Here is a 126,094-nt window from a genome sequence, read left to right on the forward strand (position 1 = left end):
TATTATAGTTAATTTTTAATTAACTATAATACTAATTAATTAATTAGTATTAATTAATTAGTACCATCTTAAAATTAATTAATTAACATTGTATTTGTGTTTGAGTGCAGAAGTCCAAGAGACCCAATAACATTGGGTTTGAGCCCAATGCCCGGCAGCTCGAGCTCAACAAATTCCCCAGCTGCCATGCAAGCATGAAATCCTGCGCCGTCCATCAGATCACTTACCAAATCAGTCCCGCATCAAGGCCCCGCGATCATTTTCTTCTCGGCCATCTGCCCAGCCAATCATCAACATTCCAAATAAATCCACTCCGTCCGCATCGCCAACGAGTCCTCCTAGCATCTCACGGATCACGCCGTCATCACAGCCGTCCATCTCGTGATCAGATCAAGCTCCCACGCATGTGAAGCATCCGCGCGTCCCCACCTTCCTTCACAGTCGTGGCATCCGTCCCAGCTTCATCCCGTGCGAAAGAAGGGGAGAAGAAAGGATTCATCCCATCCGCATTCCTCTTCCGGCTTCCCAGCGATCCCGTCTTCCGAATGCCAGCGCCTCAGCCCGCGTCTCACCCTTCCGTGAAGCCAGCCATCATCCTCTTCCCCCCTCCCGGATCCAAGCCGTGAACGCCTCCTCCCATCTTCAACGCCATCATCCCGCGGCTAGCCCCCCTCTCCCATGGAATCCAAGCTTCCCGTGATGCTAGCAGTGGTCCCACGGAGCCTCCGCCTCAGCCCGCCAGCCCCTCCTTCCCGTCGGCATTCATTTCAACGCGTCCTCGTGATAGCAGCATCCGGCGTCTGCTCCGCGATTCCTCCCAGCGATCCCGCATCCGACGCCTCCTCCTCCAGCAACGGTTCCGGGATCCAAGCATCATCAGTGATCCCGTGACCAGTCGCGAATCACCCTGCGCCCGAGCTCCATGGATCGTACCTCCAAGTCTGCCCTTCCGGAATCCCAAGCATCCTCAGCCTATAAATAGGAGGGTGGCCGGCGGGTCCAAAGAGAGGAGGGGGAGCTCTCGGCTGGGTGGTGGCCGGCGGGTCCAAGAAAGAAACAGGGGATCTCTGTTTTAGGGAAGAAGAAAGAAAAAAAAAAGAGGAAAATTAGTATTCCACCGTGGGAGAGAGAGAGAGGAAAGAGAAGTGATTTTTTTTTCTTTTATTCCACCATAGGAGAGAGAGAGAGGAAAGAGAAGTAATTTTTTTCTTTGTTTTCTTTTCTTTATTTTATTTGCAAAATAGGAGGAGTATTAGGCCTCTAATCTCCACTTTTATTTGTAATCAGTTTTCTTTTATGAAATCCATCAATTTCTTTTATGCAATCTATATTCTAAGTTTCAGTTTAATTCCTGCAATTTATTTTATTTGTACTGAAAATCTTATTTAAATATTTTTCTTTGCTGTTTGACCGCTACTCTGCATTACATTCTCAATTACAAAGTTTTCTTTCTTTCTTTTGTTAATTTTTCAATTAGAAAACATTCTCCGGTAGACTAGAGAATCATTTAACATCCTCAAAGTAATGTTTTTTTTTTATCATTCAAAAATTGATTTCGAATCCGAGTGAATGTTTTAATTTTTATGCAACTCCAATCGCCTTCCTGTGGATCGACCTCTTACGACCACTATTCTTCGAGTAGAACAGGTAAGAGTAAATTAAATTTAAACTTTGTTTGTTGGTTCTAACAACGATCGTTTAGCGTATTTTTTAGGTAAACATGAATCGGACGAACAAAATTTTAGCGCCGTTGCCGGGGAGGCAAATCGAGAAGCAAGAACGATCATGAAGATCAAATCGAATTTTGGATGTCCGGAGTGAACGCACTCCGGTAGTAAGTTTTTATTTTTATTTTTATTAATTTTTCTTATTTTGATAATTTCTAGTTAATAATTTCGTAGTTATTAAATACTGAAATTTGAAATTCGAAATTTGAAATTCAAAAAAAAATTGAAAAAGAAAAAATTCTAAAATTCTAAAATTCAAAAAAATTTTAAATTGAAAATTTGAATTCTGAATTTTGAAATTTGCTTGCTCATTTAATCAGTACAACCTAATGACATTGCATAAACTTTAAAAAAATCATTGATTATTTGCTGCATTTAGTATTAAGCATTTGCATAAAAGAATTTAAGGGCAAAATCCATTAAAAAAATAAGATCGGGAAATCATTACCTGTCCTTAGCCCAAAAATTACCACCTTGCATACATATCCTAAGTCAAATTAAATTAAAATCAATTAGACGTTGGCCTTAGGATTTTCGAGCTCAATTAGGCTCTTGGAAAGAAGCGGCTGAAAGCCACTCCAGTGAGGATTTAGTAATTGGTGATGTCTAGAAAAGTTTTACAACAGTAAGAACTGTTACGGGTATTATAGTATCGGTGTATTCCTTCTGGCACCATCACACACCCCGGGACTTTTCTGGTCACTAGTTACTGGATTGCTTAACTGGTAAGCTCAAGCTTAATCTAAAAGGGAGATTAGGAGCTGTCTAATCTAGAGAGAATTTTAGAAACTTTTTAACCTGATAAATCTCTGTGCAACTAGATTTAAGAAGCTACTAAACCTCACTTAATTCTAAGACTAATAGGGTCAAATTGTTGTGTGGTATTGGTTGTGGTCATCTGTGTCTAGCCCTTCTCTTCTCTTAGGATTTCGTTTATTTTAGGAGTCAAATCTAATGAATTGTTGATAATGTATGCATGGTAGAAGGTCATTAAGGGATAAGTTAATCCCATTTGATCTTGAGATTGACAGAACTTTTCATCACAACCTGCGAACTATAAACCAACCGTCAATCTCTACAATGGGTGAACATATTAGAACTTTGAATGAGTTGTTCGCACCCGCATCCGCTAGTCTCCCTACTTGCATAGTATTACCAATTAATAATACAGCCCAATTCGAGATTCGGGCTGCAACAATAAACATGTTACCCAAGTTTCATGGGTTCGAGAGTGAACAACCCTACATTCATCTAAACAAATTTTTGACAATCTGTCAAACATTTAGAAACCAAAACTTAGATGAAGAGGGTATTAAATTAAGGTTATTTTCCATGACTTTAGAGGATCGTGCTGCTGCATGGCTGTATTCCCTTGCTTCAAATTCCATCACATCATGGGAACAACTATCTAGGAAGTTCATGGCTAAGTTCTATCCCATGGTAAAAACTGAAAAAATTAAGGGATGCCATTAGAACTTTTAGAGAAAAATCTGAGGAGGAATTTTTCCAACTTTGGAAAAGATTCCATGATCTTTTGGACAAGTGCCCACACCATGGGCTTGATAAGGCTGATCTGGTCCACTTCTTTTATAAAGGACTAACTCCGGCACATAGAAACATGATTGAGTCCATGCATAAGGATAGGTTCATGAACCAAACCCCAGATCAAGCCTATGAATTTCTTATTGACTTAGTCGAGAACGCCCAAAATTAGAGTAGCTATGGTGAGGAAGTAAATAGAGATGAGTTCGGATCTAGAAAACCAGGTAATTATGAAATGAAAACAGATCCAGAACTCAAAAATGTCATGTCCAATCTGGTGACTGGAATGAACAACTTAAGTAAAAAGTTTGATGCTTTCACTGTTTCCACTAGTTCGAGTTCATACAAAGAGTCAAATCCCGTCATGAAAGTGGATCACGAGTCATATAGTTTGTGTGTCTTGTGTAACAGTCCGGAGCATCTAGTGGAGTGCTGCCCTAATCTGCCCACCATAAAGGTCGAGCAAGCAAATGCTCTAAATTCATATAGTGCCTTTAAGAAGCCCACTCCCAACTCATTTAGCCCAGTTTACTATCCTGATAATAGGTTCTACCCAAATTTCTCATACAAGCAGAATGAACCTATTCAGCATCAAGGTGGTCCACCAGGTTTTCAGAACAACTACCCCAGGATAGGTCCATCACAAATGAACCAACCTTTGGTTTCATCTGTACCTCCTTATAATGCCCCTATCCCACAGCAATCTTCACCATTAGAAACCATGATGGCCAATATGATGAAACAACAACAAGATTTTATCAAGCAACAACAACAGACCAATACAGCCCAAGCCCAGACTAACCAATTCCATGCGCAAGCAATTGCAAAACTTGAGATTAGTCTGAGCCAAATAGCTAACTCTCTAGAGGATGGGAAGAAAGGTGAACTACCTAGTCAACCAGTGCCTAATCCTAGTAGACAACAAAATCAAGGTCAGATAGGTCAGTATCAAATCAATTCTAATAGAAATCCGGCCTATGAAGTCCAGGCAATTACCACTTTAAGGTCTGGCAAGCAAGTGGACAATAAAGTCCAACTTCCTAAACATGAAAAAGAAAATAAAAATGAATATGATAAGAACCCTATTCAGAAGAGAGGTCAAGAACAGGATAAATCAGACAAAAAGGAAGAACCCATAGAAACATACAAACCTAAAGTTTCCTTTCCGAGTAGACTTCAGGACTCCAAGAAACAATCTAACTTTAATGAAATAATGAAAGTCTTTAAAACTGTTCAAATAAATATACCTTTCCTCGATGCCATACGATAAATTTCCTCCTATACAAAATTCTTGAAAGACCTCTCCACGGTCAAAAGAAAAACCAGCATTCCTAGGCAAGCTGTTATGGCTGCACAAGCCTCATCTCTCATTCAACAACAGATTGCCCCGAAATTCAAAGACCCTGGTTGCCCAACCATTGAAATAAAAATAGGAGAGATGATCATCCAGAGGGCCCTATTAGATTTAGGAGCCAGTGTGAACCTACTTCCCTACTATGTGTACCAAAAGTTAGGTTTGGAGGAATTAAAACCCACAAATCTTACCCTTTCCTTAGCAGATAGGATAGTGAAGTACCCCAAGGGGATTGTAGAGGATGTAATAGTGAAGTTAAACGAGTTTTACTATCTTGTGGATTTCGTTATCCTTGAGACTGAACCTGTAATACATCCAGACAGTCACACACCTATAATTTTAGGTAGACCTTTCTTAGCCACAGCAAATGTTGTGATAAATTGTCGAAATGGCATGCTTTGGCAATATGAAAGTCGAGCTTAATGTCTTCAATATAAGTAAACAACCACCAGACGATAAAGAAATCAATGAAGTTGATATGATTGAAAGTCTGGTTCAGGAGACTTTCTTACAAACTTATAATAAGGACCCTTTAGAGGCTTACCTTGCCCATTCCGAGGAAGGGGTCGAGCATGCGCTCCCTAATTCTGTTATCTTAATGAGCATAGATCGTCATCAGCCAACTGTTCTTCCTCGGACTCTTCCAAAACCATTCTTAGATAATGGTTGAAAAAAAGAGGGATTATGTCTGGCTGAAAACATAAAATTTAGCGCTCTTGGGAGGCAACCCAACATGTAAATATTTTTGTGCTCGAAAAAAAAATGCAGGTTTGTCCCTATTGTTGCCCAAGAAGATAACCCAAGAGGGGGGGTGAATTGGGTTTTAAGTAATAATTGCAAATTAAAACTTAATGAGTAACTAATTAATATTATTGCAGGCTGATTAATTAGATTACTAGTTGTAGTGAGTGGAGAGGATGGAAGAGACAATGAACCAATTACAAACACAAGAGGTTTTATAGTGGTTCGGAGCTAACCCTTGCTCCTACGTCCACTCCCCAAGCTTCACTTGGGAGTTCACTATAATCCCTAGGATTACAGCCGGTTGTTTTACAAGTTCACAACCCAACTTGTTGTTTTCACGAGATCATAACGAACTCGGTCGGTTTTCACAGGCTCACCGACTAGAACCGTCCGATTATTTTTCCGGAATCACAATCGAACCCTTACACCGTTGGTTTTAACTTCGGCTCACCAACAAACCTCAACAACCTTGATTCAATCCCCTGATTGAATCAAGTAACAAGAAAACAGTTTGTAAAGAGTACAGGAAAAGCTTCTTAAAAAGCAAATATGAACAATATAAATAATGTAGAGTTAGAAGCCCTCAAACAGATTTTGGAAGAGGAAGAAGGGGCTTCTCGAATTCTGAGTCTCCTCTTTGAATGCACTGATGATCTGATGTCAGAGGAGAGCCTTGAATGCGAAGGAAACGTTTGTTGGATGGAGTTCAATGCGCTTTTTCCTTCTTTCTCTTGTATTTACTCTTGAGAGCCTTTGGTAGGTGGAAATCCCTTTTTGTTTGAATGGAATAGCTCTCTTGATGTCTACTACTGTTCACTCTGGCTATTTAAGCAGTCCACTTTGAAAACTAGCCGTTAGACACCATTTTGTGGCCGTTCTGCACAATCTGCAACTCCTGACAGTGTATCCGTTGGGGTCGGAGTCGACTTGGCTGTTGCTGGAGTCGACTCACACTTTACTGGAGACGACTCGCCTATTATTCAGGATTTGAATTAAAGTGATGTCCCGTTCTGGAGTCGACTCGGCCAACCCTGGAGTCGACTCGCCAATGTCTGGAGATGACTCGGCCCTCCGGAGACGACTCGTTCTCAGGATTCCAGAGATCTGTTTTTTTGTATTTCTTTCTTGAGTCGACTCGGATCTTCTTGGAGTCGACTCGGCTCTCAGAGCCCGAAAACTGATCCTCTGTGTTTGGAGTTGAACTGCCTCGGAGTCGACTCGGATTTTGTTGGGGTCGACTCGGCTGACTTGGGAGTCGACTCGGGAGCACTTGGAGTCGGCCCGGCTCTCAGGATCCGAAAACTGTTTCTCTGTATTTTGAGTTGAGCTGCCTCGGAGTCGACTCGCACTTTGTTGGAGTCGACTCGGCTCTCAGGATCCGAAAACTGTTTCTCTGTGTTTTGAGTTGAACTGCCTCGGAGTCGACTCGCACTTTGTTGGAGTCGACTTGGCTCTCAGAATCCGAAAACTGATCCTCTGTGTTTTGGCTTGAACTGTCTTCTAGTCTTGCTTTCCTCTGAGAGTCGACTCGTACTTAACTAGGAGTCGACTCGCCAAACTTCGGAGTCGACTCGTAACCTTCTGGAGTCGACTCGGTTGCAGGGTCTGAAATACATTGTTCTGTCTTTCTTCTGTTACCCTTTGGAGTCGACTCGGAAACGTCGGAAGTCGACTCGGCAACCATCGGAGTCGACTCGAACCCTTCTGGAGTCGACTCGCTGACAGGGCCTGAAAATCAACTTTCTGTCTTTCTGTCAGTTCTCAGTCGGAGTCGACTCGTAGTGTACCGGAGTCGACTCGAGCATGTGCCAGAGCTTCTGAAACACTTGGAGTCGACTCGTAATCTTCCGGAGTCGACTCGAGCTTCAGACTTTGGTTCAAACTGAGTTCCATACTTAGCCAAAATGTATTGAACCAAAGCTAGAGACACTTAAACATAAATTCACAAATATTTGGCTGAAACACTAGATTGAATTCATTAGTATAAGATATACTCAAATGCTTTGAGCTCATCAAAATCAAATAGGGTTATAATCAATCACTCCACAATCTCCCCCTTTTTGATGATGACAAAACATTGAGTATTTGTAAAGTGAATTGCTCAACCAAAAGGAGATTTGTAATAAAGTTTTGAAATGAATTCAAGTGTTTAGTCATTTAATTTATCCAAAATTGAAAGGTTTGAAACAGTAAATCCTGAAGTTAAAGCTCCCCCTTTCATTTGGAATTATATAAGCCTTCATGTCATGCAATCAATTGTTTGGCTTATTTGTGTTTAATGAATTTGCTTTCTTAAGATTTCAAATTCTCCTCCTCAACATATGCATTCAATTTTGTTTAGATTCTCTGAATTTTCTTTTAATGTCTTGAAAGCTTTTGAGCTTAAATTTTTGGTTTTAGAGGGAAAATCTGCCAATTTGTTCTTGAGTATGATTCAACTAATCTCCGAATATCCCTTGAATAGATTCTAGAGATTACTCCTTTAGGAGCCCAACAGAGAGATAATGAGCCTCGAGGTATCGAATCCACTTAGAACAAATTACTTTGTGCTTTAAGAATTTTCTTTTTATTGATTCCCTTTACATTTCAATTCAATATATTTTCTCCTCCTTTTTGTCATCATAGCAAAAAGGCAGAAAGTACAGAAAAGTACAAGAACTCAAGAATGCACAATTTTGAAAGAAAATTTCTACTCATTGTATTAAATTCAAATTTGAGTACAAGTGTGATTACATATCAAAAGAGTCCTCAAGAGACTGTACATCATAAAAACAGATAAAAATACACTAATTTTTCTTTGTAGTGGAGGATGTGGCTCCCGTTTTCAGTCTACTCATTTGCATGACTAAGTTTATCCTCTCAGAGATGTTTCCTAGCTGCTCGATGATCTCCGAGGTGGCACTAGACTGTATCGTGGTGAGCTGGGTCACACTTTCTTGGAGGGTGTCAAGCTTGGAGATCAAGGCATTTGCTAGTCTCTCTGCTCCCTGAGTCTGGCTACCTAGCTCAATTCTGATGCTGTCTCGCATCTCCCTTGTGTCATTCTTTACATCGCTAATGTTCCAAAATTGAGCTTGAACTAGGCTCCTTATGTTGTAGATTTCCTCCTTCAGGTGTGCAATCATCTCGGTCACGGCTGCCAAGGAGGGGACTATCTCGGTGGAGGGAGCAATCTGAGAACCTCGCAGCTCTCTCAGAAGATCATCTCTCAGCTCCCTCACTATCTCCTGTCTCAACTCTCGGAGCTGCTCAGAAGATATCCTAACCTCCAGGGGCTGCTGCTGAGAAGGTGGGGCAGTGGAGGTGGAGGGCTCGGTATGAGTAGGACCAGAGGTAGAAGGATAGGTGGGAAGATCTGTATAGAGTTCCTGGTCATGGTCAGGGCTAGGGGAGTGGTGAGTGGTAGGGTCAGATGGTGTGGAAGTGGATGGTCTCCGTACCCAGACTCCCTCAACTCTATGAAAGCCCATATGATGGAGAGTCCCCTCACCCATACGATCTGTATGACGCAGTGAGCGAGAGGGTTCCCCCTCAGGAATAGGAACCTCTAACTCCCTAAAGATGAGAGTGAATAGCATACCGTAAGGGAGACTCAACCTAGGCTTATCTAGGGGTTCACAGATATATTTGTAGATGAGTTTAGGGAAGTTGATAGGAGTGTCCTGGAGTGTGTGGAACATCAAGGCTAGGTCCCTCTCAGAGATAAAATCGAATCGGCCAGTTTTTGGAAAGAGAGTCCTAGAAATGATACTGAGGAGGAGCCGTATTTCAGCTGAAAGCTGATTTGCAAACACTTCCTCTATAGGGGACTGAGGGGGTCTCTCTAATACTGTCGTAAGGGCCTCAGTCCTATCATGGGGGTGAGTGGGAAAGATCCCTTCTCGGGAGAGATGGAGGACTCGAGCAATGAAGTCCTCCGAGATGAATACAGGGACACCCGCTACGGTTTCCTGGATACCACCACTACCTCGGGCTACGGTCCCATAGAATTTTCTAACTAACCCCGGGTAAGTAGGGAGGTCTAATGAACAGAATAACTCTAACCCTTGAGCCCTGAGATGATGCCCTAGGGTGAACCCTTCCCGGGAGAGGAAGTCAAAGTCGACTTTCCTCTCGGTGGAGACTGCCCTCCCGGCGCACGGACACGAGGGAACCGGCCTAGGCGGGGAAGGAACCGGAGGTGGTGGCCTCGCGGGTTCGTTCTGAGCCTTTGACCGCCGCTCGGCGCCGCTCGCGGTGAGGGGTCTCTTCCGGCTTGGGACAACGATTTTCCTAGGCATTTTTGACCTACACACGGGGGAAGGACAAGAAAAAATGGAAGAAAACTCGACGGAGATGACCTAAAATGGGTCGGAGATGAGGTCGGAGACGGCTCTAGGGCTTTTGAACAGTGGCGGCTGAAAATAGAAGTGAAGAGAAAAACATTCCGCTTAGGGTTAAAAGTCGGATTCCCGACCTCGAGTCGACTCCGGTATGTCGCGAGTCGACTCGAACTCGAGTCGACTCCCAAATATGCGCGAGTCGACTCCCCCATGAGCCGACTCTAAAATGTATCCGAGTCGACTCGAACTTTGGCACACAACCAAGAATCTTGTTATTTTCGTGCCAAAAGAGAGAGTTATGGACTTATCTAGGATTTAAGAACTGATTTGATGATCATAGATAAGAAATCCTATGTCCAACATAAACTAATCCTCAAAATCAATGAACTAGAGGAGAGTATCACTAGAATGGATCAATCACTCCTAACCCTCTTCTTAGTATGCAAAATCGATCTTCACTCAAAGGTTTTGTGAAGATATCAGCAAGTTGATCATCAGTATAAACAAATTGAAGTGTCACATCACCATTCAGTACATGATCTCTTATGAAGTGATGTCTTATCTCAATGTGTTTAGTTCTTGAATGCTGAATTGGATTTTTAGTTAGATTAATGACACTTGTATTATCACAGTTTATGGAAATTTTATCTTGTTTAATGCCATAATCTTCAAGTTGTTGTTTAATCCACAAGATTTGAGCACAACAACTTCCGGCAGCAACATATTCGGCTTCCGCCGTAGATAGTGCAACCGAGTTTTGTTTCTTGCTAAACCAAGAGATTAAATTTTCTCTTAAGAATTGACATGACCCACTGGTGCTTTTTCTATCAAGTTTACAACCAGCAAAGTCTGAATCTGTGTACCCTATTAAGTTTATGCTAGATTCTTTAGAGTACCATAAACCTATATTTTTTGTTCCTATTAGGTATTTAAAAATTCTCTTAACTGTAATTAAATGTGATTCCTTAGGATTAGATTGATATCTAGCACACATGTATACACTAAACATGATATCAGGTCTACTTGCTGTAAGATATAGTAAAGAGCCTATCATACCTCTATACAGCTTTTGATCTATTGATTTACCTAATTCATCCTTATCTAGTTTGCATGATGAGCTCATGGGTGTGCTGATTGGCTTGTTTCCATCCATATCAAACTTCTTAAGCATCTCCTTGATGTATTTAGCTTGATTGATGAAGATCCCCTCTTTAGATTGTTTGATTTGGAGTCCGAGGAAATAGTTCAGCTTTTCCATCATGCTCATTTCAAATTCACTCTGCATTAAATCAGCAAATTCTTCGCAGAGGTGATTGTTAGTAGCACCAAAAATAATATCATCTACATAAATCTGCACTACTAACATTTCTTTATTTTTCTTCTTTAAAAACAGTGTTGTATCTACATTTCCTCTAGAGAATTCATGGTCTAATAGAAATTTGCTAAGTCTTTCATACCATGCTCTAGGGGCTTGTTTTAGACCATAAAGTACTTTGTTTAGTTTATATACATGATTGGGGTATTGATGATTTTCAAAACCAGGAGGTTGTTCTACATAAACCTCCTCATTAATATACCCATTCAAAAAGGCACTTTTTACATCCATTTGAAATAGTTTGAAGTCTTTAGAGCATGCAAATACTAGTAATAATCTAATTGCTTCAAGTCTAGCCACAGGAGCAAAGGTTTCATCAAAATCTATACCTTCTTCTTGATTATAGCCCTTTGCTACTAGTCTAGCCTTGTTTCTAACCACAACTTCATTTTTATCAAGTTTGTTTTTATATATCCATTTAGTTTCTATTATTGAGTATTCAGCAGGTCTTTCTACTAAATTCCATACCTTGTTTCTAGTAAATTGGTTTAGTTCCTCTTGCATAGCATTTATCCAATTTATATCATTTTTAGCTTCTCCAATGTTTTTAGGTTCTAAGTGTGAAACAAAAGCTAGGTGATTATTTAAGTTCCTAAGAGAAGCTCTAGTTCTAATAGGTTGTGATGGATCATCTAATATTAATTTTTTAGGGTGACCGTATGCATACCTCCAAGCCTTTGTAAGCCCATGATCATCAATTACCTCATGGCTTGTTGAGGTTTCTCCACTTTGCTTCGGTTCATCCTCTTGTAATGTCATATCATCTATCTTTTTCTCAAGTATTCCTGCATCATCATCAAGAGCTACTCTCTTGCTAGAAGAGACATCATTAGTATCATCAAAAACAACATGTATAGACTCTTCAATAACAAGAGTTCTTTTGTTGAAGACTCTATAAGCTTTACTTGATGTAGAATAGCCCAAAAAGATACCTTCATCAGATTTAGAATCAAATTTACCTAAGTTATCTTTGCCATTATTATGAATGAAACATCTACACCCAAAAACATGAAAATAGTTTACTTTGGGCTTTCTATCTCTCCAAAGTTCATAAGGTGTTTTCTTTATAATTGGTCTCAATAAAACTCTATTTAATATATGACATGATGTGTTAATGGCTTCTCCCCAAAAATACTTAGGGAGGTTACTTTCACATAACATGGTTCTAGCCATTTTCTCTAGGGTTCTATTCTTTCTTTCCACAACTTCATTTTGTTGTAGTATCCTAGGTACAGAGAAATTATGAGTTATTCCCTTTTTACTACAGAATTCATCAAATAGATGATTTTCAAATTCCGTTCCATGATCACTTCTAATAGCTATGACTGAAGCATTTCTTGCATTAGTTACTTCCTTATGAAATTTCTTAAATACAGAAAATGCTTCATCTTTATGAGCTAAAAACATGACCCAAGTATATCTAGAAAAATCATCTACAATAACAAGACCATATTTGTTTCCACCAAAGACTTGTGGTTCTAGTTGGTCCAAATAGATCCATGTGTAGTAGTTCAAGAGGTCTAGAGGTAGAGACACAATTTATGGATTTAAAAGAGCTCCTAGATTGTTTGCCATATTGACATGCTTCACAAATTTTATTTTTCTCAAATTTTAGTTTTGGCAAACCTATTACAGAATCTCTTTTAACTAACTTAGATATTGTATCCATACTTGCATGACCTAATTTACGGTGCCATAACCAACTTGCATCATCAACCTTAGTATCACTAGCTACTAAGCAAGGACTGTTTTTAGCAAGGTCTTCAAGATCTACTACATAGACGTTACCACGTCTAATTCCTTTAAATACTAATCCATTGTCAATTGAGTTGGTTATGATGCATAAAGATGGTTTAAACAAAATATCAAAACCTCTGTCACATAATTGACTAACGCTAAGTAGGTTATGCCTAAGACCATCTACAAATCGTACATTATCAATGAAGGTTGAAGAGGTGATTTGTACTTTACCTATACCAATGATGTGACCTTGGTTATTGTCTCCAAATGTCACAGCACCTTCCTTCTTAGGCTCTAAGGTAAAGAATTGCTCCTTGTCACCCGTCATATGTCTTGAGCAACCACTATCCAAATACCAATAGTTTTTGTCGACTTTGGCTGCAAGACACTCTTACACAAGAAAATCATACAATTTTAGGTACCCAAGTTTTCTTGGGTCCTTCAAGGTTAGTAATGTTGGTTCCTTTTGGAACCCAAATCTTTTTAATTTTTCTTTTAGCTTCTTCTTTCCTATGGTCACACACATTAGCTTTATGTCCTACTTTTCCACAACAAAAACAGGTTATATTCTTAGTTTTACTTTCTCCTGCTTTCACAAAGAAATTTTTAAGGAGCTTTTGCTTATTATTAGGTTTATACCCTAAACCAGCTCTATTAAACACAGCTCGTTGATTGTTAAGTATCATTTCCAATTTTTCAGAACTATATGTAAACTTTTCAACAATAGGTTTGTATTTTTCAAGCTCTTGTGTTAGCTTTTGTTTTTTGTTTTTAGTATGTTTAAGTCTTTTGTAAGATTATCTTTTAAAGTTTGTTTACCGTTTTTAAGTTCTGAAATTTTCTTGGTTAGTTTTTCGTTATCTTTAATTAAGGTATTAGTTTTTTGAATTAACATTTGGTTGCTTGTTTTAAGTTTTAAATTTTCTTTAATGATAAAATCCTTGTCCTTAATTAATTTATCATACTTATGGAAGTGAGATTGATTAGTTAGTTTTAGTTCTTTATTCTTAAGATTTATTGTCTTATATTCATCCATTAGTTCATTAAAAGCATCATACAATTCATCAAAGGTAAAATCTAAATGCGTTTCAGATGTTACCTCATTTTCATTTGCCATAAAACAGAAGTTGGCCTTTTTCTCTTGTTCCTCATCCGATGATGATGATGATGAATCGGAGTCTGTCAGGGTGGTGACAAGAGCTTTCTTCTTCTTGTGCTTGATGCTCTTCTTCAGTAATAGATAGTCGATTCTGAAATGTCTCGATTTCTTGCACTCATAGCAACCGATTTCCTCACTTTCCTTTTCTTACCTTTGTCCTTGTTGTAGAAATTTGAGAGTCCTCTCCTTTGATGAAAGGACTTCTTCCGGTTGATGAACTTTCTGAACTTTCGCACGAGAAGAGCCTCATCATCATCTCCCTCATTGTCTTCTTCTTCGCTGCTGCTACTGCAAGATGGATCTTTGTTAGAAGAAGTAGATTTGAGGGCTATTACCTTTTTCTTATGAGAGGATTCTTCTTCGCTGTGTTGTTTCATTGTGAGCTCATGCGTCATCAGGGATCCAAGAAGCTCCTCGAGTGGCAGCTTGTTTAAGTCCTTGGCTTCTTGGATTGCCGTTACATTGGCTTCCCATGACCTTGGCAAAGATCGAAGAATTTTTCTGACAAGGTCACTGTTAGCATAACTTTTGCCAAGGCTTTTTAGACCATTGACAATATCAGTAAATTTAGTAAACATGCAAGTGATAGTTTCATTAGAATCCATTTTAAATAGTTCATACTTATGAACTAGCATGTTTATTTTGGATTCCTTTACTTGATTCGTGTCCTCGTGGGTCACTTCAAGTCTGTCCCATATCTCTTTTGCAGAACTGCAAGTAGAGACTCTATTGAATTCATTACGGTCTAAGGCATAATAAAGCACATTCATTGCTTTGGCATTTAGTTGTGCCTTCCTTCTATTATTGTCATCCCAATCTTTTTCAAGCTTGGGAATAATAATGTTATCTACAAAAATAGAAGGAATGTATGGTCCATTAACTATGATACTCCAAATCTCATAGTCTTGGGCTTGGATAAATATTTTTATCCTAGCCTTCCAATAGGCGTAGTCGGTTCCATTGAAGAATGGAGGCCTATTGGTGGATTGTCCCTCAATAAGTGAAGATCCAAAAGGGGTTGTCATTTTGATCTTTTACTCTTTTGATAGAAGAGCTCCTGCTCTGATACCACTTGTTGCCCAAGAAGACAACCCAAGAGGGGAGGGTAAATTGGGTTTTAAGTAATAATTGCAAATTAAAACTTAATGAGTAACTAATTAATATTATTGCAGGCTGATTAATTAGATTACTAGTTGTAGTGAGTGGAGAGGATGGAAGAGACAATGAACCAATTACAAACCACAAGAGGTTTTATAGTGGTTGGGAGCTAACCCTTGCTCCTACGTCCACTCCCCAAGCTTCACTTAGGAGTTCACTATAATCCCTAGGATTACAGGCGGTTGTTTTACAAGTTCACAACCCAACTTGTTGTTTTTACGAGATCACAACGAACTCGGTCGGTTTTCACAGGCTCACCGACTAGAACCACCCGATTGTTTTCCCGGGATCACAATCGAACCCTTACACCGTTGGTTTTAACTTCGGCTCACCAACAAACCTCAACAACCTTGATTCAATCCCCTGATTGAATCAAGTAACAAGAAAACAGTTTGTAAAGAGTATAGGAAAAGCTTCTTAAAAAGCAAATATGAACAATATAATAATGTAGAGTTAGAAGCCCTCAGACAGATTTTGGAAGAGGAAGAAGGGGCTTCTCGAACTCTGAGTCTCCTCTTTGAATGCACTGATGATCTGATGTCAGAGGAGAGCCTTGAATGCGAAGGAAACGTTTGTTGGATGGAGTTCAATGCGCTTTTTCCTTCTTTCTCTTGTATTTACTCTTGAGAGCCTTTGGTAGGTGGAAATTCCTTTTTGTTTGAATGGAATAGCTCTCTTGATATCTACTACTGTTCACTCTGGCTATTTAAGCAGTCCACTTTGAAAACTAGCCGTTAGACACCATTTTGTGGCCGTTCTGCACAATCTGCAACTCCTGACAGTGTATTCGTTGGGGTCGGAGTCGACTCGCTCGATCTGGAGTCGACTCGGCTGTTACTGGAGTCGACTCACACTTTACTGGAGACGACTCGCCCACTGTTCAGGATTTGAATTAAAGTGCTATCCTGTTCTGGAGTCGACTCGGCCAACCCTGGAGTCGACTCGTCAATGTCTGGAGATGACTCGGCCCTCCCGGAGACGACTCGTTCTCAGGGTTCTAGAGGATCTATTTTTTTGTATTTCTTTCTCGAGTCGACTCGGATCATCTTGGAGTCGACTCGGCTCTCAGAGCCCGAAAACTGATCCTCTGTGTTTGGAGTTGAACTGCCTCGGAGTCGACTCGGATTTTGTTGGGGTCGACTCGGCTGACTTGGGAGTCGACTCGGAAGCACTTGGAGTCGGCTCGGCTCTCAGGATCCGAAAACTGTTTCTCTGTGTTTTGAGTTGAACTGCCTCGGAGTCGACTCGCACTTTGTTGGAGTCGACTCGGCTCTCAGAATCCGAAAACTGTTTCTCTGTGTTTTGAGTTGAACTGCCTCGGAGTCGACTCGCACTTTGTTGGAGTCGACTCGGCTCTCAGAATCCGAAAACTGATCCTCTGTGTTTTGGCTTGAACTGCCTTCTAGTCTTGCTTTCCTCTAAGAGTCGACTCGTACTTAACTAGGAGTCGACTCGCCAAACTTCAGAGTCGACTCGTAACCTTCTGGAGTCGACTCGGTTGCAGGGTCTGAAATACATTGTTTTGTCTTTCTTCTGTTACCCTTTGGAGTCGACTCGAAAATGTCGGGAGTCGATTTGGCAACCATCGGAGTCGACTCGAACCCTTCTGGAGTTGACTCGCTGACAGGGTCTGAAAATCAACTTTCTGTCTTTCTGTCAGTTCTCAGTCGGAGTCGACTCGTAGTGTACCAGAGTCGACTCGAGCATGTGCCAGAGCTTCTGAAACACTTGGAGTCGACTCGTAATCTTCCCGGGAGTCGACTCGAGCTTCAGACTTTGGTTCAAACTGAGTTCCATACTTAGCTAAAACGTATTGAACCAAAGCTAGAGACACTTAAACATAAATTCACAAATATTTGGCTGAAACACTAGATTGAATTCGTTAGTATATAGTATACTCAAATGCTTTGAGCTCATCAAAATCAAATAGGGTTATAATCAATCACTCCACACCTATTGTCACTTTACCCACCCATATTAGGTAACTTCTCCTCTATCCTATTACTGCTTTAAATTTTCTTTAACATTGAGGACAATGTTAGATTTAGGTATGGGGGAGAAAATATTTTTGATTTTTTATGCAATTAAAAAATTAAAATTAAAAAAAAAGAAAAAAAAAGGGATTTCAAATTTTTAACTCAAACTCTATTCTTTTTGACTGTACAAACTAGGAATTGCTTTGACAATAGCTGAGTTAAGTAATATGATAGCAGTTCTAGCTTGAATTTTCGTCCCACCTATCTTCTGCTAATATGGTACAAGATGAGTTAGCACCTACACGTAAGCACATGAATAGTGGGGTATATAAACTTACGACTAATATGAATACTTTTAATCTTCGGGATAATTTAAAGTTATATGTGTGATGAACACCCTAATCAAAAAAAAGAAAAAAAAAGAGATAAAATATAATAAAATAATGAGTTTAATTTAAGTCTTCTCACTGAGTAACCGGGCCTTTTGCCTGGCAAGCAGCGAGTGTTCGCGTAAAAAGGTGAGGATGATTGCGATTAAACTCTGAGTGACTAATTTGGCCTTGAAGCCTAGTTAACTTGAGTTATTAAGCCTGTTAGGGTGTCTCTATACCTAGTGCCCTGAGCCATCTGGATCGAAAGTCATTGGCCTAACACTCGCTACATGGGTCAGCTAGAAAGCTTAATATGGCTAGATATTGCACAAGTCATTCTTCTTAGCATTCAGTCTGATAAAAAAATAAATAAATAAATCCGGGGTGTTCATTACCATTTAACTCTAGAAAGTCTTGAAAATTGGAGTGATCATGTTGGAAGTAAGTGAAAGCCACTCATTTATTTGATACTATCTTGCACCTCACTATATTCTTGACTTGTTAGCAGATAGATGGGGTGTAATGAAACTTGAGTTAAAGTCTGCTTAAATATGATAGCTATAAGTTTTTATTGTCCTTGCAATTCTAGTTTCATACAGTAATACTTGTTCAAATTTCGAGTTAAAATTTGGAAATCCCTGACTAATGAAGTTTGTGGGTAACTTCTTTGCAAACCCTCACGAGACAACACTCGTCCACTAGGGTAACCTAGGGGTTTAACGGCTTGTTGCACGTGCTAAGTGCAATCATAATGCTCTACGAAAGTGAGTATTTATCTTAGTATATTTATATAATAAATAACACTTTTGTAATTTTATCATTTTCGCACTAAATTGCTAGAGACTAGCAATAAGCTAGTTGGGGGTGTGATGAGAGCACAAAAGTGCAATCATCGTACCATCTTAATTAGTACTATAGTTAATTTTTAATGATAAAATTAATTAATTAACATTGTATTTGTGTTTGAGTGCAAGGAGTCCAAGAGACCCAATAATTTTGGGTTTGAGCCCAATGCCCGGCAGCTCGAGCTCAACAAATTCCCCAGCTGCCATGCAAGCATGAAATCCTGCGTCGTCCATCAGGTCACCTACCAAATCAATCCCGCATCAAAGGCCCCGTGATCATTTCCTTCTCGGCCATCTGCCCAGCCAATCATCAACATCCCAAATAAATCCACTTCGTCCGCATTGTCAACGAGTCCTCCTAGCATCCCACGGATCACGCCGTCATCACAGCCGTCCATCTCGTGATCAGATCAAGCTCCCATGCATGTGAAGCATCCGCGCGTCCCCACCTTCCTTCATAGCCGTGGCATCCGTCCCAGCTTCATCCCGTGCGAAAGAAGGGGAGAAGAAAGGATTCATCCCATCCGCATTCCTCTTCCGGCTTCCCAGCGATCCCGTCTTCCGAATGCCAGCGCCTCAGCCCGCGTCTCACCCTTCCGTGAAGCCAGCCATCATCCTCTTCCCCCTCCCAGATCCAAGCCGTGAACGCCTCCTCCCGTCTTCAACGCCATCATCCCGTGGCTAGCCCCCTCTCCCATGGAATCCAAGCCTCCCGTGATGCTAGCAGTGGTCCCACAGAGCCTCCACCTCAGCCCGCCAGCCCCTCCTTCCCGTCGGCATTCATTTCAACGCGTCCCCGTGATAGTAGCATCCGACGTCCGCTCCGCGATTCCTCCCAGCGATCCCGCATCCAGCGCCTCCTCCTCCAGCAACGGTTCCCGGATCCAAGCATCATCAGTGATCCCGTGACCAGCCGTGAATCACCCTGCGCCCGAGCTCCATGGATCGTGCCTCCAAGTCCGCCCTTCCGGAATCCCAAGCATCCTCAGCCTATAAATAGGAGGGTGGCTGGCGGGTCCAAAGAGAGGAGGGGGAGCTCTCGGCTGGGTGGTGGCCGGTGGGTCCAAGAAAGAAACAGGAGAGCTCTGTTTTGGGGAAGAAGAAAAAAAAAAGGAAAATTAGTATTCCACCGTGGGAGAGAGAGAGGAAAGAGAAGTGATTTTTTTTCTTTTATTCCACCGTGGGAGAGAGAGAGAGGAAAGAGAAGTGATTTTTTTTTCTTTGTTTTCTTTTCTTTATTTTATTTGCAAAATAGGAGGAGTATTAGGCCTCTAATCTCCACTTTTATTTGTAATCAGTTTTCTTTGTATGAAATCCATCAATTTTCTTTTATACAATCTATGTTCTAAGTTTCAGTTTAATTCCTACAATTTATTTTATTTGTACTGAAAATCTTATTTAAATGTTTTTTTTTGCTGTTTGACCACTACTCTATTACATTCTCAATTACAAAGTTTTCTTTCTTTCTTTTGTTTATTCTTCAATAAGAAAACATTCTCCGGTAGACTAGAGAATCATTTAACATCCTCCAAGTAATGTTTTTTTTAATCATTCAAAAATAGATTTCGAATCCGAGTGAATGTTTTAATTTTTATGCAACTCCAATCGCCTCCCTGTGGATCGACCTCTTACGACCACTATTCTTCGAGTAGAATAGGTAAGAGTAAATTAAATTTAAACTTTGTTTGTCGATTCTAACAACGATCTGTTTAGCGTATTTTTTAGGTAAACAGGAATCAGACGAACATATATATTTTGTAATTCTTTTTTATCGATACTGAAGCATATTATATTTTCTGGGTAAAAAGTATGCTATTTAAAGAGCTTCTCATCTTACTAGTGAAGTAGACATGTAAGGTATATAGCTAAGCGCTTGTTGTATCCTGGGATGGAATACAAAAAATTATTGATCTCCTGTATCAAAATATTCCACGGATGACACCTATCGTCCCAAGAGAGCGACCTGGTCCGCGCCTCAACTTTGCCACCCTTCTTAGATAAAATTATTTTAGGATAATTTCTGCAATAAAATTTCAGGTAATATCTCTCCATTTTTCTCTAACAATTACACCCTACCTCAACATGCACATTTGCTAAATTGAGTGTGAAACTTCTTCAATTCTCTCTAGCTACTATTTTTCAAATCACCTATCTTCATACATTCACAAAATAAACAAAGGGATGTATCTAATTCATGTAACGGCAAATTAAATTACCCACCATTGATTATTGGGCAACACTAGAATACATGATGGTGATTTAACTAGAAGGTCTATGAAAAATACAAAGCATAGAAAATACAATTTCCATTTATTTTTGTTTAATATATCTCGCACTGATTTAGATTTTTCTTGAAAATTATTGCAATGACTTAAGATTTTGCTTTGTTAGGCATTTTAGAAAGTAGCGGAATATTGTTGGTAACATTAGGCATGAACAAATAGAAACTAATGGATAGCATATTACACACTTAAAGCCATTTTTAAGATTTTTTTATATTTGTCTTTTCTATAGCATTGATTTTTTTGGGGGGGGGGGCGGGCGGGGACACAACAATGAAGGAGACGATTCTCAAAGCAAGATACTTAAAGCAAGATAGAGATTTTGAAAGCAAGATAGTGTATTACAGATAAGGAAAACAACAATCATAACTATAAAAAACTTATATCTATCGCCCTACATACATCACTCCAAATGCATTAGCCATCAGCAGCCGGACTAAGTCTGAATGAAGTTGATCCTCTTTCTGAAAACAAAAATCCCTATATAATTAGCCAATCATTTTTTTCTTTTTATGTTAGTGAAGTTGCATAAAATTGTTAGTAATGTTTTGCGCTATGGCGGAATGTTAAGGGACTCGAGAAATTTTCAGTAAAATTTATCATAGCATACTTATATATTATTTAGTCAGATATGTGCTTCTAAATGACTAAATCTCGGAGATTCCTTTCTTTTCTCATATTAATCTAAAATCTAAAATCTTTTGTTAAATTTCGTTCTTCTTTGGCCAATTTAGATGAAATACTAAATGTAGATTATTTTAACATAGACTTGTCCTTATAATCTAATTTTTGCTACTCTAGCCCCTTCGAACCCTTTCTGGTCTTTGTTGGTCTACCAAGATTTCGATTTAGAGTTTGTTGTCAACTCGAACTGAGTGCGAATTACTAGACCAAAAAATAGCTTATATTATTAAATCAGACCCGGGTTGGTCCAGTCGTAATCTCCAAACCAATTCAGACCGGGTCCGCTGCTCCCCAAAATAATTGATATATTTACACCCGTTCTCTCTTAATGCCACGCTTCCTTAGGAAGAAATAAAAACCCACGTCACGCGCGCAAGGGGCGTAAAAATATCAGCAATATTTCATATTTCATTTTTCTTATAAAGACTACGAGGCCCAAAAGAGTTACCAAACTGTCGCACCACTGTTTTTTTTTTTTTTTTTGGTAAGATGCACCACTGCTTTCAACGTGGCAATCAGTGCGGTCTGCGTGCAACCACCAGAAAATAGCAAAGTTACCCATTTTTATAATGCCACGTGTCAACCATAATCTTTAATCGACATTTGGTAAAGGATTTGGGCCTCGTAGCGTTACTTGTTTCTGTCTTCGAGTTTCAAAAAAAAAAAAAAAAAACCGTTTCCATGTAAAAAATATCTCCCCCGTCTTCTTCTTACTCTTCCTGTTCTTTTTTTTCTAATTTAACGCGAGAGCGTACACGGGAACCCGAGGACTCCAGAACGAGAGAGAGGCAGCCTAACCCCAGATCTCCTCGAGCGAATCGATCCGCGCAGGCGATCTCCTCTGATCCTCCAAATCCCTGTCGGATCCCCACCCCTGCCTCCGATCCCGTTCCTCCGCCGCCGGGCCGAGGCGGAACCCTAGGTCCCTCCCCGCCAGCGCCCCTGCCCTCCGCCATCGGGCTTCCGCTTTACCGCTCCAGATCCTTTCATGAGAAGCGATTCTTGGTGCGAATGATGCCGGAGATCGTCGTTCCGCCGGAGAGGAGCTCGCTATCTCGCCGACGAGCTCCCGGTCGGTGACGCAGACCATGAACGGGTCCCACAAGTTCGTGATTCAGGGGTACTCCCTGGCCAAGGGGATGGGGTGGGGAAGCACATCGCCAGCGATACGTTCACGGTGGGAGGGTTCCAGTGGGCGATCTACTTCTACCCCGATGGGAAGAATCCGAGGACAATTCGACTTATGTCTCGGTCTTCATCGCTTGGGAGCGAAGGCACGACGTGAGAAGCCCTCTTCGAGCTGACCCTCGTGGACCAGAGCGGGAAGGGGAAGCACAAGGTCCACAGCCACTTCGATCGGTCGCTGGAGAGCGGACCGTATACCCTCAAGTACCGGGGGAGCATGTGGTAAGGGTTCGAGAAATTTTTCTCGTTTTTCGTTCAAATAATTTAGGTTTTTCTTATACATTAAGAATATCTTGGTATGATTCAATTTCCAGGATTGCCGGGAACGTAGGTTGAGGGATTCTGGTTTAGATCATGAGTTGAAGACTATGTTGTGAATTGCTGTTGATATTTAGCTTTGTTATCTCTTTGCATTTCATGGTCATGTTCTTTATTGTTGTAATTTGTTTGGCATTTGACCTCTTTTCTTTTATTTTTTTAATAAATAATATTTTGTTTGAATTATGCTGAATGGATGAATAAAATACCGAGTTCTTTCAGTTCTTGAGTTAGTTCTGATGCTCAGCTTTCTGATGACCCTTTAGTCACATTAGGAATATATTCAAGACACCATAAGAGCATGAACTCCTTCCTGATGGAATTCCATTGTTGGCTAAGAGTTAGATACTGAACACATTTGAATGCTGATCTTCCGGGCATCTTAAATATTTGGCTGAAAACCTGGAGGACATGTGGTCTTGCAAGGAAGGATGAAGTGGTTTATCTAATTCAAAGAAAATGATGTGGACTTATGCATTTCAAAGTCAATGATAACCTTCTCTGATACTGTTTTATTATTGAACAAGATGCAAACATTCCTCTGATAATGGTTATAATTGCAAGAGGTAACTTCTTGCATTGGCATGGGTATTTATATTCTAAGTCGCAGATTTGAAGTTTTAGGAGACTAAATGGAAGCACAGATGCCCTATTTTATGCTGTAAAATATTTGATTAGCTTCTTACTGTATCTTATTTCAACAATTAGAAATTGTAACAGTTGTGGATTAAAGGCATAGTAGTATAATGGCACTAAAGAAATGCATGCATGCATTTATTAGACCAAGTTTTGATCCATTAATCACAGCTTTGACAAGCACTAATTCTTTTTCCCAAAGAAAAGTAGTAGTCAGATTTTGAGTCATGCTGACTGCCTCTGGTCATCTAGCATCCTCTACATGCTTGAGGAAACATTTTGTATATCTGCTGATTGTGCATGCAAAATTTCGCTACATACTTTATATGGATCCAAGTGGAACAATATCAAGACCTTTTTTCCTGCTTTCAAGCAGTAAAGATATATGATTAGCTTGTTATCATGCCTTATCATGTCACTCTCAAAAGTTGTATTACCTTAACTGGATAATGGATAATTGGAACATATTAAAATATTATGGGTGAATACATGTGTCAGATGGGCTAAATTTAGATCAAGGTTGTCAAAAGGCCAAGGCAGGGCTAGTCGATGGCCCCCGTACGGCCTAGGTGTTGCCTAAGAGATCAGGCACCTGCTTAAGGAGGAAAGCCCTGCAACTTTCAAATATGCATCCTTAAGTTTTTGTATAAGCTTACATATATACATATATGTATATGTGTCTATGCATATACATATACATACACAATATATGTGCGTTATACGTATACATACACATATATGGCGTATACGTATACATACACATATATGTACGTATACGTATACCTACACAATATGTGCTATACGTATGCATACATACATACATAATGTACATATACATATGCAGGAAAAAAAAGAAAAAAAGGGAAGCTGCAGAAAGAAAGGGAAAAAAAGTAAGAATAATAAGAAAATAGGAAATAGGAAGACAAGGATCTACAAGAGGAATCTAGCAGAAGAAAAAGAATAGAAAAATTACAAAGACACCTCATTTTTAAAATTATCAAGCTGGCCCATCAAAGTTCCAAATCATTCTAAAGTGGTCCTTTGACGTGTCAAACCAGCCATTGTCGTTAGCCTGCCATTTCAAATACCAAAATGCTTTTACCATCTTCAGCCAGTTTCGAATGTCTTTTCCACTATGTAACAATCCAGACTGTCACCAAAAAAGACTAGCTGCAAGATATTATTGGTTTCTTAGTCCTATATAATACCCAAAATTTCTTAGCTAATAACTGATGTGGATTAAAACATACTTGCATGGATCCTCATATACTTTTCTATTTAAGCCTCAGCATCCTCGCCAGGCTACGAGTTTACATATATTCAAACCAATCACAAACACCTCGATTAGGTCCGGGTCAACCCATATGGACCCATGCTGTGTTCTCTACTCTACATAGGTCGGGGAGGATTCTCTCTGATACCATTTGTAACAATATGATCTTACCAAAAAGGTACCTAAAAGGTATTATTTGGATTTCTTAGTCCTGTATAATATCCGAGATCTCTCCGCACAATGCCCGCGCAAATCTTCACAAACTACCTCCAATTTCAACCATTTCGTTTCGATCTTCCGGTGATTATCCAACATTCATTCGATCCTCCGACAACTCACCTTCTCACTCGAAGAGAGAGAAAGAGAAGAGAGGAGAAGAAAAGAAGAATAAGAGAAAAGAGAAAGATGAAGAAGAAAGGGAGAGGAAGAGAAAAGGAAAGATACGGATGGTGTGAGGGCTGCAATAAAGCCGTTGAGAGAAGAGGATCTGTCAATTTATATTACTCATACCGTCCTCTTTAAACTCATACATTATTCCCTCACTCTAGTCTCTATAGAATTTCCTTTGTTCCATCTCAGCAAATTCTAGGATAGATTCTAGTGGACCATCGCGGCCTTCCCTTCTCTCGCTCTCCCACTTGTGTCCTCTAAGCAAAAACCTCCTCCCGTGTGGCATTCAAGCATCATCCACCTCCCTTGTTGGCAGATCTAAGGCCAGCTCCTTAGTTTGGCCTCCTTGTTGGAGGCGGAGTCAACGAAGCGAAGAGGGCTGGCACCATTGATCCAAAATGAAGCAGGCAAATAAAAAAGAAAAGCAAGAAAAGAAAAAAGAAAGCCGCGACCAAAACCCTAACCCTAGCACCCCTACCACCATCTACCGCCATCGCATGTGAAGGAGTCCTTTGCAGAGGGGGCTACAGTAAGGAGTAGGGCTAGGATTTCTGCGGCGGTGATGGGTTGCTGTAGTTGTCATGGCCATGATCGGCGATTGATGCTAGTGACGGATTATGATAGGTAGGCTAGAAACATGACGGACCGGGCCGGGCTAGGCTAGGCCACACCCTACTCGAGCTCAGCTCAATTTTTGGTCTTTGGGTCGGGCTTAGATTGAAAATTTTTAAAAATTCAGGCCTGAGCCTGACCCAAGCCCAAGACCAGGCCTGACCCTAACCTGATTGGGCAGGCTCGAATAACCATTTGGGCCAAAAAATAGGCTGTCTCAAACCCGATTGAAGTTTAGTCTTTCAATTTCACTTATAGTAGACATGCTAGGGCACTGCACTTGCTCCTACTTTCATGAACGTCGACTCCTACTCTCCCAAGCCTCCAATCCCCCATCTCCTTCAAATTCACGCTCTTCCAAGCCAATTTTGCCACAATATCTCAATCCCAGAACCAATCTCACCTACACCAATTACTCAACTATATGTGGACTCCGTATGGTAAGCCATTGTGAAGCTAGGGTTGGCGGAGTTCAACTGGCCATCATCGAGATCAGGTGGCCCAACGCCGACGATCTAGACTAGATCGGGGTGAATATATACAATGTGTATGACCGAACAGGCTCAGCAACTCTCGGGAAGCTTGGCGGTGGGACGCCAAACACGCCCATGGGCGTGATGCAGTGTCATCTTTTGCTCTATAACGAGAACTAGAAGCTCGAGCTGCGGAAGGAGTGGCACTAGGGGTTGCTCTACCTGAATGGGATGGGGTCTATACGAGGTAGACTTCACGGCTAGAGGTTGGAGATGGCGTCAAGCAGCTGCCGTGCTAGAGATGACCTGTACAAGGGAAGATCTGGTGTCTTGGGAGAAGAGGAGGGGGGAAGAGATGAATGCATAGAGGCAGATCGACGACTGGCTACCGGAACAAGTGAGTGGGGAGGCATGGAGCTGTTGGGAGGCAAATATTTTAAAAATTGGGGAGGTTAGAACTCTAGTTGATCGAAGACGTTTAAGGGATTGGAGAGTATTTGGGACTTCAAAGAGCCCAATAGCCGAAATTCTACCTTCCACTAAGCCCTGCATCAATGGTGTTGGTGTGGTCAGACCACACCTCATGTAAACCTGTTGTTGGGTGATCAATGGTGGATTCGCGCGAAGGAAGGGGAGTCCTTTTGTGTGAAAGAAACAACTTGTTTCCCATATGTTCCTTAAACTAGGACTCTACCTCCAAAATATTGATAACAAGGGTATTTTGGTCAACTGGTAGATTTATGATATTATGTGATTGTCACGTGACATCACTTTGTTAATGGAGATGAACGGTTTGACCACTTTGGAACGATTTGGAAACTTGAAGGCCAATTTGAAAATTTTTATAGAAAGAGGGGGTGTCTTTGGGAATTGTCCAAACTTGAAGGGTTGTCACTGTAGTTTTCCCAAATGAATAAGAAAGAAGAATGAAGGAGAAGGAGAGGAAAGAGCAAGGGATCGGTGGGAGGAATGGAAAAACCAAAAGGAACCGGCAGTAGAGGAATGGCTCGATTGATGGACATGGAAAATAGGGGAAAAGAGTTAAATATAATTATGAACAAGAGGAAGAAGAAGAAAAATAAGAGGAATGGCTGGCTTGATGGAGATGGAAATCAGGGGAAAGAACAGTTAAATATTGGTATAAGAAGTAGTCTAGGCGTATGCCTTCTAAATTCACTGATTTTGATTCATTAATTGTAGCTTTAAAAGTTATGACCCCCCAAAACACACACACACACACACAGAGAGAGAGAGAGAGAGAGAGAGAGAGAGAGAGAGAGAGAGCAGAACAGAGAGGTTGAATTGCTGGTCAAGCTGACTGTTTCGTAGCCCTCTGGGCATCCTCCATGGTCGAGGGAAACATTTATCTTTTTTGTTAGGTTTCACAACCTTGCGGCTCCTCCAATGGCCAAAGGGAAACATTTTGTTTTCTTTAAATTATCATGAAAAGTGTGAACGATTTTATGTTGTGTGTTTTATTTTTTGGTGGAGTTTGAATATTATACATCTAAGAAGAGGTATGGATTTGATTATTGTTATTAACTGGATTTATAAAAAATTCGTGCCAAGATGAATAGTGCGATGGATCATGTTCGCATCGTGCAGATTCCGTTCTGCACATGCTTTTCTTTATAGATTGTTATTAAGGAACTTGAAGATGCATTTATATCCTTCCTTCCTGGAGTAAGTACCAGCCTTTGACAATGTTGGTCTATATGTTCTCTTTTCAAGGGGGTTATAAGCGCTTTTTCGGACGAACTTGCACTTGAAACATCAGTGTACCTCAAAGATGATTGCTTGAAAGTTCAATGTGCACCGTGTGGTGTTGTGCCGTGTCAGTTATGGATTCACCCAGATTACACTCGATACAGGTTCCAGAATCTGATATAGGAATGCATTTTGGTATGCTTCTGGATAAGCAGGAAGGATCTGATGTTGTTTTGATGTTGCTGGCGAGAATTTCATGCTCATAAGTTGGTGTTAGCTGCTCGATCCCCCATGTTTAGAGCTCAGTTTTTGATGAGTTGGATGTGAAGAGAGTGAGATTGTTGTGACAGATATGGAGCCCAAGGTTTTTGAGGTGAGGAGTTCTATCCGTCTAACAGTTGATGTGCCTTCCTTTTTTTTCAGACAATAATTTGTTTTGCTCTGTCTGTGCCAGGCGATGCTCCACTCATATATAGAGATACGTTTATTGAAGATGATGCATTGGTCGCATCAAGTTCTCCTGAATCTTCCATGTCTGATACTTTGGCTGGAAAATTGTTAGCTGCAGCAGATAAGTATGGCTTGGAAAGGCTTCGATTGATGTGCGAGTCTTATCTGTGCAAGGATATGTCTGTGGATTCAGTTGCTAGCACCTTTCATTGGCTGATCGTATCATGCTATGGAACTCAAGGCTGCTTGTCTTAAATTTGCTGCAGAAAACCTTCCCAGGTACTTACCATTTTTGCCTTCATACTCATGTATATATTTATTAAAGGAATAGTTAACTAATACTTTTTGAGGTTTGATTTTTCCTTAATTGCAGCAATGTGACCATACCCCTAAGCTTTTCCTCTCATATAAACACACGCGTGAAACCAACCTGTCGGCTAGCCCCATACATTAACCTCCCATCACTGCATAGGTTTGGATTTCCTGCATCTAGATCAGCCAGATGGAACCAGTGTCAGTTTTGAGTGTTTGTTGTCCAAAATTAGGCTAAGACTATAAATACTTCTTGTTTCGGCCACTGTTCAACCTGTATCTGTCTAGGACCCGGATTTTTGCCATGCCCTAAGTTGTAATTGGTTAATATGTATGTGTCCTAAGCAACGAGCCTGGCATGGAACTGGAATGCAATAACTAGAGTGTTAAATTGTAATAAGTGGAGCAAAAGAAAGTGATGTAAAGAACATAAGAACTTTAATGTCTGAGATGGGTTGAAGATCAAGATCATGTAGCTGTAGAATTTGAGTCAATTCTTTGTTCAGGTAAGTTGTTGCAATCTTGTACACAAAGCTTGTAAGAAACATCAGATACTTGTAAATTGCCAGACCTGATCCACCATTGTTGGTTGACACTTAAGTTGAAGATGGGGAATATGACTATAAATTATATTAATCATGTTCTTTTCATTTATTCATCCAATTATGAAATTAAAATTGTGTTCATATCATTGTCCTAAAGTGAACCCTAATGTTTAGAATCATGTTGGATGAAAAATTTTCTATATAGAAAAGCTTTTTGCTTTTCTTAGATGGGATGAATATATCATCTTGAGTTTGATCCATGGTAGCTCGAACTTCTATGTAGGGTATCACATCGGCTTAGAGACTCTTTGGAAACTTACTCCAACACCTTTATATACATCGCCATATTCTTTTTCGCCCTGGAGACATCTGTTCCCGTACCAGCACCTGATTATGAGTAAAACATACCACAAGAGAGTAAACCACTAAACATCTTGAAGTAGGCCTTTATTTATAATGACTCCAATGGAGCAAAATCGACATCAGAACAAAGCTAAAAGGCCTTTAAAAAATGGATAAAAAATGGATGAGAAGAGCAGTGCTAGACATTGGGAGGCAGTCATCTGGATGCTTCTTGCTTTATCTTTGGTGCTTGTGTAGGCATTGCCTCAGTAAACCTGCCTCGCCTTTGGATTGTTGAAGTGCTTATTACTCTCCTCATTTTGCTTAAGCACCTAGGCAAGCGCTTGGAGGGCCTTTGAGAACAATCGGCACTCACCCGGATGCTTTGCACTTTGTCTGTGGCGCTTGTGTGGGCATTGCTCAGTAAACCTGCATTGCCTTGGGATTGTTGAAGTGCTTAGTACTTTCGCCATCTTGCTTAAGCACCTAAGCAAGCGCTTGGAGGGCCTTGAGAAACACTACTTTTGTTAATATGGTCTAACCAACTATTACAAAATATATCATGTATGATTTGGATGTTTAGCATACCTAGTAAGCACATGAATTATGCGTTAGACCTACCTAAGGTTCTACGGAAGAGGTGCAGATCCTTGGAGCCTGATATTAAGGATGAATTTAGGACATTTTTAAATGCACTGGCCAATGGGAGCCATGAACGGATACAATTACTTGGTTTGATCATGTATCCTTATTTTTAGGATTTTTGGAATTGAGGGATGTGTTGAGGATGATGATAAAGGTAATAGCATGATTTTTTTTTTGTCATACCAGGGTAATAAGCCATTTTCAGTAAATGACAGTCCCTAGAACAAAAGTTGACTCAACTATGCAAATAATTATGAATCATTCTGCACAATGAATTCTATTAAGGATTGCATCCTAATCTAAGGTAGGTTTTCTTAAAGCCCTAAAAGATACATTACAATCCTTATTCATTGGAGCTTCTCCTTGTTATGGTCCTTCAAGACAAATCCAATCCTCTTGCTGAACTGAAGCCTCCTTTATTGCTCTTTGCATATGCCTAAATTATTTTTACTTGCTTTACCAATTTCTCATTCATAATTCCTACTACTTTCTCTTTCTAATTCCATGCTCAATTCTGCTGCATGCATACCTCATTCTCGTTTCTTGTGAAACTCGTCACATGTCTTTAGGTTTTATTGTGTAACTATCCACAAAACATTTCTTGTAACCTTTTTTGTCATACAAAGGTTTACTTCATAATGACATAATGAATATACTTCACTGTTCTTTTAGACATGTACCTCTCCATGTTTTTTTGATTATTCATGGTGGCAAAGTAAATCATGTTTTTGTGTTTGTGTTGCCCACCATGTTAGAATGAAGTTAATTCATTTTTTTCATGCCAAACTTATCCAACTTTTTGGTTCCTTTTCTTCTATAGTTTTTCCTCCATTCCAACTTGACACTCAAACTTATACTAGTTACATTGATCAAGGATTATATTTTCAATCAATAATTTGTACCACAATACCCCAGTTTGCGTACCAATTTTTCATTGAGGAGATAAGGGCTAAGGGTTGACCCTTGGCCTAGGCCCATGACAAGCCAGAAGTCGTAGTCCTTGTCATGACACTGTTTGTTTCCTTAGGGATAGAAACAAAGAAAGTGTAGCTTCCAAAATCATGTCTTGCAATTATTGTAGGACTCCATCATAATTCTTATGTGCATTTCATATGCCAAACTCTAGCAATATTTAATGCAGCCTTCAGCTATTGGTGGTGATTTTTTTTTTAATTCTTAGTCATGCTCGGACCCACTGGGGAAAGTATAAAAGGTTTGATGAAATCTATGTTCCCCACTTGATCTTTAACTTTCAATAGCTTAATAATTTTTGATTCAATGCATAAAAAACAGGAGCATGAGTTATATGCAAATAGAGATTGTGAAGCTGAAGGACTGTTAGGAAGAGAATCCTTAATTAATTTGGATTTGAAGGCTAACAATCTTAGTTGATGCAACACTAGGAAGTGAAAATTAGATAAGAGAGATTTGGAGATGCTCTTTTGGGTGCTCAATCTTATGGTTACTTTTTGACACTCCAGTGTCTTCACGTATTAAGCTGGTCCTCACATTGTGCTGGAATCTTAATGCAGAAAACCTTGTTCTTTGATACCAAATAATGTAAAGAGTGACAGAAAAGAAAGATAAGAGGAGATGTGGGTTGTGGAACTAGGGAGGAAGGAAGACTGTGGGACTCTTCAACTATGAAGGTGTAGAGAAAATCCATCAAATTCACGAAGCTTTGATAATCTTAAATCTTAATAACAAGATTCTAGCCAAGAGACTATATACAAGGATTTTTCTAAAGAAAACAAGCAAATCCTTTGGTAACTCTGCAAATTACCATAAAATTCCATTTTCAGGATTTGTAAGCTTCACATCACCACCATGAACCCTATGCCTTGTCCTTAGACTTTAGGGCCATAGACTCAAAGATACTAAAATCAACAGCAGCAATCAATCTAGAACTCCAATCTTAATTGGAATAGTAACTGACGATACTAAAATTGGCACCAATGGTACTACTCAGGCGGCATCTGAAAATATACACATGAATAAGAGTGAGTATAATGGATTTACTATGGCTGAGACACCCAGGTGTAGCGTAGTGGCAGAATCACAATTTTCTGCTGAATTCATGGTCTCTCAGAGAAACATTGTATCTCCTTTGTCCAGGCTTTTGATTTTTGTGATTCTTGATGTCATCAGACGAAGGCTTTTTAATATTACTCATGATCAAGCATGAATTTTATTTTATAAGGGAATCTATCAGCCGTTTAGTTGAGGAAAGACTGCATCTTAGTCTTTTGTCCATGTTCGCCCATGCCATTTTCACTTCATTGCCAACCTCTGTGCTAATTCGCATCAAGTTCTTATAATTCTGTAAAAAAATTAGGAGCTGAATATTGGATTTTAGCGGACATGTAAGAGGCTGCAGAATATGCCCGAAATAGCTGTCAGGATTGGATGATGAAGATGAGGGTTTAAACAAGCTGAGAGAAATTTAAAAGAATGTAATGTATGGGGGAGGGGGGTCTATATATAGTATCCTTTTTGTGCGGGAAGGAGAACTTAAAGACCTCCCCCAAGGGTTATATATGGCCAAAGGGTACCTTGAGTTCAGGATTTTAAGACAACAGATATAATTCTAGGTGAGAAGTAAGAGCTGTTTGACCTGCAGGAGATACAGTTTCTAAAGTAAGGGAAGTTCTGGTCCCCAATGAGATACGTATATAAGATCATTTGGATTCCAGAAAAAAAGCCTTACATTAGTTTTTTAATTTTTGGTTAGTTCTTCTACTGATCTTTTAAAAATTTTGGATTTGAAAAGTAGAATCAGAGCAAATATATAGTGTCATGTGGAATTAGTTTGAGTTGGAACAACGGAGCTGGAGAGAACCCCAGAGAAGAAAAGAGTTGCTGCTTTTCAGAAAAAAGAGTAGTTTTTAAACTTTAGAAGCTATTGGAAAGTTCAGGTGTCCTCCAATAAATAAGTTTTTGTTGGGAGCTTGTTTCAGGACTCTTCCAGCCCTAGACTTGCAAATCGTGCTGATAAGGTGAAAATATAATTTGAGCACATCGTTGAGGAAATAAATAGACCAATATGCTTGGTTATTTATAAATTTCTTTATTTATCTTTTAAATAATGCTTCTGTAGTGCTGAAAAATAATTCATGATATTTATTAGGTAGATATGGTGGATGGAAATATATTTTTTGGAGGGTAGGTTGTTTGAGAATACCATGCAAGCCACAATAGTTCCTATTATAGAGGATGGGTACATCACTATAGAAGGCCACTTGGAGGTGCTATATATTACAAACACAGGCAGTTTCATAGCCCAATGTCATTGAATATAATTTTGACAGCTAAATGCCTTAATTATCAGATGTTTTTGATAAGCCTCCATGTGCAGCATTGTTGTGTCGTGGAATAAAGTCTTTCATCCCCCTTCTTGGCCTGAACCTAAAAGACAAGCAATATAATCATTGTTCAAAAATCTAAAATCGTAATTCCAAATTGAAATGTGAGACTCAGCAATGATATTGTCATTTGCTGCTGCAAGCTGTACGCTCTCACTCTTTCTTTATTTCCCTCTAGCTGTCATAGTTTGGTTTTTTCTGAACTTGGTTATCAGAGATGTTTTGACACTGGGGGCACTCATTTGTAGGAGTTACTGGAATGACGTATTCATTCAAGCTTTCCCTTGATTGGGTAAACCCTTAGGTATTTTTACTATTATTGTAATTATTATTATTAGTTGATGATGCCAATTTCAATTTATTCTGCAAAAGAATTTCAAGTAATTAGGAACTTTTAAACGAATGGTTTGAATCCCAAGGATGTGTGTTTTTCTTCCTTATCATTTTTATATTTGCTTTCTGAGTGCTATTATCTGCGCATGCAGCTGTGATGCGCTCAAATGGATTCCAGTGTCTTAAAGACAATTGCCCGTCGCTGCAGTCAGAACTCCTGAAGATAATTGCGGGTTGTGAAGAGGAATGCAGCAGCGGTGGAAAGACCGGAGTGTATGGGCCCAGCTCTCAGATGGTGCGGATTCCAGCGGCCGGAGAGTAAGGCCTAGGACTTGATCCCAAGTAAATGCTCAGTTACTGATTTGTAAATGACAGCACCGGGTCCCAAGAAAGGGTATAGAAATGACATTAGCTCTGTTGTACCTTTTTTCGTTTGTTCCATGGATAACGATTTGATGCTGTAGACTGGAGGTCCTTTTGTATCAGAAGACATTTGAAGTAGTGCATCACTGAATAGAGGCTTGCCGTCTCTCACAAGATTACAAGAAAGCAAGCTAAATCAAAGGAAATTCTCCTTGGACTCGCAAACATGGTGACCGCAATTAATTTCTTGGAGAATTTCTTCTCTATTTGTTTTATTTGTGGAAAAGTTGGCCACGTTCTTCTCTCTCTCTCTCTCTCTCTCTCTCTCTCTCTCTCTCTCTGTGTGTGTGTGTGCATGGATGCGATCGCAGATGAACAAAATGGGCATGCAAGATCATTTCAATCTTCTGTATCGCTTGACTGCAAATTGTTGTCCTGCGTGTTATTTTTGGTGCTTGTTCCAGGAACTTGATTGAATATTGGAAGCCTTGTCACTGATGGAAGGTTAACTGGAAAAAAAAAAAAAGAAAAAGGACTTGAATCTACCAACTCGTAGGTGGCCTGCTTGTCGGTGATATCTTGTAGTTCCTGCATGGTCAATCGGTTAAGCGCAGTTGATTCGGCTCCGGTCTGCAGCAATCTTTTGGTTCCCCCACACTTATTGCATCTATATACAATAATACTCTCTTCTTTTCTTTTTTTTTTTGGTGCAACGGCGGTTCACATCCTACATGTATGGACATGACCAAGAAAATTAGAAAACAATAAGACAGAAAAAGAAGCTGGCAATTTGTCATCCTCCATCCACACAAAGCCACCAGAGTGGTGGGCCACATAAAAGGCAACCCATCAGCGGCTCCATTCGCTTCTCTATAACTATGTGTGGTGTGATGGGCAATACACACCTGCAGCAGTCTACGAATATCGAGAAGTGGCCTACCCTCTTCCGCACGACTCTGACTCCGGATCCAGTCGATCACCATGGCCGAGTCGCTCTCGGAGAATAAGCCGATCTGCACCCAAAATCCGACGGGCAAAAGAGATGCCCTCCCAGGCCGCTTTAATCTCATAACACACCACCGAGGCATTGAATATCCGCTGACCGTCTGCCGCCACTAGTTTGGACTCATGATCTCTGATGACAAAACCTGCACCTTCACATCTCCCATCGTTCGCCACACAGCCATCAAAATTCACCTTCAGGAAGCTAGGGGGTGGGGGCACCCAAGATACGCACACATACCTGGACGCTACAAGAGCAGGAAGAGGGCCTCATATCTCCTTGGCCAGACCAGAAGGTAAAATCTCAGCAGCACTGGTGAACTCTATAGCATGCAATAAAGCTCTGATTGCCACCACTCTCCGGGGGCGTACTGCTGCTCTCAAAGACCCGGGCATTCCTGTCCAACCATGAGTGGTAGGCCAGATAGGCCGCCCGAGAGCTTCTCTCCTCCAATCCGGGACCTGATACCGACTCCTCTAAAAAGAGCAGGAACTCTTCAATGGACGACCACCTCTGCCTCTGGACAAAATGAACCCCTGCACTCGTCCATATATGACTGGCCCGTGGGCACTCGATCAGCACATAGTATATGGTCTCCTCCACCTCCGAACAATCTCCACATGCTGAAGAAATCCTCACTCCCCGCCGCGCTAGAACATTCCTCGTGGGTAGGAAACCCTAGGCTACCTTCCACAAAAAAAAGTGCAACGCGAGGATGAACACGTAGCCTCCAAATCCAGCCGCCCTCCATCTGCCGAGCCACCAATGCCCCACTCATCCTCAGCATATCTCGAGCACCTACTATCGTCCAACCAGTCAGCCTCCATACCCTCCTATCCTCCACCTCCTCCACTGGGATCGACACTGATAGGACTCGCTCTACAAGCTGCTCACCAAAGACTCTCCTAACAAGATTCTCATCCCACCTCCGCTCCTCCCGAACAAACAGGTCACTGACTGTGCGACCCTCTAACCATCCATGGTCAATCAAGGTAGGCCAGCCCCTGCAGGGTATCCTCCGCCAGCCACTTATCCTTTATAATGTTGATAGCCCGCCCATCCCCAACCTTCATCTGATCGCCGGGAGTACCCTCGGGGCATGAGCACAAATCTTCCTCAAGATAAACGAGGAAGCCCGACCTACTCGGAAGGCATCCGGGGTAACTGGGTCCCCATACTTCGCCCGCAATAAGGAGACCCAGAGGCTCCGCGGCTCCAGAAAAAACCTGACTGCCAACCTGGTGGCCAATGTCTCCCTGCGCTCCAGTAGAGAGAGGATCCCCAATTCACCCCGACTAGTCGGCTGACACACAGCCTCTCATGCCAGAAGGTGGACGACCCCTTTGTCCCGATGCCTCCCCCAAATAAAACTCCTGAACATCCTCTCCAAATCACGAAGCACAGCACTAGGTACCAGTGTGTTAGTTATCAAGTAAACTGGGATAGAGCTCAACACTGACCTCACAAGGGTAACCCTGCCCATCATTGACAAGGCGCTAGCCTGCCAACTCTCCAACCTGCGCCTGATGCCCGCCTCCATAGATGTGCACTCTCCCCTCTGCAGTCGCCTCCCTCGTAATCGGAACCCCGAGGTATCTAAGCATTTCCTATTGCTCACCAATCCCCAGACTGCTCAGAATGGAGGCCTTCGCCCTCTGGTCAGTCTTCAGGCTAAAGCAAATGGTCGACTTCGTCAGGTTGACCAGCTGACCTAACGCACCACAGTAGCACTCTAGAATCCTCCTGATAAACTGTGCTGATCTCCATGTCGCGCGTGCCAGAAGTAAAACAATCATTCCTAAAGAGCATATATGAAATGTGGGCCGCTCCTGTCGCCGGTCTATAGGCCTCTACCTCCTGAGTTAGAGATGCATGTCGAAGTGCCCACGACAGAGAGTCTGAACATATGATGAACAATAGTAAAGAAAGAGGACAACCCTGCCTCAGACCCACGGAAGACTCAAAAAAGCTCGACAGGGAACCATTAATTATGAGGGCAAAGGATGGGGACAAAATGCAACCCTGGATCCACCTAATCCACTGAGGGTGAAAACCAATCAACTCCAAGGCACAAAATCCCACCTCATCCCGTCGTAAGCCAGCTCCATATCTAGTTTGACCCCCATCAGACTCCTACACCAAGGTGCCCTCTGCAGGTCAGTCATGAACTCATGGGCAATGAGGATATTATCAGAAATAGACCGTCCTCCAATAAAGGCTCCCTGCTCAGGACATATAATCCTAGGTAGGATGTCTCTCACTCTCTGAACCAATACCTTTGCCATCACCTTATACAATGTAGTACCTAAGCTGATCAGTCGGTAGTGGCTCGGCTCCACCGGGTCTTGTCTCTTCGGGATCAATGTGATGAAGATCCGCCTCCACTCCTCAAGCATCGACACAAATACAAAGAACTGCTGAATCGCCACTAGCACCTCCTGTCTGACAATGTGCCAATACCTCCTGAAAAAAAGTGGGGGAAAGCCATCTGGCCCCGGGGCTTTGTCCTCACCCAAGAACCAGAGAGCTTCCTGAATCTTTGTATCTGACACTGGTCTGATCAAGGCATCATTCTCATCCCTGGATACGTGCTTCTCAGGGGCCGACCCCCATGTACTGCCACTCATGCTCCCTGACTCGATCCATCTAGCACGAAAGAACTTCTCCATAACCCTCCTCACAACATCCATGTCCTCTGATACCTGTCCACTACTGTTCCGTATCCTGCGGATCATGTTCTGCTGTCTCCGGATGATGGTCAACTGGTGAAAAACTTCATATTCCGATCACCCTCTCTGATCCACTGAACTCTTGACTTCTGCTCCAGAACACCTCCTACTGACTCAGTAGAGAATGATGCATAGCCAGTAGCCCTCTGAGCTCACCCTGGTCACCCTCAGCTAATCCCCAATCTTTATGCTCAATGGCCTATAGTCTGGTAATGGAATGCTTCTACTTCCTCTATTCTCCTGAATAGATCCCCCACCTCCTCCTTGTTCCACCTAATCAGTCGGCGTCTGGTCAACTTCAACTTTCAAGTCACCCTGTACATTATATTCCCTCGAACTGGGCGAGCGTCAAGCCTCTCTCACCACTTCCCACGACCGCGGGTAGGATAGCCAAACCTTCTCAAAATGAAATGGGCTATGAGACTAAAAGGAGTGCGAGGTACTCATTAGTACAGGGCTATGGTTTGAGGCAATCTTGGGCAAGTGTCGCACCCAATAATCTGGAAACTTTCGAATCCACCTAGTCGAGGCGAAGACACGATCGATCTGCTGCCAGACTCGTGCCCGCCGGCCCCACCCTAGTCGATTATTGCACCAGGTAAACCTCAGGCTGGTAAAACCGAGGTCAGCTAGCCCATTGGACTGAATAAAGTCATGAAATTCTCTAACCTCAATTTTGTTGGTGAAAGGCTTTCCACCACACTTCTCCTCCGGACCATCGATACATTTGAAGTCCCCCGCAATCAATACCGGATGCCCTAGTTGAAAACGGGAGGTGGCCTCCTCCCATAACACCCTCCTCTTTCTGTACTCTATGCTCGCATAGACAACCAATAGCACCCATGGAGCCCCACTATCCTCTGAAATTACGAAAGCCACCTAACTGCATCTGTGAAACACATCGATGATGCACGATCCCAACCTTTGCATGACCATAATGCCTCCGAACAAACCCTATGACTCCACCGCATATGTCCCCATGATCTCGGAATAGCCCCGCCTGGCCACTCCAAACTAGCTCCCAACAACCTCGTTTCAAACAGAATACAAATATCAGGGTCATGCAGGCTAACCAACCTTCGAAAAGCCGACCTAAAGGACAGTTTCCCCGCCCTTGGCAATTCCAAAGTAGAACTTTCATTGAGAAGGTTGTGGGGTTGCCGGCTGGGTCGTAGTCTCGTCCCGTGACCCACCTCCAGTAGTTGGATTCACTTCCATCCCCTTCCCCTGCCGTGCCATGATTTCCTTCATTTGATTCACAACCTCTTCATGAGCCGGCTCATTGGGAGTCTCCCCACTGTTCACTGCATCCCGTGCCACAGCAAGACCTTGAGGGCATGCCTGTCCACTGAACATTGTAGACCCCAGGGAGCGTGCCCGGTCCACCCCATGCCACAGGCCCCAGATGTTCCAGTTGTCCCTCTCGGTCTGTACAGACGTGGATAGATCCCGGTTCCCCCTGCCCTGGGAGTCGGTTGACATCCAGGATTTTAGTCGTCTGCCTCCTTCTCGCTACCCCCTTGGTCGTGCCCAGACCACAAGCTGTAGAAATCACCGCCGGAGCACCGCCATGGCCGTTCGCCGCTGCCGTCGATGAGCCTGACACGGTCAACTCTTCGCAAGTGCGTCGTCCCCGCTGAACTGCCGGATCCGCCGAGACTCGTTGGCGTTCTCCATCTCCCGCACCGCCTCGTTCGTCTGCTCCCCGGGTACATGCACCCTCCATGATGGCTGGCGATAGACTTCGGCTCCGGAAGCGGCGCCATTCACCGGGTATTGCCGGGACCCTCCCCACTGGCCTGAGGAGGTTGCTGGCGGGCGGGCATCCAATGGCTCCTTCCTCTTCCAGTGTTTCGTTGGACTTCTGGCCCTTTTCAGCGGGCCAGGTCCGCCAAGTTTGCCGACTTGGGCTGGATCCGCCGTTCGCCCCGTGGGTCTGGGCCGGCTTCGATTAGACGGCCCGGCCCTCAAATGGCGCAACACTGGCTGGGCTTGGGCGCTGGCCCATGCTGGGGCCCTTGATGGGCTTGGGCCTCGAGTTGACGGCCCGGCCTTGGGAGCCCACAGGTCGATTCTGACTCGGGGCCAACCTGTCTGACTAACTCGTCGTCTTCTTCGTGGGCAACCTAGAACTGCCTTCCCCTCCATTCTTCGCCGGGCAATCTTCTTGGGCTTCTGCCAGCCCGCAATGTCCGGCGAAGATATAGGAAAGCTCGGACCGGCAGCTACCGGGTTTGGCTCCGCTTCCTTCTGACTCGCCTCTTGGGTTGACTCGGAAGCAGGCTCAATCATCTTCTTCCTCCCTGCACCCCATTTAACAGCTCTGCCCCTCTGCCATCGAGCCCGGGACGTGAGCATCCAGGGGCCGAAGCCACCTTGCGCCCCAACACCTAGCTCCACTGACGAACCCCCCTTCGTACCATTGTCTCCCTAGACAGTCATTGTGGCAGCCGCGCGGCCCTTCTCCCGGTGAAGCGGGCACTCTCCGTCTTGATGCCCCAACCGAGCACACCGAAAGCCTAGCCCCAGCAGGTCTTTGTAGACGAAGACCTGCCAGAACTTCTTCTTCCCCCCTAAGACAAAGGCACCGGGTACCAAAGGGAGGAGGACATTGATCTCCACCTTCGTCTGGGCATAGCCGATGCACCGGCGTTCACTAGTAGAGCCATTAAAATTTAGTGGTTGCCCTGCCTCTGCAAGTATCGACATTATAGTCGTCTTATCCCAGTACTCCATAGGGAGCTTAGGCAGCCGGACCCAGACCACCGTCCGACTGACAATGTGGGTGCCCGGGTTGAAATCGGGCAGCCACTTCTCCATTGCCAAAAGCTGGCCCGCCACCAACCACGGGCCAACCCCCATCGTAACCTCCCGATCATCCTCCGAGCCGAACCGAAGGGTCATGAGCCCGTTTGCCATTGGGAAAGCTTCAATCGGAGCCTTTAACTTGTTCCGGGTTTGAAGATCTCGTGCAACCAACTCTGCTAGGACATGCCGCCCTAGACTCCTCACGATGACGACCCTTCCCTCCCACTCCGTCCGGGCCTGCTCCAGTCGCTCCAATGGAACCACTACCACCTGAGAGAACCACCGTTCCAGGTCCGCCAACTCCTCCACACTAAGGTTGGAAATAGGACATTTCCGGCTGCACTGATCTCCCCTGCGCCACCGCAGACCACGTCGGAACCGACACTGCAACCCCTGCACTGGAACCGACCGTTGGCTCCGATCAGCACCCCTTGGCTTACCAAGCCCGGGATCTCCCATCGATCCATCCACCTAGTGCTCAATAGAATGCCCCTTCACCGCATGATCCTTGATGCAGCGCAACAGCTGGACTGGGAGAATCCTTCTTTGACAAGATAGATACAACCCCTATCTTACAATAATACTCTCTTCTTGGACGAAAAACAATAGTTGATGTAATGCAAAATATTAATGTTCGCTGGTACATGCAATTGCTAATGTTGGAAAAAACAGAAACAAACAAATACAAACGGTGGAAACAGAGATCGACTTATAGGCTTCTTTAGAAATTCAGGAAATACTATACAATTGATAGAATACATACCAAAACAGGACTATATTGGTCGGCATTTATCTCCATAAATTAGTTATGAATTCATAGAAAAACCCACACTGCTCAACAATTTAAACAAGAAAAGTGATTCCAAGTATGAATTATTAATCTCCATAGCCATCACACCTCGCCGCCAGCACCCCACCGCTACCATTGTCTTCAGCACACATCTATCACCATCTTCGTTGCCTCTAATATCTTATCACTCGACATCATTATTGTCGCTATCACTACACCATCACCACTATTATCGTCATCTTCATCATTTGTGTATATACATACATACATACATACATACATATATATACACACATACATGCATATATACATACATATATACATACATACATACATATACATATATATATATATATATATACACACACACACACATACATACATCCATACATACACACACACACACATACACACATATATATATACACATATATATATATATACATACATACATACATATACATACATACATATATATACATACATACAAACATACATATACATACATACATACACACACACATATATATATATATATATATATATATATATCTATATATATATATATATATATATATCTATATATATATATATATATATATATATATATCTACAACTAACCTATTTGGTATTCCATAGAAACTAAAATCACTGACAATATAATACCAAAACTACATCTAATATATTCCTCAAAAATAAATTTAGTAATCATATAAAAATATATTATATTAAATTATTAATATATTTATTATTAGTATATTCTAATCAAAATATATTTATTAATCATATAAATTATTAATCCTATAAAATTATATTAATTGTTATTATAGAATTAATATTTCTATTTATACTTATAATATATTATTATTTTAATATTAATATTAATTTTGTTTAAAAAAAGGTAAATAGAAGTAATATATTAATAATTTCATAATATAAACATAAAGTGCAAAAATATATTTCTATTATAATTTAAAAATATAATTGAATAATAATATAATTTATAGTATATTATAATATAATATATCATAAATACGATATATGTAATACAAATATATATAATATATAACATTGACATAATATATTAATGGTATATTGATAATTTCATTTTTTTTTTTTTTTTGCTAGACTTGGGGTCATTTTTGTTCCAAAATTTCAATCTAAGATCACTCCTCAAGGATGACCTTGAATGCCCATTCTCGAGGATGGATTTTCATTACTGGATTAGAATATGATTTGAAAAACAGTGATAATTTGGGATCATCGTCATATTTGTCATCTCTACTCATATTACTCTTGATTTTGGGATGATCGTCTGATGCGAAACACCCTCTAAAGGCCTCTAAACTCCCAGCCTCATAACCTAAAACCCAAAAATGGACCCTAACATTTGGTCTCAATTGTTAAGAGGATTATGAAAGAAAAATGTGATTCGTATTGGAATTGGTGCTTCACATACAACCCCATCTTGTTTTGAATCGAGCGCATCAACTCACCAATCTATCAAGCCAATGGCTAGGAGCTCCTTTTTGGTACCATGGTGTAGTTGGGATCCATAGCATTATTTCCTACGTAGGCTTGAGATATATTAGTCCTGGATTGGTTCCAGGTTTAGTGGAGTCGGCAAACAAACCGACATGATGACCGCCTTTATGCGCCGCTGGCAATTGGCCCGCGCGGTAGGGCCCGCGCTGGGAAGGAATTTTGGCACCACAGACTTCGCGAAAACCGCCTTTGCGTTTATCCTCGTCTCTCTTTACTGTCTCTCGCCTTCGTTCGCTTCCCCCAATCCCGAAACCCTAACCCAAGCCCTGAACCTAGCTCTAGATATTGTTTTAGTTCCGGATTTGAATTCAGGAAGGAAGAATTTGGGAGGCCGAGATGTCGGAGAAATTCTCGCCGGCGCTGCGGCTGGCTGATCTCAATGACTTCATCGCGCCGTCGCAGGACTGCATCGTTTCGCTCAAGGCGATGAAGTCGAAGCACGAAAAAGAAAAGGTACATGGTCGAAATTAGTTTCCTTTGGAATTAATCACGGTCTTGAAGTAAAAATGCGATTTTGATGCTTTTACTGTTTTTATCCGTTAATTTCTGTATGGATTCTGAGGAATATCAGGGTTTTAATGCTTCGTCGTTACTCTGAATTATGCAGTAGAGAATTAGGTCTCGGTGGATTGAATTTTCTCTGGCAGTTGATATTTTTCCCGAGAACTGAATTTAATATTTAATGGTTTTCGCACTTTTGCTTTGGTCTTGGGGAACAACTTTTTTTTTTTTTGTAAAAAAAAAAAACTTATTGGTGGATTGATAGTAGTAGTTAGCATTATGTTATATGGGGATTCTTTGAAAAATTATTTCAACTCAATACTTGACAAGTGCTTCATGTTGACAGTTTTTAATTTTTGCAAGATTTTATTTTGAAAATTCAAGTCAATTCCTACTAACAATGACATGGTAACAGATTATTGGAAATTTAACCTGTTTTTATATTGAGATTCACCGGTGTATCTTTCCTAGGTTGACATTCATACTGATGTCTGGACATCTGTAAAATAAATCAGAGATGATTTTGTTAAGGAATGAATAACTTTTGATGAAACACCATAAAAGGAGGGAATCTTAGGAATATTTGAATACAAGTAGAAGGAGGGGATTAGAAGACAACTTTAATTTTTGATGTCTTTATCTTAAATGAAATCAATAGCATGGTAGTGTCATGAAATTGACCTCATATTACCGTAGATTTTTACTTATTTGATTGACTTTTAGCATTGGAGCAAGTTGATATTTGCTGGATCCATCTCACCATGATTAGATCTGCAAATAGTTTCTTCAGATCGTTCAAACAATTGCTTGCTTGTTTCTTTTTCTTTTTTTTTTGTATTTTTGAAAGAGCATCTTAAGGTCTTATGTTCTCCAGTTTACTATCCTTGTTATTGTTTGCAGAACCAGGAGAAAGTCAAAGCTGTAAGCAAACCATCACAAACTGAAGCAGTCAAGATTTCGCTGAAAGATTGCTTGGCATGCAGGTACAATTTTTTTCTTTTCTTAGCTGTTGGTATTTTCAGGGTAGCTGTGATGTTTATTTGGCATTATTATAATAGATATCGAAAAGTGAAGAAAAAATGATTAAGAAGCGAATGATGTATGTGTGCTATTGTAATTCATACTTGAGGAACAAAGTTCGAGTGATTACACCTCTCACAAGTCATAAAATCATTATACCAAGTTTGTTGGACAGGATAGGGGTTGTTTGTGTACACAATTTCCATACATTCAGAGGCAGGAGGGGGGGCATGGCTCCTCATAGTCCCTGAATTTTTTGTGTATTGAGATGCAGCCCCCTTCTAAATAAGTTTGTCGCTATTATTGGTCCTGCATTCAATTTTGTTCCAATAAAAGCCAGTTCCTAAAATATTACCCAATTAACTCTAAGGTCTAAAATCTTTGGCTCATATCAATCTAATCAAAAAAAGGAAAGAGAGAGAGTTTACTTAATCTCAATTCAAAATTCCAATAAATCATCCATGCAAATTTTCCTAAATCTCTGTACTCCCTCTCTGGCTTCTCTCTTTCTTCAGCACCTTCTCCCATATCTTTTTTTGTCTTGCATGCTTTTGTGCTTACATCACAGTATAACTACACTCTATTTGTAGTAAAATGCTCCCCTTTGATTTACTCTTAAACAAGTGAGTAGGAAAAGAGAATAAAGAACAGTATTTAAGTTAAATCAGGTGTTTATTTATCAAAAAATGATATAAACAGCTCATGTTGATTGGATTACAACCAGCCACTGGATGCACCTTCCTTTGAAATATGGTGTGCATCATAAGATTTACATGGCTCTCCTTATCAAATAGAAAATAAAGAGAAAGCATGGAATCTACCAAAACATGCAAGAAGTCTTCTCTCGCTGGGGAAAATCTCCCAACACTAATAAATAGACTAAGGCATAATAGTTGCTCCTCTTTGCAAAATTTTCTCCACCAATTGCATGGGTTCAAAATCAAAGGTGACTTATCTAAATAAGATGGTGCCATTTTGGATTATTTATTTGTTTGTATTGGTGTTGTAGAGTTTGATAATTTACAAATATCTTACAAGTCAACTATGGTTTTGGTGGACGATGGACTTGATGAGTTTGGTGATTTTTAATGTACTTATTTGCTTGTATAGTGTTGCAGAGTTTGATTTTATATACACACACATATGCATATATTTGTGTGTGTGTCTATGTGTTAAAAACTTTCCGATTCTCAAAATACCACTCTCTTAGAATGTCTATAATAATATTTTAAAAAATTAAAATTTAGAAAATTTTCATTTTTAAAAATACCCGGAAGGTGAGAAACAACATTAAGATGTGCACCTCTGCATAGGATGTTGAGTACATTCTCTAGCACTATGAACAACAATGGGAAGATTTAAATCCGAGGAGTCACTAAAGTAACATTTTCACTGGATATGAGTGTTGAAGAAGTAGGAAAAAATCAGACTTTCCTGGAGCCAGCTCTGGGGATTTTGACAGATCTTGATCATTAACTAACAGGCTTCTTATTCCTTCTTTGATAGACAATCACCTCTTTCGGTTCATTCTTATCTGTTGCAGGCATAAAGTCATCAAGATTAACTTAACCTCAGTTTCTTTTGATAACTAGACTTGTCAAGAATAGGAGAAGAGGATGTATGATCAGGATGAAATGAATGATAAATAATAAAATAGAAACAGGAGGAATTAAAAATGCTCTTACATCCAAGATTCTGAGGAGAATTAAAATATGACTTAGACTCATAGAACAAAGGCAAGCAAAACTCCCGGGATGAAGAGAAAAGGAAAACAAATTGGGATCAAGAATAGATAATGGAGTCTTCATGTCCAACACCGTAGATCACATTCTGTTAATCACATGGGCTGCTGTAAGCACTACATCCGACCACAACTTCTCAGGCAGCTTGTGTTGAAACAACAATGCCCTTACTGTCTCTAATAAATGTTTATTCTTTTTCCCTGCAACACTGTTTTGTTGAGGGGTTGAGACACAGGAAGGTTGATGTATCACATCCTCATGACCTCACCATCAAGAAATATGTTCAGAGTTCTTTCGAAGTATTCTCTCGCTCTCTGTCCTTACGACTTATATTTCTCTACAAAATTGTGTTTGCACTATCTTGCAAAAATTCTAAGCACTATGTGGTCTTCATCCGTGCTTTTCGTCATAAAAATCCAGATATATCTTGCCAATAATCAATCAAGCTAATGAAATATCTATAGCGATCCACTGAACAATGCATGAAGGGGCGCAGACATCTGAATGAACCAGGTTGAAAAAACAAGTAACTTTATTTATTGAAGGAGGATAAGTTGTTCTTCATTGTTTTGCCTACTGGAAAACAAGACATTGAAACTTTCATGAGAAACAATACAAGAAATAAAATTTACTTATCTTCATTGTTTTTCCTACCGGCATGACATTGAAACTTTCATGAGAAACAATACAACAATAAAATTTTCAAAGAACTAAATGACAAATGTCATAGTCTACCATGCCAAAGATAAAAACCTTGGCTATAGCATCCTTTTCCCTAAAGCTACTAGTACTGGATCGAAAAGCAGAGGTGACATCTCCATCAAGGATGTAAAGCCCTCCAGCTTCATGACCATGCTCAATTGTTCTCTTCGTTCGTCGATCCTAGAAAACACAATGAGTAGGAAAGAAGGTTACAATGCAATTCAAGTTTTTAATAAGGTGACTAACCAAAAGCAAATTGGTATAAAAGGCAGGAACATGAGGAACCGAGTGTAAGGTAATATCTTTTCTAATTTTAATGTTCCCCCCTTTTCAAAAACTGTAGAAGGGGATCTCTTTGCAATTCTAAGTACTGAATACAAGTAACAACTTTACAGATTTTGATGTTTCAATTTCCAAAACCCGTAGAAAGGGATCCATCAGCAATTCTAACTTTTTTCATCCTATACTAAGGAATAAGAGGAAAACATGGATTCACATATGATTACTGGCTCCTGAGTTAATTATTCAAGATGCACTAGCGGAAAACTGACAAGAGACTAAGGCAGTAGATGTACCTGATTTAGCAAGCATAGTGGAACCAGTAGCGTTGAGGCGAGTAAGAAGTTGTTTAACTACCTCATCAAAGGAGAGATCCGTACCGATACAAAGAGTAGAGTCTATCTTGCAGGAGACTGAGAATTAGTGGAAGAGTCTACAGGATGTCCCTCTACACATGACCAGTAGCGGCTTGTGGTTTCTTCCTTGAAGTCCCTTCTCCGTACCATGCTTGAGATGAGGATATTTCACTCAACAAATGCTCTCTACATTTTTTTTTCTTGCCATAGTGAGTGTAATACAAAATTTTCTCTGGAACTTAAGTCTTTTGCTCCCTCCCTTAGGAATTGCAGAATGTTCAAGGACAGCAATAAGAAGCATCAGGATTCATCTTTCTTTCTTCACTCTTCACTAAGGAAAAAATTTTGATCTAGAGTTCAAAACATTCTCTTTTCTTGTCAAATCTTCTAACTCCTTCAAACCCATATTCAAGCCAGCCAAAAATTTAAAAGTCCTCTCTTCAATCTGCTTCTGGCATATCTCACCGTCTGCAGTATCTTTCTGATTCAGTTGTGAATGTTAAACTAGTTCCTCCCAAAGACCTTGAAGGGTTGCATAATAAGTTGAAACTGACATCTCTCCCTGTCTGAAATTTGCTACATCTTGCTCGAGATGATAAACCTTGGCAGTATTCTTTCTTTGTGAATTAGTTGATCTTACTCCATATCTTGAATATTGTATCTAGAAAAGCCACAGTCATCATGGAGTTGAACAGCCAAGACATTACTTGGGCGTTCTCTTTTTCTCACTAAAAGTTACCTCTCATCATCAGTTTTTTCCCGGGTTTCTTGGTAGCACCTATTATAGGCCCCCACAACCCCTGATGAATTATAAAAAGTTTGACAGCCAAACTTTGGTAGGTGTAATAAGCTGATTAGGGTTCTGAAACAAAACCCCAAACTTTGGTGCTTTTCTGTCTCTGGAACTCACTTTTGATTCGCTAATTGTAGACATCTTCAATTCAAGACTGGATTAATAGAGGGAAATACGAGACCTGCGGCTGCAAGCTATCATTCTGAATCTGAAACACCAATCTGATCTCCACAAGTAACCTTGAGAAACGACCTTCTGTTTTACTTTTTTGTTTTACTAGAATCAGTGTACCTGCAGCCAGTATAGATCTATTCTCAGTTGGATCTCAAGAAAATGCCCCTCTCTGTCAAGATCTAATGTAGATATGCATAGCTATTCCTACTGGAATGTAGATTTGATCTAGATCTGCATTAACTATCCCTCCTGGAGGCTTCTCCTTGGCTCCTTCAACCAAAGCAACTCAAAATAAGGCTTCTTCTAATTCATAATCAGCACAAAGGAATCTTTCTTTTCTTGCTATTAAATATGAGGATAATGAAGAAAAAGAATGGAAGCACAGGAAGTAGAACCCAAGATCTGAATCACTGCTCTGATACCATATTGCAGTAATCAGAACTTTGTATATGTGATAAGAAGACAAGAAGAGATGAAAGAAGGCAAGAAGAGAAGAGAACAGGAAAAAATATTGGAAGAACCAACCAAACAAAATTGGGGTCTGCTGCCCCTTTCCTACAAGATGTGCAAATTACAATAATGCCCTTATGGTGATTCTATGTTTCTATAAAAGCAAGAGGAGCAAATAAATTTTTATCAGGAGGTTAGGCATTCCGAGCAGGAAAAAAGAGGGTGAGTGTTGTTGGGGGGGGGGGGGGGGGGGGGGGGGGGGGGGGGGGGGGGGTGGCTGTTGCAGGGTGTTTGAGGTGGCTAAGGCTGCCTACAGCTTGAGGCAAAGAGAGGGTCAATAAGCTCAAGAATGTTATGTGCCTCCTTTCAGTTATTTTTTTGGTGGGGCTTGATGAAAGAGTATGTCACCTGAGGTGATGTAAATGTTGATCGGTGACACCTGATTTTGCATAGACAAACAGTGTTTTTGTAAGGAAATAACATTAGAATTGCAATTACATTAAGAGATTTAATTAAAAGTTTCGTACGCCACATAAAACGTGATATTGATATAACTATATGTGGTTTAGGATACAACACGTTGCCTTATCTTTGTTTGTGATGTTATTAGAATTTTCTCGTCTTCCTCTATTTTTGAACTTGCATGCTGATATTTGGTTAAAAATCACATAAAATTACATGTGTGTTTAAAAATTGCTCCACTATCAGATCTTGGCGGTCACTATGGTAGTATTGTTTTCTTGTATTAAAAATTGCACTGTCACATCTTGGCAGTCTCTATGATGATATTGTTTTCTTGTAGCAATTTTTGTGTCTCCTCCTCAAATTGCGGAATTCTCAGATCTTGGCTTTGATATTTTGGATTGTCTAATTTTGATAGCATACAGTAAGATATTGATGCATGAATTCATGTGGAATTGAAAATTTCTTCTGTGTGGTAACATAAACATGCAGTTTGTGTGGTTAGTGAATTAGAATAAGCCATTTATGATTTTGCAGTGGTTGCATTACTTCAGCAGAAACCATTATGCTCGAGAAACAAAGTTTAGATGAGTTTCTGTCTCAAGTCAATTCAGAGAAGGCTGTTGTTGTTTCTGTTTCCCCTCAATCAAGAGCATCATTAGCTGCTTACTTTGGTCTTTCGCCAGCTCAGGTAGCAATCCTATTCTTGGTTATTACCCTTTAGTTTATTGTACTTTGTGTTTCAAGCGTCATGTCATTCTTTTGTTCTGTGTTTCATTTCGGTAAGCATCTTATTAAAGCATAACAAAGGCACCAAGTGATCATTATCCGTAAAAAATCAACTGTCCGCAAAGTGTATATGGAAAGAGTTCTGCAGAGTGCACATTTTCAGTGTAAGTACCAAGACCAAGGGAGAAGGAAGATTGATTCATTAAATTAATATAGTAGCTCCAAGAAGGCGCCAGGATTGAGTTTTAATAAGGAATTATTTTCATAATTATAAAATTCTTGAGGACAACTAATGAAGATAAAGAGCAAGATTATGTGATCGTGCTGTCTCCTTAGATGGTTGCTACTAACCTTCAGTTCAATTGCTTGAGGAACTGATTTGTTGCAGGTTATGAAGCATGATTTTACAATTTCCATATTATAATTTTATGATTTTGTTCATTCACTAGGGTTAAAAAATTAAAATTGCGACCTCAAGATAGTTACAACTGATGAAGGCAGTGATCTGGGTCGAGAGGCTCTTCATATATATCATTTTGGGACTCCAAAAAAGTATTCAGAGCTCAAACTATGGGTTGTGACTTGATCAAGTATGTCACTTGTTCCTGATGAAGTCCATGGTGATTTGACCATGAAAAATCATTCTAAATTTATCTGACTAATGCTGATGGAAGTCAAGGGATGCTAGGTAGGTAGGCTCTAACATCTCATGCCTAGCCGCTTCACTTAATTGGCCTGTGTCAATTGGATGGAAAGGTAAACTGGCACCTCCAGCTCTTTAAGTAAGATAGTGTATAATTCCTAAAATACCCTCATTCTCTATGAGTAACATCAACCTTCGGCATTCTGGTTTCAGATTTCATCTTGAGAGAGCGATGTGGTAATGGGGTCCTTAAGAACGGGAAAACTCTTTCTGGAATTAAACTTTTGTGAATTTTTTGAATTCCACATGTTTTATTCATTTATTTGGATTCCATTGAGGAAAATCATTATAAAAAAAGATTGAACCCTGTCTAAACTGTGACTTAAATCAAGGGTTGAAGTACCCTTGAAGTACCTAAATCAAGGGTTGAAGTACCGGTTCGGACATATCTATTAGACCTGTACTACAGATTTTTGTAGCAAAGGGGAAAAAATCAAAGTACTGATTTATTCAGGAGAAAAAAGATCTACTATTCAGTTCATATGTTAGAATAATGACAGAATATTTCAACCTTTGCAGATTTACGAATGTGTAACTTAGTCTTTTTTAGAAGGTGAGGTAGCTTTCTTAAATGCCACTCTTTCCTTTGCAAGTTATCTATGTAATAGTGGCATTTTTCTTCTTATCAGTCATAAAGCTAATTTTTTAGATAAATTTACAGGTTCTCAGAAAGCTCACTGCATTGTTCAAGTCTTTGGGAGTTAAAGCCGTGTTTGATACAAGTTGCAGTCGAGATTTATCCCTCATGGAATCATGTAATGAATTTATTTCACGGTACAAACAGCATGCCTCGACTGATGGCAGAGAAAATAGATCAATCTTTCCCATGCTTTCATCTGCATGTCCAGGTAAAATTTTCCTTTCTTTTTGATTTTCCTGGAAAATAAAAAAGTTTTATTGAGGTAGTTGGTACCCCCTTTTCTTCACATTATAAACTTATGTTATATGAGAACATTGCACACTAAACAGGTTTGGTTGTAATGGATCCATGTGATATCTGAATACAAAGTTAATAATGCTTATGGTGTGAACCAATTAAGGATTGCTAGATCGAAATATGAAGTTATTTAATTATCAGATTTGGTTCCAATTAAGGATCCATCAACAATGAGATGCTTTGCTACCAATGTATCCACAAGTAAAAAAGAAAAACAGAAGAAACTTGATGGACAGCAAGATTATGCTCATTCTTGAACCTGACAGTGCAATCTCCCTTGTCCTCCCCTTGCTACAGGATTTAGTGAATAATTGCTTTCTAATAACCATTAATAATTTGTTATCCTATATCATCTGGGAGAAGAGGATAAACGGTATCGGAAGAGATTGTCTGAGACAGAAAGTTACTGAGTGCGGGTGCATGGAGAGGGGATACAAAACGCTACACAATCAAAGGGAGGGAACTCAAACTTTCCTGTTTATTTTGATGAGAGGATAAAAGAGTGGATACTACAGATGCACAAGGGGGAGTCCAGGAATTTAGGGTCTTTTGTCTTGGGAGGCAACCTTACATATAATTTTTCTATAATTTTCAGTTTATATACAACAATTAGTTATTGATAAGTCTACTCTTAGTACATATAGAAACATGAGGGGATTTGGTTATGGTTGCTTAGTTCTGATCGAAACTTACTGTTGAAAGGAAATTTCTTTGACCATTTCAAACTTTGTGTTTGATCTTCTTTTACTGAGCTTGATTAAGGGCATGGTGGTGTCATTAGGCATTTTTATCCTTAAGTGATGGATTCTATTTTGTCTTGGTTTGTTCCCATGATAACAGTTCTTCTGGATCTGCTTGTCTAGTTTGTTTACTTTGTTCATCTATATATGAAGTTGAAGAAAAGTATTGATCTTGGCAGTATCCAATCTCTTCAACTTTGAAGAATGTTTGACTAACTAGAAATCTATCTTACGTACCTTTAGCTTCCCTTTATGGTGTGGTCTCTATTTGCCAGGCAGCTTGCTGTTGTACTAGTTGTATTTGTGCTGGAAGAGATCTCCTGCAAAGGACATTGTATTTTATGATACCTACCTTCCCCTCTCCGGAAAAAAGAAAAAAAAAAATCTGAATCTGATCTAGCCCCATCTGGTGTAAGTACTACCTGGAACTCACTCAGAGCCTCATGGGCTGCCAGGCTTTCTATCATTTATATGTGTCTATCTCTGCTCATGAGATTGGGTCAGAGTAGTGTCCAGATTTTTCCCCCTTCGCATCACTGTGATTAAAAAGCTACAAACAACTTTACAACCAGCTAAATATAGAGTTCCATCATCCGTCAACACTTTGAGTCAATCACCTTGTGATGGAGGCAGGGTTCTGTAACACTGACTCCTCGTTTGGTATTTAATGTTTCTTTGCTAAACCCTTAAAGCTGCCAAAGAGCTATCCATCATGAGAAAAGCATATTCTGCTCATAAACATTTGTCCTGCTAGATGGTCAATTGCACACTTAATTTACTTTAGTTTTTTGCTTGTAGAAAACATGTTAGCCATATTTACTATGTTAGCAATTAAGGCACAACTGGCTGGAACTATGTGGTGGCACGGATGGTTGTTGTCAAGTGTGTAAACGTATTGGAGGTAAAAAAGATGCTCTGACCACCAGATCTGGTTAATCTTGTTCCCTATTTATTACAACAGGTTGAAGTTAAATTTGATCCAAGTCCCACACATTTTAGCATGCATAATAAGCAATTGTCTTTGCAAAGACTTCAACAGTACACTGATTGGTGGAGTGTGTGTAAAGTGTCTATTCAAAAACATCATTCTTGTTAATATGGATAATTTTAGAACTCAACACCAAGTAAGTTGATTTAAGAAAAAGTTGGCAGACATGTTGGGTGTTAAACTTTTACCTTTAAGGTTGTAACTGTAATTGTGGAGAAGTGTTATGATCTTATTTGAGTATTTATATTCTTAGCCTCTATCTGTTTAACATCTTGGTAGGAAAATGACTGAGTCTGAAAAGTTTAACTAGATATGGACGGAGCTGGGATTCTTTGTCTGTAGCATCTTATTCATTAGACTGGGCCAGTGCATGATAGTTCCATTAATTCGGTCATCAGGGCTACGAGCTGTTCCTTCAGGGTATTTTGTTGATTGCTTTGCAGCTCTAAGTTTGATCATTTATCTTTTCCATAGTTCCATTAGCATCAAAGCATTTTCTTCATCAGGAGTTGTTCAATGCATCTGTATTTTGATATTATTCAGTAACTTTTGCAGGTAGATCAGTTAGTAGAACAATCTTTTGTAAGCTAGGATGGATACAAAGCTGACACTAATCATTGGTTTTGGGAAAGGTTGGATGTTGCTTGTATTTGATGGATATATATAAGACTATGATCTGCTTGAACGAAAGGATGGCAACGTAGCACCCTTAAAATATGGAAAAAAACAAAATCATAATGTGGACATCAAGAATCTTCTGTACAATAGGAGAAGTGCACAGCAGTGAAACCAAGAAGACTGACCATGCTACCAAGTCAATTCATCGGCAGTCTGCAGGCTAACTGTAATTAATTGTTTTCATTTTTTTCTATTAGTGCCTCTCATATCTTCTTTTGTCTTTTAGGCTTGTGCTTTTTTAGACTTTTGTCAATTGAATGAACTTGGTCAACAGTAAAGGAAATTGGCTGTAGTTATCATACTTTCTTTCTCTTTTCCGTTCTCTGTTGAACAAGTAGAACCACTTTGGGTGTTTAAAGAACCCTCTTTTTCCAAAAATCATAATTGTCAAACTATTGCTAACAATCAAACAAAATATTGCTACTAGAGTGATTGACCCAAAATGCTTGCATGCCAAAAGTCATGTAAAAAATCATGCAATTTGGAGACCTCTAAATTACATGATTTTTTGTGGGTAAGCGGTTTAGAGATATTAGATCACATCCAACAACGTGGACCATCGATGTGGAAACTCTATCATCACCTAACTGGATCTAGTGGAGATCCACTTGAGTGTCGCCAAGTCAATCTCTCTCTCTCTCTCTCTCTCTATCTATCTATCTATATGTGTGTGTTTCATGTGTTTACTTTATATATATCATGTGTATACCATTGAATAATCAAATAGAATTTCCTGCATGCAGGTTGGATATGTTATGCTGAGAAGACACTTGGATCTTATATCTTACCTTATATTTCATCAGTGAAGAGTCCTCAACAAGCAATTGGGACTGCTATCAAGCATCATGTCGTCCAACAAATGGGTCTCACGTACGCTTTTTATTTACTCTATTTTTAGATAATGGCTTGTCTTCTTATCAAGAGATTTTAATCTTGCTATGAATGTAACTTAAAGTTGGAAGGTTGAGAAGTCCATTTCCTTGTTTAGGCATTTTAAGTGCATGCAGCCATGGTGAAGCTCCCCATTGTTCCCTTGGATTTGGCAGGAGTTTAGAGAGTAATAAAGAAAGAAATAGGCTAATTTTGATTTGTAGACCTAATTCATATCCGAGGCACAGATTGTTTGTGAAAGAGCCAAATTTTGGTAAACAGTCTTCTTCTTCTGTTCACGTATCAACATATATGACATCTTAAAAACCTGTCATTTCAGCTCCTTTACATATTATAAGATTTGCAGCATACTTAATTAGATGTAAGCATAATTAGTTCCCGTCCAACTTTTTCCTTGTTTTATGTTAAAAAGACAAAGGTTATAACTATCATATGTGCGATTTTTTTTTAAGTTACATTTCGATGATTCTGTCCAATCTGGAACATGTCGTCTTGCAACAATCCTATCTAGGGTCGTTATTTTGGAGCTTGTGGTTCTTTTATAATTGACAAATGTTGTAAAATATTTTGGTTGTATTATATTGTTCTATGATTTTAGTCCGGACCATGGTGGTTATAGTGGGCATAATTTATAGCGGACTGGTAGGTGACCGGTAGCCTGTAGGCTACCACGCATACTGAGTGGTTGTATCAAGCAATGCACCAACACCTGGTTTGGCTTGTACCAGTCAGGTGTCAGTACAGGTGCTAAAACCGATACTTAAAACCTTGATATTTTCATGTGACAATATAACGGTGTTTCCATTCGTTTGTTTACTTCTCTTTCACTTGATACAACTTATGTACTGCAGGCCGGACAAAGTCTATCATGTGACAGTTATGCCTTGTTATGATAAAAAGCTTGAAGCTGCTAGGGATGATTTTTTATTTTCAATGAATTATGGAGAAAATGGTCATGATGGTTCTGAGATGAAGATCGCAGAGGTAGACTCAGTGTTGACATCAGGAGAAATGTTAGACTTAATACAGGTAATTATAATCTTTCTAAATCTTCTTTTACTAGGATTTATTATGATTTCTTAACATAATGCGCTTCTCATTGCATCAGTCAAAATCAATCGATTTCAAGGCTTTGGAAGAAGCTCCTCTGGATAGACTGTAAGGCTCTTGTATGCTCCTGAATGCTCTTGATGCCTTTTCTGGTATTATTAGTGTATATATATTAGACAATTTTCTGTAGAAAGCTGCTTCTGCGATCATGTACTGAACCACTTCAGCTGATTGCTCATTTGTTGCTAAAATGGATTTTTGTAGATCTTTAATTGAAGCATATATCTCTGTAGCATACACTGCCAACTTTTGTAATAACTCATTAGCACATTTATGTAAATTCTAGACCCTTGCTCACGTTAAAGATATTAAAACTCGTCATGCATTCTAGAAACACTAATCCTGTACTGCAAGAGCTCCTGACATTAATGAGGATGGTGCTTAACAGTCAAATGGATATAATAAACTGCAGTAATTTGTACAATAGGTTAACAAATGTTGATGAAGAAGGGCATCTTTATGGGGTTTCTGGTGGCTCTGGAGGGTATGCAGAAACAGTTTTTCGCCATGCTGCTAAAACACTCTTTGGGAAAGAAATTGAGGAACCACTTGAGTTCAGGAGTGTGCGCAATTCAGACTTCAGGGAGGTGTCCTTAGAAGTAAGGACTGACTATCATATTGCCTGAATATGATAAAAATTTATATTTACAAGTTCTTGCTTAATGCCAATTGAGTTATGCTATTTGCAGGTGGAAGGAAAAACTGTATTGAAATTTGCACTTTGCTATGGATTCCGAAACCTGCAGAACATTGTAAGGAAAATTAAGATTGGGAAATGTGATTATCACTTTCTTGAAGTTATGGCATGCCCTTCAGGTAAAATCACACTACAAGCTACACACTATAAGCTACTTTTTCCCCTTTTTTCTGTCCTTTTTGAGGAATGGAAGTAATGTAGCAAGTATTATTGTCTGTGGTTTTTCTTTCCTTTTTTTTTTAAGGCTGCCTGAATGGGGGAGGTCAAATAAAACCAAAGATAGATCAGTCTGCCAAAGATCTGATTCCACTGTTGGAAAATGTGTATAAGCAAGATGTAAGTCTTCATCCCAAAGTGCTCTTACTTTGTAGGAATGATGGCAATGCTTATCCTTTTATGATTGCTTATACTCTTGCCTTCCATTTATATATTTTTTAAGCAAATATGATGCTATAGATGCTTCTGAACATGTTTTGGTTTTTGTACAATGAATTTGCTTATTGGTTGTTTTCTTGATATCCATTTTATTTCTCCATTGTCATTGCTTGTAGCTACTTCCGCCAATGAAAATAATATTCTTTTAGTGTGGATATGCACATGCTGGATGAACATATGAAATATTTACCATGACCACTGTAGTTATGGGAGATGGGGAAGGACTGTTGAAGGGCTATTTCAAAGTAGCATAGTAGTGGACAAAATATTTAAGATGCGATGCTATTTTTGGAAAAAAACCTAAATTTAAGTTGATTATAGATCCAAGTTGACATTTCAAAGTAGCATAGTAGCGGACAAAATGTTTAAGAACTGGTGCTATTTTTGAAAAAAATAACTAAATTTAAGTTGATTATAGATCCAAGTTGATTTCAAACTACACCAAATCAATATTCAATAAGTCAAATTTAAGCTTGATTTACTCAAAGATTGATATACTAGTGCCAAAGGCCATACTCTAATATCACTGCGTTGATATGGTATCGGGACCTTCCCGATTGTTGGATGGTCCTGCATCTTGGTATTGTATAGGGACAGTTTTCTTTTTTTTCTTTTTTCTTTTTCAATTTTTCAAGTTGATTAGCTTAAACGACTTTTTATTGAATATTTGTTCGTTTTTTTCCATGTTTAAGTGGTTTTTGAGTTGTTTAGACTGGTGTATGGCATTAGTACTGGTATTGACACGTGTGGTTTCAATAATATTTAAAGAAATACCAACAACTATGAGTGAAACATTACTTAGCAGACATATTATGCATAATAGAACCATGAGTTCGAGTAAAATCATACAACTCGCCTCCAATCCGAAGTAGAGTGTCTGATACCTTGGATATTGCCCCATCCCTGCTGTTCATATAGTGTTTGTTACTGTTCTGATAAGCCTCCTGATACTATAGTTGATAGTATGCATGGTATGTGTCAGTTGTCAATTGCCTTTTTGTGAAAAGAATGAACTATTTTGGGATTAAACTCATAGAAGGAACTAATGCATTAAAGTGAAAGCATGGCATATGGGAAAAATGTAGTGGAAAATGATTGCCATGCTACAATATCAATATGGTGCATGCAAAAAAATTTATATCAATTCTCAATTAATCATGCAATGTAGAAATATACCTTACACAAATAGTTGAAATTTGCAAATTGTTGAGACGGATCTTGTAGTTGCACTCTTAACTGATGTTGAGGCACAATCTCCAACCCTTGTACCTATGCTAAGTCCCACTCGGATCCACTTGGAAGTGCTTTGAGAGAGTTTCTTCAAATCTTTATGTCGTCACACAAACTTGGGAGAGAATTCAAGAGAGTTCCAGAGAGAATAGAGGGGTTTTTTTTATTTTCAATTCGTCTTACCATGTGACCAGCCCCTTCTCCTTTTTTATAGAGGAGGGAGGGGTGCTATCCTTTCTTAATCCCCCTCTCCTCATACTAGGAGAGGAATTAAGGGGACGCATGCCCCACAAAAGATGGTGCCCCCTCCCTTTTTCATGTATTTCATTCTCTTACTAGGAGAGGAATTACATAAGTCACTCACATTAGTAAGACAACCCCACTCTCTCTTCAGTCCAACTAAGAGAAAATTATTGGGCGTGGCTCCACTAAAAGCCTGCTAAACCGTTGAATTAAATAAATCATGGGCCTGTTGATTTCTAAAACCAATATAGGGCCCAAAACACTCAGTAATATGGATCTGTGCAATGACAAAACCCAACGAATATCTTATGTCTTGTGAACTCAATTATTCTCATCTAGCAGTCCAATTAATCAATTGAGCTATCCCTACAATTTCTGCAAGATTAAATTGATTAGGCTGGATCTATGTGCACAACTAAGGATCTCATCAAGTTGCATGCGCAATTTCGTAGTAAGCTGAATCAACTAGAGTACATGGAGCTGCACTAGTAGGCCACGTTTTGGGATTCTAATCAAAGGGCACTAGCTGTATGATTAATCAACACGATTAATTGGACCTATCACATCACATATGACCCTAACATGTAACATGCTAAGTCACCCGGGAATATAGTGGTGCGACGTTCCCCAAGTGAGATATAATCCTCCATGTAATAGCACATTCATTAGCAACTTTGTCATTCCGTTATAACCAATAACTCAGGTTGGTCCTCAGGGAAAAACATCAATTGTTGAACCCATCACCAACAAGCATCTATTGGGCTTATAAATCGATGAAATATTGGAGAAATAATTTCTTAAAATTATTTGAGGTACAATGTCTGATTTATATGCAAAATAAACTATAATCAAAACACTTTTGGCAAACAATCGGTTGATTTATTCTTGCAATCTTTGACCGAATAAGTTATTCCCCCCTTGCATGTAATAGATCCCTTGTTGGGCATCTCACATGACCTTAATAAAAATCTTGTACACCCAATAAGCCACCATACACAAACTCACAACATGGCTTGCGTAGTCTGGTGACTTAACTCATGCTGGTTCACATGGATTCCTTAGGTGAAAGGATATGGAAAGGCTATGAGGAGAATATTTTCACTCTTGACAATGTCGTTTCAATTAGACATGTTCTCAAACTAGCCAAACAATGTGATGTGATAACCAGGTGTTGACATGGAGTATCCACTTCAACTACCGAGAAAAGTTGCCACCATCTAATGGTCATTATTGACTATCAGCAACCATATACATAAGTCTCACAACCTCATCCCATGCTCTCTTTCAGTTGATCAATTAATCAACTGTCTCCTATATTCTTCCTATGGATCATAGGTATTGTAGGTAACAAAAAGACATCCCATGCTTTCATAATTTTCCTAAATATTTACACGAATAAAATAAATGAACTTTATTAGTCTAAAAAATGTATCTTATACAAAAACCTGTCTTGCCAATTCCAACTTAATATCCTAATAAAATATTTAATGATTCAATTTTCACTTTTGGTGGGCTTTTCAAATCGGATATCCATACCATTGATCATAATTTGTACCACCAAAATTTCTATCATACATTTTTCTATTCTCCAATATATGACACTAAATGGGTAAAGAACTGGATGGATTAACAGTATGGTATGATTTTGTGCTATGGTCTAAGCATCAGAGTCTATTAAATTATGATCTACCATGTTTCAAGATGCTAGATAATTATCGATGGTGTGGATTGTCAATTTGTATGTTTTATTATGTAGTTTGGCATACTGGTATAATTAGTATTTTTGATCTTTGAACCAACTTTGACTCGATGCTTAGGTTAGAGATTTGCAAATATTATAGTTGATGAAACATATTTGATCAACATTGTCTTTGATTGGGATGGTGGTCATTAAATTTTGTATCAAAGTGTTAATATTTAGTGCATGTCCAATTGAAATTATAGTGTGATTAGGTAATATGTTTCTTTTGAAATGTAATTTATTTTTTGTTTTAGTTTTCTAATCCCTTACTGTTCTTTTGATTTATCTCTAACTTTCTAGTTAATATTTCTATACCTTTACAAGAACTAGCTATTTGTGACCAATTTGTTTTGAACTGAATATTAACTTGTCATTGACTCGTTTAATTAGGAAGCGAGTCAAACACTAACAACAATTTGGAGTTTGAAAATAAATGATCTGAAAACAAGCCAGCCTAGCTTGCTTGTTTTCAGCCGTATATAGCTTAAGTTATAAATTTATAAAAGATATTATGTTATACAACTTACTAGTTACTTGTAAATAAAATTGTTTAAATTCTTGTTAAATATTGATAAGATTTATCTGAAAGCGATATACAAGTGTACAACCATTGTACCTTAATCCAATGATTTAAATACATGTAAGGATTGGCACCATTAAATTGTGAATTAATTGCTCACTTTCGGGGGCATGTGGAGGAAGCCCACCTTTAATATGATGCCATAGCTGCTGCCTTTACCATTCTCCTCTCCATTGCATATGTCCTCTTTGGTTCTATCCAAATTGAGACATCCCTCCTACCATCCTTTCCTCTCTTGCTCAAAGACTCACTGTCATCACCCTCCAAATTACCATGGCCTTATCAATTCTTCGACTTATTGAAGGCTTATTGCAGAAGATATGCTGGCCACGGTGGACTTGATGACTTTGGCCATGTTCGGGGGAGCTTTTGGAGGGCCAAAAAGCACTTTCTGGCCCTCCAAAAGCACTTTTAGATGAAATATGAGTGCTTGGTAAAAATTTCGAAAAGCTGTTTTAGCTTTTCCAGAAAGCTAAAAACAGCTTTTCGGGAGAAGCTACATTTTGGAGCTTTCCGAAAAAGTACTTTTAGGCTCGGTTGGAAAGCTATTTTTTTGACCAAAATATCCGTGATAAAATATAACAATTACACAAAATGTCTCTTTATCTTCTAAAAATCTGCTAGAAAATTTATTACAGAGATAAATGGTTATTAGGAGGATGAAAAATTAATTTACACTAATAATTATAATAGTTTATACCTTTATTATTGTATTATACTATAAATATAATACTATATTACATTATATCATAATACATTAATATATTATGCTAAATAATTTAATATTATGTTATATTATGAAAAATTAATTTACGCTAATAATTATAATATTTTATACATTTATTATTACATTATACTATAAATATAATATTATATTACATTATATTATAATGCATTGATATGTTATGTTAAATAATTTAATATTATATTAAATTATTATGTTATAGTATGCAATATTATCTTACTATTTTATAATAATATTATATTACATTCTAGTAATATTATACTATATCGTATATTTATGTATTAATACATATAATATTTTATTATGCTCTGTTGTATAATACTATGTAATATCTTTTATGGTCATTCTGTCATACCAAAAGTGCTTTCTCAGTTTGTTTACCAAACACAGGTTAAAGTGCCAGCACTTTAGAAATGTAGTTACCAAACAGTAAACAACTTTTTATAAAAATTTTACTTCAGAAAGCTCTACTTTCAAAAGCTCTACTTCTAAAAGCTCTACTGCCAACAGCTCCTCCAGAGTAGGACCTTTGTTGGTGCGCAGTAGGACTAAAAATGGATCGGTTATAGATCGGAATATATGATCCATATCCGTATCCATATTTTTCAATGAATATGAATCAGATATTTACCATATCCATATTTGTTCTAAAAGGATATGGATATAAGTCAGGTAGTTATATTGTATATATTCTCTATACTAATATAGATATAAGTTGGATATTTTTTTGGATGTAAATCAGATTTTAAGTAGATTTAAATAATGAAAATCAATAGAAACGACAGTCGTAAAAGATAGGTATGAAATCTAAAATAGCAGTTGTACATGATGCACAACTAATTAGTTAAGAGCAAGAATCACCGAACTGGTATCGGTAGGTGTACTGGTCGGCCGCCGGACCAGTTTGGTACCAGTTCAGACTAGTACAAACTAGTACGGTTCGGCCCAGTACGGGCTGGTACTGTTTTTTAATGCCGAACTAGACCGGTCATAGACCGAATCGGTTCGGTACGGGATGAACCGGCCGGTACGGGCCGGTTCAGCATTTCTTGGTTAAGAGTCTAAATTCTAGTTATTAAATTTTCGTGGAGACTGCCTGGAATATTGATCCAATTAGATTTGTATTAAAAATATATTAGAAATTAATTTTTGAAAAAAATATATGCAATATAAAAATAATCAAGCATTATCTATTTTATAGAAAACATGTAAAAGATTATGTATAGATGTAGAATATATTATATGTATTGATATTTTTAAATATTTTAAAAGTTTTCAAAATATCATAAGGGAAAAAATGAAATATTTTTTTATTATAGGGAAAGATTGATTTTTTTAAAAAATAATAAATAAATATGAAAAATGCTATTTTTATAATGTGAACAATTTTTTAAAGTCGTAAAATGAAAAGTCAATATAGAGAAAGAACAAATATTGTTTTGGGTAGTTGGCGGCTAACTCAAAAAATCTTGGTTCTTGCTAAGAGCGGTATTTTAGGTAATTCCTTTTTCTAGATATCCAGATCCAATCCAGAAAAAATTCAAAATCTGGATCCAGATCTGTATTCAGCAAAATTCATGAATGGGTATCTGAGTCCGGATCTGATTCAAATATTCCTATCCCAATCATCTTTGAACCAGATATAATGGATGTAGTTGGATAATATCCAATCCATTTTTAGCCCTAGTGCCCAACCCTCATCCTTGTTCTTCTCTCTCCATTTTCCATCTTGAATGTTCCTGTTCTCTCAACTCTCATTCCAAGCTTGAGTTGAGTTGACATTTATTCTGGAGTTGGGTAGTCCCAGTTCAGTCTGAGCTGGAACTGTTGCATTAAATTTTGAGCGGAGGTTGAGCCTGCCTCTGCTTGCTTGTGTTCAGTTTGTTATTGCTACTAATTTTAAACGATTTAACATGGTCCCCACAATGCAAGTGGCTTATGGAACTCTTATCAGTTGAAGTATGTATGAGAGAGTTATCTGCTAGCTGCACTCAAAATTCCAATGGTCTTTTTGATCATATGTTAATAACTACAATCTCTCTCTCTCTCTCTCTCTCTCTCTCTCTCTCTCTCTCTCTCTCTATCTCTATCTCTATCTCTTTCACAGGCACACATGCGACCGTCACTTTTCCTTCACAACAAATGTCAGCTGGTTATAATCGTATTTATTGCTACCTCTGATTTAAGCCTGTATTCGTTGCATGCCGACATAGTTCTTTAACCCATGATGCATATAGATGATGACTGGAACTTAAATTCTGGTGGTTTTTCTATGCCTGAACCTTCCAACTATGAAATGAAGATCCGAAGCGTGCCTTCTGATCGCCTACAAAAATAAATTACTGCTGGACTGAGTGATTAGACCTTTTAATATGTTAAATTTGTTTGAAATGCTTGATTTCAGCCATTTTTTACAGTATAGTTACTTCTCTTAATGAAGGTGATTAGACCTGGGTCTAACATTTCCTACATATATAAAGAAAATAAGAAAGAAAGAGGAGTCCCTTGTAATTGGCATGCTGTAATTATTCTGTTATATATGTATAACAGGTCTTAGTTGCCAACCCTTTTGATAATCCTGTTGTAAAGAGCTTGTATGATGAATGGCTCGAGCAACCTGGTTCAGACAAGGCCAAAAGATACATGCACACAGAATACCATCCAGTGGTGAAAAGTATTGCCTCGCAGTTGCACAACTGGTGAGGCCTTTTCTTTATCCATTGTTTCTGGCGCTTCATCACCATGCTAGGAGCTGATGCTCATACTTCATATCTGTGCACACCTCTATTCCATGGATATCAAACTCAGAAACAATAATTTTTTTTTTTTGGGAAACACTGTACGTTTTCATGTATAAATTTTGTTGTGATCTAATTGATGCTGTAAAATATATTTTGCAATCAAACATGTTATACCGTGATGCAAGAGAGACCAATTGTTCTTTACTGATGGTATACAGTATTGTTGAATATTGTCCAAGTTCCCGTTGATAATTGATATGTTTAATGAAATTTTTCATGCTTAGATACCTTCTACCACTACTGGCAACTTTTTTTTGGCAAGTTACGGCGCTGTTGAATATTGCCCTAGTTCCAATTGTTAGTTGATATGTTGTTTAATGAAATATTTCATGAAATATTTCATGCTTAAATAACTTGGACTGCTACTGGTGATCTTTTTCCTTTTCCTTCTCTTCTAGTTCTTGTATTGCTTGGTTCTACTAGTTGCTGGAGTAGTGTGTTGGCATATTAACTTGCACCATAGCTGAAGGTCTGAGAGAGCTGATAAATTTGACAGGGGTTGAATGAGCTGACTAATATGGTACCAATACTATTTTTTTTTTTATTTACTTTGCATCCCTGGAGATCAAAGCTAGCTGCTACAGAAATTGGATAGGCTAAAGTTCCACGATGCAAAAGCAAGTGAATTTTATTAAAAAATAGTGATGAGTGTTAATACATATAAGTTCTCTTAATTACTGGTCTGTCAAAGAAAGCATTAGTCTCAAATGTAGCAGTTTTAATTTTTTAGACTTGGACTTTATTGGCTTGCAGTGAATTCATCTCTCTACCATTGATAGTGTGAAATTTGGAACTTTTTAAGCTCGAGAGGTACCGGTCGGAGAAGGTATTAAGTAATTTTTTTTCCAAATTAAAATATATAATTATATTATGGATGTCTTTAGCTAGATATAAAGTCATGTATGTTGCTTTTATATGAATTCCGCAAGTCCAATACTATCACCCCATGACTATAATTTTGTGCTATGCAAGTAAAGGGTGTTCCTGAGTGTTTTTTCTTTGTTCAAGTATTAAGTTTGATGTATGGGTCCCTCTGCTATGGAAAAGGTTTTGGGTGCGGCATCGGAGGGTTTTGCCTCAAGTGCATGTCGAGGCTCGCTCTCTCTCCACTCCAAGACATTTAGCTCTCTCGCCAGTTGTAACATGGGAGGCTCGGAAGTCCACTTCATGCACTAAATTCTTGAGCCTTTCCTGTCATATAATAATATGTTTTGAAAATATGTAATGATTTTTTAAAGGCACATTAGATTAATTGTTTAACTTCCATACATAATCTAATATAAGATTTAAAAACGTTTGTAGTTGATAAATGCTCCACGGGTGTTCATAAAGATAATGGCTTCATTTTCTTGGTTAATGTGTCAAATATTCATTCAAACTCCAGTGTTAAAAAAGTTGAGTTCCTTCTTTTTTGTTTAACAAACACCTGGCTCATATGCTTTCTAATGAATCAAAATTGAACTTGCAAAGCATAATAAATCAGACCTTTTCCAACCAAGCTCTCTAGAAACCTAGTTTATAGAACTCAAATATGTAACATTGATGTGGCAAGATCTCCTGTATCATCATTAGAGATGGGCACTGGGCCGGGCCGCCCACGGCCCGGCACGGCACGGCACGAAGCGGGCCGTGCCTGGCACGGCCCGCCAGCTACAGTGACGGGCCGTGCCTGGCACGGCCCCTTTGATAGGGCCGTGCTGGGCTAGCGAATCCTGGCCAGCGGGCCGTGCCAGGCACGGCCCGCTTCGGGCCTGGGCCGGCACGGCCTGGTCTAGGCACGCGGGCCAAGCACGGCACGGCCCGCGTGCCAGCACGGCACGGCCCATAAGGGCCTGGGCCGGGCTGGCACGCGGGCCTGGCACGGTCCGGGCCTGGGCCCGGCTCGGCCCGATAAAATTTTTTTAATACATTAATAAATTATGAACACTAAGAAATCTTGATTTATGAATATAAAGCCACCTTAATGGTGGGGGGTTTGGCATAGACCCCTACCAGTTTATTAATTTCAATCAAAATGGTACATGAAGGGAGGTTTGGACCTTGGTCTGACCTCTAGATTCTAGAATACAATAAGAAACTAAGAAAGGGCCGAGGTTTGGACCTTGGTCTGACCTCCAGAATACAATAAAAATGTACAATTATAAAAAATTAAGAAATCTTACTAATCATCAGTGATTCAGTGAATCAGTATTCACTCTTCAGTCTTCAGTCTTCAGTCTTCAGTAGTGTTTGTATCATCATCATCAGAGGATGTTGTATTATGTCCACCTTTATCTTGAAGTCTTGCCTCAGCATCCAGCCAATCCTTGAAGCAGAGAAGCATCTCCACCGTTTCGCCCGTCATCCTACTTCTCTTTTCGTCAAGAACACGCCGACCTGCACTAAAAGCGGATTCCGATGCTACCGTGGACATCGGCACAGCTAAAATATCGCGTGCAATTGCAGACATAACAGGATATTGATTTCTAACACTCTTCCACCAAGATAATACATCTAGATTCTCTATTTGATTTTCATCATATGCAGACTGAAGATCATTTCGTAAATAAAATTCTAGTTCACTACTTAAAGATGAAGAAGATGAAGAGGAACTTGAAGCATGTGTGTGTCTTCTCTGTGCAATGAATGAAAAAATAGATGACGAACGAGAACTACTAGAAGGAGGAATAGAGGTTTGTATTTGTGTTCTAGATCCACGAATTTTTTCATCATATATAGCATAAATATCATAAAGAAGTTGTCTTACCTCATCTTTAGCAGATTCAGCATCTTGATTCATATTTTCAGCGTATGCATCAAGTAAAATTAGCACGCCATTTAATTTAACTCTAGGATCAAATACAGCAGCTAAGTTATGCATAGGACATATCCTGTCCCAATACTCATTCCATTTAGATTCCATTAGGTGAATAATAGGCATTAAAACATCATCATATCTATGTTCTGCAAATTTTTGACTAATTATATATGCTTGTTGTAAAAATGAACATGAAGTAGGGTAATAAATACCAGAAAGAACATTGGTAGCATTATAAAAACTAAGCAAAAAATCTTCCAAAATTTTTCCTTTATTCCAATCAGTTTCAGTCAATGTAAATCCTAATCCACGATCATTAATATATGCACTTAATAAATTTTTATATGGGTATGCATCATGTATCATGCTATATGTGGAGTTCCAACGAGTAATTACATCAAGTTTAAATTTTTTAAAACGTTTACCATGATTTATGCATAATTCCTTAAATTCTTGAAGTCTTGATCTAGAAGCATGAATAAAAGAAACTGCATTTCTAATTTTTGAAATCACATCTTGAATCATGCCCATGCCAGCTTGAACAGAAAGATTTAAGATATGACATGCACATCTAATATGCAGTAAATTTCCATCTAATATGGGATGCAATGAGTCTCTTAATAATACAACAGCAGAATTATTATTAGATGCATTATCAAAAGTAATAGACATAATTTTATCATTAATATTATATGAACATGCAGTTTGATAAATTATATTTGAAATTTGTTGCCCAGAATGTGGAAAATCAAAAGCACGAAAAGCAAGAATACGTTTATTTAATTGCCAATCATTATCAATATAATGAGCAGTAATGGCAATAAAAGAATTACTACCTACAGATGCTGACCAAATATCAGAAGTTAATGAAATTTTTACATTTAAAGTAGAAAGTGTTTCAATTAAATTTTGTTTCATTGCTAAAAAATTGGTCATAGCTACTCTTCTAAATGTACGCCTACTAGTTCTTTTGTAAGCAGGTTGTAGGTTTAATTGAACATATTCTTCAAAATTAAAAGATTCACATAAACTAAAAGGTAATTCATCCTTGACTATCCATTTTACAAGTGCTTTTCTTTGATTTTCATGATTATATGCAAAATTACCTACAAGTAATCCCCCTTGTATATTAAGGCTACTTTGAGTTTGAGCATGAGAATCATGCATCCTATGACTCTCTTGATGTCTTTTTAAATGCCCTGTTCCCCCACTACTACTACAACTATAAAGTTTGGCACATTTTTTACATTTAGCTTTCCAGACTCCCTCAACCATAACTCTATCAAATTCATTCCATACAGTACTAGTCCTCTTACGAGAAGAGGTTTGACCTTCACTCGGTTCACCAGTTCTAGAGGAACTAGGAACAGGGGGTTGGGGATTAGTTTCTTCCCCCTCAGAAACAGGAATGCCAAACTGACTTTCCTCAAAAGATGACATATCTATGATTAATTCAAAAAATAAAAACTAACCGCAAGGAGGAATTGAGTAGAGGGTCGGAGGGCAGAGGCAGCGCCGAGATTCCGAGCTTCCTCTTGTGCTCTCAACAGAAGCGACCTTCTCTTCTCAACAGGAACCTCCTCTTGTGTAGCACTTGAACAAACTAAAAATTAAATTGCTAGAAGAGCACTTTAGAAGAGAGAAATAATAGCAGTAGAGAAGGAGAGAATGAGAGGTTTGGTGTGGTGAGAATGAGGGAGGAATGGGCTATTTATAGAAGCCCAAAAAATTTTTTTTTCCAAAATACCCCTCAATTCAGCCGTTATAGGACTGTTGGGAGGGGCAAAACCGTCTTTTTCCCGAAAATAGCCGTTGGAAACGGCTATTTTCTTCCCCCCTCTCCAGACGGGCCGTGCCAGGCACGGCCCGTCTGGAGCCGTTACGGGCCGTGCCAGGCACGGCCCGTTTAGAGACGTTGCGGGCCGTGCCTGACACGGCCCGTTTAGAGACGTTGCGGGCCGTGCCTGGCACGGCCCGTTACCGCCCGTTACGGGCCGTGCCTGGCACGGCCCGTGCCGTGCCGTGCCCGGCCCGGCCCACCAATAGAGGGGCCGGGGGCCGGGCCGGGCTTGCCTTCCGTGCCAGGCACGGCCCGTTTAGAGTTTTGGCCCGGGGGGCCTGGGCCGGGCCGGCCCGGCACGGCCCGTTGCCCAACTCTAATCATCATTACATTAGCAAGACTTGATGAAAATAATACTTTAAATTCAATGAGAAAAAGTATTATGTTATTCCTAATTGCATAATTTGGATGATATAAACTAGTTTCATGTGTATTAAATATAGGTCCATTTTAAGAGGTGGACCATGCATTTTGTAAGAATGTGCATATGGTCTAGAACTAATTTTGATATTTAACTATTTTTCTATCGATAGTTTATGTTCCTCAGTAAGTTCAACTAATCATATGATGTCAAAAAGGATGTTCATGAAGGAGATTATAAAAAATTGCTTTATATATCAAGTTATGAAGATCTACTTGACATAATATGAAAATGTTTTGGAACCCCTGCTATGCAAATGAAAAGTTCCCTAGACCTGCATGATGCATGGCTTTGCAAATGAATATTTAACCAACACTTTTGTCACACCAATTCTCCAAAGTTGTATTGATTTTCTTGTGCCATATAGTCATGGGATGATTAATTTCTCTATTTTACCATTGTGCTGTGCTACAACATGCCCCAAACTAAAGCCAGCCCTTCTATGTCCATCCAAACATGCATATAAATGAACAAGAAGCTAACCACATAGCAAAACAACATGCCTTTGTGGTAGATGCTCGGTGTCCCCATCCAAATTGAACTCTTGCAACACCCTCGAGTCTCCGTAAACTCTCATGACACCATCGTGAGGGCCCATGCAGGTGTATGTTTAGTCCTATATTGGTCGTGCAATGGGCTGATCTTGGGTACTTACATAAAGCCGAGCAACTAAAATAATACCTTTATGCTAAACATTTTTGATGAGATTTTGAGTTATTACAAATAGTATCAGTATAGACCTAATCCATTGCCTATGTGAATTTGTGGTGGGGAGATCGCAACATGGGCTTATTTGGACTATCCATAAGTTGATTGTGATGGTTTTATAGATTTGTGGTAGTTATAATTGGATTTGAATCTTTAGCCTAGCGAGGAAGCCATGACTTTTTAAACGGGTAGAGTATGGGGACTTATATAGGTATGTATTTAGTCCTATATTGGCTATGCATTGAGTTGATCATGTATACTTATATAGGGCCGAAAAACCCAAATGATACTTTCTGGCTAGTCTTTTTGAATGAGACTCTAGGCTGTGATAACCATAAACAACTCGAACCTGAAGTCAACATGGGCTTATTTAACCACATTTTCGCTCCATGGTGAATTGACTCCAAGATGTATGGAGCTCCAACATATATAGGATAGAGATAAACCATACAAACTCCCAAGGTCTAACCCTAAGGACCCAAACTTCTAGTTAGGCCAATACTGCTGGGCGTAGCCTACATAGTAAGGCCTAAAAGGTGTAGGCCACAAAAATTCGAGCCAAGCAAAATTAACCATCCATTTGATTTGAGAATTGAATCTAAACCACCCATGTGCAAAGTACAAATCTCAATGTGATCTCAAGCTATATACGAACCTTAGCTTGTAGTGTAGGGTAACTATACATTCTGCTCGCAAGGGCATATTAGTAATTTCTTAGAAAGCAACTTCATTTTTTCATTAAATAAGGACACGTTTGGTTCGGGTCGGAATCGAAATCGAAATTATTGATTGAATCAAAATAGCTACATACCCCGACATGTTTGGTTCATGACCGAAATCGGAATCGAAATCGAAATTATTGGTTGAATCAAAATAGCTACATACCCTGACATGTTAATATTAGGAGAGAGTAAAGATAGCGTTTTGAAACATTGGGGCCTTCTCCTGTCTCCCTGGTATCAAAATGGGAACGAAATTCTCCCAAATCAAATAGCTGGAATGGAAGTCACTTATTCGCATTCTTATTCCAAAGTCCAACTTTTTCCAACCAAACATGCCCTCAATGGTATCTTCCAATGAAAATCCCAGCCATTCTTAGCATGCAAGGGATACTGTGCATTTCTGCTAGTTAACAACATTCCATGTAACCGGGGCTTCACTACCTGAGATGATGAAATTATTGATATACCCTTCAATAGAAGTGTAATCACACTATAACGACAAGAGCATAATTGTACTATTCCTAAACCCATCGGGTTTAAATACTCTTCCTAACTAGCAAACAACATAGAGTTAAAATTGCTACAAATTATTTCATCACACCCGAACTAATTTTCCTACTCCAGTGGGGTAAATGGTTATGTTTCTTTCCAAAGAGGCAATATATCCTTATTTGAGGTTTATCTCTTGCCTCTCTTGCCAGTGGGTAGATGCTACTTTCCTACATTGTCTAGAAGTTTGATGATTAACAGCTATTCATGTGCACTCAAAATTGTGGGCTATATTACCTCGGATTAGGTTTCAATCTCAAACCAGACCCTCTCCATCCAAGAATTGGACCAAATCTTGGTCCAAATCGGAACAAGTACGAATTTGATCATATATAAATCTGGTCAAACACTGATCACATATGGATCAGGTTTGAGTCAAGGTCCAGGTCTCCAGAGGATATTATTATTTGGACAGCTCAAGAAAGTCCTCAAAACTATTCACCAGAGACCTAATAATAATATCATAAAATAATTAAGAAGAGATGTAAATATTATAAAGAAGTAGGTTAGAATTAAGTTTTGCTTTGCACTCCCATATGATTAAAGATGCTTAGGTTTTGCCTTTAATTTTTTTAAAAAAAAAAGAAAAACAAGGTTATAGATGAGCATAATCTAATTGATAAATTAATACCGTTTTGGGAAAAAATTAGCAAGTTGCAGAGAAAGCTTCGAATTGTGCGCTCAAGGTAAATATTGAAGAGTGATTTATGTAACAGCTTAATAGTGTATTCTAATCTTGTAGAAATTGATTAAACTGCAGCAATATAAAGAACAACCTCAAGAGTAACCATGATTCATTTGTCAGATCACAGCTGATATTAAGAACCTCAATTCAAAAATAGCATACCATCCTCAACCAGCCCTGCAGTTGGTTTGTGTTCTTCAGAAAATTAACCCACAGATCAGTGACTGCATGAAAAAAGGGCACTGAACAAGGATATGGAATTACATCTTCTGAAACCACATTTAAATCTAATCAAGACCATCAATATTTACCATATCAGTATGCCAACCTCCATCAGCAATAGAGATATCATAATAAAGTATTTATCTCCTTAATTGATAGTCATCAGGTTGGGAAAGCATGAAGAAAGAACAGTACTCATGTTTCATAGTTTCATGGGTTACCCAATATCTTTCTACAAAATTGGAAGAACCCCAAATTAAAAGAGAAAAATTGATCAACTACTATACAATACACAGGACCAAAATGGTCATTACGGCACGAACAAGTTTTCGTTACAAAAAGGCATTAAATGGATCATAGTTACCTTTATAAATTATTTTAACATTACATGAAAAAATTCTTCTTAAATGGTTTTATCACATGGAATAAATCATTTATTACAAGGCTAGGTTATGAATGAGATTAACCTGGGAAGATTTTCTAGCAACAATGTGAGTGTACCTCCAAGCAGAAAGATGAAAGCGAAAGCAACCAGTGTCCTTCCAATATATTGAAAATTGATGGCTGGTGTTGTATCACTATCAGTCTTCTTCATGGACTGAAGGTCAGATGGTTTCTGCAAAAGGACATTCTACAGACATGAATATTTCATTAGACCTTTGTAGCAAAAATCAACTGCACCAATTCAAATCATTTGAACCTCAAAAGTAGAAAAAGAAAGAAACACATAAAAGCGAGAATAAAATATTATCTTCTAGCCATGAAACCACCAGCAACAGTACAACTATAAGTCTTTTTGCAACAATGTAAAGAATGAAGGTTGTCTCCTTCAAAGCTTGAGTACCACAGTTCATCAAAGCTACCATGCAAAATTTTCTACAGCATCTTTTGCAGTCCATTTTACAGAGGACTCAAATAGTTTGACTTCATGCAAAATTTACATAAATGATTCAGAAAAGGACATCTTATTTTAGGGAGTGTAAGTTGGTGCATGCTTTGATCAGTCATATTATGATGGCACAGCCTAAGCCAGTCCACAAAATTTCCTGGCATGGGATAGGCTAGCTGTCATCTAGTTAGAGTTGAAATTTTCCAACCCGTCCTTAATGTGGTACTGCAATCTTTTCTAGAAGGTAACTTGCAGTACTCACTTTCAGGAATTGGTGATCTGTTACTTATTTCTCCTTTTCACAATTTCCTAAAATATGCAGCAGCCCTAGCATACAGTCCTTAATAGCAAACCATGGCATGGAAATAGTCTCATGATTCTTATCAAATCTTGAAAATTCTAATGGCATCTTGAAAATAGTCCTTAAGTGTCTTCAGGTTAGGTTTGAAAATTAATTCTAGTAAAAAGACACTGAGATCTATCTTAGTGTTAACTATATGTTCCTCATTACATGACATGCCCTTTCTGTTCTTAAAAAGCTCTCACCATCTACGATAAAATCACAGATAATGAAACAAAGGAATAAAACTGATAACCGAGAAAAATGCACTCATTTTGTGAATGTTTGATTAATAATCCCTTGCTCTTAGATTTCCTAGTCGTAAGTGTTTGCTTCAATTCAAAGTTCTAAAAACTAGAAAGATTGCTAAATATCCTATTTATAAAAACTAATCAACAGAAAACATTATCACCATGTAATATTAGTTAAATCAGTGCAAAACACCAGGTAAATTAGCCATACCAATGAACTATAAAAGAATCCAATGATTGGAGACCCCAAAGCTGCACCACTTGACCTTTGTAAAAAAGCCATGTGGTTTGTCACAGTATATAGTTTGACAATGACTGAAAATTAGGAGTCACTTACCATTTTCTCAGGAAATGACTTTGATCTCTGCTGCATTTGCGTTGCTTCCTCGTATCCTAAATTTAGAAAGTCAAGACTTTAAAAAGGACATGCCAATTCAAAATTCAATCAACAATAAAACCACAGAATATGCAACTGATTCTGGTACAAATCATTTAAATATACCTTTGTTGGTAAATGTCTGCAACTTCCAACCTTTGCCATAGTTAACAAGAACTGCGTTGGGACCAAAACTCACAGGCTCTTCTCCTTCTTTAACTGCTTCAATATACAAGGCTGCTGGAAGACCAATACCCAACTTACCGTTTATCAAATGCAATGCAAACCCAGCTTCTGTTCCAGCTGCAAAGCGTCTAACTTTACCGGAGCTCATGCATGTAACCTCTAAAAACTGCCACAAAAGGTGAGTAATGTATCTTCAGCATTTGTATCAAACAGATTTCAAACAAAAACTTAAAATTAAAAAAATGTACAAAAGATACATACCAGAAACATTTAGCTTAAAATAGATTTCAAACAAAAACTTAAATTTAACAAAAATTGTACAAAGAATACATACCAGAAACATTTAGCTTAAAACAAACACACTAAAAGAAGAAAAAATGATAACACGCTTGCTACATTGCCGACAAGTCAATCCATAATTGTCATTCAACATTCAGGGCATGGGTTGTTGATTAATTTGGTGATGCCAAAAATGTTAACATCAATATATCTCCAAGCCAATCAGCCTTATGTTAGCTGATGTCGGCCATCTTCTCCACTTGGGAAAGGTCTAGGTTTCGAACACTAGGGGTGGCACCCCCACTGTACTTCTCAAAAATTGTTGATACGTATTCGAGCTCAAACAAAACAATGGAAATATTTGGTTGTCTGCTCGTGGTATATTTATAATGAAGCACCTTACAATTCCTGTAGCAAAGTCATAAAATTGGGGAGAAAATGAATTCCAAGAACAGGTGGATAGGAGGGAGGTGGTGTTTAGCTATAGTCTGTTTGCTTGGTTCTGAGTTTCTGTCGATGTTAGAAATCTGCAATTTGTACCTTTCAAAGCTCATAATTCTTTCAATTCCAGCTGATATAAATCAAAATAAATACCAAAATTCATACAGGATTTGATCCAATGTTCGAAAAAAGAGAAAGTTCAGGAGGAAAAAAACTTCAAGATAGCACAGATTACATCAAAGCTAAACATTAGAATGCACTTAAGAGTGAAAATATAGGAGAGAGAAGATGGTTAAGAGTTTTAAGAAAATAACTACTAGGAGATTTAGCAACCATATGCATTCTAAAGAAGTAATTCATTAATTTTCTTTACTGAAACAACATCAAGAATTGAAGTTTTTACTAGCACATAACTTACCAGAGGAAGGTTTCTTAGATAAGCATGTTCCGAAGGATAACTAATTAGTGGGATGGATAATTAAAGAATATGGTCAGCATAAAAGATGAATTCCCAAAAGTCATTATAGAGAGAAGAAACCTGAAATTTTGGCCTTTTACGATCATAAAACCACACTCGACCGAACAATAAAAGTTTCTCATCAGAGCCATCAAGTCTTATCAACATCCCTGAGAACCAGCAATTCCAAGGGAGAAACCAGAATCTAAGCCCTAGAGTAGATAACCCGGAAGCAAAAGCTATAGTCTTATTAGAAAGGAAAAGACAATCGAACCAAAGACATCAAACCCTAAGAAGCGGGAACAAATTTCCTTACCGCCTTTATTTCCGATCCAACCGATTCGTCAAGTCGGTTGATTTCCTCCTCTGCCGAGATCGTAAGCTCCTCAATCTTCTTCAGTTCAGTCGTCTCGGCCTCCACTCCACTGCTGCCGCTGCTGGTGGTGGTGGGCGGCGGAGGGAGATCGGTCTCCTCTCCGTCAGCCCAGAATCTCTTCTCCTCCACCTTCTTCTCCGCCGCCGGCGGGTAGCTGGTGCCATTCTCTGCCATGAGAAAACGCAAAAGAAGAGGGAAGGTAGAGATCGCCGCGCAGAGAAAGAGAGAGCAAATACGTGTCAAGTGTTTTTTTTAAAAAAAATCCAATAGAATTTGACCCAATCTAAGCATAACTACATCCGACCCATTTGCTAACCTTTAAGTAAATTGTTAATTGGTGGAGCACATAGCAAAAAGATGTGAGATTAAGAAGATTTTTTTTTTGGTACAGTTATATTAAGGAGATTGATTAAGATAGATGCATTATATCAATCTAAGGCTACTCCTAGTCTTAATTTGTATGTAAGGAGAATTTGATGTGCTTATGCGTATGAGTAGGATTCAAGAGGACCCTTTTATATAATTAGAAGATTTATCAATAGATTTAGAAACAATACAAAGAGAGAGGTAGAGTTATATGCCCTTGATTCTTTAGAGAAGGCATATCCAAAAGAATATTGATATAGAAAGGTATCTTAAGAGTTCTCTGCATAGATTGTCTTCTTAGGTAAGTCTATTCAGTTTAGACCTTTTCTTCAGCCTATATTTGTTGCTCAGTTTAGATCTGTTTTTCAAATAACTTCTAGAGATAATACCACTATGAATAGGGAACCTCAGTCTATTCTTCATCCTAGTGGTTTCATTAGTTATTCTTGTTCTAGTGGTTCTTCAAATAGTGTCACCACTGTCATAATAGGGGTCATCCTCAGCGCACTTTAGCCTTAAAGCAAGAGTTTGATGATCCGCAAGAGATTGAGGATCAAGTAGTAGATCCTGTAGAATATTTTGGAGATGATAAAGAGTTTGAGGATAATTCAGAGGTAGTTGACTACCACCATGATGTCATGAGGTATGTTTTACCTACTGCTGAATTCACTCACGGGTAAGAGCCCATTCGAGTATGTTATATGCGTAACGATACCACACTTCTATTGATCTTGTTCATTTGCCACTTGATACTTGTGTTTTTAAACTTGTTAAAAATTTTGCGCAGCACATGCATCATTTGTATACAGAGACTAGGCACGAAATTGCAATAAGTAATGAGAATTATAAACTTACTACTGATGTGCATCATAAGGTTAAGGAGTTTAATATAGGGGATAATGTTGTAGTTCATATTCGTCCAAAACGATTGCTTAAAAATTTCTTCAAAAAACTATATGCTCGAGCCATTGGTCCATTCCTTATTATTAGAAAACTTGGATCTAATGCATACCTATTTGATTTATATGATAATATGAATATTAGTCCTATGCGGAGAATTTATTATCTTACCAAAGCACCTTTGAGCCTCATACTTTATCATCTAGTAATCTTACAGGCATTTCAGTTCCTAAGATGTCATATTTGCCTCAGCAGCAAGATAAAATTAAAGTAGTCCTGGTCCTCTTGGATGACGAGATTATTATTTCTTTTGATAATGGCTTCCATCATTATCTTCTTCAATGGAGAGGCCACCTTGTAAGCATACTTTTATTAGGTATAAATATAAAATTAAAAAAATATTTTTAATTTTATTAGGACCAAAATTTTGTGAGGACTTCAATCTATATTTATTAATTTTTTTAAATAAATTTTATAAAATTTTGGATTTATAAATATGCATTGATATGCAAAGAATCTGTACATTATTGAGATTTAAGAATATTGTTCCTCCGTTTCCTTCTTTTCTTCTTCTTCTTCCTCCCTCTCTCTGTGTCCTACGTCACATCCTTTTATTTTTTTCGCTTTCATGGCGGAGAACGGTCACCCGAACCCCGGCGGCGGCCGCAGCGGCCGAGAAGAAGGTGGAGGAGAAGAGGTCTTGGGCCAACGAGGAGGGGACCACTCTCCCTCCGCCGCCGACCAGCAGCAGCAGCAGCAGTGGAGTGGAGGCCGAGACGGCTGAACTCTAGAAGATTGAGGAGCTCACCATCTCGGTAGAGAAGGAGACCAGTAATCGACTCGACGATCCGGATACAGAAGGAAATAAAGGTGGTAAGGAAATTTCTTCCCTCTTCTTAACGTTCAATGTCCTTTGTTCGATTATCTCTTTCTTTCCAATAAGACTATACATTTTGCTTCTCGGTTATCTAGTCTCCAACTTAGATTTTGGTTTCCCCCTTGGAATTATTGGCTCTCAGAGATGTTGATAAGACGAAATCTTAAATTTCCTTCGTTTTTTCGTTCTCATTGATCTTTCTGCAGGCTGTTGGGCTTTTTTTTCCCCCTTGTATCAAACACTTGTTGTTTGATCATTAATTTTTTTTTACTATTGAGCACGCAAACATATGAACTTTTCCTTTTCTCTCCCCATATAGATGGCTATCTGATAATCAAAGACTCGTTTGGTTCGCGGGAAAAGTGTCACGCCCCGGACCCGGATCCGTGACACGGCCGTGCTATTGCCGGCTATGGCCCACAGTAGCACGCAGCCTCCTACAGGGGTAACAGGTAGCCACAAGGATTCAAACTTATATATATGTTAAAAGTTTTTGCAGTACAACCTTGAAGTTTGAAACCAAAAATATAGAACTTCTATGCTATTCAAATGTACAAAAGTATATAAGCTTTTCCAAAAATAACGAAGCTCTGTAACAAAATAAAAACATATCTGATGGCGATCACTGGTGAGGATCTGAAAGAAAACGAAGCATAAACAGATGTGAGCTACACGGCTCAGTAAGTAATCCTGCATAATCCTACCGGATCAACCAGTAGGCTAAACATGTAAATCAGGGTTTGAGAAGCTGACATGCATGTTTATCTAATAATCATCATGGCACAATATGTATGCAATTTAAACAAAGCAGTAGTGCAAATCACAAAATTTTCATAATATATGCATATGAAACCGTGCCCCCGGCATGCCATGGTCCATTCTCTCGGATGCTACTGCGAAGTCAGACTCGACCACTGGCGGGGCCAGCTCAGTTACTATTCAGCCACTGGCGGGGCAGGCCCAGTTACTATTCAGCCACTGGCGGGGCAGGCTCAGTTACTATTCAGCCACTGGCGGGGCAGGCCCAGTTACTATTCAGCCACTGGCGGGGCAGCTCAGTTACTATTCAGCCACTGGCGGGGCAAGCTCAGTTACTATTCAGCCACTGGCGGCTCAGTCATTCTCAGTAGCATCTTTGAGCCCATCATAGTGCCTCTGGGCTAGCTAAGACTTTATAAACTTACATGCATGATTAAAATATCAGTATCATCATGTTGCATACATAGCCATAGCTTCTGGGATCATGCAAGTTACTTATGCATTGTAACATATCATGCATGAAACATATATTCTTAAAATAAATGCTTAGGAAACATTAATAACATGACATGATCCATAACAGGATTAGGACAGGTTACTTACATTCTTCACTAATCATGCATACAATTCAAATTGTATAAAAACACTGGTTCATCTTATAAAACGTAATACAAGATCTACGATAGGATTAAGACAGATTACTTACAGCAAATTCGTTATCCCAAGTTTCTTACGTCCTGGTGACGGATCCTGAGTCACCTAAAAACACATTATAATAAGCATATTATTTTCTTTTTACTTGTTTGGATCCTACCCGAAATTTAGCCCAAGTCTAATGTGTTCATATTGGAGCCTTGATTGGGTCCATATGGGTTAATTGGCCTTCTAATTGGTCATTAGGCTTAATCCCAAGTTTAATTGGGTCTGCTGGAATTAACTCCACTCAACTGGGTTCGGACCCAAATCAATTTGGGCCTAATTTGGTTCGGATTTGACCCAATTTGTAGTTTGGGCTCGTCCAGACTTAGCCCAATTAAATTGGGCTCGGGTTCAGGTTCAATTGGGTTCAGATCCCACTCAATCCCTCATCCGGGTTCACCCAACTAGATTGGGTCCGGTTTAATTGGGTTTACTTAACCCATTTCGATTTTTTGGCTTAACGGGTTGCGGGTTCGGATGTGGATCCGAACCCGATTCCGGCCCGTTAACCCACTCTTTTCTTTTCTCTTCTCTTTTTCTTTCTTTTCTTTTCTTTTTGTTTCTCTTTTTGTTTCTTTTTCTTCACCGTTTCTTCTTTTTTTTTTTCTTCTCCTTCCCGAAGCTTCCTTTCATCCCGATCTCCCATTCCTCCTCTCCTCTCCTCTCCGGCGAAGGGAGGTCGATGGTCTCCTCCTCACGGGGAGGGGGTCGGACCGCGATCGGCGACGCCCGCAGCCGAGCTCTCGGCTTCCTCGATCGAGCCCGCGGCCGAGCTCTCGGCTTCCCCGGCCGAGCCCGCAGCCGAGCTCTCGGCTTCCCCGGCCGAGCCCACACCGGCGACGCTCACGGCCGTACACGGGCAAGTCCCCTCCTCCTCTCCTTTTTCTCTCTCTCCTTGGTTCCGATCGGAAGCCCTAGCCATTTCGGCCGGTCCTCCGGCCTTCTTCTTCTCCTCCGGCCGGATCTACGGCCTCTTCCTCCTCTCTCTCTCTTTCTTTCTTTCTTTCTTCTTCCCTTCTTCCTTTTCTTTTCTTTGGTCCTTCCCTCCGGCACCACCGCCTCTTGCCGGAGAGGAGGCAGTGGTCCGGCCGGGGTTGGCGGCCTTGTGGCCACGCCGGTTGCCGGCTCAACCTGACCGGCGGCCCGAGGCTGCCCCCGAGCCCTAGAGTAGCCGCAGCCGAGGCTGCGGTGCCCTGCAGGCGGCTCTCCCCGAGTGGTCATCGGGCCTGGCCTTGGGCCGCGGCCGTTCTCAGGCCGGTCCGAGGTCTATGGGTCCGGCCCGTGACCCTTCTCCCTTCTGCCGGTCTCCTCCTCTCTGTCCCATAGTTGAAACAGAGGGGAGAATACCCCAAAGAGAGTTTCTCCACTCCCTAAAATTTTATTAAAAAGGGGCCTCTTACCTGGATTTTTGCCGGTTGCCGTTGGGCAGTTCTTCCTTCTCGGCAAAGTCCCTCCTTCTCCTAGGGCTGTGGGGTACCTTCTGCTTCCAGCTCTAGGGCCAAGCTCTCTGGCACAGTAATTCCAGGGGGTTAGAGGTTTAGGGGGGTATATCAAAAATCAGGGTTAGCAGGTTTTAGGGCTATAAAAACTTGGCTTAGGATTTGACCCCAAGGAGAGGTGGCATCTTCTCCTTCCTCAGAGCCCCGGGAGCCACCAGCTGCCCTCCCCTTTCGGCCAGCTCACAGCTCGGCTGCCAAGGGAAGGAAGAGGTGGCGGTTTTCTGTTGTGCATGCTCTGTGGGGGGGTCTCTCCGTTGGCCACCTGGTGGTACTGTCCTTTCAGCCCTCGGGGAGATGGCAGCCTACTCTTCTTGGGCCTGCAAGGCCTGCTAACCCTTCCCTGGCCCAATACTATTTAACTGGGCCCTACAGTATTGGGCCCGATCTGTATTGGGCCCGGACATTACATCCTTCCCCCCTTAAATAAATTTCGTCCTCGAAATTAGTCATACCTTAAGGTTCAGGCTTTAAAAGTATTCAACCATCGAGTCATCCTCGAGATCTCAGTTAGTCTCCCCCTTAAAATGCTTGCTCATAAGATTTTGGCAAAATCATGGCATATCAAAACTTGACCCCTTTTTGTCTATGATACATAGGAGTTTTTTTTTTTTTGGTCTCTTCCAAAACAAGATTAGTCTTCCTACCTTAGATTCTAAATACTATAATCCTTGGCCCAAGAAATTAATTGCTTTTGATTAAGTCCATACAAAGATCTTAATCGGCTTAACAGAAATAGGTGAGAGCATTAGCATCAAATACTTTTCATAATCTATAATCCTCTTTCTTCTCAGATATATTTTCTTTTTATATAATAGTTTCATGCATAATTGTCATACAAATTTCATCCTCGAAGAATATAAAATCTTTCTTGTCCAAGCCTTAAACAACTTATGAATGAACCCTATCTTGCTATCAAAATAATTAACTTCAAACTAGAAGTATTATCCACCGTACTCAGTATCAAGTTAAACTTTCAAAATCACCTATATACTGATACACAAATAATCACAATGTACTTTAACATTCCATGGCTAGTACTCCACTTAATATCAGTCAAAATCTAATTTAATCATAATCCAAAATACAAATTACTCCATCGAGAAATCTCCAAAATAATTTATTCTTATTTTGGCATGGCTTGCTAGCATTCTAATTCAGAACACCAAAATCCTTAGTAGTCTTAAATTTTGAATTCTAATACCATACCTGTCATAATCATGCCCCGAGAATGATTTTGTATTAGCCTTAACTTCTTTCTTTTTGTTGCTCATTGTCGTCTATCAAAATATTTATGTCAAGCAATTTTCGTGACTGACCGATGATGCAACCAATAAAATCTTTTCTTCCTTTCCAATTATACGGAATTTCACTAAATGAGATTTAACTACCCCTGTCCTTATTAAAATTTGAAATTTTTACTCATAATTAACCTATTGCTCTGATACCACTAAATGTCACGCCCCGGACCCGGATCCATGACACGGCCGTGCTATTGCCGGCTATGGCCCACAGTAGCACGCAGCCTCATACAGGGGTAACAGGTAGCCACAAGGATTCAAACTTATATATATGTTAAAAGTTTTTGCAGTACAACCTTGAAGTTTGAAACCAAAAATACAGAACTTCTATGCTATTCAAATGTACAAAAGTATATAAGCTTTTCCAAAAATAACGAAGCTCTGTAACAAAATAAAAACATATCTGATGGCGATCACTGGTGAGGATCTGAAAGAAAACGAAGCATAAACAGATGTGAGCTACACGGCTCAGTAAGTAATCCTGCATAATCCTACCGGATCAACCAGTAGGCTAAACATGTAAATCAGGGTTTGAGAAGCTGACATGCATGTTTATCTAATAATCATCATGGCACAATATGTATGCAATTTAAACAAAGCAGTAGTGCAAATCACAAAATTTTCATAATATATGCATATGAAACCGTGCCCCCGGCATGCCGTGGTCCATTCTCTCGGATGCTACTGCGAAGTCAGACTCGACCACTGGCGGGGCCAGCTCAGTTACTATTCAGCCACTGGCGGGGCAGGCCCAGTTACTATTCAGCCACTGGCGGGGCAGGCTCAGTTACTATTTAGCCACTGGCGGGGCAGGCCCAATTACTATTCAGCCACTGGCGGGGCAGGCCCAGTTACTATTCAGCCACTGGCGGGGCAGCTCAGTTACTATTCAGCCACTGGCGGGGCAAGCTCAGTTACTATTCAGCCACTGGCGGCTCAGTCATTCTCAGTAGCATCTTTGAGCCCATCATAGTGCCTCTGGGCTAGCTAAGACTTTATAAACTTACATGCATGATTAAAATATCAGTATCATCATGTTGCATACATAGCCATAGCTTCTGGGATCATGCAAGTTACTTATGCATTGTAACATATCATGCATGAAACATATATTCTTAAAATAAATGCTTAGGAAACATTAATAACATGACATGATCCATAACAGGATTAGGACAGGTTACTTACATTCTTCACTAATCATGCATACAATTCAAATTGTATAAAAACACTGGTTCATCTTATAAAACGTAATACAAGATCTACGATAGGATTAAGACAGATTACTTACAGCAAATTCGTTATCCCAAGTTTCTTACGTCCTGGTGACGGATCCTGAGTCACCTAAAAACACATTATAATAAGCATATTATTTCCTTTTTACTTGTTTGGATCCTACCCGAAATTTAGCCCAAGTCTAATGTGTTCATATTGGAGCCTTGATTGGGTCCATATGGGTTAATTGGCCTTCTAATTGGTCATTAGGCTTAATCCCAAGTTTAATTGGGTCTGCTGGAATTAACTCCACTCAACTGGGTTCGGACCCAAATCAATTTGGGCCTAATTTGGTTCGGATTTGACCCAATTTGTAGTTTGGGCTCGTCCAGACTTAGCCCAATTAAATTGGGCTCGGGTTCAGGTTCAATTGGGTTCAGATCCCACTCAATCCCTCATCCGGGTTCACCCAACTAGATTGGGTCCGGTTTAATTGGGTTTACTTAACCCATTTCGATTTTTTGGCTTAACGGGTTGCGGGTTCGGATGTGGATCCGAACCCGATTCCGGCCCGTTAACCCACTCTTTTCTTTTCTCTTCTCTTTTTCTTTCTTTTCTTTTCTTTTTGTTTCTCTTTTTCTTTCTTTTTCTTCACCGTTTCTTCTTTTTTTTTTTCTTCTCCTTCCCGAAGCTTCCTTTCATCCCGATCTCCCATTCCTCCTCTCCTCTCCTCTCCGGTGAAGGGAGGTCGATGGTCTCCTCCTCACGGGGAGGGGGTCGGACCGCGATCGGCGACGCCCGCAGCCGAGCTCTCGGCTTCCTCGGCCGAGCCCGCAGCCGAGCTCTCGGCTTCCCCGGCCGAGCCCACACCGGCGACGCTCACGGCCGTACACGGGCAAGTCCCCTCCTCCTCTCCTTTTTCTCTCTCTTCTTGGTTCCGATCGGAAGCCCTAGCCATTTCGGCCGGTCCTCCGGCCTTCTTCTTCTCCTCCGGCCGGATCTACGGCCTCTTCCTCCTCTCTCTTTCTTTCTTTCTTTCTTTCTTCTTTCCTTCTTCCTTTTCTTTTCTTTGGTCCTTCCCTCCGGCACCACCGCCTCTTGCCGGAGAGGAGGCAGTGGTCCGGCCGGGTCTGGCGGCCTTGTGGCCACGCCGGTTGCCGGCTCAACCTGACCGGCGGCCCGGGGCTGCCCCCCGAGCCCTAGAGTAGCCGCAGCCGAGGCTGCGGTGCCCTGCAGGCGGCTCTCCCCGAGTGGTCATCGGGCCTGGCCTTGGGCCGCGGCCGTTCTCAGGCCGGTTCGAGGTCTATGGGTCCGGCCCGTGACCCTTCTCCCTTCTGCCGGTCTCCTCCTCTCTGTCCCATAGTTGAAACAGAGGGGAGAATACCCCACAGAGGGTTTCTCCACTCCCTAAAATTTTATTAAAAAGGGGCCTCTTACCTGGATTTTTGCCGGTTACCGTTGGGCAGTTCTTCCTTCTCGGCAAAGTCCCTCCTTCTTCTCCTAGGGCTGTGGGGTACCTTCTGCTTCCAGCTCCAGGGCCAAGCTCTCTGGCACAGTAATTCCAGGGGGTTAGAGGTTTAGGGGGGTATATCAAAAATCAGGGTTAGCAGGTTTTAGGGCTATAAAAACTTGGCTTAGGATTTGACCCCAAGGAGAGGTGGCATCCTCTCCTTCCTCAGAGCCCCGGGAGCCACCAGCTGCCCTCCCCTTCCGGCCAGCTCACAGCTCGGCTGTCGAGGGGAGGAAGAGGTGGCGGTTTTCTGTTGTGCATGCTCTGTGGGGGGGTCTCTCCGTTGGCCACCTGGTGGTACTGTCCTTTCAGCCCTCGGGGAGATGGCAGCCTACTCTTCTTGGGCCTGCAAGGCCTGCTAACCCTTCCCTGGCCCAATACTATTTAACTGGGCCCTACAGTATTGGGCCCGGTCTGTATTGGGCCCGGACATTACAAAAAGAAAGGGAATAGCGTGGGCAACGGAAACGAGAAAAGACCTCTGTTGGAGTTTTCAAAGAAAAGAGAGAGAAAAGTAGCATTTTCATATAAGAATAAGATTTCCATCTTTCATAGAAAAGAAAAACCCATGAATGACATAGAAAAGCTACTTTTCTGTTGGTTGGGAATTGAGACCTTTTTTTTTTCCAAAACTACCTTTAAGCTATCAAAGTCAATGAATAAGATTTTTCCTTTTAATAAAGTATAATAAATATTTTATATAATTTTTTTAGGAAAGTAGATGCTCAACTAAATATAAGCCACTCTGAAATGACCACTTTTTCATGGATAACCAAACATGCGAAAATCATTTTTTCATGCATTATATTCTCAGAAATCAGATTTTCAGAAAAAAATATTCTAAATAGAAAAAATTCTTCCCGCGAACCAAAGGTGTCCTAAAGGACTTCTACATGAGAATTTGATATTTAGTTTCTTTCCTACTTGATCTTTTCTGCCTTTGTTCATCATGACTTGTGCAAGTGACGTTGGGGGACACAGTTTATGAATCAGCTGTTAAATTAGAGGACCTACCCCTGTTGGATGAGCTTCTTAAGGGTTTGAAGCTTGAGATGAATTTTAGTAAGCCCAGCAAGATCCAGCCCTTCCGCCGCACAAGGACTTGGTGGCTCAGGCCCACAATGGGTCTGGAAAGACTACGTGTTTTGTGCTTGGGATGCTGAGCCGAGTCTGGAAAAAAGATACCACAAGCAGTATGCATATGTCCTACCAGAGAGCTGGCTATCCAGGTTTGTTAACTTGATGCATTTTGTATCCTGGCATTTATCATGTCATTGCAGTTTGTGACTTAATGTACAATTTTACAGAATCAGGCAGTTCTTTTGGAGATGGGAAAGCATACTGGTATAACTTCCATATGCGCTCTACCATCGGACTCAACAAATTATATCCCAATTTCGAAACGTCCACCTGTAACTGATCAAGTAGTCATTGGCACTCCTGGGACCATAAGAAGGGGATGTCGGCAAAGAAGTTGCCCACGCAGGATGTGAAGATCCTTGTTTTTTATGGGGCCAACCGCATGTTAGCTGAGGTGGGTTTTGTATATCTTCTCAACTTGAATGATTGTTGATATGTTCATGATCATATAACATTTATTGTCATTTTTATAACATAGAATGATTTTGTGAGCATACATGTAATGGTGACTGTACAAATGTTGGTACATGTTCAATTACAGTCCTCATCCATGCAATGACCCTGTAGATAGGGTCTCTGATTATTGGCATGGGATATTTTATTTTGTTTGCTACGTCAGTCCATCAATATGTTGAAATAATTGCACTAAAATCGAGCAGCAAGGCTCATTCCTTCTATATATCAGTTATTACCATCGATCCCTATGCAACTTTTTCCTAGCCAAATCATATCCAAATCGTTAAAAATAGTCTTGTCCTAAATTACCTTCTTATTACTTCCATGTGTTTTTTTCTTTCTTCTCCTTTCCTTTTTTTTTTTCTGGATCTTTAAGTTGGACCTATCATTTCTAGGGCTTTGTAGTCAAAGTCTTTTCCCAACAAATTGGGGTTCGCTTGGGTGCACCTCTTAGGACCAATCTATGCGCGCGCGCGAGAGAGAGAAAGAGATCCTTTTTTTCTGCTAATTTTATTCGATCATTAAGGCCAGCATTTTCAAGTTTATTGAGATCACCGTAAAGGCTGAATGCCATTAGGCTTATCCTTAAAAATATTACTGGGTTTGTGAATCTTTGGAGAGCTGGGTTACATTCAAGATTCAAAGAACCAGTTTCAGTTTTGGTTTTGGTTGGGCCTGCTAAATTTTGATAATTCTGATCCAAGTTTCATGAGTTCTGGAAAAAAAGAAAAACCAGAATAAGCTAAAATAACATATATAACAAAATTTTTGTTTTTCTGGACTTACTGAGTGTTTGGTTTCAATACTCTGGATTGAAATTCTGAAATTACAAAAAATAAATTTGTATTTGTAGCCAATGAAAATGCTATACAATCATGTTATGCATCAATTTAAAATGTTTTTTAGTATTATACTACCAGGCTAGTTGTCTAATATAACCTAGCTGTCTAGTATGTAAATATGCAAGCATCTATCAGAGTAAAATATACAAATTTTAACTTGCATTTGGATATTGAATTGAAATAGTGACGACCATTGTAGAAATTTTATTTCTTATTGGTTATGAGTGGGCATATTATCACTCCTAGGTGATTTATTGTCCAAATCTTGAATAAGAAAGCAGCTTAATTCTGTCTTATACTCAGAATTCTGAAAAGTCAATTATTTTGAGAGATGGTTTTCTTTTCTTGGTATTATGTTAGTATATTCAATTAATTGGCATAGAATGTGTTAAAGTAGTCTTTTCCTCCTCCTTAGGAAGGTATATATCTATTTATTTAGATTAGATATGCCAACAAATAAAAGTCACTTGAACTCTATGTCTGTTGGGACCTTTTCATTTTACTTAAAAAGGCCTGGAACTCACTCTGGTTAGCCAACTATACATATAACATATAAAGGTGATGCAAAGAAGCCAAGCAGTGAATTAATATTGCATCAGTGATCTGTTCCAGTCACTTTTGACAAAACTGGACCATAGTCAAATGAAACAGGCTGAAATGTGAAACTAGATTAGTTTCAGGATTAATTTATCTGCCACAACCGAAACAAATTGGTTTTGGCCGGATCTTGTAGCCTTGGTTGTGGCAGTTTACTTTACATTGTTTTGCTGTGAAGATCAAACCATATAGAAAAAGTTAGATTTCTTCCTGTTAAAATTTCTTGAACTTGTGCTATGGTCCTGAATTTTTCCAGTGAAGGTGAGGTGCTGATGCCTTCTATTGTCCTAAACTTGAAGTTACCATGCAAATGAAGTTAAGAAGAAATCAAGATGCCACAATTATCCCATAATTAGTCTTGGACACTCCTAATACATTGAGATAAAAATATGTAAGTGCCAGGAGAGAGAATGAATTAAATAATTTCACTGGACATATGGAACAACTCTGATAGTGACTTTGTATTTGGCTGTTCATGGCTTATTCAAAGAGTTGTTGAATAATTTAAAGAATCAAGCCAAAACAGAAGGAATATAGTTTTAGATGGATGACGTATGCGTGTGCATGTTAAACAATTGATGAGCTTCTTGAATGTTTTGTATCATGTTTTTGACTTTATGATAGTTATAGACCTAAGTATGCTTCAAGAGTATCATCAGTACCAAGATATGTTCTTTTTTGATATTGTTATGCTATTTGGAACCTGGAGCAGTGTATGATTGTAGCTGATCTGAGCACGCTTTACATGTTCTATAAATGAAAACATCAGTTGCATGAATATGAAGCAATCTATTCCATCTGTTGAATGTTTAATGCTATAAGTGCTGGTGGCCTAGATGTCTGAGTTGAAGAGTTGTTGCCTGATTCATTTTAGGTCAGGTAATTTTTCTGGGTCTAGATTGTTTTCCTTTAAGTTCCCGCCCCCTTCCCTCCCCCTTTTCCTTGTAAAAGACTCTGAACTTCAGAAGGCTTCTTAATTCAGTTAAGTTTATCTCCCATTGCATAAAATTATCTATCTTTTGCATGATTGTTGAACCTTTTGCTTGGAATATCTGTACAACCTTTACAATATAGTTTATTCAGAGCTGTTTTTCCTGATAAGGTCCTCTTGCTTTTCATTGTTTCCTTGAAAGAGTGAGAAAGCATCAATTGGCTTGTCGGGAGAGGATACTCTGAAAATACAGAAAAGGGACTCTGTGCAATGATATCTGCCAAAAAAAGTAACCCAAGGTAGGGCTGGTCATCTGGAGTCTCTCCTTCAAAGTCCACCTCTTCTTAAGAGAGGAGTGGTTTCATCATCTCACTGAATCTTGGGCATGTTGATTCATGTGATAAGCAGCACCCCCCTTCCTTCCATGCTTCATAGGCTATTCACAGGAGGCAAAGAAGTTAAGGGAAATGAAGCATCCACTGCTTTCAGAGAGCCGTTCCCATTCTGTGATGGAATACACATTCTTTTAATTTTTAAGCTATTCACAAATTATAGCAAGAAGGTTATTTTCCCAAAAAGGTATGTTATATCTATCATGCACAAAGAGGGTTTTCTTTTATGCAAAGCTCTCACCTACTTTTATTCCTCAGAATTGTTGTCACCAGGAAAGGTCATTTCAGTGTTACATTTATTGGTTCACGATGTGGTGAAAAGTAGCAGTCTGAACCTTGTTTGTTGCTTTAGATGTAACAAACATATCTATTGGTAGATATTATTTGCATATCTTATTTTAATGGCTTAGGATGCTTATGAGTTAAAACATTTCCACTTCTCGCCGAAATGATTTTTTCTTTTCAGTGATCTACTATAAAGATAATATAAAAATGTCTAATTTGATAAAGTTGAACTTATTGTTCTTTTTCTTGTTAATTTTGGCACCAGGTGCTACTCTTCTCTGCTGCCTTTAATGAATCTGTCAAGGCTTTTGTATCAAGGGTGGTTAAGGATGCAAATCAGATCTTTGTGAAGAAAGAAGAGCTCACATTGGAAAAAATGAAGCAGTACAAGGTTCAATGTCCAGATGAACTTGCAAAAATGGAAGTGATAAAGGACAAGATTTTTCGAATTTTGACAAAAGGTGGGGCAGACTATTATATTTGTCCGGACAAGGAATAGTGCCACCATGTTACAAACGGAATTAGCTAAGGAGGGTTACGAGTGCATGTCAATTCAAGGTGCACTCAAGCAGGAAGACAGAGACAAAATTATACAGGAATTTGAAGTTGGACTAACCCGTGTCCTCATAACGAGTGACCTTCTTGCTTGAGGTTTTGCTCGAGAACAGGTACTATCATGTATTTAAGTGGAGTTAGCTTTCCTAAGTTCTATAGTACTTGGGTTTCGAGTTCTAATTCATTTTTTTTGAAAGGTTAATTTGGTTAAAAACTTTGATCTTCCTGTAAAACATGATACTCCCTCAGAACCTGATTGTGAAGTTTACCTGCACAGAGTTGGTAGAGCTGGATGTTTTAGGCGCAAGGGTAATTTTCAACCACATTTTGATCCTTTGATCTGTAACTATTAAGTCTGGTAGATATGAGTAGCATCTTGCTTCAGCTTTTCTTGCAGCAAGGATACAGGGTTTTGATAGCCATTTTGGACAATAAAAAAGACAAGTTAAAGCTCGTGAGACTTGGCCCATGTTAGCTTTACGTGCCTTAAATGTGCTGAAGGATAATTTCAAGTGGATCCATAATTGAATAGTCCATCAGTTCATGATTTCAACCTAGTTCATGGATGGTTGAAAGAGCTCTGGTCGAGAGGTCGGTCTGAAATGTGAATGCAGCACAAATGATGTTGATGATTCTTGATGGGACTCTGAATTAGGCTGAATGGCTAAACGGGTCCAAGGGAAGGGCTTATGATGCAGTTAGTGATATGTTGCCCAGAAAAGAAGAATGGCCGAAAAGGAAGATGCTGGGGGGAGGTGCCACTTATACAAGAAACTCTTTCATAGATTCAGGGTTCTCGCAGAAAGCCTGTATTTGAAGAAGTGTTTATGTGATACTGTGTTATCATCCTTCATTGTCGCAACTCTCAAACATTATTCTCTGCATCATGCATAGCCGCTAAAATTCGGTCAAGCATCTGGGACAGACTGCTTCATAGACATGGATTGGGATGCTATGTTGATCTATCAGAGTTCTGCCCTGATGCAAGGTGAGTAGAACACTGGGAGCTGCAAAAGATGCCCCTGTGATGACCTGAAGGTAGCTCTCATGGCTTGTTTTAATGCTGATCAATCCCTATCAATACTAGCTCTTCTCCCACAGTGTTGATATACAATTAGACAGGCTTGTGACACCACTGGATATTATGAAGCTTGTATATGAGGGTGACAAATTTGATGCGGAACATATTTGGAACATATTCTCTTAGTGAGCGACTGATTTTGAAACATCAAAAAAAAAAAAAAGGAAAAAAGATAGAAGGGGTGGTAAAAATTTATCTAAACTTTGCGAAGTCCAAACCATGTGTTAAACAAAAACATTTGAAGTACATAATGTTGTTGAAATCAATTTCTGTCAGATATCATGCTTTTCTTTGGTTGATGTTTACAGTATTCCAACTATGAATTTTTTTTAGGCTTTTTATGTTTTGAAAAGAATTGGTATCAGATTCACCACTTATGCATCACTTTTGCATGCTTAACCGAGTAAGTCAAAACTCGAGCTGTGCACAAACAAGAAGCTTTTTTTTTTCCCCTGGTTGGAAACAGTACGAGCTTGTTAGATTACCCTCAGTGTGTATATCTTTCTTTATTCCTAAGAATATCACAAGAATGCTGCCACCTAAATTTAGGTTCAAATCTTAAATAATGGCTATGCAGGGAGAAGGTGCAAGGTGGTTTCCTTGAACTGGTTGCTGATTGAGTGCTAAGGGGATGGTAGCCAATTCTTGTTTTGGTGCTCTCTTTAAAATATGATCATCATTAATTGCTAGCCAAGCGAAGAGTATAGCCTTCATAGGAACTGGATCTTACAGGAAATGATAACATGAATTAGAAGTTTCGATCGGCCCATCCCTCTCCAGATGGATGTGTTCCTACATGCAATTATGGTAAATTTACAGAAGAATTAGAAAGGAAGAAGCGAAGAAGGTTGAAAAGAACCGATTTGATGCTCGAACTACTGAACATCATCCAGTTGATGCATCTTCTCGAAAAATATGACACAATGCACTAATCCTTTCTTTTTCCAATTTTTTCATTCTTAAGAGAACTTTCTGGCTCATCATGTAAATAATGAAGAAAGATGACCTCCTAGTTTGGGCCCAAAAACAAGCAAACACCAGGATGGTCAAGTGTGAGATGCCACTTCATGAAAAATCTCAATTTATTGTAGTATTTCATTCAACTTGGACAATTCATTTGTTTATCTGTATCACAATATATCTGGTTCCAGATTGATCATTATATTAGCCCATCTCCGCCAATTCTGCAAAAAACTCTATATAGCTTCAATCAAGCTCACCTTAGCTTAAAAGAAATTTCACCAGCACAAATTTTTCTCTATACATTTCCCTAAAGTATTCACCTGCATTGCCTTCTCAGATTTTTATGGGAGAGCAGCTTTGTTAAAAGAACTTTCAGTCTCCTAGAGCCTGTTCCTGGTCTTAGAACACCCATGTTCTCTCTTCGAGCACCAGAGCACACACCATTTTTCCCATCCAAACACCACCCGCCGTAGGTGAACTGCCCATTTCGCCTTCGGAGGAGCTCCCTATCGATCTTGTCTAGCACTGGATCATTCTTCTTGAACTTCCTTGCAAAGGGTCTGCTGCTTAGAATCATCCTTCTATAATCCTGCAGTCCTAGAGTGAGTGGATGCTGCTTTGGTGGATTGTCCCACTTGATATAATGTAGATCATGGTTTACTACAGTGTTTTGATAATTCTCTGAGTTGCAGATCACTGTTTGGAAGTAGCCCTCAGGTGATGAGATGAAGTTGGTGTAGTAGAGCAGGAGGGTCCTTGGTAGATTGTCCCAGCCTACCACACTGTACTCTGCGAAGGATCTCGAAAGTATTGTCCAAGCTGAACCTGAAAAACAAAGAGTGTGAATCCAATCATGAATCCAATCTTTAGTTTTCGGAAGAAAAATGGCAAAAAACCAAGGTTCTACAATTAATTATATCTTTTCAATTTAATGGCAATGATAGATGTTTCAGAATTATCATCCTATCATCTCTTCCTAAGAGTAATAATACCAAGTTACCAACCTTTGAATCTGGTGGTCAGCTGACCTGCAATTAGATTTTTTACTATTTATATGTATCAATACATTAAGCAAGCCAATTAATGTTGAAATCCATTTTTAAGTTCTGAAAAGGGCCCTTGAACAAGGGAGAACTTTTTCAGAGGTAACAAGTTGAGTCCCCTGCACTCTCAGATGGTCCTCTTCAATAGAAGAGAGGCATGTGATGCTGAACAACCCATGTGAAAGGCTGAAAGCAAACAGCTTACATTGATGTTAGTAAACAAATAAATAAAGTTGTATTGGGTTTGACCTTTCCCCAGATGCCAAGGATCTTGCTCACATGATCATGTCAGTATGACACATGTATCCATCATTGGTTTCCATTGTATAGAATATGTCATATTATGGTTAGTGCATTGCACCTTGAACTGCACTAATTCATAAACAGAAAACACTGTCTCTATAATACCATATATTGAATCTCTCAATGTCGTCGACTGTCATAAATTTACGTTTGTGGAATAACATTTCTATCGTATTTTAAGTTATCGTTCTCTCTTCTTGGATCTGAAAAATTAATAATCATCGATGAGGGTTGTTGCAACTCTTATACAATCTTCTTCTCTGTTAAATATTTAGTTAGGTTGTATGCATTTATGAATTTGTTTATCCCCACATGTATGTATTCTCCGAGGGGCGAGAATAGAGATTTATTTTTCGAGGGACGAGATCTATTCTTAAGGACAGTGATAATACGCCTCAACCGATGATAAGTTTTCTTTCCATCTGTGTTCTTTTACGAACACTAACTAGTTTGAAATAGAATCTTTATTGAGTTCTGCACCATTTTGTTTTACTTACTGTAATTTAGTTTCTTGTGGTACATGCATGTCTATATGCATTGCCACATGACAAGATGGATGTGCATTGTTACTGACATGTGAGCAGCATTAACCTCAAGATTCCACACATTTTTCAGAGCTTGGAGTGTACTGTTAATGTAACATGAGTTTTGTCCTTTAACATAAAATTATATTCTAATGCATCCATATCATGATGCTATCATGACATATGTGGTGACAGCTAATGAGACATAATTCTACAGGAAAACTAGTTAAGAGTAAAAACCTGTATAGAGCTTGAAAGCAGTAGGCAGGCTCCTCTGTTTGGTAGACCAAATAATCTCTGATTTATTGAGACTGTAGAGCCCAGGGTCTATGATCACTGGCCTTGCCCTCTTGTTGCTATAAAACCAGAAGGATTAAAACTTCAGGTAACAAACTCCACTCCTATGAACCAAAATCACAAATCTTTTTAATACTCAAGAAAAATAAAAGAAAAACTTACATTTTCCATCCTAAGTGGCTGGAGTGTTGTATGAAGTTGAGATCTCTAGGCAATTTAGAGAAGGCCGCAATTAGATCTGTAAAAGGTGTTTGAGAACTATCATTGCAACAATTATTCAAATTGCCCAAAGCTAGCCTTGTGGTCTTAAGGAACTTACCATCTTGAGTGATAAGTGGGTAGTCTGAGGCGCTTAGATTGATGAACCAGTCCCATTGGCAGCTCCTCAGAAGAATGGCCATTGCATGGAGGGTGGTGGAAAGCATGGTTGGGCCTCTGTAAGTGACGACGTTCGACTTCCCGATGATCCAAACATTGCCAGTTTGGGTGAATGTTGGGTGTTTCGAGATGAATTCGGATAGTCGGGCTCGTTCCGATGGCGATGCCTTGAGGTCAAGGTGGAGGAGGTAGTAGTTGGCAGGGTGGTAGAGAGCAGTGAGGCTGCGCTGCAGCCTATCGACATCGCCTTTCGATGCAGAGATGAGATAGGCAAAGGTTACTGGATATAATTTGGTATGGGAGGATGGCCTGAGATGGCCTGCGAGGTGGAATGTGGAGTTTGGTTTAGTTAAGAGAGAAGGAATGAGAAGAAGGGAGAGGAGCAATGATGTGAGGATGAAGGAAATCATGAAAATTTTGATGCCCATCTTGGAGTGAGTGAGAAGGGTGGCAAATCATGAAAATTTAATGCTTATGATAGAAATTACACAATTAAACACACACACACACACACAGAGAGAGAGAGAGAGAAGCTAGCACAATCAAGAAATATGGTTGATCAGAAGAGGAAGGAGACTGTAACAGAGTTGAGAAAAAGCACTATAGTTGCACTAATTTTCTTCTAATTCTTTAATAAATTCAGGGGGAGGTTTTCCTTCCTCCTTTCCCATTCCAAAGAAAAGAGGGAAAATCACTACAGCAGAGTGGATTGCAGAAAAGTGTTTCTTGAGAGAAGATTACAGAAAGAATTTGGCTAAGAACATTAAATTTCTTATATCTATGAGAGGTTTAGAACAATAGTATGAGATAAGATGGCTGAAGATTGAGATATTCTCTATGGTTATGGAAGGAACACAGTGGATTCATGAAATCATGTTTCCTCTCAGAGAGAAAGAGAGACAGAGAGAGAGAGAGGGTTGGTATGGTTAGCAAATCATAGAAGTGTTGATGCTTATCAAAGTAATAGCACTATAACATAATGAATTGAATCAGAGGAAAACAAAATTTACTTTCCAAAAGTCTAACTCCAAAAAGAAACAGGGGAGAGAGAGAGAGAGAGGTGGAAGGAGAAAAGTAGTTATCTTGAGTGGTGGTAGTTAATGTGTTCAAGATTGGACTCATCCATGATGGAAATAAAAGAAAGCAGCCACGCAGATTAGATACTGATTCCTTCCTTGGAAGGGAGGATTCCAGTTGGCAGAACAATATCAATCAACAAATAGGATCCCTTTTGGCATGGCTAAAATGTGAGGCCACCTAGCTTTGGTATTGGAAAAGATAAAGTTCTCTCCAAGGGACATTGTCCCATGAGTCATGTGAAGCTTGGACTCTTGGATGATGTCTAAAATGCCCAAAATAAACCTCAGCCTTTTCTCTTCTTGAAGCCTCTCATCAAGCAAGAAAACTTGTTGGTTGTTGCTTAAAATACTAATCCTTAGTCACAGTACCTGCAACACCAACCCATGATAGGGAAGAAATTTGTGGATATAATAATTTAGTCACTCCTTAGATTTCAAAGAACTCTATCTTTTAGTGATCTATGGACATGCTAAAAGCTCTTGGGAAAAGATGGCTTAAAATCCACTTCTTTTTGTTGCAACATCAGTATCTATAATTCTATGTAAGCACTTTGTGTTTATTTGATTGTGTTTTAGTGGAAAACTAATTCTAAGTCATTTGTTGTAACTAAGGCTGCAAATGGGTCGGGTCGATCCGTGACCCGACTTGACCCAACCTGCGTAGACCCGACCCGACCCAAATTTTAGGATCCGCGGATCCGGGTCGGGTCCAAAAATTGGACCCGAATCATTTTCGGGTCGGGTCTGGGTTTACCGAACGGACCCGACCCGATTCGAATGGACCGAAGAGAGAGGGAGAGAGAAAAAAAAAAGAAGGAAAAGCTCGGATTCTCTCTCAATCTATTACACTGTTGTAACCTCTGGTGTCTCAGTAGCTGGGTTTTTTTTTCCTTCTGTTTTTTGGTTTTTGTTTCTTTTGACTTTTGAAGGGAGAAAGTGAGGGAACGCTGAACTGAATATGGGTCATGTAATGGAATTGGATTTTGAAAGAAGGTCTGGGATTTTCTTTGCCCTCCTGAGAGGGGAGCTGGGAGACACCAAGTTCCGTCCAATCAGTCATATAGATAAAAAATAGTGTGATATGAAATTTGGCTTGTAGACGGACTTACATAGTTCGTCACGGGTCATCTGTTCTGACTGGAGGTCAATTGCAAGTCTTTCAAGTCATGGGTCACCCAGCACCTCATAGTTGTGATATGGCCAAATTAGATTTGTCCAAAATTCTTTCCCAAAAGCACAAAAAATGGATCCGATTCGGATCCGAACCCGACCCGACTCGGATCCGGCCCCGACCGGACCCAACCCGATTTTCAACCGGGTTGGGTCTGGGTCCAAAATTAGGACCCGAACAAAAAACCGGATCCGATCGGGGTCACTCAGGACCCGACCCGACCCATTTGCACCCTTAGTTGTAACTTGGATTCTTGGGTGTTAGGTTTCCTTGCAAGTCTGAGAATCTACATGTGACTAACCTGGTAAGTTGAGTTATAGCAAATGAATGGCCCATAATTGAGCTTCTTTTCTTATATGATTAATTTGATGCCCAAATAATGCCTACAGCAAGGAGCATGTGTCAAATGATCAGAAGCCCACTTCAATCTCTGGGGATTGGGAGCAAACTGCCTGATTTTATTGAAGTCCAACCTCCATTTCATTGGAAGGTTCCCTTTGGAAACTTGTGGATTGCATCAGACTCATTAAGTGCATCATAAAGATCCTGCCAGAAAACAAGAAGGTATCCACCTAACCACCCAACTGTGTGGCCCTACCTTGAGAGCAATTTGATGTCCTCTGAAACCATGGAACATATGCCTCTAACCATCAAGAATTGATGCCAGAGCCATCAGTTTGGTGTTTCTTTGTACTTGGAATTCACCAAACTTTCAATAAAATTTCGAGGTTGCTTAATTGAATCTTCTGTTAGGCTGGTTGCATTAGGTCTGGCACCAGAAAAACTGAGGGTTGCACCTTAAGATATGCTTAGGCCTACCTCTAAATTTAACATGAAACCTACTTTCCCATCAAGAGTTCACCTACCTTTGGACCTAGGTCAGAAAAAAATTTCATGCAATTCACCAATGGAGTGCCTAAACACATGATATAGGCCAGCCACATTGAGTCCTCTTTCATTTCCTTTTTTCATTAAATAGTTCACAAATAATAAGATCTCTTACAATTGATTATAATTCGATGCTCTTTGATCTATGTTATGGTTTGCCTTAATCACCATAACTGCATTATTTTGGTTTTAGACCGCTTAGGGATGTTATCACAAGTTTTATGACCTTTAAAAGAATTTCAAATGACAACCACAGAGACTGTGACCAAAACATTTACATAATAAAATTTGTGTAATCAATTAAGAACCATAATGAAATGAATTCAACCTTCTGTCATGCTTGACAGTAAACAATCTAGTGAAGTTTTTATTGAAATTTGATTAAAAAAAATTTCCTCGTAAATTTTAGCTTTTGAGGGACTGCCTTTTACTTTTGCAAATCCATAATAGCCTACATGGTTAACATTGTGATAGTATTTTAACATTATAATACAATAACAACATTCTGGCTGATTCTTAAAACATCTTCATCGATGCGCATGGAAAAATTATAATGAGATTTTGTTGAGTACTAATACAGTCATTTTATTCACTTGTTTAGTGTCCTTGGTATGTAACATCAAGGTGTAATCAAGCCATTGAATTAGTACTGCATCTGAATGCTTTTATCAAGGTGATATGGTCCCTCACCTTTCTGGCTTAACTTACAGCTATTGAATGCAACAAGGATCTAGCTTTTGCTAAAAAACAAATATGGTATGTAAACAACCAGACCAGGAAGACTCAATTCTCTCTAGAGAATAATTTTGACAATGTCTTAAATTGAATTGAGAATGAGGTTTACATCAGAAGAATGGCATTTTTGGGCTTACTCATCTTTTCAATTGGTAAGCTCAACTGGGAATTTCCAGTGGGCCTACCTGGTCCTTCTGAGATGGGTTAGTAGAAAAGTTAACCCAAGCACAAATGGAGAAGAATTATGCTTGTGTGTTTGTTAATACACCAGAAATTTTTAATATCGTACTTTATAAATGGGGTCCAAGTGGGTCAAGCCAGGTATAGTATCAGTCTAAAGCCTGACCCGTATCGACGTTGAGTTTATGGTTGGACCAAGATATATCATTTCATATATTTCAAATTGAGCAAAGAAGTTGTATAGGCTGCTGCTGCTACTACTACTACACCCTCATAGCTTGAATTAATCAGGCCGGGCAAAATTGTATGAGATCTATGTGCTTGCTCATGTGAGATTCGGGTCGATGAGCTTGTCCAGCCTATGGTGTACCAAAGAATTTGTTAATGCTTGTAACAGATAAAGTTTGGAGCTCAACATGATAGATACTAAAGTGCTCATATAATATCTTAAATTTTCTCTATGAAAATAAAGAAAAGGGCTAATCATGTTGCTTATGTTATAATTGTATGTGCGTCATCGATCATTCTCGAAAAAAAAAATGATACACATATTATACACCTATTCAAGCTAGCATATGATGAAACACCTTTCGAAATTTGAGCGCACTAACTTCCCTATGATCAAGTATGCCAAAATGGGGTATTACGCAACTTGCTTTCTCCTTTAAATCTTATTTTGTGTTTTTAGTATCTAATAACTAAAGAAAGATAAAGCTCTCCCGTCAATTTCTTTTATATATATATATAAAAAGCAAAGGAATAGATCAAGAATACTAATTGTGGCAACTTCTTCAGCCTAAACTGAAGCTCAACCTTGGAGCAAAATTTTGTCTAGGCCTAAATAGTTCTTGGAACAATCAGGCAAATAGGTTGTCCCAGAGATTTGATTCCAAGGGAATGGTGTCTCAGAAGTTTATTTATATTACAAGATAATTTATGAGCAGTGGGATGACCAAGAAAAAATAGAGATGAGGCCTCACTGAACGCTTGGAGAGTCACCATGTTGCATGTTCTCCAGCCCATGGCCCACCCCACCCAGTGATCCTTTGTGTTGGCTGATATTTATGGATCCCTCTTACTCCAACCGCTTTATGATCTCCTTTACCTTGTGAGAAATTTTATGATGAAATGCAATTGGATTGTTCAAGTTGGTCTTAATCCAAACTAAGAGGTCAACTGGATGGCCTATACCAATATATTTAGGTTGGGCTATGTAATCCATGCACGCCTCGAAAACAAATATGGTTTAGGGTTTCGAAAGTGCATAAAGTGAAGGAGTTACAGTACGGGATTTGATAAAGGAGATAACACCTATTTTTTATCTTCATAGACCTAGGATCTTCTATGGTGAGCTATTTGCACTACAGAGTATTTTGCAATACTCGATGGCTGCCATCAGAAGATGGACGATCATCAAATAAGGCATGCCATGTATGGCATGTATGGTCGTCTTGTTTGATGGCCATCTACCTCTTTTGGCTATCACAACACTATGGTGCAAATCGTAGTGGATCCATGCACATCTTCATAACCTAAGGACATGGTCGCAATGTTAACCTGAGCGCTTGTGAGACTCTTTTCCCCATAAAGATCAAGCAAGCAAGTTAGAAGAAAACCAATGCACCATTTTTGAGGATTGCATGTGGCCCTTCTTCAAATGTGGTCCCGATGCAGGGATCTTGAAGTCAACGTCCTCCCTTAAGTCTTAATTGCCCCCATGAAGTCAATATTATGGTATCAATTAAAGCCGTCAAGCATGTAGATTAGTTTCACCGCATACTCTTTTTCCTCTTCTCTCCTATATCTTCTTTTTCCTTTGCTACTCCATTATCTTGCAGGCTTTTTTGTCTTTTGTTTCGGCTTTATCTAATATTTTTTTGAAAAAAAGGATCTTCACCTCCGACCATGGTCCACCACTAGGATTCATGGCATTGGATAAAATGCCGGCGGTGGATCTGTGGCCGGCTGATTAGGTCTTGGCCTATCGACAACTCCCTCCACATTTAGCACTAATGGAGAGAGGAGTGTGTTACCCCTCCTTATTGGATCATAAACATCCTCAGCAGATTGTAAAATAATAATGGATCTGGTTGCTAGTAACTGGATCATGCAGTTAGCACAAATGGATTTTATATTGATGGGCTTGTCTGGATCATAATTATTGTTGATCTTGTGTATTGTATTGAGTCTCTTTATCTTCCCATTATGTCTATTGGTTCAATCTCGTTACCATTGGGCCCAATGCAACTAAAATGGTCAGATTAGACCGATTTCAATGGCATATCACACATTCATTTTAGCATTATGTCTGCCTGGCCTGAGTCCCTTTAGATCACATAGGACCAACAAACTTACTTGGCTCAACCAAACCAGGTTATTTTTAACTTAATTTAGTTTTGGGTTTAGGTGAACCAACTAGAGTTTGGCTCTAGATTGAGTCCAATTGGCCTGTCCTACAACTTCATAACAAAGCAGGGCCCTGTAAATAATTTTCAGGGATCTGTTTTTGAATCTGTCTTTATAGTTAAGGACAAGTAAAGATCTATATGTAATAGCGTGCTTGATTTGCATCTATTTTTGCATATTATACGTTTATTCTGTTTTATTTGATTGATTTGCATGCTGACAAAATATTGCAGTCTCATGTCAAATCTTAAATTATCTTTAATGATTGTATATTCATGGAATTTATTGCATGTAAAGTTCATTATGATTTGTAAAGGACTGGAGATTTTGTATGCTTGATTGTTTTGTATGGTCCGCGAAGTGACCCAGTCATGAGAATCAGAAATTTCTAACTATAAGAATAGGGTGGAAAGAAAGATAATAGTAAAAAAAAATGTGGTAGAAACAAGAAAGGGGTTAGTTGAGTGCTTCCTTTAAGATGATAACTCTCCTATTGTAGGTACACATGGATTTATGGAAATTCTGTCCATTGGATAATGTCTGGACTTATGCGATGGTACTCCAAGGAAAAGAGTTGTATCTTTCGCGTGAAAGAACGCTTCCTTCCTTTGTACGAATTCACTGTTGGATTACGCAGTAATCACTTCGAGATCTGTAAGTTTAGATGAATAAGGGCATTTAGAATGTTTTGAGAACTATGCATGGTGCGATCCAATTGTCGATATTATGAGAGAAGATTGACCATTTTTTCGCGCGACAGATATAATTCAAACTTGAACTCTAAATGTCTTTTACATCAGAAGAGATGAAGATGGTGCTTGTAGGACCCGATGGAGACGGCATCCGTGATAGTCCAGGAGAGAAGGACGAATGAAGGAGGGAGAAAATTGGAGAGGACGATGTCTGTACCTTTCGTGTGAAAGAATGATGAATCTTCTTTTACAATCTCGACTATTGGATTGTATCTTGCACAGATCTCAAAACACTCCAAATTCTATTCATCTGCTTGTATAGATCTCGAAACTATATATCATTGCACGATCCAATATAGAATTTGTACGAAGAAAGGTGAATGTTTCTTTTACGCAAAAGATGCGACCCCTATCCTTCCTCTTCTGCATTTCACAGTAGACTAAATACCCAACTTAGTTTTTGCATGTAATCCAGCTCAAAAATAATAATCTATTTACTAGTTTACAATGAACATCAACGCAAAGTGGCTAAAAATTTTGAGTTTTGGCCTATAATATTGTGAACAAACCTAACTTACCTTAAGACAAGCCCTAGCTGGGCTAGGTCCAAATCCCAAACCCAGACCATTTGGACTGCATCCAAATCATTCAATCTGCATCATTAATTTCAGCAAAAACTTGTGGACAAGAAAGCTAGAAGCCCCATCACTTTCTATAAAAAAAAGAAAAGAAAAGAAAACAAGAAGGTAAGAAACAACAAAAAAGGATAAAGGTAAAAGCTAGGCTAACGAATTTGCTATCCCTGTCCCTTTCCCCCCGTATTCTTTTGTACGTAAGCCCTTTGGGGAATTTTCCAACCGGCTTCCGACTACGTCCGGTAATCTTATTCCGAATCAAATCACTGACCCTCCCACAATCCCACTGTACTCTTAAATTTTATGCCCCCACTTTAATATTCACAAGCCTTGGCACGTTTTATAAAAGTGACACGTGAAACATGCCCGTCAGACTCGCTCAAGCTATGGAAGCCCTAAAACTACACAAAACACCATCACTCACAAACCATAGACTGACGCCTGTCCTGGTCCTGAAGTGTAGTCTAGTTTTACAGTAAGAATGGTCTGCTGTTGTTCCTGTAGTCTAGTTTTCTTGTACTTATTACAACCCCAAGACCCAAAAAAAAAGGTCACCACCAAGGCTTTATAAGCCCCATAGATTAATCCAAGGAACCCAACCACCAAAAAGACTTACCAAGGTGATAGCCATCTCTCTCTCTCTCTCTCTCTCTCTCTCTCTCTCTCTCTCTCTCTCTCTCTCTCTCTCTTTCATAGCCCTCTTTCTTCACCCACCACCAAACTTTATCTGTTCTATTATGTCTTTGCTCGGCCATGACAGCCCAAGCTGTCTTTTTGAACATTTCTCTGTCTCTCTTCGCTGACTGGTACTAACAGGAGCGAGCGAGAGAGAGAGAGCTTTTTGGATATGGCATTTGTGTTCTCCAACAAGTTCAAGGCCCTGATAAACAGTACATTTCTGCTGCTGCTATGTTTCTTCTTCACCACTCACATAAGGTCTCCTTCACCTTCTTTCAACCTCACAACCATTAAGGCTCCTAAGGGAGATGGCTGCATTGGTCTGAAAAAGCTTAAAGATCATCACTCCAAGTGTCTATACCTCAAGACCCACATCCCATGCGTCTCCCAAGGTTATCTCAACTATCTCCATATTTTCTATTGTGTTTGTGGGAGATATTCTCCATTAGGGTATGCACTGGTGGCCCTTTGGCTACTAGTCCTGTTTTATCTCCTAGGGAACACCGCTTCTCGGTACTTTTGCACCTCTGTGGAGAGCCTGTCGAGGGAGCTGAGGCTATCACCAACCATAGCTGGGGTTACCCTTCTGTCCCTGGGTAATGGCTCGCCCGACGTGTTTGCGAGCATCGTCTCGTTCCGGTCGGGCTCCGGCGAGGTGGGCCTGAGCAGTGTTCTCGGTGGCGCTTTCTTCGTGTCATGCGGGGTGGTGGGCATAATCAACGTATGCGCGGCGCGCTCGGGCTCACGCGCGGTGCGCATCGACCGATCGTGCTTCGTGCGCGACGTCTGCTTCCTCGTGCTCGTCCTCTCGTCCCTCCTCGCGATCCTCCTCGTCGGCCGCGTCAATATCTGGGAGGCCACGGCCTTCGCCTCCCTCTACTTCGTTTACGTCTCCCTCGTGTCCGCCACCCACATCTGCCGCGATAAGTACGAGGACCTCGTCGTGCCGATCCTCGACAACGAGGAGCCCGACGACGAGGAGCCTGCCAAAGAATCACCTCCAGATGCCAACCAACAGCAGCAGAATCCATCGACATACTCCAGTTTCAAAGCCATGGCATCATACTACGTCGGGTGGTTTCTCTACCTCATCGACATGCCATTATACCTTCCGAGGAGGCTGACAATACCCGATGTGTCCGAGGAGAGGTGGTGCAGGCCATTTGCAGTGGCCTCGGCCACCTTCGCACCACTTCTAATAGCAGCACTATGGAATTCAAAGAGAGGAGGGATGGGCGCAAAGGAAGGGCTGACAGTATACCTATCCGCAGGACTGGTAGGGTTGGTTTTAGGGATCACTGCACTCCATACAACAAAGAAGGCTAGCCCACCAAACAGGGTCCTTTTCCCATGGCTAGCGGGAGGGTTCCTAATGAGTGTGCTGTGGACTTACATCATAGCTGAGGAGTTGGTGGGGCTTTTGGTCTCGTTGGGTCACATCTTTGGGATAAGCCCTGCCATATTAGGGTTAACAGTCCTTGCATGGGGGAACTCCATTGGAGACCTGGTAGCAAATGTGGCGATGGCCATGAATGGGGGCCAGGATGGGGCCCAGATTGCCATGTCTGGTTGCTATGCTGGACCCATCTTCAACACCTTGGCTGGGTTAGGGCTGTCGCTGGTGGTCTCAGCCTGGGCTGTGTACCCCGAGCCATTTGTGATTCCAGTGGCACCAGCGTTGCTTGAGATTCTAGGGTTTATGATAGGGGGGCTGCTGTGGGCCCTGGTGATACTGCAAAGGAAGGACATGAAGCTCGACAGGGTGGTGGGCATTGGACTCCTGGCTGTCTACCTTTGCTTTCTGTCTTTGAGGCTGTCTCAGAGCCTAGGGTTGGTGCAAGTTTGAGAACCATTCTGTCTTTTCGCATTTTCATTCTTTCTTATTTTCATTATGATCTTAGAGGTTTATATGCTATTGAGAGGGAATTTTAATCAACTTTCTTGGATATATAAATAATTGCATCTAACGCTCTCTTTCTACTTGCACTCCCAGCTTGCTTGTGGATCTTATTGCACATTCCAAGAAAAATGCATGATGGGATTAACTTTTTTTCTCATGAGTTAAAACTTAGCCATTCATCACCTGGCACCCCACTACAAAAGAAATAATATTTTCTGGCGCTTTTTAGAGTTTTTACTGATGCTTAAGCGTCGGTACTTTTCCTGCCGATGCTTTCAAAAACATCGGTATAGGCTTGATATTGCTGACACTTAAAAGCGTCGGTATAGTACCAATGCTTAAAAGTGTCGGTATAGGCGTGCCAGTTTAGTTATTGCCGATGCTTTTAAATGTCGGCAATAGTAATTTTTTTTTAAAAATAATTTATAAAAATAAATTTTAAACCTGTATACATTACTTTCCAGTATAACAAATACACAACCTAAATTACATAAATAACAAAAGTCACATCACAAACAAATTTTTTTATTAAAAAAATTCATATTATCATATTTTATTACATTGTACTTCAAAAATATTAAAAACAAATAGAGGAAATAGAATGGAATTTGGCTCGACTTAAGTCCACATTTTAAGTTAACGTACCATTCTATGAACTATTCGAATGAGCTATATACTTGGTCTATATGTCACGGAGAGGGATTCTCTAGTTTACTCTTTTGGGTATATGTATATAATTCAGCACGACCTTGTCTTTCTCCTGCAAACTTGGATCTTGTTGCAAATTCCAGGCAAATAACATGATGCATGTGCTTAACTATTTCTTAAGAGCCAAAGCAGTGATAAATTGTAATAACACTCTCATGTGTCAGTGTTAAGCACCACGCCTTGAGAATAAAAATTCAAAATTCATGATTTTATTAAACTAAAAAATTCACATTTGTAAGTCGATTCAGCAATAATTCATATCAGACTCCTGTGATTCCATCAACGAAGGAGATGAATCTTGACATGGCTGTCAGCAATTAGTTGGTTCTTCCATAATGTGCCTTTTTTCCTTGACACTTTCCCAGGCACTTGCGTTGCTGCAATTTATTAATTTGTTCTTTACCATGGTCCTAGGGTTTTTATGAGTTACTGAGAGGATGAGTTGTTGCACCAATTGATACATAAATAATTGTAGAAGACTCTCTCTCATTTTACATGCATTTACATAAGATTGCTTCTCCTTGCATACCCAACCAAATTTTATGCCCATTTCGATACATAATGCGAACCACAACTTTTTCATCTGTTGGAATTAATAGATTCGTGCACTACATAGCATATGATAGACAAGATATGCAGCATAATTACACAACATGTTACAAGGATTTAACGACAGAATTGATGCATCGTATTATATGATCATAAATATGTTGTGGTAGTATATCATGCAATTCAACTAATAATTCAGAGGTTGTTGCACTAGCCTAGTGTAAATTAAGCACTCACAATGTATAAAATAGGTGTACCTGTGATACAACAGAACAATATTTGATCATGCAGTCACATTAAGATTGTTCCCATAGACAATGAGCGAAGTAGGTAGACTGCAACTCATATATTTTATAAAGCAAAATTAAGTTTATGTGTTAAGACATTAAAAAAAAAAGTTTGTCTTGTATCTGGCTCACTTAGAAATGAAACCCTTGGGAGTGTTGGATATGGATTTAGGTGAGTGTCTGGTCTTATCCGATGACATGATTAAGGTGGGAAAATCTAAGAGCATTTCCTGTTAATGAGATAAACTATAAGCTCCAAAAGGTTCTTGTTTGTTTTACCGCTGATGCCAAGGTAGTAATCTCATCAGCTGCAATCTCGGAATACGTGTCATTACAAAGAAAATATGAAGGTGTAAATCCAAGGGAAAGTGTACATATTGACAAATCACTTTGTTTTAACTGCCTCCAATTTCTCTAGTTATTGCAAAAAAAAAATGGAAATATTGATTTCATAAGCTACACTACTTTTTTTGCTGAAAATTAGTTAAATAAATATTAGTACAAGAAAGTTGATGACTCTTGCCATCTTTTACCTCAAACAAAAAAAAAAAAAAAAGAAACTATTACTACCAGCTGTAATCTCAAATTATACAATAACATTTTTATTTGTCTCTTGAACTTTTTTGGCTTATTTTATTAATTTTCATCTAGCTAAAAAGAAAACCAAAACATAATTTCTGACAAGTTCAAAAAACTTAGAACATTAAACGTGAAGAAATAAAAGGAAATCACATAACAACACATAATTGGACACTACAAGATTGATTTTTCTTTCCTTGATAGTATTATTTGCTAGTCAAAGTGCAAATACATGCTCCCATAATTAACTTAAGATGTTTCCGCTATATTTTCATATTGTCAATTGTCTACAAAATATTCTCAGCAACAAATTGCTTTTAGGAACAAAGTAGCTAGAAGAGCAACCAAGTAGCTATTGCCTCCCTGACATATAAACATGATATCATAATTAAATTGACCAAAGTCCTTTATATGAGTCAACTACTACTCAATACTACCTAACAAAAAGTAAGAATTTTTGTTCCCTTAAAAAAAAAAAAAAGAATTAATGCAACTTTCCTTTATATGAGACCTTAGATAGAATGCTATACGATCGAGTTCATATTACTAGTTGTGATATCCATGTTAGTTTTTTGGATGCTAAAGTGCAATACTTCAGTTATTATTCATTATATATCAGCGTTAGCTCATACATAATGGAAGAATTAATCCTATACACAACATGTAGAGACCTCACTTTTGTTTTTGTTGGTCCAGTCTTAGCCAACAAACCAATAAGACATGATTTTCAAATTTTTTTGGAACTACTCATTCATCCAAGCCAACATATTGGATGTATTAAAAACTTTGGCTTCATCTCTTTGGTATTTTATTGTCATAGTGGCATTCTACTTCCAAATTGGTCTGCCTCCAAGCACCTTTTTTTTCGGAGGATTAAGGAATGTGCAGGCAAAAACAATGGCATGAATCCTATTTTCACCTTTCTTTCCATTTAGGCCGACATAGCCACATAGGTTAGCAGGATCCGGAGGGACGGTCCTACGTACTTGTCTCTGTGGGCATGTGACCTTTGGTGTGGGACCCCATCGGTCATGTGAACCGGCTGCCTTGGGCCGGCCACCAAATAGGACACCACTAGTACTCCGTGATGCTTTGGACCGGCTTGGCCCGTGTCAGACCGGACTAGACCCCAAATCCATGCAAAGAGGCTAAGGACACCACGCAATAACGACAGTATCTTCGGAGTTCTTCCGAGTTGGGGAATTTCCCACGCATGCCTTGTTTGTCTTGTGGTTGGCCGATAAAAGTGAGAAAAGAATGGGGGAAGGACAAGATTTGAGAGATGGTCAGAAATCCACATGATAGAAATGAGTTATAAAGAAAAGATTTATTTGATTCTTAAATCAAATCTATGGAAGAACCAAGGGACTTGCTTGCTCGAATAGAAATCCACATGATGATTCGTAAATTATTGTATGAAAGAACCTATGAGGAGAGGCTGTGAATCAAAGTTGTGTTCTTTGATTTTGGTCATTTGTTTGGCTCATTAGAGCAGACCAAATTGGATAACTTTATTTTAGCACTAGTGAGGTGGGGAGCCCTCTATCCAACAGAGGCTTTAATGTGAGTATTTCATGCATCAATCAATGATGGAGTCACATGTGGCTCTGGAGGAAGAAAACAAGAAGATGTGGATCCGAGTGGAATGAGACCAAAACATATTTCTGACTTTTCTTAAAAGAAACGTGGGATTCGATGCATGAGGTGATGCAGATTATAATACATTGTGCAAGCAGCATCAGATTGTTTTGAAAAATATTTGAGAGTCATGAGGTGAATAAGTCCAAAATAGAGAGGTTGGATTCTCCGAGTCACATCCATTCCTCTACAGTTGAGGTGGAGTACAACAGCCAGCAAAGTCGAGAGAAAGGAGATGGAGTAGAGGTGGAGGTGCGGCTACATAACATGTCTAAAGAACCTCATCCGAGTGTTGACCAGCAAAAGAGGCGATCTAATTTGCGGCCCTATTCGCCTTTCGATATGCATGAACGGCCTGAAAGAAGCCGCAATCTCTCACCAGCCTGCAAATATCACTAAGCAGCAGGTGTCCAACCCCCTGCTGGTCCTCATCCCGTATCCATTCGATCACTGTGGTTGAATCCCCTTCAAGGAAGATGCAATCAGCCCCGAGAATATGTCTCTTATAGGAGATGCACTCTCATGTTGCCCTGAGCTCTGCCCCTATAACTGTCATGTCGAAGGTACGCCGACCCCCTACAGCAATCAATCTGAAGTCATGAATCGATTTGATCGAGATCATAATCCATAATGGATTTTCAATTTATTAATAGAGGGCCAAATATGAGAAATAGAAATTACAGATCCCTGATCATAAAGACCATACCTTCTCTGTCTCCATCTATAGACATACTACCATCAAAGTTCACATTGAGATGGCCGAGAGGTGGAGGCTCCCAAAAGACAAGAGCAAATCTAGGCACTGCAGCAACGGAGTGGGGGTCCCCTTCGAGGGTGGACGTGCATCCTCCAAATCCATCCTCCATCGATCTCCTGAGTGGTCTCCCCTCCCATCAGTGCATGCAAATCTCTGGCACGAACCTTCTCCCTCCCTGTCGAAGCCCAGACTAGTCTGTCGTCTCCCTAGACAGAATTGAAAGTGCCAGAACCCTCTCAATTAGCTACTCCTCGAATGTGTCCCGAATCAGCACCTCATTCCACCTACCCTCCCTCGGGGTGATCAAGTCATTAGCTCTATATCCCGACCAACCTCACCGAATCAACCATCATCGGCACCCTGCAGAGTGGCTACTCAGTCAACCAATTGTCCTCTAGAACATCAATGGACTATTCATCGCCGATAGCCCATCTAAGATGAAGGGGGTTTGCCAAACATCTCTTAAGACCCAACATGCCTTCAATTAGTTTCCCTTTAATGCTATTTGGTCTTCACTATTGACTAATCCACCGAGCAACATAAAAGAATGTAAAAGAACAAAAAATGCTGCATCTAAGTCCAAATTCTCGACCTTAAACTAATGTAAATAAGGTAAAAAGTTCCATGTGGATTAAAATTGATTGAGTCTACCTAGTTGGACAAGTTGAATTGTTGAAAATGGAGACTTTAAGGCTTGAGGACTTAGAAAACTTGAGGGCACTATAAGTTGATATAACTGGGTATTTATAGCATTGAATGTTTTCTTGCATAATTTTGTTGGAGCTTTGCTTTCCACTAAGAAAATAGTGGGTGCACCACCTATTAAATTTACCTAGGTCGCATGCTCGAAACACAACTTCGTGAAGATTTGAACCGAAAACCTCACACTTGGACGAGGGGGTACTACAACTGCTAGGTTTTCATCTAGTCAGCATTTAATCAAGTAACCACCATATAGATGTTTCTAAATTTACTAATATCATCCTGGAGTCAAGTTGGACCTAGAATGCATAATCAAGTAAAGCTACTGAAAAGTATGGTCCGGTTCAACTAACTCCAACATGAATAAGAAATTAAATGGGTTTTAACATGGTGCATTTTGATTTCCAAATATCTTTTATTTGTGCTAATGCTATACATTCATCACCAAAAAGATGACTTAAATGTCTCCCAATTTGAGTGGCAATCAACAATTTCATGATCTCATACAAGTAACAAGTATAGTAACATGTCACGATAAGCTTAGGAAAAAAAAATCTAAACTCGACGAAAGCCTAACTTGAATATGGACCTAACTTGAAAACTTATCCAACCCATCTAAACCCACTGATTAATTGGTAACCTCTAAACTGAATCCAAGACTTGTTAAACTGAAACTAATTACCTAGTCAAGGGCTCGGGCAATTGAGTCACTAGTCCAAATACCTCTTACAACAAATCTAAATTAATTCTTGCAACAATATATTTATATATATATAAAGTATACTAAATCATCAAGTATAAACAATTTTAAATCATGCCTTGGTGGTTGAAAGGTTTCTTAAATATCCTCTGGTCAGGAGCTTGGATTCTTGCGGTTAACAAAGATTTTTCTTTTTGACCTAATTGGGTTTTCTAAAAGTCGATTGATTTGTGGTCTTGTTAAAAACTGCCCGGCTCGATCTGGTTTTCACCAGATCAAATGCAGACATGGTCCAACATCATAATCCAACCAGATAGGGTGCCAATTCACCGACTTTTCGATCCGATTAGCCGGTTACTATACCAAGATCCCACCATTATTTAGCTCATACATGGATCATGTTAGATGAAGAGTTGAGATGATCTATTTGCACTCTCATGCGCAAAGTTCAGCAAAATCCAACAAAGAACCAATCCAAACTGAATTGTGGATCTAGGTGGCCCTCTCGAATTAAACCTTGGCTCGATTATCTTAAACAGTCAAGTAGTAGTGGTCTAACAAAAGGTAAGCCTCACATGGATAAACCAGCGAAGAATAGTTTAAAACATCAAACCTAACCTCTAGAATTCAATCCAACTCTCTCTCTATCTCTTTACACACACACACACACACACACACACACACACACACACACACACACACATATACATACATACATACATAAATACATACATACACACATATATATATATATATATATATATATAGAGAGAGAGAGAGAGAGAGAGAGAGAGAGAGAGAGAGAGAGAGAGATCCACCTGCAGAACTCAATCCAACTTACAATCAATCAATATATATATATATATATAAAGAGGGAGAAAGAGAGAGAGTGAGAGGCAAGCTCCACCTGCGGAACTCAGTCCAACTTAGAATCAATCATAAGTTTGAACCTTATCATGCCTTGGCCTAGCAAACTAATCACCATATGCTAGCTTCGAGGCATGCACCTTGAAGTTATACAGTTCCATGCCAACTGCCAAAACCCAGCCATTCCATTTGAAAGGAAACTCTTCGACTGTTTTCTAAAGACGTATTCTGTTTCCATTCATCCCGCCAGAAGACCCAAAACTCTTCCGAAGTATCAAAAACACTTCCATGGTTGATGCATGCAACCAGATGTCTAGGTTTTTTCCCCATGGGATCCAGAGCTTGCAGAAAGTTCCTGGATGGTGCGAAGCATGTGGGTTTGTGAAATGATGTGATGCTGCTTGACTCTCTGCTGGTTCTTCTGCCAAACGCCAATAAAATTCCTCTGTAGCCCCCCCTTTTCTTTTTCTTTTTTTTTTTTTTTTGATGAAAACGACAATTCATATAGCTCTAACGTAAATCCATCCTGCCAAATCATGAGAAAATAAAGAGTACAAAGAAATGGATATATCTATTGCGGATGTCCAAAGAAAATCCCCAGTGTGTTGAGCGATAAAGGAGGCGACCCAGTCTGCTGCCCGGTTCGCCTGCCGAAATACATGGGCTGCCTGAAAGTCGCTCATCTTCTGAACCAATCTGCAAGCCTCCCAGATGATAGGATGCCCATCTCCAAATCTGTCCCCTTCTTGGATCCAGTCAAACTCCATAGTAGAATCTCTCTCGAGGCACACCCGCGCAGTACCAAGTACCTGCCTCGCATAGGATATGCCCTCCCAGGCTGCCCGAAGCTCCGCCCCAATCACCATAAGTCTAGGCGTGCACCGGCCACTAGCTGCTACCAGTCTGCTTAGGTGATCTCTAATCACAAATCGCACTCCTCCAGACACACTGTTCGCCGACCTACTACCGTCGAAGTTCACTTTGAGATGACCAAGAAGTAGGAGCACCCAATGAACTAGGGCGAACGTGGATGCTATAACAGTGGAAAAAGTACTCCAGATGTCCCTGGCCATCCCGAAAGTGGACCAAGCGGCGATAGTAGTAACCTCCATGGACTATAGCTCTGTCCCCCATTGTCCTCGAGGAATCCCACCCGCCCTCAAACAAACCAGCATTCCTATCCAGCTAAATATAATAAGCCAAGTATGCTGTAAAGATCCCCCCCAACAGTGCTGGGCCTCCGGTCTAAGGTCCTCAACATATGAATCAGGTTTTGTACCATCGCCACCGAGTGAGGCAACGGAACAGATGATCTACTCCAAATTTTCCTGGCCCTAGGGCAGTGTAGCAGCACATAATCAATAGTCTCCTCAGAATCCATGCACACCTCACAAGACTGAGTAATCCTCATACCTCGCCGTGCTAGCAAGCTCCTAGTCAGTAGGCACACCCATGCCACCTTCCAGATGAAGAGCGCCACACGAGGGTGAATCCTCATCCTCTAGATCCATCCTCCCTCAATCTGCTGAGCAGGCTTCTCGCTGAACAGGTGATGAAGACCCCTGGCTTGCACCTACGACCGCCCCATCGGCACCCACACTAACCGGTCAGGCTCTACCCAGGCAGGAACCGGTAGAGGCAGGATCATCTCTGCCAACTGCTCTCCAAAAACCTTCCGGATCAAGCCCTCTCTCCACCGACTCTCGCCCGACTCCAATAGGTCGCTAATCCTGTAACCAGCTAGCCTCGCCAAGTCCTTCTATTCGTACACTGCATAGGAGTGAGATAATATATTGTACCAAAAAAAAAACAAAGAAAAAGATCAGGAGTGAGTTAGGATGCCTTCATCTCGTACTCACCTCGGAAAGGACAACTTGCTCACCTGGAAACAACTTTTTTTTTATATCAATTCCCTTTCCTCTTTTTGAGGAAACAGCTGTATTTTTTATTCACTTATTCTTTCTTTATTCAGCGGTTTTACCCAATTCCATGTCAGCCGCAATGGAATATTTGTCTTGATATTACTGCTATAAGGCACATGCTCAGAGAGGCTCAAGTACTCGCGCCCAAACATAATAATTTTTTTTAAAAAAAATGGACAGACTATAAAATCTATTGATCATTTGTAGACTTTGATTTAGGAAACTTATGTCATATAGATCTAGTCAAAGGAATGAGGACAGAAATTCTCCACCCTATCATTTGATTTCAAAGATAAGCAGGAACACTAGATATATTGGGCCCTTGAATCACGAGAGGATCCCTGTTTTTGGTACTAAGCCTACAGCATGGTTAGATTCTCTTACGATACGCTATATTTTGGTACTAATGATGCAAGAAGTTCAGATCAGATTAGAGTCCAGCTTGACCTATTAGGAGCCTACTTTTCTTTGGTAGCAGAGCCGAGGACGGCAGCAAGTAACTTGACTTCTTTTGCCTTTGAGACTCGCCATGGCTCACACTACAACAAGAGTCCGAGCGACTAGAAAGAGGCTTGAATAAAGAAAGAGATTTGTACTGTTTGCGCTTACTTACCAATCTGTATTTACCTTGAACTAAGGTTGGAATCTAATGATTAATCTACTGATAGGCATTTTCTTTTTCTGTATTAGAATCGATCATTTACCTTGAACTAAGGTTGGCTTTGGTCCAAAAATGATCATGTTTGAGTTTTATGGGTGAGGACTAGCCTTTTGAATCATTATGATAATTATTTCTCAAAATAATATTACTATTGATAATTTGTCTCCTCATCTTCCTATTTATTCCTCTATCCCAACAAAAAAGGGAAAAAATCTAAATCTAATCTTGTTAGGTCAAATTATGTTCAATCTAGTCCTATTTCCCCTGCATCCCCATATGATGATGATTCAAGGATAAACTTAGTGCTTATTAACCAAATTCTTGGTCTTAGGTATATTCAAGTATACCCAACTTATTTGTGTCAAGGTTAGTAGAACAACTTATGAAGGTAGGGTAATAGGGTCAGCTTAAGTTGAACTCGAACATAGAACATATACCAAACCCAACCTGAGGGCAAAACAAACCACCCCAAGGCCAAAGCCAGGTTGACACCAAAATTCCTCAATCCAAAGATCACTATGATTAGGAGGGTTGAGAAGGACTGGTACAAAATAGGTATGACCTAGGTTAGACCTCAAACTTAATCTTATAAGAGTTATGTTTGGATATTGCTCAGGTTGGGAGCGTAAAGTCTAGTTAGGTCAGGCTCTCCACTATAGAAATTGAAGTTGAGATGAATTGCTACAAGTATCAACCTTAATCTAATCCATGTTGGACTTGCATTGGCCCAACCCAAGCCAATTATAGGATGGGTTGGATTCAGTTAACTCAGCTTAAGTTACACCCCTAAATGAGATCTTTCTTTCTTTCTTTCATTCTTTCTTTCTTTGTTTTTTTTTTGGTGCCAACCTTCTAAAATACTGAAAGATGAGCCTTTCAGGCCAAGCATGTATTTAGAGAAGCAAATGGGACGGCCAACTGAATGGCTGCTTATACGGCCCACCACTATTGCCTGCCTTGTTTCAAAGGATTGGACTTGGACAAGCATAGGTTGTGTTTACTTTAGTGCAGTTAATCCCACCGAAGAATATAATGTATGACTAGGTATATGTGCTCATCCTAAATATATTTAGCATTTACCTAAGCTTAGAGTTTAGTCACTGTCTATTACCTAACTTAAAGAATAGAAAATCTCTCTCTCTCTCTCTCTCTCTCTCTCTCTCTCTCTCTCTCTCTCTCTCTCTCTCTCTATATATATATATATATATATATATATATATATATATATATATATATATATATATATATATATATATATATATATATATATATATATATATCTTATTTATTAATAAATGGATGGAACCTCTTGTACCAAATAAAATAAAAGAAAGAAAAAGAAAAAAGAGGGGAAAAAAACAGAGAGGCCTCATGCTAAGAGGTCAAGATCATCTTTTGAGTTTAAAACAAGTCCATCTTTATGACCAAATTCATTGGCTTTTTCCTATCAAGTTTGCTGCAGCCAACAATGATATCCTTAGATCAAGAAAAAAAAATCTAAGTAAATCACAAGAAAACAACACGAGATGCACACTACTATGCCGAGTAATCTAAAACCTTTGAGGCTTTAGTTAATACGTCGCATGGAATTATGGAGCAAAGGGAGGGGAGGGGCGGAAATTTTTGTTGAGAACATTAACTGGTATTACTTGAGAAGGAGAAACCGAAGAGGAAAAAACCAAAGGCAAAAGTCTTCGGGGAAAACATTGGGTTGGTCTTGGCCATGGGCCGGGCTCAGATTTGGGCAAGTACAAAGGACGGCGGCCCAGCTTCGGACAAGCTTGGATCCGGCCCAGCCCACCTAATGCGAATCCCCTGTTTTTTGCTGAAGCCAGGAAGTTTTTGGGGTTTTTTTGTTTTTTTGCATGAATCCCCTTCTAAAAAATTCAAATTTGTGTTAATACCCTCTTAAATTTATATTTATTTCTATACCCTCATAAAATACTGTTTTTGCACAAATGCCCCTCATATAACGGTTGTTCTAACACCGTTAATAAAAACCATATTATTTTATTAAAAAATAAAAAAAAAATAAAATTACTTTTTTGTCCTCCATCGCGATCATTTTATAATGTTTCTTTTTGCACATCTACCCATTAAGAATATTTTAGTCATTTTAATTTAAAATCGTTAATTTTTTAATGGCGTTAGATGATATGGGTGCATATGAAAAGACAAGGACAAAAAAGTAGAATAGTAAAACAAGTGTTTTACGAGGGTATACATGCAAACATCAATTTTGAAATGATATTAATGTAAAATTTCATATTTAGGAGAGTATTCATGCAAAAAAATCCAAAGTTTTTAGCACTGAGAGGATGGTTGAACTTTAAAAGTTATGGTAATTGAACTTTAAAATGTTTAACCCTCCACACATGACCACCATACTAAAACAATTAGTCAATGCAAGGCAAAGATGCACCAAGTTACATGGTTTATATGGTATTACGAACCTTAGCCAGCCCAAAAAGTTTTAATTTTTTGATTTAGCAAAATAACTATAGACCGATCACCATAAGTAACACTTGTCGACAAAGTTATATTTGAATAAAAATTTGCCAATTTAACATGGCACCATGGCCCTTACATCTACTAATAACTCCAGCCTCTTCGGAATTACATCTATCTCTTCTTTTTTACCATGTCTCACAAATAATTGATTGGATAATACATGAGCACTTGGAAGGGTTACACAGTTCATTGAATAACTATGATGCCATGAGACAAGAAAAGACCCATCACAGTGCCCTGCCACCTACCGGTTAGCCTCTCCAAATTGACATCCATCATCTTGTGGGTGATAGATGTAGAGAAATGATAGATGTGACATCCATCACTTGCACCAGTGGTCTAGTGGTAGAATAGTACCCTGCCACGGTACAGACCCGGGTTCGATTCCCGGCTGGTGCATGTCTGTTTTTAAAAAGTCTTATTCCTTTTCCTTTTTGTTCAAAATTTTTGTTTATATCTTTTTGAAGCTAGCTTAACTTATGGGCTTTTCATGGCCATAACCATGCTACTTTAATTTGAAGTTTCTATCTTCCTTATAGAAGAAAAGAAAAAAAAAACTTCTCTTTATCCATCAACCTGCTTTTTATCCATTCTATCCTAAATGTTCTCTGAACCTTTGGGTCTCACCATTGTTTATATTTTTAGAAAGTACTTCTTTGAGGCCATTGATCAACTTCCATTGACATGCAGAGTTGGAATTTTGTTCACATACCAGCCTCAGCAATGGTTGCCATATCATGATAAGCCCACACAGAGTACCTTAGCTTGCTAGAGATCACCAGTGGTACCCAAATGGATCATTATTTCAGTAAGTTCCACTTCCAATAGACATATCCTTCACACACCAGAGCACATCATTCTCATTGAAGTTTCTATCTTCCTTATAGCAAACAAAAAAGAAAAAAGAAAACTTCTCTTTATTCATCAACCTGCTTTTTATCCATTCTATCCTAAATGTTCTCTGAACCTTTTGGTCTCACCATTGTTTCTATTTTTAGAAAGTACTTCTTGAGGCCATTGATCAACTTCCATTGACATGGAGAGTTGGAATTGTGTTCATATATCAGCCTCAGCAATAGTGGCCATATCATGCTAAGCCAACACAGAGTACCTTACCTGGCTACAGATCAGCAGTGGTACCCATATGGACCATTATTTCAGTAAATTCCACTTCCAAAAGACATATCCTTCACACACCAGAGCACACCACCCTAGTTAGTGCCTTCCCCAGTTTCTTTTTTTTGTGATTACAAGTGCCTTCCCCAGCTCAGTGCAAACTACCACTCAGGGACCCATCACTTGATAACCATCTGCTGTTCCAAATTTCCAGTCTCTTTTGGATCATTGTTTTGGGGACCTTGAGGTTTTGTGGAGATCCCACTGATTGGCCTGAGCCAATAATTGCTTGGAGTGAGTGGGACCATGTCATATCCTACTGTACTCCCACCATAAATTAGTCGACAGAGTGGCTACATTATTACCAAAACTGAAAAGACTCCAGCACTACAGGACCACCATTATCTGGCCTCCTTATCTATTACAGAGCTGGGGCCACAAGTTATTGAGATCTGGTCTTCTCTCCTTGACAGCCTTCCACCCTCATGCTATGTTTGTTTTCTATCTGGCTTGTTTGATTCAGGTTGAAGAACCTGTATCAGCAACTCATGGCATAAGCAGCTAAGGATAAAGTGAAACATAGCTTATTGTTTGATATGGAAGTTCCCTGGATCGGTATCTCGACTGTATGGTCTCAATCGATCAGGACTTCGACGCATGGTGATGATCATTCACCAACTTGTTTTTTGACTTTATGATATTTATCTTCTGAATCCTTCTTCGATGCCTGAAATTTACTCGAAAGTCCAATTTGGCACAAAAGGAGGAATGACCTATCATTCATATCTCAAGCTAGCCATTCTAATAAGTACCAACCAACTTCATGTAACGATATGATACTTCACCTTCTCATTCATGTCCCCAACGTTGGCTATCTGCCTACTTAAGATCACCTTTTATGATGAGAGTGACAACTAGTCCTTATGGCTGCCATAAAGATGTCAAAGACTTTGCTTTCTCAGACAAGCTGAGGACCACTGCTGACAATTACACATCAACAACAAAAACCAGGCTTCATCTCAAGCATTTGGATTCTGCTTTCTGAATTCCTATTTCAGCAAGAATGCAATCATGATGCATTACATAGATGAGCCTCTACTTTGCAATGGCCTAATTAGAGGAAGTGACCTCGCCGACATGTGGCAAAGGATGACTAAATGCTAATTAGACCTTGATACATCTCGCATTTGCATTATTTTATGAAATATGCTGATATTGTGGGGTTGAAGGCATATGCCTATTGTCCAAAACTTCAAGAAAAATGGGTCCACAAATAGAATGAGCATGTGAACTGTAAATTATTCTCCTGCTGCTTTCAGAGATACCAAGTACTGCTTGGCTGGCTTAGCTCTAGGAGTCCACCAACAATTGACACCGATGCATGAACCTATGGAAGATATTGGACACTCAAGATGCCGAAAGTCTTTCTTAAGACAAAGATGCCAAACGTCAGCTTCAAGGTAGGCGCATGTCGTAATCTTCGACTTTCAATTGACTTCGGCACAAGGGAAGCTTGGTAGCCTAATGTGATATCTCATGTTTGCTGAAAAATCCAACTTTTTCCAGTAGAAGAATTGGAGATTGGAATTTCCTTAGTCTCGATCCCTAGGCAATTCCATTTGTTTTCTGATGGAATAAGCTACTCCATGTAACCTTGCAACAAAAATTTTCAGTAAATCAGGGGTAGGATTCAGCTAAACCAAACCTAATTTACAAATTATCCGATCCTTACCCGATCTTACAATTATCAAAGCCACACCGTACCTAACCCGAGTCCAAAATTGTTTCGCCAGACTCAAGGGCTCGGTCAGCTTAGAGCCCATGTCAAACTATATTTTGGAAGGATGTTGCTTCTAAGTTTCACACTACATAATGAGGAGGTTGCATGAGTTCCTTTTTTTTTTTTTTTTTTGTGACTGTAGGAGGTTGCGTGAGTTGAGGGCCCTAATATATGATAACAAAGGATGTCAGAAATTAGTTGAAGTTAGATTGTCTGGCTATCCCCCAAAATGCAACCTTACTTGCATTTGCAAAAACATCAGACATCCAAGAAGTTGAATCCTTTACCTAACTTGTTTAGGTTGTGAGGGAACAGTGAAGTTGTGGAGCTTATATTCTACAAAAACATTTTGGGATTCAGAGTGATATGAATCTTCCTCTTCTTTTGTCAAAATGAAGTGGATCTTGAAAAGGTGGCATAAGCATTCTATTGCATCTATTGGAAAGGCAAATACAAATATTGTTTCAGCATACAGCTGAGAAAGATGCTCTTCAACCAACTTTTTTGTTACAGCCACATAAGCACCCAATAAGTACCATGGAGTAAGAAACCACAGAGGAAACTAAGAGAGCAGATATCAATTTACATTTTATGCTTCAATGATGAACAGAACACATTAAAGAAATAGAAAATCCTTACGAATTTATTGCACCAATGGGACCAGTTTTGCCCCCAGGCTGAAGTAGCCCAAGAGACTCTGCAAACCTTAAGATCAGAAAACATAGATAGATAGATAGGAGCCCACTGCCTAGAACCCTGTCAGGCTTCATGCCTCTCTTAGGCAACATCACCAGGGCCCACAGAAGGCCACCAATCAGAAACCCCAGGGTCTGAAGAAGGGAGGGGTCCCCTGGGATCACCATGGGAGAGGGGAGCTCAGTCCATGAGGAGAAGACAAGGGAGAGACCAAGGCCAACCAAGGTGTTGAAGATGGGCCCACCATAGCAGCCAGACATTGCCACTTGGGCCCCACCAGGTCCCCCATTCAATGCCACAGCCACATTAGCAATCAAGTCCCCTAAGGAGTTACCCCAGGCTAGGACAGTGAGCCCTAGAACTGAAGGACTTACATCCAAGACATGCCCAAGAGAAACCAAGAGAGAGACCAACTCTTGAGCAATAATGTAAGTCCAGATGACACTCATGAGGAAGCCACCTGCAAGCCAAGGAAATAGAAACCTTGTTGGAGGTCTATCCTTCTTAGTCTTCACAAATGCAGCAATTCCTAGAGACATTCCTACTATACCACCAAAGAGATACATCACCAACCTTTCCTCTGAGCTCTTTTCCTTCCAATTGGAATCCCAGAGAGCTGTTAAAATAATTGGTGCCACTGTCACTGAAGTAACTGCAATTGGTTTCGACCATCTTTCCTTGCTAACATCTGGGATGGTTAATCTCCTTGGAAGATACAGAGGTAGTTCCAATAAGTACAGAATTTTACCACAGCAGCAGGAAGCAAATGGATTGAACTTAGAACAGCTCTCGGCAGTCTCATGTTCATTGCTCCATAAGCCTTCTTTCGCTGTCGAAATTGGTTCCAAAAGAGGAGCTCCTAATACACCATGCTCCATTGTTTGGAATGAGAGGAAGTTCATTTTATCACCATCAAAGGTTGCCTTCTCCTCATCTTCCTTCCAAACGAGATGCCTGATAGATACGAGGAGCACATAGACCAAGTAGAGGGAAGTGAAAGCCATTGCAAACCATACATTGATCTTTCCTATGATGATGATTGCCAGTAAAAGCAGAAGAACAAAGAGGAGGAAGCAAACGTCTCTTATGAAGCTCCACTTATCAATAGAGACCTCGCAAGGGCCTATGCAGAAGCTTATGATGCCTACAACCACGCATGACACAAAGAAAGCACCACCTAAGATGCTGTTGAGGCCTATGACATTGGAACCAGTCCCCATGAAGGAGACCATGCCAGAGAAGGCATCAGGAGCTCCATTGCCTAGCGAGAGAAGTGTAACTCCAGCAATGGTGGGGGGAAGCTTCAGAAGCCTTGATAAGTTCTCTAAGTTTGAGCAGAAATAATTGGCAGCAGTGTTACCCAGAAGGTAGAATAGCAAGACAAGCCATAAAATTAGCAGTGTGTAACCGAGCACGGGATATTCACCATAGAAACAGTAGAAGAGATAGAGGTAGTTAATATATCCTTCAGGATCACATCCGGCTTGGGATGCCAAGTAGATGCATTTTGCCTCATAATTTTCACATCTATGGAGGCCATTGCAGTCCCCAGTGGAGACATCAGGAGACTCAGTCGAGTCATCTCTGATGATGGCCTTTGCGAGTTGATGGAGAAAAGAATTAGGAGGGTGGAGACAGGTAGTAAGGAGGAAGAGAATTAGCAGCAGAAATGATGAGTTGAGGAAGAGAAGGAATACCTTAGCCTTTTGGGTTGCAGCAGAGATAGACTTTGCCATACACGAAGGTCCAAATAAAGTTGGATGGTTGGGGAGTCTTATAATATTGTAGAGACTTGAGGATATTGATTGACTTAAGAAATTACAGCTTTCAGATATGCTGTGGGGGGAGTTGGGCTCTGTTCTTAGGATAAAAATAAAGATGGTGAAGTGTAAAGCGTTTAAATACAAGGAAAAGGACATGATGGAGTGGGAGAAATGACATCTTATCAAGATAATTAAGGTTGTAATGGATGCTGAAGTTTGTAGGAAAAAGAGGTGTAATTTGGGCCCCTTCTTTTTTTTGTCCTGCACCCAAGGAATAAAGCCTAAGTGGATACTTTGAGATCAAATGCTCAAGGCAAGTTATAAAGATAAGTGCACTTTCTCCTAAGTTCATTAAAACTATCTGTATGTTTTCCATCCATATGGAATAGTTATTTTGTGCCAAAGAAATAGAATCTTGGTCCCAACTTCAGGACTGACTAAATCAACAAATCAACAAGAAGAAGATATCTTTAAATATGAGTACAGATCATACTGTCCCCAACATAAAAGTTCATGAATTACTTAATCCAAAAAGTTCAGGATTAATCTGATGATAACTTGATTTGCTTACCCAACAAAATATGGAGATTACTTGGCAATCATAATAATAGGAGGTGGGTGGCTGCGATATGCTAATTTAAACTCTTTTCAGCAAGCTAACTCAAAGCTCATACTGAGCCCCCTCTTCCCTCTCTATAAAAGGGCAAAAAAAAAAAAAGAAAGAAAAGAAATAGAAAAAGTCGGTCCTCTCATCTGCATTTGAATTCAGGATCCACTGTGACTAGAGAATGTTCTAACCAATAGCTCGAGCCTCGAAGTTGTGTTTGTTCCCATCATGGAGGTCAGTTGGCTGTAGTTTCAACGAACATTAACACATAGGTATTTGCTCCAAAGAAAAAAAAAACAAGGAAAGAAAAGAAAGAAACACATAGGTTGGCACTTCAATGATTTAGTTTCTTAAATTTGATCTATATTTTGTTTAATAATGAACTCAAATTAAACAGAAGGCAGTTTTCAAACCTTCACATCTCTTTGTACCCATACTTCTAAAACTTCTCTTTCCTTCTTAAAATGAAGCATTTGTGCAAATATGGATCCAGGTAATGTATGGTGTTATATTGATGAAATGCCAAGATTTTAATTCTGTGAGGGCATGGATTCAATCACTTGATGCTTGGACAATGATATCCACAAAGCAATAAAAATATACAAAATTTGGAGGCCAATAGCCTGTCTGAGTTTGTTTCTTTCCAGCAGTGAGGAAGAAAATGACATCACTACAGCAAGAATGATGTTCAGATGAAGAATACACCAGTGAAGCCAATCTATTTGGTGGTCAGCATGCTTGCCTTACTCAACCTACATGATAGGCTCCATCCTTTGATCGGTCCCAAACCAAAGCAAGAATTTTGTCGTTAATGTATAGCTGTTGCTGATGTATATATGCTTGCATTATATAACACAAACTCTCCCGCATGGCTGGAATTTTGTGGGTGAAGACAGGCAACACTAGAAATACACACTTCATCAGTAAATTTACTCGATCTCTGATAATGATGTGCCTAAAGAAATGAATTGAACTACACCTAAAAGCATGACTGCATTTATCAAACACGGATAAAATATCTCATGGCACATTGAAATAACTCATCGGGTTAGGGATCACAGTAATTAACCAGAATTTCGTACCTTTCCAAGTCATTGGCATTCATAATTTGAGATGGTATTAGATAACTAGCTAGACCAGGAGCCTTGTTGCTATACATTACTTTTGCAGAACACTATTTAAAGTTATATTATATTTGAGAATATATTATCATGATTGACAAAATAATCTTAAGGAGTATCAGGACATGATCCTAGCTTTGAGGTACCTAACAAGTAAAAACTTTTAGGGCTACGTAAAAATCTGAAATTTCGGAAGAGTGAATGAGTAAATATTCATAGGATTATGGGAAAGTAAAATGTTGCCATGGATTGAAATGAACTAGTTCAACCAAGTTTTTCCAACACCCAGGTCATGGCAGCCAAAATTTCACTCTATGTGATCAAGAAAGTGAAAATCCTTGTTTGAGATTGGATCGATGGCATCTCAGAGTATAGGATGAATGACTTAGTGTTACAATCCAGAACCTCACTCAAAATGGCTAGCCAGAAGGTATTATTTGGGTTCCTTGATTCTGTATAAGTACCCAAGATCTACTCAGCGAATAACCGATGTGAGACTAAACACACGCCCGCACGGATCCTCACATACTCCCTCCATTCAAGCTTTGGCATCCTCGTCAGACTAAGGGTTTAAATCCATTCAAATCTATTCACAAACACCACGATCAGCCCGTGGTCAGCCCCAATGGATCCATGTTGCAGTGTCTCCTAATCCACATAAGTTATGGGCCGGGTCCGCTCTAATATTATTTGTCACAACCTAGGACCTCACCCAAAATAGCTAGCTATAAGAAATTATTTGGGTTCTTTGATCCTGTATAAGTATCTAAGATCGATCTAGCGAATAACCGATGTGGGACTAAACATACGCCCGCACGGATCCTCACACTTAGCACCTATATTATGGTTCATGATCATTTAACTTACACTAGAACTCAAGGTTGCAGCCATGTCCATCCCTCTAAGTCCATGCCCTTATTCTATGTTCAATTTTATAATGGTGTTCAACCATGTCCTTGGTCATGCCGAGCTTCATTAAAATCCTCATGTCATATGCAGGGTCCTAAAAGAATGATCCATAAAGAACTACTAATGTTAATATTTACCAATCTAATTCATCAGTCAGGAATTCCTGCATTCAATCAACAATCATTTATCCAGATAACTGATGCTACTATGGTGTCATACATATGAACCATTTGACTCCTATAAAGATTGCTTGGTGTTAATCAGAACTGTTTCTATAAAGCACAAGTTAAATTTCTGAATGTAAGCTGCTCACATTAGAACCTTATAGCGACTATAAAAGCAGAATTAATATAAAAAGTCATTTCACGAAAAATAAATGACCAATAGTGAAGTAATCAAGCATGCGTGGATGTTCCAAACACCATGCAATACACAACACGCATGAAAGGTTCTCCTCTCATGTGCATTTTATCTCATTACAGAGCTGTCTCTCTGTGATAGAGAGTAGATAGACCCCAACCCCAACCCTCAAAAGGAAGCTTACCTTGTCGGTAGGCCCTTGGACCCATCCAAAAACATACTCT

At 39.7% G+C, this 126,094-nt stretch overlaps 7 protein-coding genes, 1 long non-coding RNA gene, 1 other non-coding gene and 1 pseudogene across 10 annotated transcripts; 6 read left to right on the forward strand and 4 right to left on the reverse strand.

Moving 5' to 3' along the window:
- Window positions 1-21,997: 21,997 nt before the first annotated feature.
- On the forward strand, window positions 21,998-28,591 carry LOC103722809 (BTB/POZ and MATH domain-containing protein 4; the record flags this gene model as incomplete). The annotated part of the gene is given in 10 exon segments (XM_008813500.4): window positions 21,998-22,686; window positions 27,899-27,926; window positions 27,928-27,996; window positions 27,999-28,101; window positions 28,104-28,127; window positions 28,130-28,187; window positions 28,189-28,246; window positions 28,328-28,337; window positions 28,340-28,529; window positions 28,531-28,591. Coding segments are annotated over 10 exon segments (606 nt in total), but the record flags the coding sequence as incomplete, so codon positions are not given.
- A 23-nt stretch (window positions 28,592-28,614) lies between these two features.
- LOC120106070 lies at window positions 28,615-34,500 on the forward strand. Its single transcript, XR_005508299.1, has 2 exons — window positions 28,615-33,833; window positions 34,015-34,500. It is a non-coding gene; the product is annotated as an uncharacterized LOC120106070 (long non-coding RNA).
- A 5,887-nt stretch (window positions 34,501-40,387) lies between these two features.
- On the reverse strand, window positions 40,388-41,224 carry LOC103722817. Its single transcript, XM_008813508.2, has one exon. It carries the CDS (start codon window positions 41,222-41,224, stop codon window positions 40,388-40,390), a length of 837 nt encoding a protein of 278 aa, XP_008811730.2.
- A 2,060-nt stretch (window positions 41,225-43,284) lies between these two features.
- On the forward strand, window positions 43,285-65,050 carry LOC103722808 (protein NAR1). Its single transcript, XM_039118927.1, has 11 exons — window positions 43,285-43,553; window positions 44,502-44,584; window positions 50,117-50,270; window positions 51,673-51,859; window positions 55,098-55,224; window positions 56,097-56,274; window positions 56,354-56,403; window positions 56,783-56,954; window positions 57,045-57,171; window positions 57,297-57,388; window positions 64,577-65,050. The coding sequence occupies exons 1-11, from the start codon at window positions 43,437-43,439 to the stop codon at window positions 64,727-64,729; spliced, it is 1,440 nt and encodes a 479-aa protein (XP_038974855.1). The 5' UTR covers window positions 43,285-43,436; the 3' UTR covers window positions 64,730-65,050.
- Window positions 65,051-73,027: 7,977 nt separating this feature from the next.
- Window positions 73,028-76,628, reverse strand: LOC103722806. Of its 2 annotated transcripts, none has more exons than XM_008813498.4 (4): window positions 76,307-76,628; window positions 74,754-74,979; window positions 74,589-74,644; window positions 73,028-73,387 (listed from the first exon to the last, which is right to left on the reverse strand). In XM_008813498.4, the coding sequence occupies exons 1-4, from the start codon at window positions 76,538-76,540 to the stop codon at window positions 73,217-73,219; spliced, it is 687 nt and encodes a 228-aa protein (XP_008811720.2). In that variant the 5' UTR covers window positions 76,541-76,628; the 3' UTR covers window positions 73,028-73,216. The 2 variants fall into 2 exon arrangements, with proteins under 2 accessions (XP_008811720.2, XP_008811719.2); XM_008813497.4 differs by having other exon boundaries at window positions 73,028-73,402.
- Window positions 76,629-86,439: 9,811 nt separating this feature from the next.
- On the forward strand, window positions 86,440-91,927 carry LOC103722815 (annotated as a pseudogene).
- A 902-nt stretch (window positions 91,928-92,829) lies between these two features.
- LOC103722805 (beta-glucuronosyltransferase GlcAT14A) lies at window positions 92,830-96,575 on the reverse strand. Its single transcript, XM_008813496.4, has 4 exons — window positions 95,215-96,575; window positions 95,058-95,133; window positions 94,839-94,954; window positions 92,830-93,553 (listed from the first exon to the last, which is right to left on the reverse strand). Exons 1-4 carry the CDS (start codon window positions 95,699-95,701, stop codon window positions 93,045-93,047), a joined length of 1,188 nt encoding a protein of 395 aa, XP_008811718.2. The 5' UTR covers window positions 95,702-96,575; the 3' UTR covers window positions 92,830-93,044.
- A 7,192-nt stretch (window positions 96,576-103,767) lies between these two features.
- On the forward strand, window positions 103,768-105,649 carry LOC103722814 (cation/calcium exchanger 1-like). The gene has a single exon (XM_008813507.4). The coding sequence runs from the start codon at window positions 103,907-103,909 to the stop codon at window positions 105,581-105,583; it is 1,677 nt and encodes a 558-aa protein (XP_008811729.1). The 5' UTR covers window positions 103,768-103,906; the 3' UTR covers window positions 105,584-105,649.
- A 12,197-nt stretch (window positions 105,650-117,846) lies between these two features.
- On the forward strand, window positions 117,847-117,917 carry TRNAG-GCC. The gene has a single exon. It is a non-coding gene; the product is annotated as a tRNA-Gly (tRNA).
- Window positions 117,918-120,814: 2,897 nt separating this feature from the next.
- LOC103722804 (cation/calcium exchanger 1-like) lies at window positions 120,815-122,960 on the reverse strand. The gene has a single exon (XM_026799849.2). The coding sequence runs from the start codon at window positions 122,844-122,846 to the stop codon at window positions 121,050-121,052; it is 1,797 nt and encodes a 598-aa protein (XP_026655650.2). The 5' UTR covers window positions 122,847-122,960; the 3' UTR covers window positions 120,815-121,049.
- Between the last annotated feature and the right edge of the window lie 3,134 nt (window positions 122,961-126,094).

This window comes from Phoenix dactylifera, unplaced genomic scaffold (assembly GCF_009389715.1).
Source record: "Phoenix dactylifera cultivar Barhee BC4 unplaced genomic scaffold, palm_55x_up_171113_PBpolish2nd_filt_p 000447F, whole genome shotgun sequence".
NCBI lineage: Eukaryota > Viridiplantae > Streptophyta > Magnoliopsida > Arecales > Arecaceae > Phoenix > Phoenix dactylifera.

Bases quoted from the DNA above. Each gene is read 5' to 3' on its own strand.
- LOC103722806 (XM_008813497.4), bottom strand. From the start codon at position 76,540: ATGGCAGAGAATGGCACCAGCTACCCGCCGGCGGCGGAGAAGAAGGTG. The intron at 74,645-74,753 runs GTATATTTAAAT...TTCTAAATTTAG, and splicing joins GCAGACATTTACCAACAAAG to GATACGAGGAAGCAACGCAA. The intron at 73,403-74,588 runs GTAAGTGACTCC...TCATGTCTGTAG, and splicing joins AGTCATTTCCTGAGAAAATG to AATGTCCTTTTGCAGAAACC.
- LOC103722817 (XM_008813508.2), bottom strand. From the start codon at position 41,224: ATGGGAGATCCCGGGCTTGGTAAGCCAAGGGGTGCTGATCGGAGCCAA.
- LOC103722805 (XM_008813496.4), bottom strand. From the start codon at position 95,701: ATGGGCATCAAAATTTTCATGATTTCCTTCATCCTCACATCATTGCTC. The intron at 95,134-95,214 runs GTAAGTTCCTTA...CACCTTTTACAG, and splicing joins CCCACTTATCACTCAAGATG to ATCTAATTGCGGCCTTCTCT. The intron at 93,554-94,838 runs GTTTTTACTCTT...TTTGTTTTTCAG, and splicing joins TGCTTTCAAGCTCTATACAG to GTTCAGCTTGGACAATACTT.
- LOC103722808 (XM_039118927.1), top strand. From the start codon at position 43,437: ATGTCGGAGAAATTCTCGCCGGCGCTGCGGCTGGCTGATCTCAATGAC. The intron at 50,271-51,672 runs GTAGCAATCCTA...ATAAATTTACAG, and splicing joins TTGGTCTTTCGCCAGCTCAG to GTTCTCAGAAAGCTCACTGC. The intron at 56,275-56,353 runs GTAATTATAATC...TCATTGCATCAG, and splicing joins AAATGTTAGACTTAATACAG to TCAAAATCAATCGATTTCAA.
- LOC103722814 (XM_008813507.4), top strand. From the start codon at position 103,907: ATGGCATTTGTGTTCTCCAACAAGTTCAAGGCCCTGATAAACAGTACA.
- LOC103722804 (XM_026799849.2), bottom strand. From the start codon at position 122,846: ATGGCAAAGTCTATCTCTGCTGCAACCCAAAAGGCTAAGGTATTCCTT.